Source organism: Telopea speciosissima, chromosome 5 (genome assembly GCF_018873765.1).
Source record: "Telopea speciosissima isolate NSW1024214 ecotype Mountain lineage chromosome 5, Tspe_v1, whole genome shotgun sequence".
Lineage (NCBI taxonomy): Eukaryota > Viridiplantae > Streptophyta > Magnoliopsida > Proteales > Proteaceae > Telopea > Telopea speciosissima.
In genome coordinates, this window is record NC_057920.1 from 14,499,715 (window position 1) to 14,612,404 (window position 112,690).

General features: G+C 40.8%; 8 protein-coding genes and 1 non-coding gene across 13 annotated transcripts; 3 read left to right on the forward strand and 6 right to left on the reverse strand.

Annotated features, from left to right (window-relative positions):
* Positions 1-4,060: 4,060 nt before the first annotated feature.
* Positions 4,061-4,642, reverse strand: LOC122661062 (chaperone protein dnaJ 11, chloroplastic-like). The gene has a single exon (XM_043856376.1). The coding sequence runs from the start codon at positions 4,623-4,625 to the stop codon at positions 4,104-4,106; it is 522 nt and encodes a 173-aa protein (XP_043712311.1). The 5' UTR covers positions 4,626-4,642; the 3' UTR covers positions 4,061-4,103.
* Positions 4,643-18,068: 13,426 nt separating this feature from the next.
* Positions 18,069-18,612, reverse strand: LOC122661061 (chaperone protein dnaJ 11, chloroplastic-like). The gene has a single exon (XM_043856375.1). The coding sequence runs from the start codon at positions 18,591-18,593 to the stop codon at positions 18,069-18,071; it is 525 nt and encodes a 174-aa protein (XP_043712310.1). The 5' UTR covers positions 18,594-18,612.
* A 21,425-nt stretch (positions 18,613-40,037) lies between these two features.
* Positions 40,038-43,741, forward strand: LOC122660976 (monocopper oxidase-like protein SKU5). The gene is made up of 7 exons (XM_043856248.1): positions 40,038-40,531; positions 40,622-40,892; positions 40,979-41,081; positions 42,339-42,690; positions 42,765-43,130; positions 43,220-43,298; positions 43,396-43,741. The coding sequence occupies exons 1-7, from the start codon at positions 40,293-40,295 to the stop codon at positions 43,612-43,614; spliced, it is 1,629 nt and encodes a 542-aa protein (XP_043712183.1). The 5' UTR covers positions 40,038-40,292; the 3' UTR covers positions 43,615-43,741.
* A 1,111-nt stretch (positions 43,742-44,852) lies between these two features.
* LOC122662727 (PI-PLC X-box domain-containing protein DDB_G0293730-like) lies at positions 44,853-45,892 on the reverse strand. Its single transcript, XM_043858446.1, has one exon. It carries the CDS (start codon positions 45,822-45,824, stop codon positions 44,868-44,870), a length of 957 nt encoding a protein of 318 aa, XP_043714381.1. The 5' UTR covers positions 45,825-45,892; the 3' UTR covers positions 44,853-44,867.
* Positions 45,893-49,736: 3,844 nt separating this feature from the next.
* LOC122662333 (DNA-(apurinic or apyrimidinic site) endonuclease 2) lies at positions 49,737-84,700 on the reverse strand. Of its 4 annotated transcripts, none has more exons than XM_043857933.1 (11): positions 84,275-84,700; positions 83,953-84,064; positions 66,646-66,876; positions 66,246-66,331; positions 65,185-65,300; positions 64,926-65,006; positions 61,509-61,709; positions 55,869-56,020; positions 52,140-52,969; positions 50,732-50,805; positions 50,554-50,628 (listed from the first exon to the last, which is right to left on the reverse strand). In XM_043857933.1, the coding sequence occupies exons 1-10, from the start codon at positions 84,380-84,382 to the stop codon at positions 50,734-50,736; spliced, it is 1,989 nt and encodes a 662-aa protein (XP_043713868.1). In that variant the 5' UTR covers positions 84,383-84,700; the 3' UTR covers positions 50,554-50,628; positions 50,732-50,733. The 4 variants fall into 4 exon arrangements, with proteins under 4 accessions (XP_043713869.1, XP_043713868.1, XP_043713870.1 ...); XM_043857935.1 differs by lacking the exon at positions 50,554-50,628 and having other exon boundaries at positions 50,660-50,805; positions 52,140-52,728; positions 52,876-52,969; XM_043857934.1 differs by lacking the exons at positions 50,554-50,628; positions 50,732-50,805 and adding an exon at positions 49,737-49,828.
* Positions 84,701-93,844: 9,144 nt separating this feature from the next.
* On the forward strand, positions 93,845-99,188 carry LOC122661270 (translocase of chloroplast 120, chloroplastic-like). Of its 2 annotated transcripts, XM_043856616.1 has the most exons (3): positions 93,846-93,903; positions 94,242-96,176; positions 96,351-99,188. In XM_043856616.1, exons 2-3 carry the CDS (start codon positions 94,281-94,283, stop codon positions 98,898-98,900), a joined length of 4,446 nt encoding a protein of 1,481 aa, XP_043712551.1. In that variant the 5' UTR covers positions 93,846-93,903; positions 94,242-94,280; the 3' UTR covers positions 98,901-99,188. The 2 variants fall into 2 exon arrangements, with proteins under 2 accessions (XP_043712549.1, XP_043712551.1); XM_043856614.1 differs by having other exon boundaries at positions 93,845-93,903; positions 94,242-99,188.
* Positions 99,189-104,019: 4,831 nt separating this feature from the next.
* Positions 104,020-104,123, forward strand: LOC122663459. Its single transcript, XR_006333131.1, has one exon. It is a non-coding gene; the product is annotated as a small nucleolar RNA Z279/snoR105/snoR108 (small nucleolar RNA).
* A 2,188-nt stretch (positions 104,124-106,311) lies between these two features.
* LOC122662360 (dirigent protein 23-like) lies at positions 106,312-106,869 on the reverse strand. The gene has a single exon (XM_043857974.1). The coding sequence runs from the start codon at positions 106,867-106,869 to the stop codon at positions 106,312-106,314; it is 558 nt and encodes a 185-aa protein (XP_043713909.1).
* A 3,024-nt stretch (positions 106,870-109,893) lies between these two features.
* LOC122662808 (probable amidase At4g34880) lies at positions 109,894-112,372 on the reverse strand. Its single transcript, XM_043858521.1, has 4 exons — positions 111,833-112,372; positions 111,499-111,713; positions 110,573-110,812; positions 109,894-110,452 (listed from the first exon to the last, which is right to left on the reverse strand). Exons 1-4 carry the CDS (start codon positions 112,370-112,372, stop codon positions 109,894-109,896), a joined length of 1,554 nt encoding a protein of 517 aa, XP_043714456.1.
* Positions 112,373-112,690: the final 318 nt, after the last annotated feature.

Consider the following 112,690-nt stretch of genomic DNA (forward strand, 5'->3'; position numbering starts at 1 on the left):
AATTAATTAGTTGCTTTCGATTCTTAATTTCTTTAATTTTCATTTTTAAAAAATAATAATAATATTGCATGCCATGGCATCTGAGTGAGAGTGCAATGGATTGCTTTTCGATTCTCTTTACAAATTCTGAATAAAATAAAATGGTTGGGGTATTAATTAGGATAGATTTTTTTTGGGTTAATTGGAAGTTTTACATATATAGTTTGATAGAAGGGGGGATCGAACCAAAGAGGGGATAAGATACCAGTCAAGAGACCCGAACTTGAGACCTCTTGGTGAGCATGGGCATAAAGCGGACCAAGGCTCACCAACTGAGCTAAGCAGTTGTTGGTAATTAGGATAGATTTGTATGGGTCAATGATGGATGACTCCCTCTTGAATAGTCATCTGAGGCCCTCAAAAGCTATGGAAAGTTAAAACGATGGGGGAAAGGGGGAAAAAAATTTGTTTTTAATTTCTTGATGCATTCAAACGCAACTTCAGTTTTCTTTTTCATCCAATCTCAGCAGATAACACGGAGGAGTCGATGCTAGGTAGGCCAAGCTTATCCGGTGTCTCAATATGCCAACACTCGGCGTTACGTCGACCCAAGCTCTTTGAGTCCAAAAAAGGTCGCCATGGCTTATCTCACCTTTGTCAACCTAAATACTAATCTAAACCTATCTAAAGACCTTAGAGAATTTACCAACAAAAAAAGATTAAAAAAAAGAAAAAAAAAAAAACAAAGGACCTTAGAGAACGTGGTAGAGGTTGTCATAAGTGTTGGAATCCATCACATTTTTGCCCCAAGTTGCTTGATGAAGTCTACTTCCATTCTTAACTTCTTAACCAATAATCACCCAAACCACCTAGAGTCAAGGAGATTTCTAAAAGTTTGGATGTGGAACACATGCCTTGGATGTGATAAACACCCTACGCTATAAATAAGCAGCCCCTCACTTGTTTTTGAAAATACAGTCATTCACACAATATCTCAAGAGTCCCTAAGAGAAAGAAAAAGAGTCACATTGCTTTAGTCCAAGTGTGGACTCCACATTTTGAAACCTTGGAAGTACGTCTTGGCAATGATGATCAAAGTTCAGATCTTTTCTGTAGACACTGAAAATTACCACCCTCCTTCGGCATTGACTATTGGACACAGGCGAATACCAGCGTCTCACCTACAATTGGACTTGCCAAAAAACCCCCAACAAAAAAAACAAAAAACAAAATCCGCAAAACAATCTCAAAAACCCCAAAAAGGGACCTAACCCCCCCCCCCCAAAAAAAAATCCAATTCGACCAGACGAGATGGGATGCTAGTACCTTTCCGTTCTCGTAACATGATCATTTAACCCAACATCTCTCTCACCAAGGGATCACGTACAAAAGCTTCGGACCAGCCCGCAAGACGGATTGAATCCATCTCCGAAGGTCGCGGTACCCACACCTTCTGTGGTGTCCAAATGGCAAAACTAATGTTTGACCTCTAGCCTATTTAACCATTTCATCCCCTTCATAAATTTCACCCGAATCAACTTTTGTAAAATTGACTGTTTTACCTTTGGTACTTTTTTTGATTTTTGGAGCACCTTGGATTGAGCCAAAATTTTGTATTTAATCTCATATAGCTATTTTAGGCATGTGCGTGAAATTCCATTCAAATCTAATGTCATTTGATTCTTTATCTAATAAGGAAATGACCCTTTTCCCTTAACAATTTTTTCGCTATTTGGACCACCGGATTAATTTGGACCAACACCTTTTGATAGCCTTATTTGGTTATTTTACGCTTGAATGTAAAATTTCGCTCGAATCCAATATCATTTTGGCCTCAATCGGTGTAAAACATTATTTTTGAGGATTTCTCGATTTTTATAATAATTTTGGTAAAATCTCACCAAAATAGCCATATTTATGGAAAGATCTTAGCGAGTGCTTCACGGAGATATGTGATGTAGCAAAATCGGCCCTACGGCTGCAAAGATTTGAATTTATAACCATTTAAAAAGCTTTTGGGAGAAAATAATAAAAAATTAAATCGGATGATTCATGTGCTGCCACACACGCCTGATGCGCCCACGCAACCATGCAACACGAAAGTCGTCCAACCTGGCCCAGGAGTCCAAGGCCGAGCCCATACCGGGCTAGTCCAAGCAATTGACAATGCATGACGAGCCAAATTCCTAGACCAGATCTACGACCCAATTTGATCTTCGAAACCCGAATTTGATTCGTTTTTGAGTTTTCTATAAAAATCCACCCTAGGCTCATCCAAGCGTTCTTTTGAGGTAAATTTTTTTTTTTTTTTTGGTAAATAGAAACATTGTATTTCACATACATGCTTAAAATAACCATATGAGACTAATACAAAGTGTGGTTCAATCTGAGAAGGCTAGGAATTCAAGAAAAATACCGAGTACAACTCATTCATTTTCACAAAAGATATCGTTTTCGGTTAAAAATTTTCAATGGGGCTTGAAATTGTGTAATAACATTGTCATAAGGGTTTTAGGCTCTATATGGTATGGTTTGGGTGTAAAAAATAGGCGAGGGATGACCACGGAAGGGAACTAAACCCTGGTCATCTTGTCTACCCTCCTCTCCTTTTCCAAACACTAGGGTTCTCATTGTGCACTCAATGAGTCAATGCCAACAATATATAGAGTGAAGGTATAGTAGGGACCAATCTGCAAGGAAACAAAGATCTCCTTTCCCTTTAAAGGATGTTAGAATTAGGTCTACAAATAAGCAACATTTTCATATCAATTAAAGTCTATCAAATAAAACCCAATATCCCACTATGTGATCACTTTTTTTTAATTTTTTAATTTTTATTTTAGTTTTTTTGTTTTTTGGATAGAAACTTCTATTGAATAGAAAGTTTGGAACACCTGAAAGGAAAAATACAAAATTCACCAACCAATGAGTGGAATTAGACTAAATTGTCGTACACTAATAGACAGGGCCTTCCACGTTAGAGAGTATGGAACACTGTTGGACTCCCTATAAATAGAGCTGAACTTACAATTGGATACAAAAGTGTTACGGTACCTACTATCCGAAATGATTAGTTGGAGAGATAGGGAACGTGCATTTGAGGATCCAAGGGGTAAGATATAACTAGGAATGTAAATGGATAACCGAAATCCAAATCCTTATCCGTTTAGGGACATCCGAATTTGTTTAAAGATATCCTGAAAAAAAATACAAATACTCCGATAAAATTCTATTTGGAAAAAAATCCGAATACTTAATAATAAAAAATTAAGTAAATAATTTTGAGGATTTTTGACCATTCAATAGGTTCTAGAATATGATGAACAGAGAATCATCATCTAAGAGATATGGATTGAGAATGAATTGTATCTGCTAGAGGGAGGAAGGTCCAAGTTACATAAGACAGAGATGCAAACGAATGGTTGAAAGAATTTGATCTGCATCCGAATCCGTTTAAAGATATTTATATTCGGCAAGAAAATATCCGGATCCGATCCATATCCGATTCGGATCTGATATGTTTACATCCCTAGTTATAAGTTATAACCTCTTTGTCATCAGATTCAATAATGAGACTCAACCCCAACGAGATACCTTCTAAGATTCTACTTGTCACTTCTACCATTAGAATTAGCTGACTCACTCAACCAATAGCAACAATTACCAATTTGAATTTGTAAAACAAATATGGAGACTATGCCTGTCCACCAAATGGAAAACCCAATTCAACAAGAAGAAGAAAGAGAAACAAAAACTTCAAGTAATGTTTCGCTAAGAACTCTCCACCGAGCTTATTCTTTCTCCCTTTTTCTGTTTTTTTAGTGAAATCAAATATGAACAGGAAAAAAATAATAATCAGAAAAACGAAGGGAAAAATGAGTGAACGAACACAGAAAGACTATTAATTACTTCAATCAATCTAGGAGAAATGAAAAAGAATAGAGAGATACGTTTCTAGTTATATTTTACAATGGTCATGGAACACTCGCTGCCATATCCGAAGCGCTATTACAGGGGATTCTGTTTTCTCACACTATTTTTTTAAATTGAATCTCGATTAGTTTATATATTAAGAGTTTTAAAGCAAAGGGAGAAGAGAGAACTTCAGTAACCAAGACGTTTGTCTACCAGCACTGATCGGTCTCCCAATTCCGGCGAGTATAGCCAGAAAATCCAGACATGGAAGATGCCGCGTAGGCAGAGGCGGAAGACGGAGATCTATAAAGTCGTTGCCTGCTGAAGAGGTCTCGGTCGTAATCGGCGCGCTTCTGAGGATCGGCGAGCGTAGAATAGGCGGAGTGGATCTTAATGAATTCATTAGCTGATGTATCTTTCTGGTCTGTCGCAACCGCATCGGGATGACAAACACGTGCCAACCGCCGATACGCCGCCTTGATTTCCTGACAGGTAGCGCCCTGTGGTATACCTAGCACCTCATAAAGCGATGCCGGCGAAGCCATGTTAGAAGAATAAAGAGGAGGTGACTTGGTCTTCTCCGCCGAGGTGTAGGTGGCGGCGACCCGAGATGACCGGAATTTGACACAGGACGGAGCAGGAGTGGAAAAGGTAATGTTGTTGGAAGGGAGCTTTTGGCCGAGAAAAAAGGGTGAGGATCCCAGAGAAGAAGCTGAAGATGCGGCTGCCATTTGTTAACTGAATATGGTAGGAGGCTTTGATTGATGTAGAAGACTTTCAGTTATAACCGTTTTGAGATAGAAAAGAAAGAGAGACATTTAGCTTATTTATAGAACTAAAGGAGGGAGGAACTAGGAAAGAGGAAGGGGGATTCGAAGGTTTGTGATAACCCGTGATGAATTAACAATTAATAATGATTAAATTAAGTTAATTAATTGGGGGTAAAGGGGGCTTACCCTTTTGGGGAAGTGTTGTCCGTTTGGGGTTTTTGTACTCCTGAGGTGACTCAGCAAATCCAGTCATTCATTTAATCTCTATCCATCTTCTCTCTCCTTGACTCCTTTTCATCGTCTTCTGATCATCATCTTCTTCTTCTTCTTTCCCTAAGTATTCCTTCACTCCTTCCCTCATCTTCTCCTCTTCGTACAAATTACAAACATTACAATTTACTCCTTCCCTCATCTTCTGATTTGACGCTGATGAGTTATACTTACGTATTAGAACTGATGTAGAGCTGACCAGTCTTCTCCATTCACCATATGCAATTATGCATAATCATCATAACCTATATATTCTTTCAAATAAGAATATGGGGAGATGGTTCTCTGAGCAAGCATGGTCTCTAGACTCTCCACACCCACTCACACCGATTTTGTAATTATTATTTAATTTTTGGGTTGATGTTCTCTGTGCCGCAGCTCAGCCTGTGCCCAGACACATGGGTCTACTATTCAAGAGAGTAGGATGGTCATTTCTACACCCCCATGTGTTTGGGCACAGCCCACGCCCCCAGCATAAAGAACATTTGGCCTTTTTTTTTTTTTTTTTTTCTAAATAAAAGGAATCGTTACTTGGTTGTGTAGCTCCTGTATCAGCATGGGGCCAATGAGAGCACACAAATAATTATCAACATGAATATATTTTTTAATTTCAGAGAAGATGGGGCGATAAATTTGAGCACTCCCATGTCTAGGAGCAGGAACCACAAAATCAAGCAGAATTCTTTTTCTCGGAAAAAATAATAATAATAATAATAATATTATAATTCATGCGAGATGGTACACTGTATGCCTTAGGTTAAGAGAGCCTTCTCCCTTAATGGGTGAAAATTTGTTGGGCACATATTGTGACATTATAAGACTAAGTTTACGACATGAAATAGGATTGATATAAGGAATTGGCCATGTTATATATACTGGCCAAAAGTTTCGTGCATGCACAGCCGTGCACTCTTGCATGGTCATTTCCCCAACTCACAATGGAATCGTTCTCCTCTCAGGTTTCTCGCCCGATCAGGTGCTCAGGTTCCTCTCATTGAGGGTGGAAAATGATGACCTCACCCCCTGCCCGAACACACTGCCCAGGTGGGGTTAGGTCGTCATTTCCACCTCTTTGTGAGAGGAACCTGAGCACCTGACCGGGCAAGGAACCTGAGAGGATAAAAATTCCTCAACATGGGGATCCAAATGACCAAAACCCCCTCACTTGATGCATTGTAACCCCTTCCTGCCTTATGCGGCTGTGCATGAAAACCTAATTCCTCAAAGGAATTTATGAACATGTTCTCTTTTAAGATTCCCAACTCTTGGCTCCAAGAATCGAATTGGATGGATTTGATTTACGATTCAAGTTGACTACTGAAGAAGGTTGCACCATGGATCATATTAATCTTAATACATCCAACTAAAGCAAAAAAGCCCCAAAGTCCTCTTAAAGAAGGGCATATATTAGGAATAGCAGAATGTTCTCTGTGCCGCAGCGCAGGCAGAGCCCAGGCACACAGGCTTGCCACTTAGGGGGACAGGTGGTCATTGCGCCCACCCCCATGTACCTGGGCGCAGCCTGCACTGCAGCATAGAAAACATTCTCCCAAAACAAAAATCAAAGAATCTCTTCACCATGCATAGAAGTGTATCCCTTTGATTAGCATAAAGAAGGATATTTTCGACCCTATACTATAGATGTACTATAGATAGGTGGAGTAAACAATGACATAGGAGTTCAATCAGAGGCTCACATCACTAGTGGGTTATCCAAATATTGCAAGATTTAGATCCTCTCCAACTACTTGGGCATCCAACTCCTCTCCAATCACGCATTCAACGGCTAGGAGGACTTGGACACACATCTCAACACCTAATAACGATGTGTGCCCAAGTCCTCCCCACCGTTGGATGGATAGTTGGAGAAGAGTTGGAATTGGAGAAAATCTTTTCCCAATATTGCATAACCTATTTAAGATATTTTTTGGTTGAAACCTATTTAAGATGATGAGTACTACTTGTTGTATAGAATGAGCCAGTAAGCCTAGGGAGGAAATTATCTCCTCCAATTCCCCTAATAGGGGGTGGTGGACTTCACCCGGGTAGAGTGTTCTGATAGGGGTAGAGTGGTCATTCCCCCCCCTTCCCTTGTTAGAGGAACTAGGGAGCTGGAGGGGATAAAGATCCAAGCTTAGGGTGCTCGAATTCACTGTCCCTGTCATGATCATACTAGTACTGTTAGATTGGAACAACAATATCTGTGTGACGGACACTCCTCACCTATTCAAATCCAATTGTACTTGAGGTGGGGAATCCCACATGGGATCGCTCTGTTCAATCCCTATCTACCCATGGAGGGTTGGGATCTATCCCCACTGCTCCCCATGTTGGTAGCTGATCCCAACTCTTTATGTACCGCTGTACCACTTATTATTTTTAAAGACATTTGTCCCCCCTCCTTCCCTTTAGGGATGTAAATGAATAGTCAAAATCCGTTTCCGAATTCGTGTCTGTATCCGTTTAGCATCCGAATCTGTCAGAAAGCTAAATGGATACAAATACGGATAGGCTATAGCTATCTGAAAAGCTATATTTACATGTAAATGGATAAAATATCTGATCCGTATCCATGTTCGTATCCGTTTAGCACTATCCAAATCCGTTCGAAAGCTAATCGGATGCGGATGCGGATATAGCACTATCCGACCCGAATCTGATCCGTTTACATCCCTACTTCCCTTCCCCTGACTCCACCTACCTGTACAACACCAACTTAATATCTTATTCAATTTCAAGAAAGCTTAGCCATGGACCAATTGACCTTCCCACTGATGCTTTAAAATTGGGCAAATTTCACGGACACCGCCTCTAAGTATTCAAAATGGCACGGACTTACCAAACTTGGTCAAAATGGCAACCTTCCCCCTGACGTTAAATAGAGTTACCACCCAAAGTTGAAATGTCCATTTTAACCCTAAAATATCAACCTTCCCCCTTCTTCCCTCTTCTTCCCAATTCCAACAATCTACCCCCTCCCCCAAACCCTAACTCGCCGCCGGCAGCCCCTCACCGCTCCTTTCATCTCTCACTCATCTCTCACTGCCTGAACCTGATTCAACTTGGTGTATTCATACCTTAATTTTCCCCATTTTTTGTTTCCCCTTTCTTTCTGGGTCCTCCAGAGTAGTCAGACCGCAAGGAGCCGTAGCTGTTCATACACGGTGAGCATAAAAAGGAGCTACTCACCAGTAAGATTCACCCGAGACAGAATCAGCCTCTCATTCGATGAAGCTTATGGTAACCAAGTCTGCATCGATGATCACTTCGTCTTCAAATTTTTATTATCTGTTTGTTCTCTAGAAATTCCATATTCTTAAAGGAAAGGATTAAAGGAATATGTATCTATTTTGATATCTGATCTAATCTAATCATCTGGGTGGATTAGGTTTATGCCCCAAGGCTGGACGAACCATCGTCTCAGATTTTCGAGCAATACTTGACGGATACGTTTCCGATAAGAGGGCCATGTACCTACCAGATTTGTTATCTCTATCTGCTAAGATCCGGTTATAATGGTTGGAAGTCGGAGACAGTGAAGGTGTGCGGGGGGCCTTCTAAGGTTTCCTTCAATTACAACACGTTCATTCCCAATGGAGTTTGGTTTGGTTTCAATCTTTGCAATTCCAATGTCAACAAGAGTTCATCCTTCTCTGTTTGTGTCAAACCTGGATTTTCCAAGAAAGCTGCAACGCCAAGACCAACACCATCACCGTCTCCATCTCGGATTTTTATGCTCTTAAGTTCACATCGAACACTCTGGCAGGCAGTGAGAGATGAGAGGAGCGGTGAGGGGCTGCCGACAATGAGAGGGGGGATCGAGTTAGGGTTTGGGAGAGGGAGGAGACCGTGAGCCAGATAAAAAGTTAAGGGTATTATTGGGAGTTCACCCTATTGAAAGGCTAATTTTGCCATTATAAAAATGTTAACAACAGCTTAACTGTAAAAGACTAACAGACTGGACTTAATTGAAATATAATCATAAAATAAAGGCAGTCTTTGATATTTTTCCAAAGTTTGGTAAGTCCGTGACATTGAATACTTAGAGGAGGTGTCTGTGAAATTTGCCCTTTAAAATTTGAATGGTGGGTTCATTCAAATCTCTCCCCAGTCCTCTTCATATCTTCACCATCAACGATTTATTTAAAACCATTCCTACCGTGCGAATGTTCCAACTTGTATTTGTTTAAATCTTAATGCTCATGGCTTAATGGCTGGCCCATAAAAAGAAGCCTTCTTTTAATGAATGGTAACAACTAGCAAGAAACACCAGCCTTGTTAGAAAAAGGACAATTTGCTCTATTCTCAAAGTTAGGGAGATGAATCAAAATTCTCTCTATTTGGGGACAAAATTATTCCATAATCGATCTAAAGTTAAAGATTTATCCTTCATCATTCAGAGAGTTCAAAACAAGCTTAGCTCTGCAAAGCAAATTGCCTATCCTATGCAGGCAGGAGCATTCTGATCCAATCCGTACTCGCCTCCACACCATCCTTCCAAATGTCTTGCTTTATGTTCCCTCAAAAATGCTGTCTTGAGTTGGATTCCATCTATCTCAAATTCTGGAACAATGCTACGGAGAAAGGAAAGCGGGCTCACTTGATTTGCTGGGATAAGATCTGTAGCCCGACTCTGCAAGGAGGGCTAGGGCTACAAAAGTCCATCATTCAGAACAAAGCCCTCATTCTAAAACTTGGCTAGAGATTACTCATAGAGGAAAATTCCTTGTGGGCAAAAGTTTTAAAACACAAGTATTACCCCCAATAGGTCTATTTTTGACCCTGCTACTTTGAAGAAAAAAGGATCTTGAGTCTGGAATAGTATTGCTTCTCTCCTACCCACCCTAAGGGGATTAGTGTGGAGGAAGGTTGGGAATGGGAATAATACTTCTTGTTGGTATGACCCCTAGATCCCAACTATCCCAAGCCATTGTATTCCCACTAATTTTCTGAGCACCTCAATTTACAAGGTAAGTGATTTTATTACGAATTTTACATGGGATTACCAGATGCTATTAAATACTTTTCCTCCATGCTTTATCTCTGAAATTTTTAAAGTGTGTATTTCAGACTCTGAGGATCAGTGGAAATGCTCCTTATCAAAATCAGGGACGTTCTCCACTCGATAGGCTGTCACTTATCTGCATTCCCCTTTACAAAATAGACCGATTCTTTCCAAATGGTGGCAATTCTTCTGGAAACTTAAAATTCATCCGAAATTTAAGATGTTTTTTTACCGTGTCTTACATGCAGGTTTACCTGCCAAGGATACTATCTCACATTGGATGCCGATCGAGCCTACTTGTATTCTCTGTGCTTCCCTTCTCGACTCTAAAGCCCTGGATTTTTCTTCAGCTACTTGGTTTTTTTCTCTCTTTATTTTAACTTGTTATTTTGTATGGGATGTAAAAAACAAGGTATCTCGTGGTCTAGCCAAGGCTAATCAACATGTTGTGTTATCAAATATTTCTCGATGGATGCATGACTTATATTTATATCCTCCAACTTTAACTGCACTTAACTTAGCTCACGATATGGACACACAATGCACTCCTGTTTTAACCCATGTGCCTAACCAAGAAGTACAATTCCCTGTTCTCTGCTGCGCAGGCCTTTTTGAACCATCAATGGGACTAACTGGATGGGGTTATAACTTTTTGTTAGATGGTCAAAGTGTTTTAACATCTACAGGAATTTCGTGTTCATCCGATCCAAAGGAGGCTGAGCTGACAGGAATCTTGCAGGGATGGAAACACGATCTCAAGGAGGGAATCCATCTAAAAGAGATTTGGATCTCTAACTATAGCCTTAGCAGAATCTTACAACCAGGAGGGAAGATGTGTATACCTTGGAATTTGGTTTCACCTTTTTTTGAATTTTCTGAACTCACTTCTAAGTTTTTTGCTGTACCCATCTCTTTTCACCACAACCAATGGACAGCTGCCTTAAGATCCCTCACACTGAATACGCCTAGGACCAACACTCCTTTCCCCCCCTTCTTATATGATGTGCAACCGTTTCTCTTATCTTAATCTAAGGCCGTATCTTTTTCATAAAAATAAAAAAAAACAACTAGCAAGACATTTAACCCCCACCCCCCCCCCCAAAAAAAAAAAAAAAAAAAAAAAAAAAAACCTAACAAGACATGTATGGATCACATGGTTTGAAAAAAGCTGATGGGAACTCATTTTTTACCTTTTTAAACACATTTTGCAATATGTTTCCCAAATATAAGGGGAACAAAAGGCCAATAGTAAGGATTTTCGTTTTAAACACAATCCTATTTTTTGGCATTTGAAGACCTTAGACTTGTTAAACAATGGCTTACATAACTGATCATATCTCTCTCTCTCCCGAGTTTCGATTGACCTGATTCTTTTACCGACGTAAAGATGACTCGAAGGACTATATTTCTTTGATTTTTAACGTACTGTTCCACAATCTAGACACTGATGAATCAAGATTTTCCTAAAATGTTGCGGGACCCATTCCCCCACCCCCCCCCCCACCCCCGCGGGAATGTTCCAAATCCTTACATGGTTTAGGATTTAAAAATGGCTAAAAATGTGTTTTGAAAACTATGTTAAAATGGATAGACCATCTTTGGTTCTGAGTTAAACTTGAATCAGATCTTACCCTTGTGCCAACCCAAGTCAGTAAATGAACTGACTTAGGCAGGATCCTGATGGACCTCCATCGGTGGCGTGGTGCCTTTGTCTGACATCGGCCAACCCTCATTGAGTCCCAGTAGATACCTTTTCAGTGCCGGATTCTGTGTTTTTTTTCTAGAATGGTGGACTCTGTGAGTCTGAGGTTGCTATGGTTTCTCTCACCTTTATCAACCTGAACAAATCTAAACCTACCTAAAGACCTTAGAGAATGTGGTAGAGGTTGTCATAAGTGTTAGAATCCACTACCCCCAGTTGCTTGATGAAGTCTACCGTCATTCTTAACCAATAAGCATCCAATCCCCTTAGATGCAAGGAGATCAATAAGAACTTGGATGTGGAACACAAGCCTTGGACATGGTAAACACCCTAGGCTATAAATAAGGGATCGTTCTCCTCTCAGGTTCCCTGTCCAGTCAGGTGCGCAGGTTCCTCTCATGGGGGGGGGGCAAAAATGATGCCCGAATACACTGCCCAGGTGGGGTGAGGTCGTCATTTCCGCCCCTCCTATGAGAGGAACCTGCACATCTGGCCGGACAGGAAACCTGAGAAGAGAAAAATTCATAAATAAGAGGTCTCTCACATGTTTTAGTGTGTGGGAATAATTCTGTCATGCATACCCAGAGAAAATTTCAGTTTTAGATTGAAGTAGGGTTTTGTTAGCATGCATCAGGATTATTATATTACCAGAAGAGCATTACAAATACAATACCAACGGGTCTTAGAGCATCACTGTACAATTATGGTTTGATATTAATGGGTGGGAAACTTAAGATATTTTTCAGACAGCTGATTGGCCCTAGTAATTCTCCCATCAAGATTCTCGTTTGATAATATGAACCCAAATTCACAGTCTTTTAACTCTTAACTCATCAATGAAGCCAAAGAATTTGTCACCTTAAATCAATGCATGACTCTTTTAATTTTTTTTTTATAAATATTTTTCCAACTTCATCCCAGAAGGGAAAACCAGATACGTTCCATCTATCTTTAGAGTCTAGAACAAAGAAATAGAAACTTCTAGGTCTAGCTAGATTTGAGTTAATTAGTTTTTAGAATTTTTGAATTGATAACCAAAAATGCTTACTTAGTTCATCACGATATTACGTCAATCCAATTGGACTTGCTGAGCTGAGAGATAGAAAATCGAATTCGATCATCAAGTCTCTACCAATTAAGTTTCTTTCTTTCTATTTAGAGAATTTCTGCCCCTTGTGCCACTTGAAAAGGGTAATGTTTGAGACCTCTCAAGGAAACCAAGAGTCACTTTTAACTTTAAATAAATCCTTGAAAGAGTGATGTGTGTGTCAAGTCTATGGCTTTCATGTCTTAGTCTGAAAAGATTACAAAATCATAGGTTTTTTGTGGGTCGTGTGTTTGACACTTTGCTTTCCATCTTTTTTTAATTCCATTTTAAATGTTTTTTTTTAATTAGAACTTAGTTGTTGCCATGGCATCTGATGCCACAAGTTTTGGGCATTAAGATTTGTAAGGATCATGGTGACTCCCATCTTGAAGCGTCATTTGACAACCTCAGAAGCTAGCTATATATGGGAAGAAAATAAATAAATAAGAATTCATTATTTTTTTTATGCATCCAAACGAAGTTTCGGTTTTCTTTTTCATCCAACCTCAGCAGACAACCACAGAGAGCAATTCTTTGAAGGAAGAAATCTTGCATACACATGTTGGATTAGAAAAAAAAGCATGAAAAACCATATGTGTTGATATTAAACACAAAATGACAGTTTCTAATCACACGTCTTCTTGAATGTTAATACGTCGTGTTCTGGTTTCACTATATGGTTTACGATAGGAGTTTTATCCTAAAGATTTTTATCCAATACAAAAATCATAATCAGTTGCAACAGTTTGAAGGAATATATATTATATATACTCTTGAAATATAAATCAAGTTATCATCTTCGGATGTTAATTGATGGAGAACCCTAAACTAAATGTTTACAACAAAGATGATGTTGGCGGTATGATGTCTTGTATTTTCATCCTTTACATTAGTGGGCTGATTCCAAAGGGCTGTTAAAAGGTCGTATAAGCCGAGAACCACAAGGCCTTGAGGCCCAAAGGAATGAGCACACTGTACCCATTATCTTTGTTATTGCAGGCCTCAATGAATTGGTGGGGGTACATGCTGGGATTCGGGGTTAGCCATGCCTTTGAGAAAATGTTTTTAGGGGTATATGTGTATTTAGGTATATTACCAGTATAGAGTTATATTTTTAGGGTTTTAGGAAAATCAAGGAATTTTCTAATAGTTAGTATAAGAGCTAAACCATATAGGACTAGAATCAATGTATTTTTATATATCCGGCATGTTACAACCTTTGGAATGAGAGTTTTATTGTGATGTTTTCCCCACAATTTGACAAGGATTCATAATTCGTCTTGTTGATTTCACCTAGTGTGAAATAATAAAAATTTTTAAGAAAAGAGGTTGCTGGCTGATTGCCACTGACTAGGGATTGGGGGGGGGGGGGGGGATCGAACTAGGGAGGGGGTAAGGTGCCAGCCAGGAGACTCAAACTCAGGACCTCCTAATGAGCATGGGCATGAAACGCACCACGGCTCACCAACTGAGCTAGACCGTTGTGGTGGCTGACATACTTTTTTTGTACGCACAAGAGAAAGGCCATGGATGGAGGCCATGGAAGTCCAGAGCATACATTGTGAGCAAAGGAGCTGTTCACGATTATGTGAAGAGTCTTGGCGAGAGAAGGTTTGGAGTTTGGGTTCTGTAAACAGAGAGTCGTATCACTGAACAATTGCCTTCTTAAATTTAAAAAAAAAAAAATTGAATCGGTTTTTGGGTTCTTGCTAGGATAATTTGAAAAGAGTTTTTCCGGCCAAAATCATAGTCGGCAGTCTCTTATTAGGGCCGGCGAAGGGATTCTTAACGGTGACTTAACAGGTAGAGGAATGGTTTATCGTCCACTAGTCGCGGGCCTGCCGTGGCATAGTTTCAACAGAACCCTTAGGGGCTTTGTTTCGTGGGCAGGAGGTTAAGGATGATATTTCAAGGAATATTCCTAATCATCTTGTCTATCCTCTTCTCCTTTACCGAAGGGTTCTTCTTCGTGCACTAAATGAGTTAAATGCCAACAATATATAGAGTGAGGTAAGGAACAACCCTGCAAGAAAACAAAGATCTCCTTTTGTTTTTACTAAACTCGGCATCGACAGTGTGATTTGAAGATACCACAAAATGAATTGAATCAAAGAATAGGTTCCACCAGTGCCTTGGTAATCCAAGGACTTTTCAAATGCAATGCCAAGAAAAAAGAAAAACAAGCCCATCCAGATACAGCTATGGTAAAATATTTATAAATCCTCCTCCATTAACGCTCCCATCTTGCCATTGAAGGACTGTAGAGATCTTCAATTTGACTAAGAACATAGTATTGTTGAAGAGTAATCTCAACAAGTTCTTTTGAGGAAAAGAACAGGAACCATTTACAATTACACTACTCCTAAAAAAGAAAATATAAAAGATAAAGATAAATTACAAATTGTTTGATTGATTTGTGGATCCCTTCTTCATCGCCACCATCACTTATATAGTTGTTGTTGGCAACCCTTGCTGTTATTAGGTGGTTAAATAACCTCCCATCTTCACTTCTCATTTTTTAATTTAAACTTGAACACTTTTAGGTGGTTACATAACTGTCTATAACCTTCTTCACCACTTTCCCACTTTGTTGTTCAAATTTCAATAAGGAACCCATTAACCCATTACATGTGTAAACACCTTTCTCATTAAAGGATGTTAGAATTCTACACATAAGTAATATTTTCTATACCAAATTAAGGTGTAATAAAAAAAAAAGCCCAATATTCCACTATGTCATCACTTTTTATTTAATAGAAAGTTTGGAACACCCATCAAAGAGTGGAATTAGGTCAAAGATTTGTCGTATTAACTAATAGATAGAACCTTCTAGTCTCGGAGTCTAAAACACCGTTGAACTTCATATGCATAGACTGAACTTACAATTGGATACAAAAATGCTGAGGTACATGAAGCGGGCGAGATAAATGGAGACAATAATTTCCGATACCTAATGTGGAAATGATTAGTGGGAGAGATATAACCTCTTTATTGATAGATTCAATAATGAGAGACTCAATGTTATACCGCTCTCGGAGTATAATTAATTATTAATTCTTTCCGTGACGTGTAGTTATCACGCCACGTGTCCGGTGAGTTGTTCTCACGGTGGTCAAACCCGACTATATTGACCATAGTACGAGGTTGCCCGTGGAAACTACCGGGATCACGAGGTTGCACCTTGACATGTCGTGTGGGTAAGTAGTTGACCAAATTTGTTGTGTGCTTACGCCCTCTCAAAGCCCTCGAAGTGTGGTCCAAAGGCCCGACCTCTTATGTTGGGAACCACCTTCCTACTCGCATCGGAGGCAAGTTATTCGCTGCCGACCACCGCATCCAATGCTGCCGACAAGGACCCTTGTGGGCGAGACCCTGTGGCTAAGGTGCTATTGGTGCCCCGCCATGTTTGACCCTACCCAAATAGACCCTAGGTTACACTTATGAGGCCTTATCCAAATAGGCCAATAAATGTGAAGTCTATATGAGAGAGAGGGGTAAGACTATTCCTTAGTCTTTTTTTTTTTTCTTTCTCTTTCCTAACCTAATCGTGAAAGGAGAGGAGAGCTTTGAAGAGAGGAGGAGAAGGAGGAGAAGGAAGGGAAGAAGAAGAAGGAAACGAACTACTGGGTTTGGAGCTTTAAAGAGGGCACCTCGTGTGTACCTCAAACCTGGTAAGCCAAGTGCCCTTTTCCCCCATTTTTCTCTCTTCCCCTTGCTCGCTTGAGCTTGGGTGGTTCGTTGGTTGCAGCCCCAAGATGGGGATTTCTTTTTGAAACTCCAAAGGGTTAGCTCGAGCCATGTGTAGTTTCCCTTGTAGGATGCTATCCCATTTTCATTACAATCCTATAAAGACCTCTATTTTGACCTCTTCACTTGAATCTATTTGATTCTAAAGCTTCAACCACCAAAGAAACCCCAAATCTGGATTTTTGAGCTTTTGATCCTTTAAACCCCCTTAAATCTTGAATGTTGGGTGTTTCTAAGACCAAAAATAGGGTGTAAACACCTTTCTCATTAAAGGATGTTAGAATTGAAACTACACATAAGTAATATTTTCATACCAATTAAGGTGTAATAAAAAAAAGCCCAATATTCCACTATGTGATCACTTTCTTTTATTTAATAGAAAGTGTGGAACACCTCCAAGGAAAAATACATGATTCACCATTTCAAGTAATGGTGAGTGGAATTGTGTTTGAGCTTGTTTACTTACTATTGCTCATTCCTGCCATTTATGAATTATATTGTGACAATCATTCAAGCATGATTCCTATTTTTCTTTTTTTTTTTTTTTAATATTTTTTTTAATTTTTTATTTTTTTTTTTTTTTTTCTAACACCCCCCCCCGAACCCCATATTCCCCCCCCCCCCCCCCCCCCCCCCCACGGGATTGTATTTGCACTCATTCTAGCGCCGTGTGCTGGGTACCGGTGTTGATGGAATGGGACGTGACACACCCGGATTACTAACACGATAGATTCCTTCTAGTCGAGAGTCTAAAACACCGTGGTGATGACTTCGCGCGGGCTCCATAGTATAGGTGCGTAAGGATCCACAATGTCTGAACTTACAATTGGATACAAAAATGCTGAGGTACATGAACGGGCAGATAAATGGAGACAATAATTTTCCGATACCTAATGTCGGAAATGATTAGTGGGAGAGATATAACCTCTTTATTGATAGATTCAATAATGAGAGACTCAACCCCCACCGAGATACCTTCTAAGATTCCACTGATCACTTTCCACTATTAGAACTAGCTGATTCACTCCCCACTCCCCCACCAAATGGAAAACCCAACAAAAAGAAGTAAGAACCCTCCCGGATGCAAAGGATCCTTTTGGGCTTAATCTTACTATTTTCAGAGAATTTCTCCCTTTTCTGTTTTTGGTTTTAGTGAAATCAACCATGACTAATAATATCAAATGAACGATGAACAGAAAAAATACAAGATAGAAAAAACGAAGGGAAAAATGAGTGAACGAACACAGAAAGATTATTCATTATTTCAATCAATCTTGGAGAAACGAAAAAGAATAGAATCTAAGATACGTTTCCTTCGGTTTATATTTTACAAATGGGTCCAAACTCGAACCTGCCTATTACAATTCCCCACCCCCAACCCCGCGAGATCCAGTCCGTGTGGCGCTTGATAGCCAATGGTCATGTCCACTCCGGCTATCCCTCCTTGCCTGAACTCTGAACTCCTAATTTCCGGTTCGGCCCCCACCGCTCAGGTCATGGAACACTCGCTGCCATATCCGAATCGCCATTACAGGATCTCAAACGACGTATGTACTACAAAGAGACATGCTCTGTATTTTTTTTTTTTTCTGTCTACCAGCACTGATCGGTCTCCCAATTCCGGCGAGTATAGCCAGAAAATCCAGACATGGAAGATGCCGCATAGGCAGAGGCGGAAGATGGAGATTTATAGTCTCGTTGCCTGCTGAAGAGGTCTCGGTCGTAATCGGCGCGCTTCTGAGGATCGGCGAGCGTAGAATAGGCAGAGTGGATCTTAATGAATTCATTAGCGGATGTATCTTTCCGGTCTGTGGCCACCGCATCGGGATGACAAACACGTGCCAACCGCCGATACGCCGTCTTGATTTCCTGACAGGTAGCGCCCTTTGGTATACCTAGCACCTCATAAAGGGATGCCGGCGAAGCCATGTTAGAAGAATAGGGGTGAGGTGACCTGGTCTTCTCCGCCGAGGTGTAGGTGGCAGCGACGCGAGATGACCGGAATTTGACACAAGACGGAGCAGTAGTAGAAAAGGTAGTGTTGTTGGAAGGGAGCTTTTGGCCAAGAAAACAGGGTGAGGATCTCAGAGAAGAAGCTGAGGATGCGGCTGCTGCCATTTGTTTACTGATGCGGTAGGAGGTTTCGATTGATGTAGAAGACTTGCTTGAAGTTATGATATTACAGTTTTGAGATAGAAAAGAAAGAGAGGCATTTAGGTTATTTATAGTCCTAAAGGAGGGAGGAACTAGGAAAGAGGAAGAGGGATTTGATTATTCGAAGGTTCCTGATATTCCCGTGATTAATTAACAATTAAGAATAATTAATTAAGGAGTTAAACCAATTTTTGGTTTTAATCGGGGTAATGGAGGCTTACTCAGCTTATTTTTGGGAAGCCTTATCCGTTTAGGCTTTTTGTCCTGAGTGACTCAGCAAATCCATTCATTCATTTTAACTCAATTTATTTTCTCTCTCCTCCTTCGCTCCTTCTCATCATCATCTTCTGATCTTCTTCTTCTTTCTTCCCCTAGTCCTTCACTCCTGCCCTTTTTGTTTTAGCTAAACTTCAAGATATATATATGAGTGATATGGTACCCAACCCTACGTAAGAGAACTGATGATTAGTCTTCTTCATTCACCATACGCGTTCTATAAATCACGGCCTTACATCTTCTTCATCTTTCAAATAAGAATATGGGAGATGGTTTCCTGAGCAAGCAGGGTCTTTGACTCTCTAATCTCTGTAAGATTTCTATAAGGTGGGCTGGCATAGTCTCACTTTTATTTTATTAAAATCGATTTAGTTGTGTTGATGGGAGCTGTCTTAATGGTATGAGTCCAGTTACTATGTGTGGACCTAAAGTATTGTTTCCTTAATGGGAAGGAAACCCTAGTTTCTATGCAGGATTGATCCCTGCCCTCACCACTATAAATAGTTATCACTGGCCCATTAAGTTACCACTTTGAGAAAACCTAAAGTTGTGTGGAAGAGGGCAGACCAGACCAACAGTTCGTGTGCGACAGGGATCGTCAAGAGTTCGGCTTCCACAAACATAGATCCAGGTACGTCAAGAACACCTCTATGTTTTTGTATGCTCATTGATCTCCATGGATGTTCCGCATGAATTTATTCTATCAGTCTCTACACTCTCTCACACTTGGATCTTTATCGGCTCCATTTATCTGCCCCTCTATTTCCTTCATTTCATCTCAAAGGGGGGGGTTGGTGGGGGGTAGAAATGACCACCCTATCCCCTGCTCGAACACACTGCCTGGGTGGGGTCCACTCCCCCCTATTAGATGAAATGGAGGAAATAGAGGGGCAGATAAATGGAGACGATAATTTTTCCTCTCCTCTTTGGTTTAGTAACCATTTTATTTCTGTTTTTTTTTAAAAAAAAAAAAAAAAAAAAAATTGCTACTTGGTTGTGTAGCTACTATTGCTAACTTCCTACACAGGGCCTAATTAGAGCGCACAAAGAGTTATCAACATGGATAGATTATTTAATTTCACAGGTGGTGGGATAAAAAACAACATTCTTTTTCCCACAAAAATTAATATAGTAAATCATGTGAGGAGGCACACTGTACAGTGTACACCTAAGGCTAAGAGAGCCTTTTCCCTAAGAATATATAATGGGTGAAAATTTGTTGGACACGGGTCATAACATTATAAGACTCCATGCATGCATGCCTGTGCACTCTTGCGCGGTCGTGTCCCCCTCTCACAATGGGGATCAAAATGACCAAATCCTATTCCCCCCTCCCCCTCAAATTAGGGCATTAGAAATTTATAGAAGCCAGATTGGTCAAAAACTATTGTGCAATTACAAAGAAGATCTTCGGGAAAAGAAGACAACTAAAACCCCGGCCTGCCTTCTGAAAAGAAGATAATCAAAAAGGCTTTTGATATGATTTATTTGGTACACTTTATTTTGTCATATTGTTACGAGTTATAAGTATCTATCTTTCTATCAAATTCTATCAAACAAAAAAATCTTTCTATCAAATTACAAAAAAAAATCAAAAAATCTCCTCACCATAGAAATCTAACCCTTTGATAGGTGGGGGGTTAACAATGACAGGAATTCAAGATGACAAGTACTACTTGCTCTATAGAATGAGCCAGTGAGCTTAGGGGCATTAGACTCCTCTATAGCGCGACAGGGAGTGTAGTACACATCCAACGGCCCACAGTGTTTGGGCACGTAGCCCAATACCTCGTCTGTGTGTTGGCCTGCATGTCCAAACAATGCAGGCCATCGGATGTTGCACTACAAACCATGTCACGCTACAGAGGACCCAAATCCGAGCTACATTCACTGTCACTGTCAATATCAGACTGTTAGATTGGCACAACATCTGTTTGATGGACACGTGCACACTTATTCCAATCCAACTGTACCTGAGGTGGGGAATCCCACATGGGATCTATCTGTAAAATCCCTCTCTATACCACTCAAACTTAAAGACATTTGTCTCCTCCCTTACCCTGGCTCCACCTACCTGTACAACACCAACTTAATATCTTATCCAATTTCAAGAAAGCTTAGTCATGGACCAATGGACCAATGGACCTTCCCTCGGATCCTTTGAAATTTGAATGGGTGGGTTCATTTAAATCTCTCCCCTGTCGTCTTTATATCTTCACCATCAACAATTTAAATAAAACCATTCTGGTTTGAGGAAGCAGCTTAACTAGTTTCTACTTTCTAGTAATCTTAAGTAGTTTCATTTATGGGGATTCGAACCTGGGACTCTGTGACCAAAGCAATCGTCCTAAACCAGCCGAGCAAACTCACCGGGGGGTGTTCCAATAATAACTCATCAATCATCGATGAAGCCAAAGAAAACTAGAAAAGGGGTTGTTGGGACATATAACCAAGCACAACGAGTACGAACTGTGCAGGACGCAAATCCTAGCCAAGGTAACGAGCTTAACATTACGAACGAGGTCACTCCAAGCTCGATCCCAAAGAGCGCGGCTCGCTATCCAACTGAATGGTAGTGAGCACCGAAAGAACGACCTTCACTACTTGCGTAAATGACACTAAGTCTATCAGGGACCAACAAGGTCCGAGACTTTCGCCCACGTCACGCCTAATCCGGCGTGCGGGAAGTAACGGATAAACATTATCCCCGAATTACGTTCTGTAACGGTCTCACTCCACTCCGAGATTCCAGCTTACCTATTCAGGCACGTCTCTACCTCTCAACCACCTTAAGTAAGGGAGGTAACGCACGCTCAAACCATCTGAATTTTAACTACTTTGACTATTGCTCAGAGATCTAACTTAAGCATCGGAGTGAGATCTCCGGCGCCGCCCGGTACTCTCTGTTAATCCTTGTTTTGCAGGCAGAGTTCACTCCAGTCGGATCTTTGATGCAACAGTTTGGCACCGTCAATGGGAACGATACCATTCTCAAAGCCTTAGACCCTCTATCAGACTGAACCTGAGATCATGTCCAGAGAACCAAATGCCATTCCTTCCAACACTGGAATTCCACCAGTCGTGGAAAACCTGGTAATACACCAGACAACGAAGAGCACTCATGACGGCTGGAATGCAGGAAAACAAACCCAACAATGGTGAGCGATTACTGCACCCGTCGACCCCCAGATACTGGCAGCGGGGGCGGTAGCAGGAACTCAATCTTCGACAGCAATGGAGGCTGGGCAAACTATAGTACAAGATCAAGGCCAGTCCAGCCGTGGTACCAGGGCATTGCCCCCCCCGCCACCACTGCCTCAGGGATTTGTCCCAGAGACAGATCCTAGCGCGCCTGCCAATGACGGCCAAATCCAGGACCTGCAGCAACAAGTCCTCAATCAGAATGGGGTCCTAAGGGACGTAGTTCGTGAAATGCGGGCAATGAGGGCAACTACTGTGGTGGCAGTTGTAACCACAGGCCTGCCTCCAACATCGGTGCCACCTCCAGCGCCGATCCCGCCTCTGGTACTCCCCAAGACTACCCTAGAAAATCTGAGGCTCGCGAGAGATGACGTGCGAGTGATAGGGAGTAGAGCAGGGTCATCGCACCCATCCAGGCGAGAGCTACCTCCTCTAGGGGCATGTGCGCAGAGGGAACTCCGCCTACTAGGAGCAGGTCCTTACGCGTTGAGGAGCAAGCCGTATCCACGGCCGAAGAACTCATGGCGAAGCGAAAGAACCCGTTCCGAGCTTGGACATACGCATTGATCAGGTTGACCAACAGAGGGGGCCCCGGCGTGACCTTAGGGATGATTTAAACACACGCCGGGCAGGGGCCGACGTCGTCAACAACCAGATCATGGAAAGCGAGCTTGACCGTAAGCTCAAAGAGATGAACACGAAGATCGCGGCCCTAAAGAAGGGAACCTCCCCTGAGGAAAGTTTCAGACCAGGTCAACATCCTTTTACGGTTGAGCTTATGAGGGTCGAGCTTCCTAAGGGCTTTAAGTACGTTCGAGGCTTATGATGGGAAAGGTAATCCCAATGACCATATCAGTTACTTCAACGCCATGATGACGGTCTACGGTGGATCCGATGTGGTGTCGTGTCGCTCTTTCCCCACCTCTCTCAAGGGGCTCGTGGCACTCGTGATTCGCAAAACGAAGCCCAACTCAACTGCACTTCACCGAGTTGGCCAAGGCCTTTGTAAGCCGCCCAGAGTAGCATGAAGCAAAAGAAGACCGCAACCAACCTTTTGGCCGTCAAGCAACGTTCTGATGAGTCCATCAGAGATTATATCACCCGCTTCAATGCGGAGAGCCTAGAGATTAAGGACCTAGAAGATGCTATGGCCTTCAATGCCCTGTATAACGGGGTCACCAACCATGACCTGGTGAAGTCGCTTGCGCTGGACCCAGTGACGACCATGCCACAACTACTAGATCGCTGCTACCTGTACGCCAACATGTTCGACATCATGAAGGTAAGAAAGGCAGTGGATGGTAAGGCCCCAGAGAAAAGGAGGGCAAGCGAGAAGGATGAAAAGAAGAAGGATACTAAGAGAGCGAGGTCTAACGAGACCAAAGTCCTTATTACGCGCGCTCAATACCACCAGGACCAAGATTCTCGATGGAGGTCTATGACCGAGGCTTACATCGCAATGGCTTAGGCGATGTTATCGAACCCAAAGGATGTAAACAAGAATAAGTACTATAAGTTCCACAGGCATGTCGGGCACGATATCAAGATTGCATAGCGTTGAAGAGAGAAATAGAGGACGTGATTCAAAGGGGCCATCTGAGGTGCTACCTCAAGGAAGATGCGAAAGAAAACTCCCGAGGTCGTGACACCGGAAAGAATGACCATAGGAGAGGCGACAAAGCTCATAGAGGGGACGATAGAGGCTGCCGGGATGACCGGTGTGACGATCGTAAGGAGGTTCGCAGGAATCAGGACGAAGCCAACACGTCCACAACACCTGCTATCTTCACAATTCTAGGAGTTCCAGGCCCCACCCTAACGAGAAATGGAGAATGTGTAGACTACACTGACCTCAACAAGGCATGCCCCTAAAGACGAGTACCCATTACCGAGGATTGACCTCCTGATAGATGCAACGGCGGGGCATGAAAGATTGAGCTTCATGGATGCTTACTCCGGGTACAACCAAATCATGATGAAAGAGGGAGACGAGGTTTTCACGGCATTCCGATCCAACTAGGAGAACTTCTGCTACCTGGTAATGCCGTTTGGGCTAAAGAATGCAGGGGCGACCTACCAAAGAATGGTGAACCAGCTGTTTAAAGCCCAGATAGGTAGAAACATGGAGGTATAAGTGGATGACATGCTACTGAAAAGCATAAGGGCCCAGGACCACTTGGCAGACCTGGACGAAGCGTTCCAAGTGCTGCGAACCCACCAGATGAAGCTAAACCTGGCCAAGTACGCCTTTGGAGTCAGCTCTGACAAGTTCCTGGGCTACATTGTATCACAGCGAGGAATCGAGGCCAACTCGACAAAGATCAAGGCTGTACAGGAGATGAGTCTGCCCAAGACGGTTCGAGAGGTGCAAAGATTAAATGGAAGAATCGCGGCACTGGCACGCTTCGTGTCCCATTTGGGGGATAAATGCTTGCCTTTCTTCAAAACTCTAAAAATTTTGGAAGATATCAAAGGTTTTGCATGGACAGAGGAATGCCAGAAAGCTTTCGAAGATTTGAAGGCATACCTCATCAACCCACCTCTGTTGACGTGCCCAGTACTGGAAAAAGAGCTACTCCTATACTTAGCAACCTCACCAGTAGCAATAAGCGCGACCTTGGTGAGAGGAGAGGACGGGGTTCAAAAGCCTGTGTACTATGTCAGTCACGTCCTGCTAGACGCTGAAACTCGCTACCCAAAGATTGAGAAGCTCACGTTCGCACTGGTGAAAGTAGCCCGAAAACTAAGGCCGTACTTCCAAGCCTATCCGATAGCAGTCATGACTGACCAGCCCTTGAAAAAGGTGCTCCATAAGCCCGATGTATCTGGGAAACTGACAGCGTGGGCAGTGGAGCTAAGCGAGTATTAGATCGAGTATAGGCCCAGAACTGTTATAAAGGGACAAGCTCTGCAGACTTCGTGGTCGAATGCACGCAGAGCAAGAGCGAGCTAGAATAGGAAGACCCAATGTAGGTAGAGCCTAGCCCGGAGCCATCCTAGACCATGTTCGTAGATGGATCAAGCAATTTAGAGGTCAAGGGGGCTAGCTTTATCTTAACAAGCCCCAAAGGCATCAAGATACAGTTCACGCTACGACTGAACTTCCAGCCTCAAACAACGAGGCCGAGTACGAAGCACTGATCGCCGGACTAAGGACTGCCAGGGCCATATAGGTCAAAAGACTAGCTGCACAAGCTGACTCACAGTTGAACATGAATCAGGTCAACGGGGACTATGAAGCCAAGGACGATCGAATGGCAGCATACCTAAAAGAAGCCAAAAAGTTGTTAAGCTCGTTCGAGACGTTCGAGATAAGCAGGGTGCCACGAGCCAAGAATGAGAAGGCAGATGCACTCTCGTGCCTATCAACAGAGGAGCTAGCCAGGCTCGATAGCTCAGTATACATTGAGCAGCTCTACAGACCCGCTCACCAGATCAGAGAGTTTGCGTAAGCAGAGATTGAACCCAGTTGGATGGACCCGATCATCGCATACTTAAGAGACGACGTCCTACCCGAGGACAAGTTCGAGGCACGTAAGGTTCAAGGTCGTGTAGCCCAATACACGCTGGTAGAGGGGGAACTATATAAAAGATCGATCTTTGGCCCGTTGCTGAAATGTCTGACCCCCACACACGCTTTGAACGCCCTAAAAAAAGTCCAGCAAGGCATATGTGGCAGTTATATGGGGGGACGCCATCTGGCTTCCAAAGTCTTACGAGCCGGGTTCCACTGGCCCAACATGCAGAGGGAGGCAATTCAGTACGTGAGGAGGTGCGAACAATGTCAGAAGTTTGCAGCAATACCGCGTCAGCCCACTACAGAGCTAGCTTCTATTCTCAGTCCTATCCCCTTTGCCATGTGGGGAATGGATATCCTAGGAAACTTCACCCCGGCTTCAGGGGGAAGGAAATATCTAGTTGTTGCGGTTGATTACTTCACAAAATGGGTAGAGGTAGAGCCGCTAGCAAAGATCACACGGCGGTAAATGGAGAAATTCTTTAGAGATAAGATCATCTATCAATTCGGGCTGCCAAAGATACTAGTAACAGACAATGGAAAGTATTTTGACAACCCTCAGTTTAGGGCATTCTGTGTCCAATATGATGTCGAACATCGAACGACCTCAGTTGCTTACCCACAAGCAAATGACCAAGCAGAAGTGACCAATCGCACCCTGCTGGCGGGAGTTAAGAAAAGGTTGACTGAGCCAAAGGTGAGATGGGTCAATGAACTACCCAGTGTCTTATGGTCGTATCGAACCACGGTTCGAACACCCACAGGGGAGAGCCCGTTTCGGCTAACTTACGGAACTGAGGCACTAGCACCAGTCGAAGTAGTAGCGGGCTCCCTCAGAAGTTTAAACTTCAACGAAAGAACGTACTAGGACAGGCTGAGAGCCAATCTAGACTTCCACGATGAAGTCAGAAAAGATGCATTAATGAGGAATGTGGCATACCAGCAGAGAATGGCTCGCTACTACAACTCCAAGGTAAAAGAAAGAACATTCACAGTTAGAGACTTGGTGTTACGGAAAGTAAGCACCTCCCAACCGTCGCATCAGGGCAAGCTAGACGCAAACTGGGAAGGCCCATATGTGGTCTCCAAGCAAATCAGGCCAGGGACCTATCGCTTGAAGACCCCAGGGGGCAACAATATACCACGACCCTGGAATTCAGAAAATCTGAAAAAAATTTACCATTAAGTGGTCGTTGTAATCAATTGCCTTTGAGTAATGAAATCTCAGTTTGTGCATCAATTTTTGTGCAAGTGTCATTAAGAAAGTCTAGCTCTCTGAGTTAGCTTGAAAGCCTGATCTTTTTGGTCAGCATGAAAGTCTAGCTCGCTGAGTTAGCAAGAAAGACTGATCTCTCTGGTCAGCACGAAAGTCTAGCTCGCTGAGTTAGCAAGAAAGGCTGATCTCTCTGGTCAAAACGAAAGCCTAGCTCGCTGAGTTAGCATAGAAGACTGGCCCCTTCAGTCAGCACGAAGGTCTAGCTCAAGAAGTTGGAATAAAAAACTGACTGTAAAACTGTAAAAGTTAGCACAAAAACTAGTTCGTGGCATCAAAGACCAGCGTCTGATTCAAAGAGATAAGTGAAAGTATTGACTGACAACCCAGAAAGATTGTGGTTCACACAAATAGAGGAAAAACAAAAGTAAGAAAATAAAAGAATCTTTTATTAATACTTCTGTGAAATACAAGTACATGAGGAGTCACAACATACAAGAATAGTTACAAAGATCATAGCATGATACAAATACACCTCCATGCAAGGAGAAAACATGGCAAACTAGAGCCCACCAACAACACGAGTTCAGAGCGGGCCATCTTGGCACTCTCAAACAGAAGAAAGCTGATGAAGCGCAAGTACCAGGGGTCACGAAGTGTGAGACAGGAGTAGCAATAACAACAGCATCGGATAGATCGATACTGAGCTCACCAAAATAGCCCTGTTTCTACTCCCCTACCCCAGGCAAAGGAGGAAAAGCGAGAAGAACACGAGCACATTAATGGCTTAGGCCCTCCAGCACGCTGATAGTTCCACATTACCCCCTGCCAAATACGTTAACAGTGAGAAGGGGGACACGTTGCCTCCTGAAGATTCTCCACCCCTTTGTCGTGATCTTCCCGCTCTAAGGAGTTGGCAAGGGGAAGAAATGCAAAAGGGAGCCTTCGCAGTCAATCACACAAAGGACAGGATATGTCGATTGAGAATTGAAGCTGTGAAGGTCTTTATCAATGGAAGATTAAAGCCGAAAAGAGCCCGGTAAGGACGGAATGCTTCCCAAAATTTGAAGTCGTTGTATCTAGAAGAGTGACGGCGTTGGAGGCACTGGAAGAAGCACCAATCTCCAAGGGGAAGGAGGAGCAACAGAGAAACACCAGAAGCCATGATTCTGCAAGGGATACGTGAGATAGGGGATTTAGCCTCTAATTAAAGAAGAAGATTGACGGTTTGAAACCCTGAGCCGCATAAATGGCAAGTTACGTCAAGAGCCATGTGTCCTGGTACTATTGGTCTCACATTTCTTTGAAAAGAGCAAGGGACACAGTTACATAGACGATGATTCGGTTCCCGTTCCAGCCCCGTTATACCCTGGACACGTGCCCCTCTCCTATGGGCTGGGAATTTCTCCAAGAAAGCAGAAGGGCACCGTTGTCGAGTCAGCAACTCAAAAGGTGGCTCCCATTAATGGTAAGGGTCAATGAGAAAGGAAAGGCAATAAAGGCTTACATGGGAAATCCACAGAAAATCTCAGGAGAAGATTCGAGGTCATGATGATGCTTACGTCACGCCAGAAAGTGAAGCGTCACAAAGAAAACCCAGTTCTAAGAGCTGGCCTGAGGACGCGGCCTGAGAGACCAGCATGCAAGACAGTTTCCAGGCCACGTGCCGATCTGCAAAAAGGAAGAGGGGCGAAGAAGGAAAAGCGTGCTCCAACACTTGAAGGAAATATCTTTCATTAAAAACGGGCTAAGTACTTACCAAAAAAAAAAAGGGGAGATACAAAGCATTCAAACATCAGCGGGAGGGGGGTCCATGTCAAAGGTCGCAGTAACTGAGGTCGTGTCCGCTAGAAGAGGGTCGATTGAAGTCTGGCCTTCTACTGGAGGGTAGAGAACGGTTTCATCAGCGGTGGGCGAAGCAGTATTAGAAGGTACCAAGACAGTAGGGTCCTCCTCGACGATGGGGTCTTCGGGGACCACTGGCACCTCAGGGGTCGTAGGAACAGGGGGAATGTAGAACTTATAACCCAAAAAATCATAGCCGGGAGTCTTATCAAGCACGTGCTTCACGGTGTCATTCACACCCCCTGGTAGCCTTTCCAACTCACCTCCTTCATGCGGTCCGTCAGCTCTTGGGAAACTTTGAAGGTGTCGAGAGCTTTTTTGACAGCCTCTGCAATCACTTGAGGCTACTGATTCTGAAAGTTAACAAAGTCTTCCTGAACGGTGTGGGTCCTTCACTTCTCCATCTCCATCTCTCCGTTCGCCACCAGCAACTTCTTCTCCAGCACCTCGATGCGATCAGTGAAGGACTTGACCGCATCCTCATGGCCTTTGGCAGCCTCTGTCAAGGAAGAAATGGTGGTCGCGGTAACTATCGTCTGCTCCTCCGCATCCTATCTCATCTTTTTCCCCTCCTTGTAGGAGACGGACAGACTCGCCACAAGCCATAGCTCGCTCGCCCCACGGGTAACCTATAACGAATAAGACAACATTAAAAATGCCCTGACCAAGCGAAAGGAAGAAATATGCCCGGCTCGAGGCTCACCCTGGCGAAATCCAATGCAAACGACTCAAGAAGTTCATCAATGGATAGGGCACGAAAGGCTCCACGTATTCGGGAGGTCCATGATCCATCAACTCCTGGGCCACCTGGGAGTGCTGAAGGGAGGACTCACCCTCGTAAACCTCCCACTAGAACTGAAGGCACTTCTTCCCCTTGGGCGGGGGCAGAACACCCTTCTCGCCCTTACCAGATTTCCCCTTATCCTGGGGAACGTGCTTCAGGCCATGGGAGGCTGGCTTCAAAGCCGGGAAGGTCATCTCTGGAGACCCATTACCCCCCACAGTTTTCCTCGGGGCAGGGCCAAGAGTCGCAGTATCATCACGCGCCCTCTTCTAAAGGGCCTTGGGCGGCAACAGCTTGCTGGTTTTCTCCATTCTCCCTTTTCCCTTCGAGGGGACGTCCTATTTTTTCTGATCACGGCTAGAGGTCGCTAAACCCCCTATGGAAATGTCGGGGAGGGAGGAACGAGTTGTCCGCTTGGATCGCTCCTCCAGGGCTTTCTGCCTAGCCGCCTCCACCTCTCCACGTAGTTCATCAAAATTAGGTTTGAAATCCACTGAAAGAAAGACAAGTACGGGTCAGAAATAGTTCATGGTCGTGGAGGAAAGCAAGCTCGTCAGGGAAGGGACTCACCCCGTGCTGAGCTCAGTCCGTACTCTACCAACAGATCCTCGTCTGCCAGACCACGCACGTCAAAGGTCGTGCCCTGTGTAATAAGCTAGAGAGATCGCTGGTCGTACGAGCTCAGCATGGGGACCTGATTCACCAACCTCAACCGCACAAAGCCCCACTTCATTTTGAAGGGATCATCCTTGATGCGTGCAAAGAAAAAGGGGTCCTTCCACTTCTTAGCGGAGTCGGGCATATGGCATACGAATGCTTTGGGTTTCGGTGACCCCACCGTGCTACGCAGGGCCAAATAAAACCACTCGTCTTTAGTCTATTTTAGGTGGTAAAAGTAAAGGAAAAGCACCCACGAGCCCTTACGATCGACCTGGGTGAAGAACAAATAGAAGCCTAAAAGGTGCTTCCAAGCATTTGCCACCAACTGGCCAGGGGAGATCTTGAAATGATCCAGCACCTCCAAGATAAAGGGGTGAACTGGAAAATGCAGGCTGCATTGAACCTCAACCTCATACAGGTATACAGTGCCCGATCGTGGGATGTTCGCCCTCTCGGACCTAGTAGGAATCCACGTCTCCACCCAGGAGGGAAAACCATATTGGGTTCAGAGAGCGGCCAGTGAAACTTTGGTCATGGTGCTCTCAAAGGCAGCCACGCTGGAGGGCCTCACCGAATCCTCTTCCTCTACACCAGAGGCACCGCCACTGTCAGCAGTCCACTCCGACAGGCTCTAGACTGATGCCTGCTCCCTGCCGCTAGACTGGGCGGAGGAAGCCTGAGCGGCAAACTTCTTTGACCCAAAGAGTGTAGACAGCTCCTCTTGGGTCCTTTCAGAACTTACTTCTGGGTCAGAACCCCCACTCATTTCGGCAACCTCATCGGAATCTTTACTGGGCTCCGCCTGAGAAGAAGACAAAGACATAACTGACAAAAGAAAAAAAAAAAACTTACTGTCAGAAAATCGCGAAAATGGAGATTCGATCAGGGTAGCAGAGGCGCAAGTTCGCAGAAGAAGAACTTCACCCAAAATGCTTGAGGATTCTGGAATAGGATTGCCACCGAGAGAAACGCAGTGGCAGGAAATAAGAACAGTAAGAAGCGAGGGTAGTAAAAATTTTGAAATCAACAGGAATCAGTAAAAAGTCGCAGTAAGAATGAAACCCCAATTTATGCACACCAGAAAGAAGAAAAAGCGCTCCCCAAATCTAACCGCCAAGGGAAGGAACCCATCGGAAAGCCAACAGTAGCCGACGTTTGGGCTTGTCCAATGTAGTGAAAGCTTGGGGCACGTGGCTAAACCAGAGTGGAGGGCTTAGCACGACGAAGATCAGCCAACGGAAGGCCTAGCCCAGGGCTCATAATGCCTACGGCCACGTGTCCGTATGAAGGAGGAACATCAAGCATCGCCTCGAACCGAGGCACTTTAATGGATCCAGCCACGCGTCAGGTAAAGACTGGGGCGTCATGTCACACTCAACAGTCAATCTGTCAGGATACGCGTGCGAAGGGAGGCGCCAAGAATCGGAATGAACCTAACCCCCTAGGATGCCAGCATCCTGGGGAGTGGGGGGCTCATGTTGGGACATATAACCAGGCACAACGAATACGAACTGCTCAGGAAGCAAATCCTAGCCAAGGTAACGGGCTCAACATTATGAACAAGGTCGCTCTAAGCTCGATCCCAAAGAGCGCGGCTCGCTGTCCAACTGAATGGCAGCGAGCACCGAAAGAACGACCTTCACTACTTGCGTAAATGACACTAAGTCTATCAGGGACCAATAAGGTCTGAGACTTTCGCTCACGTCACGCCTAATCCGGCGTGCGGAAAGTAATGGATAAACATTATCCTCGAATTACGTTTTGTAACGGTCTCACTCCACTTCGAGATTCTAGCTTACCTATTCGGGCACGTCTCTACCTCTCAACCACCTTAAGTAAGGGAGGTAACGCACACTCAAACCATCTGAATTCTGACTACTTTGACTATTGCTCAGAGATCTAACTTAAGCAAGGGAGTGAGATCGATCTCCGGCGCCGCCCAGTACTCTCCGTTAATCCTTGTTTTGTAGGCAGAGTTCACTCCAGCCGGATCTTTGACGCAACAGGGGTCATCTGTTTTGTTATTTTAATTCTAGAAGATACCTAGGAATCTTTAACTAAGAGTCTAGAACAAAGAAAGAGAATGCTTCTAGTACCAAGTTGGTTCTGGATTTGGGTTTAATTGGTTTTTACAATTTTACCCTTCACTTTATATCGCCCCTTCATATGTACAACTTCTGCCCCCTTGTGCTACCTGAAAATGGGATGTCTGAGGTCTCTCAAGGAAACCAAGTGTCACTTTTACAAAAAAAATTCACTTTTAATACATATATTTTTGTTTAAATACTGTGCTCAAACTGTATGGGAAGTTAAAACGATGGGGGAGGGGAAAAAAAAGAATTTATTAATTTTCCGATGCATCCAAACGCTACTTCAGTTTTTTTTTTTTGGGTTTTTTCATCCAACCTCTGTAGCCAACCACTTATCTAAAATATTTTTCAGCGAAGGAAGAGAGCTTCAAGCACTAAAAAGTGAAGAAAATAAACCCCAATAAATGTATAAATGAGAAAATCTCGGTGGACGAGTAAAATTCATATGAAATATTGGGGATATGATATCTTGTATTCCGTCGCTTATTTTCTGGTTTAATTTTGAAAGGCACATTTTTTGTTATCTTGTTTTACATAATCTTGATGAAATATTTCAACCGCATTTAAGTAAAGGAATGCACATATATGTTATTCTTTTATCTCATTTTTGCATCAATACCTCTAAGCAAGGTATTGAATAGTTTTATTCACCCGACAATTCGAGTGTTGGAGGATCACTTCTTTGATTTTTAACTATTCTACATTCTAGGCAATGATGAAACAAGATTTTCTTAAGATGTTGCGGGACCCATTATTTAAAACAGGAGGTTCCCCTTGCCCCAGCAATGTTCCAAATCCTTACATGGATCTGTCATGCATAACAAAGACCTGGCCCAAACCTTCAAGACCAAGACCATTCCTGGTGGTGCTGGGTTAAACTTGAATCAGACCTTACCCCTGTGCCAGCCCAAGTTAGTAAATGAACTGACTCCGGCCGGCTCTTGATGGAACGGGACGTGGTGCCTTTGTCCGACATCGGCCAACCCTCATTGAGTGCCAGTAGTTACCTTTTCAGTAGGGGTGCAAGTTTGGCTCTGTTGGCCCGAACCCGCCCTGAGCCCGAACAGGGTTTGGGCTGAGATATTTGGCCCTGAGGGCGGGTCAGGGCTAGAAATTTCTGGGCCTGAGTTAGGGTCGGGTCGGGTTAGGGTTGAAGCCTTGAGCTAAGCTTGGCCCGGCTCGGCCCGACCATGATTTAAGTTATACTGCAAAATATATATTGACAACATTTATACATTATAAACTTTAAATTTCACCCACATTTCTTTATATAATATATTATAAATGAAGACAATAAGTGTTATAATATAATTTATTATATTGTTATTTTATGTAAAATTAATAATGTTCTTCCCAGTCCATTCCAGCCCATGCATTTCTTTCCCCCTCCCCATGATCAGGGCCAATCAGGGTCGACCTGACCCGACCCTGAGGGGGGGTCAAGGTTGGATTTTTCTAGCCCTGAGTCAGGGTCAGGTCGGGCCTGGGCCCAGCTAAGGGGACTTAGGGTTGGGCTAGGGTTCTATAAAGCCCGGCCCAACCCGACCCTGTTGCAGCCCTACTTTTCAGTGCCGGATACTGGGTCTTTTCTAGAATTGTGGATTCTTTGATCGAGTCTGAGGTTGCAAACCTATTTAAAGACCTTAGAGAAAGTGGTAGAGGTTGTCATACGTGACAGAATCCACTGCCCCAAGTTACTTGATGGAGTTTACCTTCATTCTTAACCAATAAGCCATCCAATCCCATTAGAGGCAAGGAGATCGTTAAGAGTACAGATGTAGAACAGAAGCCTTGGACGTGGTAAACATCCTAGGCTATAAATAAGATGTCTCTCGCATGTTTGGAGGTTACACAGTTAACGCATATAATATCTCTAGAGTCCCTAAGAAAGATCGATAGAGTCTCTTGCTTATCTGCAAGTCTTTTGCAGAAGTCGCAACTTAAACTCTTCCAAACTTGAGCCTATGTAAGGGTATTAAGGTAATATCCCTTCATATGTTCTAATATAATCCTACTTGTATTAAAGTTCAGGCTGTGAGGGGCAATCTAGCAATTAATCCATCTGACCTAAACCTTAGTTTTCCTATAAATACTAGCTAGAGGCAGCAGCCTAGGTATTCCAAACTCGATAACCAGGATGTAATGCTTTAAGCAACCTTTGTGCTTAAACCCTAAACCCTAACAGCTCACATCGATTCGGATCAAGCCATTCCATCGATCCACTTCCGAGATCCCTAAAACCATGATTCGTAGGGCCAAATCATGAGATTAAGGTTTTTGAAACGTAAAAGTTAAGAGGACAGCACCATCCAAATAAGAAGATGGAAAATAGAATCAATTGCATTATTTGTGGTTTCCTGTTGTGTAGGAATTGTTCTGTCATGCACAACATGTTCGTGCCTAGACAAAACAATACCATTACCAACGGGTCATAGAGCATCAATGTACGATTATGGTTAGATATTAATGGGTGGGAAACTTAAAAGATATTTTTTAGACATTGTCCCATCGATCAAGATTCTCGTTTGATAATATGAAACCAAATTCACAGTCTTAACTCATCAATGAAGCCAAAGAATTTGTCACCTCAAATCAATGCATGATTCTTTTTTTATTTTTTATTTTTTATTTTTTTTTGCCTAATTCATTCCAGAAGGGAAAACCAGATAGGTGCCATCGAATTTCAGTATAGAAGATATAGGAATCTTTAGAATCTAGAATAAAGAAATAGCAACTTCTAGTACCACCAGGTGGTTCTAGAATTTGAATTTGATAACAATATATGCTTACTAAGTTCGATCATCACGATATTACGTCAATCCAATTGGACTTGCTGAGCAGAGAGATAGAAAATCCAATTCGATCATCAAGTCTCTACCAATTAAGTTTCTCTTTCTATATAGAGAATTTCTGCCTCTTGTGCCACTTGAAAAGGGTAATATGTTTGAGACCTCTCAAGGAAACCAAGAGTCAGTTTTAACAACTTTCAATTTCTTAAAATAAATCCTTGCAAGAGTGACGGTGGAGTCAAGTCTATGGCTCTCCAACATGTCTTAGTCTCAAAAGATCACAAAAATCATAGTTTTTTTGTGGTTCGTGTGTTCGACACTTGCTTTCCATCCTTTCTTAACCCCATTTTAAAATTTTTTTTTGTTTTTTTCAATTAGAACTTACTTGCTGCCATGGCCTCTGATGCCACAGTTGGGCATTAAGATTTGAAAGGATCATGGTGACTCCCATCTTGAAGCGTCATATGATAACCTCAGAAGCTAGCTATATATGGGAAGAAAATAAATAAAAAAGAATTCATTAAATTTTTTTTTTTTTTTTTTTTTTATGCATCCAAACGCAGTTTAGGTTTTCATTTTCATCCAACCTCAGCGGACTACCACATAGAGCAAGTCTTTGAAGGAAGAATTGCATACACATGTTGAATTAGAGAAAAAGCCATGAAAAACCATATGAGCTGATTTTTCAATACAAAATGACATTTCTAATCACACGTTATCATGAATGCTATTATAACGTGTTCTGATTTCACTGTATAGTTTACAATCTGGATTTTATTCCAAAGATTTTTATCTAACACTGCAACAGTTTGGAGGACTATATATCACCTATACTATAAAATTACAAATCAAGTTATCATGATCTTGGGGAGTTAATTGATGGAGGACCCTAAACCAAATGTTCAAGGCAAAGATGATGTTGGCCGGGGGTATGATGTCTTGCTTTTTCATCCCTTAAATTAGTGGGCTGATGATTCCAAAGGGCTGTTAAGAGGTCATACGGGCCAAAAGCCCTCAGGACTTGAGGCCCAAAAGAATCAATACACTTTACTTGTTATCTTTGTTACTGGAGGTCTCAACGAATTGGCGGGTACATGCAGGGAATCAGGGTTGGCCAGGCCTTCCAGAAAATGTTTTTAGGGCTATATGGGTATTTTGGTATATTACCTATATAGAGTTTCACTGTATATTTGTAGCGAGGGCTTTTTCTCTTTAATCGATATTGAAGCAGATCTCATCTAACGTCGACCAAGGCAATATTGCCAAACTACCTAAATTTTTGTGTTCGATTGTGTGATTGTTTGTTTGTAATTTTCATTATTTTCTGCATCGGTTTAGTTTCTCGCTTTCTACAGACAGTACCTTCTGTTCCATTATTATCGGCTATCAAGTTATTAAAATTTTTTGATCATCTGGATAAATTTTCATCCTCCTTCAATGAAATGTCAAGTTTAATAGGAAGACAGATTACCCGTTTGAAAACAAAACTAATTAATTACTGTAAGAATTCGAGAATACTTTAAAATTAACCAGTTCTTTATGCCTTTTGTGACATATATTGCTTTTAAACATTAGTACAAGAATAAATATTTACCTTATCCTGCTTTATAAGCTTGTTGCAATCACAAGTCCTATTGATACTTTGGACCATCAATTGCCCAAGCTAAGACTTGGGCCAGATGAGGATAAGCCCAAGTCTCCTTTAACATGGTTAGCTAAAGCAGGCCCAAAGGCCTGACTTGTTGGCTAAATCTATTTTCCAAATGAAATGAATGGCCTCACAGCCAGCCCCTCTATCATGGCCAAATCAAGAGGCTTTGGACCAGGCAAGATTTCAATAAACTTTATTCGTAAAGTAGGAATTATTTAAACCACAACACCCCCCCCCCCCAAAAAAAAAAAAAAAAAAAAGTAATTGGTATTTTACCAGACTCCTTAATCGCTCACCTGTTGATGTGTTAGATTGGGATAAACGTGCATCTGAAATGACATAAACACCCCTGCCTCTTCTATTTGATGGAGTTGATAGGAGAATTTCCCATGTGCGAATATCTTCTCCATTTTCAATAGTTAAACTTATATAGAATGAAAGAATGCGTGTAAACAAAAAAAAAAATAATTATACTCTTTCATGAACCCCTTATCATATGGTTATAGATTTTTGTAGCAAAACTCTCTTCCATGAAGAAGGTGGTTAGATATTTTGCCAGTTACATAGTATAAAATCTCCATACTAGGAAGTAGAAAAAGAGAACCTACTCACTGACCCACAAGATTTATAGAGGAGACCATGGGACAATGGACATTGGGTCCCAATATGTCTATAGAGAGAGTAATAAACTCACAGATCTACGAGCTAATCATGCTTATGCCCTAGGGGAGGGATTGTTATCCTCTCCTATAACTACATGGTGCAGTACTGGATCGTGCGGTGCAGCAAAAGCCATGTGACACAGCGGGCCCCACATAGTGTACATGGCCTCTGCAGCCGCCGCACGATGCAGTACCTACAACACCGTGCAGTAACTGCATAGGATAAAAATTCCTAGGGGAGTCTTTTTATGGTTTGGAACTTTTGAAGATGTAATTGAGAATTCCCGCTGGTAGACTATGTGAGGTCTCCACTAAATAAATAAAGTGTAAATTTCATTTGAGGTGCTTAACTTTTAGAAAAAAATTGTACCTGGGTACCTCAAGTTTGATATATTATATTGGGGGTATCTCACATTTTTGATACATTATGTTAGGGGTAACGCGTGGAAGCAGTTTGAGCTCTTACCACAATCAACAGTTGCAACACCACCACAGCGATAATGCCACCACCATCACCACCATCACCATGTTGGTGATAATTTCGATTACACATGTGTGGTTGGATGCGGGGCGTGCCAGAGCCAGGAAAGGCCCAAAGGATGTGATCGATGGAAATGTTGATCTGATTTCTATCAGGAAAATGTAAGTTGTTCTACCTCAATTGAGAGAGAGAGAGAGAGAGAGATGAGAAGATGGTGTGGTAGGCAACAGAGGGAGTTGCGGTGGTAAGGTCGAGTTCGGCTCATGTTCATGTATGAGAACATTCTCATATGCGTGTAAATGATCCAAATGGAACCAAAGAAAGAGTGGATTCTGGATTCCATCTAGATGGCTTGCAATCTTAGAATGTTTTCATACGTGAACATGAGCCGAGTCCGGTTGGGTCGGGGTGCTTTGTAAAGGTGATGATGATTATTAGCAAATCTGAAAGGCCCCGCTCCACCTTTTGAGTTGCTACATTTTTTATTGAGTTGCTTCATCCATAGTAACCCCTACTGTTGGAACAAGAATCAAACCAACTTTTTTTTTTTTTTTGATAGAATCAAACAAACATGATTGATAGAAAAGTGGAGATACTAATATACAGAGAAAGCAAAAGAGATTGAACATTGAAGATAAAAAAAAATACCCTTGAGAGATCTACCTAGGATAATGTGACCCTTTGATGGGTTTTTATCCGTATTTACACTAAGCCCACATACCCGGAGACTGGCCCACGGCTGGAACCTGCACACCACCACCCTCTTTTGCTGATTCTTTCCTATAAATTTAAAAAAAAAAAATGTGAAATTTATTAAGAGACAAAACAAAATAAGGGGAAAGAAATTTTAAGAGATGGGCATTGGTAGGAATCTTTCTTCTTTTTATGCCAAAGAACCTAAGGAATGGCAAACAACAAAACTAAGAACAACAACACCTTCTTTTTGATCGAGTGTCAGAATGACTAATTGTAGTTTTCGGAACAGCACTAATGGCCGGCCCTATTAGTGTTGGCGAGGATGATCCCGAATCAAAATTTGCAATTACAAATTGTTCCTCACTCGCATTAGGGCAATCACAATTGAAACACAAAGCACCGTGATTAAGGGTTACCTCTTAGTACCACGAACACAAGGATCTGGCTACTCTACGGCATAGAGGTGCGTTGGAAGATTTCCAAGACACCCCCAAACTTGACATGTGGCCGAGGTGCTGTTTGGATGACGATGATGGATGTGCACTATCGAGCTAAAAAACCTTCTCTCCATCACATTTGCATCTAACTCGGCTGTACGTATCCATCCTCACCATTTGAATAGTATCTTGTCTACATGTCGAGCTCTGGGAGTAGGCTTGTACCCTTATCTGGGAGTGTGTCGGACATCTTCTAGCTCACCCTCGCACTGTAGAGGTCCAAAGGAGCAAAATCCCAAACACAATACCTCTAAAGGAATATGTCACTTGAACATGTGTTCTCTTGCAAATGAAAGGATTCCTTCAATCAACGATTGAGCGAGACCTCAAATAACTAAAGCAATCCTCACAATCAAGGGTTCAAAACCCTAATTCTCATGTGGCTTTTATTTTCCTAAACCCAAAACAAAATCCCCCAAATCTAAAATAAAAAGGCAAAAAAAAAAAAAAGCATATAAGAAGAAATTTGAAAGAGAAGGGTTTAACTTTTAAGCTTCCAAACCTTAAAGTTCCAATACCGTTGGACCAGATTAAATTTTGCATAAACATAATAAACATACTCCAGAATCTTTATTCGCTTCTCCAGTTCTTTGTGTTGGTTACGGATTGAAAATTGAGAGAGAAACATGAATGACTTGTTAAACTCTTGATCTTGATGGGAAAATTATCTCCTCTAGTTCCCTGTTCGGTGCAGTTTCTCAATTCCTCCATTAGGAGGTGATGGACTCCATTCAAACAGAGTGTTTGGACAAGGGTAGGATGATCATTCCAGCCACCTTATTAGACGACCTGAAACTGGCTGGGCAGAGAACTGGATGGGATAAAGATTCGATCGCACACAATTAATTTTATAAAAAAAAAAAAACGCACACACTTAAGCCTTGGCTGGCTTTATCTCTCTATAATTCGCTTGTCTCGATCAGTTCTCTCACTTGCATGGCCCACGTGAACAACCTAACTAAGTATCTCTCCTCTATTCACAAGCCACACCACCACCACCGGCAAACAAAAACGTAGGACTGAAGCTTCTTCTCCTCCTCCTCTTCTTCTTCTTTAACCACTTCTCTCTTTACTCTTTATTCCCAAACCCCCTCCCCCTTCTCTATCTCTTTTAATTTCTCTCTTCCTTTCTTTTCAGACCTTTATCTTTCTGCAACATTCTTGAATCTTTTTCAGTTTTCTAGCATTATCGAATCTTTAAAGAAAGATAACGCTTCTCATCAAGATACTTCAATTCATAGATTGTCTTCTTAGGGTTTTCTGTAACTGTTTGGTTCATCTGGGCTTCCCTTACTTTGATCATGGAATCAATCTTCAGACAACTTCTACTTTTCCTGCTAATTGGATTCGCCATTGCCGACAATCCTCATTTTCACTTCGATTGGACAGTTTCTTACACTCCACTGGCTCCTCTTGGAATATCCAAACCGGTGATTACGATCAATGGCCAGTTTCCTGGTCCGACGTTAAACGCCACCACCAACGACATCTTGAACATCAATGTTCGAAACGATCTGCCCGAGCCGTTCCTTCTCACATGGTAATTAAGTTTTAAGTTAATTTGGATGTTAAATTGTGATTAATTCAAGTCTTTTCTCTAATTTATGTTCTCTAAAAACTATATATTTAGGAATGGAGTGCAACAGAGGAGGAATTCATGGCAGGACGGAGTGGAAGGGACGAACTGCCCAATAGCGCCGGGGAAGAACTGGACTTATAGTTTTCAAGTGAAGGATCAGATTGGAAGCTTTTTCTATTTCCCTTCGCTACTTCTTCAGAAAGCTTCGGGTGGGTATGGAGCAGTCCATATCAACAATCGGGTCGTAATTCCGGTTCCCTTCTCTCCTCCCCACCAAGAATTCAATGTCTTGATCGGAGATTGGTACAATGCAGACAACCGGGTAGGCTTTTTTTTGTTCTTTAAACCTTGGATCTGATCTGTTTCTTGAGAGGAAGAAAATGGTTAATGGGTGTATTTGATTCACAGGAGTTGAGGGCTTCACTTGATCGTGGCAACTATTTACCCACACCTGATGGGATTCTCATTAATGGCGTTGGTCCCTACCAAACAAATTTCGCATTTCGACCAGGTAAATATGTCTCTTGATTCTTAGGCTTGGATCCTTCCTCCCCAACCATGGTTTAAGGTATTGGATCGGGATCACTCTTGGCCGATACCGATCTGGATCGCTCTGGACCAATTTGATCGCATGAAATTGCCCTGCTTTTTAATGAAAATCGATTTCTGCTACCTGTTTTTACCCTTGGGTTGTACCAGTGGATTGGTAACGAATCAATCAATATTTGAGATCAGTCTCAGTCGATACCAATTCAATTCAATCCGAGTGAATCGACCGATCCAATCCATGTCCCCAACCCCTCCTCCTTGTGTTTTTGAAGGGGAGGGGGTTTTTGTTAATTTCTGAGGAATTGAGAATCAGGTTCAGTCCTGGTCCTTCATTCACAGTTTGTGAGAACCCAATTTGATTAAGAGTACTACCCACAAAAAATTTTGATTAACAGTTATTACTATTAATGTCATTTTAAATGATAACCAGAGAACAGATTTCTCTGAATTTAGATTTGTAAAGTACAAATGTTGATTTATTCTATTTTGGTGGGTCAGGTCCATGGTCATCTATCGCATTTTGGGCCTGGACTAAACAAGACCCAAACCAAACACATAGAATACGGTCCAAGACCGGATACCTGGGACTGGGATGCTGAATCCAACCCAGAACTGGTTCATTGAGATTCCGAAGTTCAACCACAGATAGGGTTAGGGGTCTCAGATTCCATCTCAAACGGATCTAACCGGTTGAAACCAACAGAATCGAATGTATATCTGTCCAGCTTTGGTTTGGGCTTCTTAGAAATTGATATAACATAAACCAACCAGATCAAATGGACCGACCAAAACCAAAAACCGGAAAAGGCTGGAAAAACCGATAAGAACTGTAATTTGCACACACACACACGCCCAATACCGGACTGATAAGACCTCATTAATCCAACCCAAAATTGACCAGACCAAAATCAAACTTTACCTTGATCGTTCAGCTTCGGTTTGACTAGTACTGGATCAAAACCTATTCAGCCCGGCTGAAATTGAATTGAACCGACCCATTAGGATTGTACTTGGGCCCGGGCCCATATAAATTGATGCTACTCACAGAAGCTTTGAGGGTTTGGCTGACCTGAGGCCCAGCACAACCTGGCATTTTGTGTGGGGCACTGCACAATACTCCCATCCTCCCATTCACACATCTATATTGTATCATACCAGTAATAGAGTATCTGAAAGCAAGGTAGAAAGTAGTGAAAATAACACTGGTGTTTGGTTACAGGAGCTACCTATCGGCTAAGAATCTCAAACGTGGGCTTGAAAACATCTGTGAACTTTAGAATTCAAGACCACCTGATGCTATTGGTTGAGACAGAGGGATCCTACACCTTGAAACAGTATTACGTGAATCTCGACATCCACGTTGGCCAATCCTACTCAGTCCTCGTCACTGCTAATCAATCATCTGGGAGGTCATATTACATGGTTGCAACCTCCCGGTTCATCATTCCTGAACTTGCCGGTATCGCCATTATACAGTATCCAGGGTCTCAAGCAAATCCAATAGGCCCATTTCCACCTGGTCCTGGACCATTTGATTTTAGATACTCTATGGAACAAGCCCGTTCAATAAGGTACGTATAACCCAGGCCCAGGCCCAGCCCAGGTGATCTCTTGCTTGTTTGTCTAACTTTGCTTCTTTCTACAGGTGGGACTTATCAGTGGGAGCAGCACGACCAAACCCACAGGGCTCCTTTCATTACGGCCAAATCCATGTATCACAGAACATCATTCTCGAGAATGACATGGCAATCATAGGAAATCATCAGCGTTACACAGTGAATGGCATCTCATTTGTCCACCCAGATACGCCATTGAAGCTAGCAGACTATTTCCAGCTTAACGATGTCTTCAACACAGATTCCATTCCTAAGACACCAGATGGTCGATACCCAGCATTGGGGACCTCCGTTATTGACCTCAAATACCGAAATTTCATTCACATTGTGTTTCAGAATCCCCTACCAATCTTGCAAACTTGGCACATCGATGGCTACAACTTCTTTGTTGTTGGGTGAGTGACAGAGTGAGTGAAGAATAGTTTTTTGCTTCATATTGATTTGATCATCTTTTTTATTGAAAACTCTCAATTGGTTGTGATAGGATGGATGAGGGGAACTGGGATGACAGTAGACGATCAACGTATAACCTGGTCGATGCAATTTCCCGCTCTACGATCCAGGTTTGAGCTTGAGCATAAGGTGTTTGTGTTAATACCTGAATCATGAATGTACGATTTGAGTATTATCTTATTCTAAATTGGTTTGGCGACTGGGCAGGTGTACCCAAATTCATGGACAGCGATAATGGTGGAATTGGACAATCAAGGGATGTGGAATGTGAGATCTCAAGAAGCAGATAAATGGTACCTTGGCCAAGAACTATACATCAGAGTGAAGGGGGTTGGGCAGGATAACCCTTCAACCATACCAATCCAAGATGAAGCTCCTATTCCTGCTAATGTCATCAGATGCGGAAGGGCTGGTCGTTTTACCTAAATCAAATCCAACTCTCACTTGTCCAACATCAATTTTTGGTAATCTTCTTTCTTCTTGGAATCAGTTTTCCCCGTATTGGTTTGACTAAGATGTAAACAGAAAACCACCAACGTTACCCTTTTCTCCTGTAGTATTAACCAAATTAAACTGAAACTAAAATCAATTGAAAGACTTGTTTTCTTGCATTTCCAATAAGAGGTGAGATTTGTTGGGTTCAACAAGAAAGCAATTATCCTAACATTGGATGCGAGTAGTTTGATGTGAAGACTTGGGCACTCTCTACTCAACAACTAGCTTTTAAGGATGAGTTTTACCAAATCCCAACAAATGGTATCAGGGCATGCCAACTCCAATGCATCTCCGCTGGAGAAAAATCCCCCGGACCCATATTATTCTGGATAAAACTAAGCCCTATGGGAAATCATCCTAGATGTCCATGGATCTTATGGTTATATGATCTTTATTCAACCACTTTTTTCTCTTGACCAAGCTTAGCTTTCAAGTAGTAGTCTTGTCACTCTTGTGAGCCTCATTTATTTGCTAATCGTTAATTTAAAGGAATGTTCTTCTCAAATCTCATACAATTCACAGTAGAATCCCATCACAAAATACTTGCTAAGTTAAAAGTGGTAGACACTCATAATTAACTTTGAGACCCTATCTCTTGCGCACTACAAAGCGATCACATACTTGAAAGCAAATTTCATTTCAGCCACATAAAGTGATCGAACCAAATGCAATTATCAAGCACAGGAACTAGACTTTTTGGACAAGTTGAATTAAGAAATTAATCCCTATTGAATTACCCCACCATTTGATATATGGACCATGCATGCATGTTCTATAACCATCACCCACATCTTTATAATAGCCCCATGAGTCCACATCACTCTTGATTAATGGATGGTACATGCCATCTAATTCCCACATCCATTAATTGTTAGTTTGCAGATGCAACTCCTCCTTCATCCAAATCACTGTTCCACCAATTTTTGCTGGGATTGTGTTTGATATCCAGCTTCTGAAGAGGTTAAAGAAAGAAATAAAGAAAGGTAGAAATGCAGAAGATTTTTTCAAGCCAATTAATTAACTTCACAAATCCCAAATTTATCTACAAGCAACCACCCTTAAATCAACAATGGAGGATAAGGCATCTCACATCTTTTACAAACAAAAAGAAAAGACCAATTAAGCTGGTGATGAGGAGTAGTAGACGGAAGAATTAAAAGAAGTAAGAAGATCCTAAAACAGTCTCAGGCCTTCCCTTCAACTCTAGCATGTGTAAAGCCAACACAAGCATCAACGAAATCTTCATCAATAAAATCTGTTGAGAAGATCTGCAACCGATCTGCACAACCATTAGAGCAGCACTGAGCAATGAAGAGCCTTGCATAGCCATGGATCCTACGGGTCACAGGCTTCACACACAAGACAGGGTTATCGGCTTGTGGTGTCACTGTGTTCTCCACTCTATAGAAGAATCTCCTCTTCAACACTACCTGTTGCTCACTCAAATGCTTCAGATTACTATCGAATTTGGTCGATGGCAAGTCTGTGTCGATCCAATTGTCCTTCAAGTACCCTGAACTCCACAATGGATCCTTAGCTTTCGGTGGAGGCGAATTCCTTGGTTTCCATACACAGATAACTCGCTTGGGTAGCAACTCGGACACGGGCTTCTCAAATACCCCGTCGTCCTGATGGATCAAGAACTCACCGAGTTGATCCACTAAGTACTTATCGAACTCGGGCGGATCTTGGTGGCCGAACTCGGTTCGAATCTCAAGGATTATGATCTCCGATTGGGTCTCCCCTAGGAATTTCTTGATATCATTGATGACAACATCGACGGTGTAAGTTTTAAGGATACCGTGGCAGACTCGGCGATCTTCTTGGACTCGGATGTCGAGGACTCGGGTTCCCCTGACGAGTTGATGGTAGATGGAGAGCTTTTGGCATTGGGCGAAAGGACGAGAGATGCATGGAATTCCGATCTTGTTAGTTGCTGAGTCATGGGTACCTGGCCAAACGATCTGGTTTATGTGAAGTCTCTGAGGGTCAAGGCCTTGCATCCAATTCTTTCTATCGGGTGGACGGTAGTCTGAACCAGGGAATTCATTGCCGGAGTTGTGTTGCAGACTAGTGAGAAGCTTCTTTTCGGTGGAGAGCACCTTTCTACGCTGTACCTGTTTGGAAACTTGGCCACCCATTATCCAGAATTAGGGGAAGAAGAAGAAGAGAAAGAAGAATATCTCCAATTTCTGATTCTTGTTCTTCTGCTATGGGGTGAGAAATAGAAAGATGGATTTATTGGAAGACATGGAAACGTAGAGAATTGAGGAAAATTATTACTGATTTTGAAATTTTGCAAATTAAGGACACAGTTTCTTTGTTTGGCCCCCAACCCTCTAGATGTTGAAGGCTTATCTTATCATATGATGATATGTTGGATGTTTGTAACCATAATTGAGATGGGTGGGCTCTGTCTGGGCCACCATGGCCAATCCTGTGGGTTCTAGGATCGATCTCTTTTCTTGAATTGGGCCACGTGTTTGGTTATCTATGGTAGTCTATGAGTTGGTTGGTGTTTTCTTTCTTTTTAATGCAAAGCAGTGTATTAGGTCTAAAACTCATTCATTAATAGAGAAAATAAGTCAATAATTGGAAAGTCTCTGAGCTGGCGTGGTGGGGACCAATGAGAAAGGCACTTGGTTGGTCAATAAAATGGGTAGACGTAGATAGGAGGGAAAGGGTGAAGACAGAGAGAGAGAGAGAGAGAGAGAGAGAGAGAGAGGCCTACACTGCTAGCTCAAACAACTTATACCTACTATACGATGGCATTATCTTAAAGGGGCGATGTTCTCTGTGCCGCAGCGCAGGTTGCGTCAGGCACATGGGGGTGGGCGCAATGACCACTTTGCCCCCTGAGTGGCAGGCCCATGTGCTTGGGCATAGCCTGCACTGCGGCACAGAGAACATTCTCCCTATCTTAAAATAAGTTAGGGTGGTGTTAGAGAAGAACTGTTAATCTGACTGGTATTATTAGAACATATCGGCTAAGACTTCAATCCACCTTATATGATTCATTATTGTAGGGTTTTATTTTTTATTTTTTCAAAAATAAAAAAATTATAAATGAAAAGCCAAACGAGGATAAGCATAATTTATATGCAAAAGAGATTGCAACACTGACCTTATGTAGATTTTTTTATGGGAATGCGTTTTGTGAAGGAACGCAAGGGCTAGCCAATGAAAGCGCACATGCTGGCATCTTGAGGGATAAAAATTCTGTCTTTCATGGGGGGTGGGGTGATCATTTTCCCTCCATTGTGTAATGGGTGTGGCCTCCTTCCACCCCAACCTCCCAAGAGTCTCTCATATTCTAACAATGTGGGCTTCATGTAGGCCACATATGGACGATATCATTTTTCAACCCTTCATTGGTTATAATATGCAAAAACTCCACTCCCTTATATTATATTGTTCAGCTCAGAGCTGAAAATTATGCATCATGTCCACATGTAAGATCAAAACCCAAGCCCTATTCAGTGCTTCCATTACTCCAATCACTACAATTCTATTCTTTTGTCTTCCCCGTCTACTTGACACTTTCACAGTAGTTGCCTTCCTCTATTTCTTTGTTTTTTTAATTGCCAGCTCTTACAAAATCATTGGAAATCCAGCTCGTAAATCAATATCATAGTTTCTTTTCTTTTAATATCAGAGTCTCTTGGATAATTATTTGATTGCAATAACAACACTTTTTGAAATAAGAAACTTCGATCCTTTATATATAACCAATTTAATACATTTGTCTCGTAATACTTTATTCTTTTTTTTATACATGATATATTTTACATATTACTTATTTATAGTTTTTATATTTCAAAATTGTATTTTGCAGATCTTAAGCGTTTCTAGACATTTCTTGACTATTTCATATATATCTTTAACGTATCTTGCGTCTCTCCAATACGGTATGATGCATCTCTTAAAATCATTCTTTTGATACGATACCCGATACTGATACTTAAAACCTTGTCTATCAATATATTGAAAATCAAACTATGAATAAATGATATCGAAATAATGTCTACAATATTTGACAAACTGAGAACACTTCCAGAAGCCAAAGTAAAACAACCCCCTCTCCCCTCGAATTCAGATCTGCTACCCACATAGGGACGAGTGGGGATAGATCTGAACCCTCCATGGGGGTGTGGGACCCATGCCCCATGGAGGGGTCAGATCTGTCCCCACCCTTCCCCGTGTGGGTAGCTGATCCGGATTCTCTCCCTACCCCCCCCCCTCCCCCTCCCCCTCCCCCACACAAAATAGTTTCTCTCCAATTCTTGTGGTTAAACATCATTGGTGAGGATCTAGACCAACCCCCGCCCTTTTTTTTTCCCCCCTCCTTGACATTTTAGTTTTTTTCACGCCTTGTTCTTTTTTTCCATTCCATGGACTTTATTTGAGTTTATAGAGACATTGATATAGCTGTTCACTTGATTGTTAGTTATGCTATGTTCGACTAGGAAAAAATTCTGCTGCTACACTTGTAGCAGGAATGTTCCTGCTACAAGGCTGGCAGCCAATGAAATGGAATAATTCACTTCTCCTTTTGGGTTCATAAATATCCTCCTAGGTTTTAGTATTTTCTAAAATACCTTTTTAGATCCCATTTTCTTGGCTACCAACCTTGCAGCATGAACATTCCTACTACAGGTGTAGCAGCAAAATTTCATCCATTCAACTAGGCCTTAGTATTTTGGTGGATGAATTCTGTTTCCTTAGTTTTTTCATTGAGAGAAAAAAAAACTCTTTTCTTATTTCATTTTAGATGCTATTGTAGCTCTATAGTTGTTTAACACAGTTTTATTTCTATCAGAAAAATACAATGCCATGGAGGAAGATGCAATTAGGCTCCATCTAGTTGGAAGTAAAGAGAAGTGAAAAGAAGTAAAATCACTTTTAAAAATTTTGTAATCATGATTGTATAATCCATTTAAAACTCTTACCATATTTGGTACATGTATTTTACTTTTCTAACAAAAGGAACTTGGACACATAGGAAAGTGATATTTAAGGGATTATAGACCCCCATGGCAACAAAGTGGAGATCGGAGATCAATTCCTTCCCATGACCGCTCTCTCCTCAAATGATACAATGATTGTTTTATGTATCTTTCTCCTCAAATTCAAAAATTTTTGAAGTTTTTCTTTTCTTGGCTTCCAAAAATAGCCTTAGTGAACAAATCCTTCTCCCACTTTCTTATTAATGGAGCTTCCCAATCTAACATGAAAGGAAACCTCTTCCCTTATTCCTAGATTTAGGGAATGCTCTCTCCTTTATTCCTAGGGGAGCAAATGGTGTTACTCATTCTCTAGCTCAGAAGGCCGAGTCTTTGGCAAGTAAGACAATCTGGCCGAATTCTTCTCCTTGGCTCCTGGACTTGTGTAAAGAAGCCATGAGTTCTACTTGCCTTCCCTTGCAATAAAATAACAGTTTACCCAAAAAAAAAAATTTTAATATATATTAAAATTATGTACAACATCATGTGAAATAATGATTACAAAAATTTTCACCCACCCATTTATTTCCCTCACCCCATCAAATGGATTGGGTTTTTTTTTTTTCTTTTGGTAACAAAATGGATTGACTTGAAAATCCATGTGATGCACACCAAAAGGACCAATTCGATCATCCAATGGATTTAATTCGTGGTTCAACTGGAGTGCTTCGCTCAAATTATTTTTTGAAAGAGAACTGGTAATTTACATGAATTTTTATCCGCTGCTGTAACTAGAGCGCTGCTGTCTGCATCGTGCGGCGTAGCAGCGGCCATGTGTGCACAGCGGGCCCCATTGTGCACACATGGCCGCTGCTGCACCGCACGATGCACACAGCAGTGCTCCAGTTACAGCAGCGGATAAAGGTCCAATTTACATGAGGCAAAGTTAAAATGTGAACCATGGAATGTTTCCTGAACAGTAAAAGGGGATGATAGATACCAATTTACCAACCCATAAAAGAAAAGTTAGTCCCTGAAAGAGCCTCTAAATTAGGACCTTATTAATAGGATAAGATACCATATCAAAGAAACAGAGTGAGGCCACACCACCTAGATTCAGCACCGTCTTCATTTCTTCAAGGATTTCAAAATTGCCCCTTCGAAGTAATTCCGCAGTTTGCTTCTAGATTAAATGCAGGTCCCTGAAATAAAGCAATAAATTTTCTTCTATGAGTTCTCATGCCCCTCCATCATCCTTACACGCCCTACACAGACAGGAATAAGTTGAGAAGATCAAAACTAGAATTAATGAGAAAAAGAATGCAAGCCAAGTATTTTACCTACATAAGGATTCGTGGGGTTTGCCTAGTATGACATGGGGGCTCCTCTCACCAAACATTCAATAGAAAGCCATTAGGTTTTAATAAAAGATGTGATGAAGATGATGATGGTTAGCATCACCATCCAGAATCTGGACAGCACAGATGATGGATCATGCAACTAAACATGGTACAACCAAAGAGAATTTTGAAGAAAGGCACACATGCACAAGCATAAATTAACCTCCCACCCTGCTTTCTCACCTCTCCTTCACTTGAGAAGTTTGCCTAATTGGCATAAAAGCAATAGAACTCTCATGTGCAACATTTCTTGATGCAAATAATTAAGAGACCAAATCCAGGTTTCCCACAATGAATTTGTGTCTTCAATTGTATCTAACATAATTACACACCATAACTTGAATTGTTTCCCATAATGAATTGTTACAGATTAACATTATGCTTTAAATACCTACATTTTAAGTTTAGCATAACAAACTTGCATTATCCAACTACATGCGACAATATCCTTGGAAACCATCATGGTCCCTCGTCGCCAAAATGCAGCAAAGACTAAACCAAGAGTGAACACCAGACCTCATTCTGCAAAATAGCTCCATGAATGCCTGTACTAAATGTATCGCACGGAGAATGTTAGATGATCTTCATCAATAGCAATATCTTTGGAAAAATATTTCAAGTAAGAATGACATCAGATTCTCAACTATAATCCAGAAGGCAAACTGGATATGCTTTGAAAGTCAAAACAATAAGACAGTCAACCATCTTCATTTCTTCCCAGATTTTGAATTGGCCCACTTGAAATAATCACAGCGCGCTTCTAGATTTGATGGAGGTCCCTGGAAGGCGAGAGGAGAGAGAGAGAGAGAGGAAAAATATTAATGCTTATGCTCTCCACCTTCCCTTGTGCACACTACCAGAGCAATAAAACTGCAAATGGAAACAACCTTTGAAATTACCAAGAAATAAATCTGAGACCATAATATCAACACACACGGTTTAAGTACCAAAGTCTAATTAAGAATTTGACATGCTGTTTTTATCTGTATCTAGAGCAGGGCCAAGCCCAAAAGCATACTAGGTTGAATTGAACATTTGGACTGAAGAAGCTTAAAGTCGTTTGCAGCATAAATCTCAAAGTTAGCAACATCTATTACTAATTTACCACAACTACCAAGCCTAATCCCAAAATACATGGGTTTGGCTGCACAGATCCTTTCAATTCCACCGTTTTTTAAGCTACACCTACTTGTAAGACTGGATGTCGTTTCTCACCACTTCAATTTGCACCATAAATTTTAATTATCTATAACTACTCTAACCAATAAAAACAAGCGCCAGAGATTCAGCTATCCAATCCCATCGCAATAAACACCCAGCCAAAAAACAGTCAAGCTCAAAGGACCTGAACTCAATATGATCCACTCCAACAGAAGACCACCATTTTTTTTTTTTTTCTTTGGGGGGGGGGGGGGGGAGGTGGGAAGGCGCTGGTGTCAAAGAAATCACATAGTTTCAGCTTTTCGAACTCTCAACAGTAATACCAAGACTGGTTTCAATAAACATGCAAATCTGAATAGTTAAAATAGTTGAAATCTGAAGTCTTTAGTTTAGCCCCTTACATGGAGAAAATACAGAAGCATAAATTATAAGCAGAACTCTAGTAACCATTAATTTAATGTATTCAACCACTTTACGTGATAATATAGATTTTCTTTATCATTCTCCACTAGTTTTTTTCCCCTAATTAAGGATAGCAATAAGTTTAATATTTCCTTGCTCATTTCGTTCTTTTGTCCAAACACCTTGTTTTCTGTTCATTTAATTTTGCAAACCATGGAATGAGCCAGAATAGAGGTGGACCTCGGCGCAACAGTAAGGTTGCTCCATTGTGACCTAGTGGTCACGGGTTCGAGTCAGGAAACAGCCTCTCTGCTAAACGGGGGTAAGGCTACATACATTATGAGCCTTCCCAGCCCCCGCAGTGGTGGGAGCCTCATGCACTGGGTACACCCTTTTTATAGAATGAGCAAGAATAGAATAAGAACCTTATAGAGTTTGTGTTGAATTAGCATTAGCATCCTCAAACAAACAGTTTTCAATTTCCACTGCAAGTAGCAGCTGGAAGTATGGATAACATGAAGAACAAATTGTACACACTGGTGTAAAGTACCTCAGCCCGAGCACAGACATAAAACCTACGACCCAAGTTTGGACCTGCTTTCTTCACTACCCGAGCAACACATGGTTCCTTATGGCCCTTGCACAGAGGTACGCTGTTCTGCATGAACTGTTGAATTCTTCGCCACTCCAACAAAGCAGCATCATTTTTCTCTTTTTCGGAAGAACCAGAGGCATTTTCATCACCTTGAGATTGTGTGAACGGAATCATGCTGACCTCAAACATCTTGCAACCATTGCTTTCATCACCCTCCTGAGTTCCTGTGGGGGAATCTGTCTCTTTGACCTCCGGAGTTTCTTTGGGAGAATCCGTCTCCTTGATCTCCTGAATTTTTTTGGGGGAATCTGACTCTTTGACCTCCTGAGATTCTCTGGGTAAATTTGTCACTTTGGTTAAACAAGGAGAATTAGTCTTCCTTTCTGAGACATCAACTTGACTAAGCGAAGTGTCAGTGCTTTCGGTAACAACATCAGCACCATGGGAAGACTGTTTCTGGAAAAAAGAACTTAAAGTGCGTTGAGAACAACCACTATGTCTCACTTTTTTCTTGGAATCTAGACGCTGGCCAGATGTAGTTTTGTTTCTCAACAAAAACATACTATTCTCTGAACCCTCATTAGCAAAACCACTCAACTGTTTCTTCATGCTTGGGTTGGAACCTTCACATTGAGGGTTGAAGTCAGAAAATTTTTCCTCTGAATCTAATGATCTTTTTGCACTTGCAGAGCAACTTTCCACTATAATGTTTTCATCTGAGAATAATTGTGATGTTCCATCCTTCTTGAGTTCAGCAGATATTTGTCTTTTCATGAGCAATGAGACTAAAGAAGAATAGCAATCCAGTAAGAAGAAAATTTAAATTGAAAGAAAAAACATGAGTCCTACAAACATACAAGGTATTGCATCCCCATGACATGTTCCCAACAAGAACTTTGAACTCTCACTGATAAATATGGAGGACAATCTAAGAAAGAATAATAAACATGTATAGATATTGCAGTACTTCAATATATATAGGATAAGTCTTGAATTTGATTCTGATTCTGATTCTCGTATAATTTATTCAACTGGTAAAAATAAATAGTCAAAGCAGTATACTTGCATCTGACAAAGGGAACTACCAAAGGAATTTTGGAGAAAACTTAAACATCACCATTTGTTTGCAAAATGTTTGAAAGCATGGAGAACACAAACATGAGTTACATGACACACCGTGTGATATTTTCTTTTCAGACTGCATAAAATGATCAGGTAAAATCAGTGTAAAAGAATATGATTTCACTTCAAGGTATTTCTTTTGGAAAAAGTTCCTGAATGGCCCCGTTCAGATAAGCATATCCAAATGGGGTCGGCTACATGGATCCTTGCTCTCCAATTAGCTCTAATCGAAGTCATACAATGTACAAGGCCTAAGCTATGCTTCTTTCCTCATCACCTCTCCTAGGATTATTTTAGGCCTGCCCTTAGCTCTTTCAGATCTTTCAATCTGAATCAAATCACTCCTCCGTACTGGAGCATCCCAAGACCTCCGTTGGAGAGAGAGAGAGAGAGCTAATGGGTGCTTCAAAAGTGTGGAACCTTAACTTGGAATATTTGGTCTTAGTTGTGAAGATGTTACTTCTTTTATGATTTTTTTGTGAATATTACTTTTAGCAAGCAACATATTGTATGTGCTGAAAACTGCAGATTTCAGGTCCATATACAAACAAATGCCGCTTTTTAGGCAATAATGTGCTATTATAAGCATACTAAATGTGAGAGGAGAAGAGAAAGAACCTGATATAATAGGTATCTACTAGTCAACTCTCGTCCATTTACCATTCTACAAGAAGGCACTGTCAAGAAATCATAAAATAACACATTCTCTCTAAGCCATTACTCTTAAATTCATCACAACCTCCATACCAATTACTTGTTTGTGACCCTAAATAAATTTCTGAATCTCTCATTGCATGTACTCTTGAATGATGACCTTGCCATAACATTCATCCAGAAAATATAGTTTATAGAATCCTCGACCTTTGAATATTCAGAAGTTCTTCACAGTATTTTTCTCAACAAATTTCTAAATTTATCTCCCTAAAGAAATCCTTTATACACTCTCAAGTAACCTTGATTACTGATGCAGATTCATCAGCAAAATAGGCTTATTTTATTAGGAATAAGTCTAGGGTTGGGTTATATACATGTTGGGCCCTTGATCCCATGGATTTTCTATGTAATAGGCCACTTTTATAGACCTTAAATTGGGGTACATGAGTTGCATACAGGATTAGCCCTGTATTTAGTTTATTTTCATGTTTTTAATGTGGGTTGGTTTAGGACTCTATTTTGAGTCTATTTCAGTTTCCTAGTCAGTTTTTACCTAGTAGGTTAAAGAATGGGTTAGGCCTTTCCTTTTTAGTGTAGGAGTCTAATTTTGAGCCTTTTATATAAAGTTGTAAGGGGGCCAAGTATTGAATACGAATTTGATTAATAAAATTAGCTTTTGCTTGTTGCCATTGCTGCTGCTGCCTTGCTCTATTGAGTGTTGCCTTGTGAGTAATATCAAGGTGAAGGGACTGGTGGATCTCCAGTTGACTCCTTGCATCTTGTAGACCGGGAGGATCTGTTATAAGGGATTGGTGAATCTCCAATCGACTCCTTGCATCTTGTAGATCGGGAGAACCTAATTCTGATCTTCAAGCTGAAGATCTGCTATACAAGTAATTTACTGTTTTGGTAATCAACCTTCTTCTCCTAATCCTCTAAACCCAAGCCATCGATCCCCACTGCCAATAATCAATCCTTGCAGCCTTCCTCATCCACCATTAAAAACATAAATCCATTAGAACCCTAAAACCTGCAACTATTCTTCTTCTCTTCCAGAAGTTCACATGCAAGGTGATTTTCACAAGAATTCTGCCCAGCAAAATCTAACCGTTAGAACCTGCAAAAATTTTGATTGAATCTCCCTCAAACCCTAAGAGAGACTTGATCCAAATTTCAGTACCATCCATCAGGCCGATTGTCTGAAATTACACTTTTACCACGCTCTCCTATCTCTACTAGGAAACCTCCATAACTCCAGATTTAACCATCCAACTTAGTTCTAACTTTCAGCATATATTCCCCTCCACCCTACCCACACTCAACCTAAATATTAAGCCCATTCAACCACCTGATTTCCTGTTATTATAAACCCTAGATTCCATCATCTTCCACCTTTCAAAACCCTAACCCTAATTGCTGCCCAATTACATCTAAACTACTTCTACCCATCCAAAACCTATAAAACCTAGTTCATTAGACTCCCCTACACCTGCCTATCTTTACCATATAACATACCTATCCATTACCCTAACCCTAACCCTAACCTAAAATTGGACTACATTAATTACATCAAAGCAAATTAATTATATACTGCACTGCTACCAATTCACATGTCAAACTAACAAGTACCTTTTCCCTGACCAATGGAGAAAGCATAAATACCACACACACAAATCCCAGACAAAGCTTAAAAATACACTAAGAAACCGACCAGTTGTTTCCAGAAATATCAAATATATCTAGCCTAGAAATAATCAAATATGATCAACAATATTTTCCTTTGTGAATGACTTGTAAATGTAGAAGAAAAAAAACTCAGGTTATAAACTTCTAATCACCATGCCTCCTCAAGATGTATCAAGGACATCAAATAGATTTCATCAGAAGAAAATGCTTAATCTCTCATACCAATAGTTTGCTGGAACCCATGGACCCCGGGAACATATCTAGCAGATAAAGATGGAGTGTTGTGCTCCAGAAGATTGGGTATTTCCCTAAAACTGATGTAAACAGGAGCATGATCAGAACCTTCCAATTTCGTGTTTCTCCCTCCTTTCCACCTGTAGATTGGAAATGGGAAACTTGTATAATTGCCTCTGAAAAATAATATATATCTTATTGACTAACTGGAAACTACAGTAGCACTTATATCATGCACATGCTCATTAATATTGAACGCCACAGCCTGTTTGTGCCATGGAACAATAATCAACCAAATAAGATGATCATTTTTATCATATTTTTTAAATACATGATAAATTTAATACAGTTGTCCGGTTTGTCACACCATACCTTGTTCTAATGTGTACATCATCATATACCATTTCTCTGATCTCACAATTAGATATTCATTTTCTTGCTATTATTTCTTTCTTTGTTCCTTCCAGTTCTGCAATCCCTCTTTAAGCTTGACACCATTACATTAGTGTTCTCTTCTTACTTCACCTTCTCCTTGTCTGTCCGTCCTTCCATTCTTTCCTAATTTCTTTTCTTTTGATACCAACTTGATTATGGACCACATCCCTGGTTGGGCTCAAATGCTTGTGGGATTCTCTAGGACATGCAGGTGGCTATACTACCTACATGGTTCAAGATAGGAACTGCACTCATGTCTGAGACATATGAACACTGGACATGAAACAAACAGCACAGAGTAAGCTATCTAGGTATTTCTGCCACAGCAGTTTCTTAATTTATTTAAGAAGGGAAAGGGAAGACAGGTACTTGAAAATTTTTCTTGAAGTGTCATACAATCCACCCACTATAAGCAATACTCCTGAACGGAATATGTGATGAAAATATAGCTAAATTACATGCCCCAACAGATATAGAATAAAAGGGGCTGATAATGTTCACCAGGGTTAGCAAACTAAGTTCAAGAGCTTCCACTTGCCACCTAGCAGGCAATTGGCAGGTATTCCAAACCATGTTTTGATCACTCTCACATACTCATGTTCATGGTACTAAATCTCATTTCATTTCGGTGTTTCGGTCTGACCGAATTTTCCGAGATACCGAAATTTCGTCTAAATATAGTATTGTTCTGTGGGTGTAAAATGCCAAAAATGACTGAGATTTCCGAAATTTTCGAAACGAGATGACCAAAATTTCCGAAATATTGCATTTTTTCATATTGGACTTGCGTTTCGTTTCAGACAGGTCGAGATACTCGAAATATTCAATATCTCGACCGAAATTTCGCGAGTTTTAGTACTATGCTCATGTTGGAGCTGAAAGTTGACGAGTTAGATGGGCTTAAAATCATCTAGAAACAAGTTTTAAAGCCGTTGCCTAGACACTGCCTAGGCATCCAGGTGCAATCGAGGGTCCAAGGCAACAACCTACCTTATTAGATACAAGATAGGCAACTGCCTTGGCCTGCCTTGTGGCCTAGGTGGACGCCTTATTCAATGATCTACTTTTATTTTTATTTTTATGAAATTGATTCTAATTCTAACCCTCATTTTTCAAATATGCTTATAATATATCCTATGCTTTGTTTATTATATGTTAGTTTTCTCATATTAGGACGTGTTGATTCTTGATGTAGCATATAAGCATAATTATATCATTTTTATACTACATATAATGCAAGCCTAGGATGTGTTGATTCGTGATGTAGCATATAAGCATAATTATATTGTTGCTATACTACATATAATCATAGTACAAAAACTCGTTATATCTCAGTCGAGATCTCGAGAATTTCGATCTCGACCTGACCGAAACGAAATAGTGTTTCGAAATAAAAAATGCAATTTCTTAGTCGAGATTTCGATCATCTCGCGAGATCTAGAGACTTTGTAACATCTCGCGAGATCTCGAGACTTTGTAACATCTCGCGAGATCTCAAAATTTTGTTACAAATCCACTTTATAAAAAGACCAAAACTCGTGAGTCTCGGTCGAAATTTCTACTGAGAACTCACAAGGCTGCTCCTCTTCGATTTGTTGGTTCTGTGTTCTTCATCCTTCACTTTTCTTCGGTGATTTTTGTACTGGCCTTCGAATCTTCGCCACATCTACACCGGAAGCACTTGGAGAATGACTACACTCGTTTCTTCTCCCAAACTATGACGTGGCATTCATATGTCCTACCATCGGAGAACAATGCATGTCGGCTCCATCGGACTATGAGTAGGGTCGATCCTAGACGGCAGAGTAATTATTATTAGAATATTTATAGACATTTGAGTCACTTGATGACTACTTGACTTGTATTGGGAATTTGGAATATTGATACCATCTTGTTATTGACTTATTGTACTTAATATTATGACTTAAGTTATGAGTCATTGACTTTATGTTTCCAAGTGAATTTACTTGTTTAAATTGTTTATTAATTATTAATTTATTATGTCCTCTAGTACTTAAAGTCTTAAACAATGTGTATGTGTAATTAACTAAGTTATACATTAGGATTCGACCGTATACTGCCAATCAATGGTGCAAATCCAAAACACCACTTTGGGTGACTATTTTTGCAATTTGAACATTTACATGTGTTTATATAGCCTAAAATAGGGTTTCCATGAAGTTTCAGGCCTTAACTTGGCCCAAAGCCCACCGAAATGACCTACCGAATCCATGTAGAAGAAATACAATATTTTGACCGAAATATCCAAAATTTCGGATATTTCGGATATTTCGGTCTGACCGAAATATCGAACAAACAAGTTTTTAAACCTTGCATATAATGCATGCCTAGGACGCCTAGGTGCCTTGTCACCGCCTAGGGTCGTCTAGTCACCTTGACAACTGTCTATAACCTTCAACTCGCTCCGAATGTTAAACGAATGGCAACTGACTGATCCCGGTGGCAAGCAGGTTCCATAAGGCGCTGTAAGCGTTGGAGTTCTACTCTTTTGAGCAAGATCTGTCTTTCCAAGTTTGAATTTTTCTTTTTTTCTTCTAGCTTGGAAATCAGGTTGATCCATTGATATGACCCCACTCATGTCCTCCATTTCCTGCCATGTGGCAACTTGTTTGATTAACTATACAGAGTTCACCAATCTTGGCAAAGGCCACTCTACCCGTAAAGAAAAATTATCTTTTAGTTATATATATATATATATATATATACACACTAAAATTTATACTCCCTTGTGTCCATATTAGATCCCAATAGTTGCCCATATTCATGTAACATAAAGTAGCCACCATTCAATTAGACAGTCTTTTAATTTGTTCTTTTTACATTTTTAAGAAGCTCTAAATTTATTTTATAAAAAAGAGAACAAAAGATTCAAAATACACAGACTATCAGTGGTTGTTGCAAGCCAGAAAATAGGCTTCCCCACAAACTGATTGCTTGAATGGCCAAAACATTGAACCACTCAACTTGGACAGTATGCGTCAAACAAACCAATGAAAGGTGTATGGTGCATCTATGTGCCCGGCCCCTTTTCATTTCATTGTCTAGTTATTTTCAAAACTGTGGAGAGAAAACAACCATTCAGTTGCCTAGTTGGGTTGGTTTTATGTTGTCATTGACAATGAATCAGCTAAACCAGCTGGCATGTAGACCAATTTTCTCCTATATTGTCCCCAAATTGTATTCTCGAGCTACCTGTAAGGACCAAAATTAGAAATACAAGACCAGAGAAATTAAGGAAACTTTACCTAAAGATCAGAGAAACAACAATGAGAAAAAGCAAAAGGTCTGAAGTCCTACCAGACCCAAATCAACTAGCATAGAAATCAAACTGGCTTCTTTTCCTCTCCCATTGAATCTACATTTTTCATCACCTATTTAAATCCACCACCACCCCTAAATGTAGTCCTAGATTTGAATTACTCAAACTATAAACCAAAACAGAATCTTTTACCAAAGGATAGGTTCAGATTGAAGGGGATTGTACTAACAGGAAATCAGGTGGTTGAATGAATGTAAAATTTAGGTCGAGTGCGGGTACGGTGGAGGAGAATATATGCTGAAAGTTACAGTTGAATCAGATGGCTGAATCCGGAGTTATGGAGGTTTCCTAGTAAAGATAGGATAGAGGGGTAAAAGGGTAATATCAGGCAATCGGCTGGGTCAATGGAGATGAAACTTGGATCGAGTCTCCCTTAGGGTTGGAGAAGATTCAATCAAAGTTTCAGCAGGTTCTAATGGTTAGATTTGGCTGGGCAGAATTCTCACGAAAATCACGTAACATGTGACCTTCTAGAAGGGGAAGAAAAATAGTTGCAGGTTTCAGTTTCAGACTTGTTAATGGTAAACCTTTGATATCAGAATTCTAGGGCAGTAGAAAAGTAGTAGAAGACGTAGAGAACAATCAACACGACCCACCCGGGCTTCCCACCGCAAGGTGTCAATCGGATCAAACACCGATTCCTTCAAACCTTGATCAAACACAAGATTCTTCTTCGCGAGGAAGACAAGTTGCAAAGCTGCAGCTTCTTTTTTGCTTTCTAAAATTCATGTGAGGTAAAAAAGAGCCTCCACGATTTACTTTATTTAAAGGCCTAAACGCCAAGTACTTCTAATCACACTAGGAGAGTAAAAGTCCACCTAGCTGAGCTAAGAAATCAAAACACCTCCTCTTGTGTGTGGAGAGGAGTGGACCCAACTTACATAATTAAAAAATAATAATAACCAAATCAAATCATTTAAATTGAACCAAAGTTGGACCAACTTGGACCCAGTTTAATTTAAAACAAAAGACATTAAAAATAAACTAAGTACGGGAACTAAAACAGCAAACTAAAAACTTAACAGCAACTACTTGGACTTCTTCTTCCTACGGATGTAGGTCTTCAGATCTGCATCACCCCTGCCCTTGGGGTCTGCTAATCAACTTCTTTATTAATAAATAAAAGCTAAGGCATATTTGGGAGAGCTTCTCGCCTAGCTTATAGGACGAAAAGCATAAGCCAGATGCTGTGAGGGATACAGCTTCTTGTCTTGTAGTGCTAAAGATTCCAGGTGTGAGAAGCTATTTGGGCCTGCTTTTCAGAGCTTTCATCTAGAGAAGTTGGCCTCTCAGAACCTGAGAAGCAGAAGCACGAAAAGCCCCCAGACATGCACTTGATCAGATTATTTTATTTCCTTATGGTTAAACATAGGTTGTAAAGTTGACCACTATTTCAGTATTTCCACATGAAAATGAAGTTTTATCACCTCTCTCTGACGTGGATAACAAATTAAACCCCATGAATAGTGCTGACTCATGTTACAAGAGGAAACTTTCTATGAAGGTCTATTGCTATTGCAACTAATGGGTGACTGTTCATTGCATGGGCCCATGCATCACAAGTAATCCAGTCTTACACAAGTGTTAGTGGTAACTGGTAAGAACACGTTGAAATCAATAATTTTTGGCACATAATACAATAATATTCTTCTATTTTAGCATATAGTTTCGCTAGTCTCAGAATATTAATACAGTTTTTAACATTTTCTAATTTGTCCATAGATTTTATCAGCTGATGGCACCATGTCAATCAAGTTTAGATAAGAGTTTGACTGGGCTGGACAAACCAACTCCTTGAAAAACTAGACCCTTTGGTCCTGGTTTTAAAAGCATTGTTCAATTTGAACCTTTACCTGGGCATATTCTCAGACTTCCAACGCTTAAACTGGGTCATTATGTCACATTCATTAACATGGCAATCGATTAAGTTATGGCTTTCCAAACTGTGATCTTGATGCAAGCACGATCCAGCAATGAGGATATGGTCAATCCTAGACCCGTAATTAAATTCTTCAGCTCCAGTACACTGCGACCAGCACGTGTATGCTTCTTTTCTGTGGAATTACTCAAGATGGAAAGAGGATTAGAAGATCATACGAGAAAACTCATAATACAGAGACTGCAATTAGACAGATTATCTAAATAATCAATTAAGGTATCCAATGCCCATGTAGAGATAACTATTACCACCCACATTAAAAACAATAACGCTTCATCAAAAAAGAGAAAATATAGAATTTGATTCATTTAATTCGTAGAGTTTGCATGCAGCACATTCACAACTTCAAGTTTCAAGACCATTAGATTGCAATTTTGTCACTAAGGAGATATTTGAGATCAATAGATATGCATGGTAGAAAATTGTAAAAGTGAGGAATGGAAAATGTATATGCACAACTACTTCAGTGAGTTTCACTCCTATCAGTATTTCTTTGCTCTTCCATCTTGTGCTTAGCCAGCCAAGATTATTTTCTACATTCTAAGGGCTGGAATTATTCCTCCCACTGCTAAGGAACCTTTAAATAAAAAATTCAAAATTGCAAATATGACTGCAAGGCTTTGGAAATAAAGACAAATATAAGGACAAATCCACAAAATCAAAGATTTACATTCATTTTCAAGGTGGTGAAACAAGTCTACCAAGCAAAAAAACCATCACTTTGAATTTATAAGAATTTAACCATATAGATGAATTAATGTTCAAGTACATGAGATCATCCATCTTCCAAAGTATCATGAGACGTTCTCAAGAGGAATAAGTGTACTCATAAAACTTAACCTAGAATAAATTTTAGGGTAAATGGCACCCAGGGTACCTAACGTTTTGACAAATTGTAAATTAGGTACCCAATGTTTCACATATTGTGTTTGGGATATCTAAATCGGTTTATAATTACCAGTTACTCAAGTATTTTTCTACTTCAAATTTTACTGTTATAAATATTTTTTATATTTTAACATAAAAACCTAGAGGGACCTACAGTCCTACATACCGTCCCTCCTCTTTGTTATTCTTCTTCTTCTTCCTCCTCCTCCTCCTCCTACAACCCCACCGACCCCACCCCTGCAGCAACCCAATCCCACTAGCCCCTAACCCCTACTGCAACCCAACCCACCACCACGCCCCACCCTCCCTGCTTTCCTTCTCAAGCAGCTCAGCTGCGACGACTTCGGCTGTTGTTTCTCCTCCAAATCACTGCCAACTCCAACAACGTCCAAGTGGTGCGGGTAATCCACGAAAACCAACCAATAGAAGCAAGAACTACAGAGAAGACACCGCACTCCACATTGCGGCACTGCATAATAATGCAAACATGATTAAGTGTCTATTGGATTGGACCAAGAAATTAGACGAAACAGAGAATCAGACTAAACCAAATGAAACGGCGAAGTTAAAAAACAGAGATGGGAACACGAAGCTGTTCTTGACCATCACCGTGAGGTGATTGAGGTGTTGATGGAGAAGGGAAAAGACACACATACACATAGTGGGTATCCTCACCACTCCTCTCTGTTTGATTGATTCTGGGAGTCGCTCCACCCCATAGTTATCAAGGCGGGAAAGCAACCATGGCGTTTTAGAGTGGCAAAATTCAAGGTGACACCGCCATGGCGGCAAGGCGCCTGCCATGGCGCCCAAGGCATCCAAGGCGACCAGGAGCCTGGACGCCATGGCGTCGCCCTTGATAACTATGCTCCACCCCCACTTCTACTATTTTTATTCCCCACCTCACCCCATCACTCCCCTGTTCCGTCCCACCCCCATCTCTCCTGTACCGCCCCCAGGCCCACTTCTACTATTTTTCTTCCTTACACCATCACTCCCCTGTACTGCCCCACCCCCATCTCTCCTGTACTGCCCCACTCCCATCTCCCCTTACTATTATGAGCCATTTATTTGAGATGGTAAGTTTTCCCATTAGTTTCTGTTACGCTTTAACATTTCCGTTTGAAAGAACATGATACAAGTCTTCTCAACATGCCTGCACTTTCCACTGTTGAAGAGACACGAGTACCATAGATTGTATGATCTTATGGTACATGAGAGAATCGTCTCAAAAACAGAAACAAATCAGACATTTCTGATCGACTAATTTTTAGGATTAAAAGTGTTTCTAAGAACTGCATGGCACCTCATAATTTTCATAGCTATTGAACCACCACATATCACAACAGTTTAAGTTTCATCCTTCCTGTGTCAAAAAGCAACACAAGGCATTGTTTCATACAAGAGAGGATGTTTATTATTGTTTACGCTTGTTTGGAACAGAATCTCTTTCTCCAAACTTCCTTTCTCTTTTTTCTATCCAAATCTGAGAAAACTCAAGTGATCATGTGGTATCGGTTGATGGTATCAGTCCAACAAAGACTCAGTTTGGTGTTGCAAACAGAGGGTGATTCCGCAAGCCTGTTAGGAATTGTTTGATTGATGCATGATAGTATGTCTGTTTCGCATGAAGAATGGTTCACACTCTCCATTAGAAAAGTAAAAGATAAACTAAATGAATAATATATGCATCCAAACAGAATCAGGGATAGCAAAGTTAAACAAAATCTGGGTGGTGGAGAAGAAGATTAATAGAAGTGGGGGTGGGGAAGAAAATTAGTAGAGGTGTGGGATGGGGGCGGTGGGGAAAAATAGTAGTAGAGATGGGAGATGGGGTTTGGGGAGGGAGGGATGGAGGGGGGAAGAATCGTTGAGGTGGGAGATGGGGGTCGAAGAGTGATGGATGAGAAATTGTAGAACGGAGATGGAAGATGAATCGTTTATTGGTTTACGAAAGATGAATAGATAGGGTATATTAAGGGTAAAATTGAAATTTTCAAAAAAAAAACTATTAATTTGGTTAATGTTATCTAGGTTTAGGTATCCCAAGCACAATATGTGAAACATTAGAAACCTTTACTGCAATTTCACAAAACGTTAGGTACCTTAGATGCCATTTACCCTAAATTTTAATTACAGGGAAAAGAACGCTGCCTGGTCGAGTAGCCCCTGCATCAAGACACATGAGCGTGTGAAATTACCACCCCACTCTCAGTGAAATCAAAAAATCCCATCAATGTATATGCCTCTGCATGCGCTCTCATTGGCCCCCACACTGGTGCAGGGGCTACATGACCAGACAGTGATTTCTTGCCCTTTAATTATATATTATCATACTAAAAGCACAAACTACTGCATCATTGAAATACAGAAGCAGTCATAAATATAAGTACATGGTCAATAAAATCAAACAGGAATCATAAATTAATGCAGAACTTTATACCGCTCAGGATGCTTAACTCTGAAAACATCAAAAAAAGGGCCTCCTTGTTCCACTAGCATAGATCTAAGCCATCTCCGAAACCTAAAAAAGGTTCAACAATCAGTGGAGCTCCCACGAAATATCATAAAGACAAACAAAACTAATAAATGTTAACTTTTTTTGTACTTTACTTTGACTTTTTAAAAGAATAACATTCAACCGGATATAAGAATGTACTTGTGATATTACTCTATGATTAGGAAATTGAGCGATAACTCACTCGTTTTGCGCAAAATCTGGGCCTGCGTTACAGCGATCTATTGGTTCAGGAGCAATGTTAAGATCCCCAACAACAAAGATCCTTTTTCCCTGTGTTAAGAGAGACTCCCATCTTTTCTACAACAGAAAACATGAATATCAACCAAACAGTAATTAAATGTGCAAAGCAATACAGTTCAATGATGGCATAGACACGCACAAAAAAAAAAAAAAATCTTGTTAAAAAGTTTAAAAAGAATTGTAAAGAGGCAGAAATTTTTTTTTTTTTTAAATGTCAAGTTAGTAATGTCCAGAACATTCATGATAAAATAGAGCAATGTTTTACAAGTAAGCATGACTTGGATAATAAGATAGAATTTTGAAACAGATATATTCTTCAAATTTGTTACAGCTAGAAGCATATGCTAACTGTTTAAGTTCCTAATGATTATAAGTATGTTTCTTTTCTACAAGCTATATAAACCAAAAGTTGCTGAGTTTAGCTTTATGTAAATAAGTTGCTTGAATAACAACCCACACCTGGAACTTTATATTGAATCATGAATCATCAGTCATCCTTTTAGTATGTAAAATGGTTTTATTGCACAAAGATGTCAATGTGCCCAATACAACCGAACAGAAAAATAACAAAGAGACATTTTTTTCTTTTAATAATAACAGAGACCATTCTACTTTTGGTGGCAAGTGAATTTTTTTTCCCCATAAAAAACAAACTGCAAAGTATCGCAATTCCAACCATAAACAAAGAGGAATCAAAATAAAAAAAGAGAGAACAACTCCCATTCAGCCAATATTCAGTAACCATGTTCACTTCCACTAATTCAACTCCAATCAAAAACATGTTGACTCAAGGAATAAACGCCTGAACACAAAAAGCAATTTATCCTCCATATAACTCCACACTAGCTAATGATCCATCACACACAAAGATCTACAAACAGAGAAATTTCACCAACATCATTTTTGAGTCAAAAGTATTCATGCACCATAAAGATGCTGTAACACATTACTCTTCTATGTTGATTATACAGTATTAGAACTCGCATAGGAATATAGAAGTACCTGTAACATATTGAAAAATGTGCGCTTAAACTGAAGTCTTTCTGCATCATCACACTGAGCACGAGGGCCATATATATTGAAAAGAACTGTGCGAGTGCCAACTATTAGCTCCAGTGCAAAATTAAAAGGAAAATCACAACCAAACCATTTCAAGAGAGACTGCTCTAAGCATTATACACATGAAGGAAAGAGGGAAAAAGAAACAGAAATAAACTACAAGCATAAAAATACAATGGCCCAGATTCAAATTGAAGGCCATCTCTAATTTCCACGAGTTCATGAATTTAAGGTGCAACTAAGCTGGAACCCAACAAGTACGCCACTTCTTTGATATGTAATTTACCAATAACCAAAGCAAAAAAAAAAAAAAGAACAAAAAAGAAAACTAATTTTAACTCACTAAAATGGCCATGATCTGTTATGATACAACGTCCCTCACTGTCAAGTTTCAGAAGGTCCCCTTTTGTCATCCCTTGTAGGCTCTCCACTTTTGCAGGCATTTCATCCTCTTTAATGCCGATCCCTCTTTGAAAATTTTCAAGAAGACCAGTGAAACCTTCTTCTGCTGAAAGTGGTAAAGCGACTTCATTGCTCGAAAATGCTGAATTTACACGGCAAAATGTTGCAACACCTAAAAAGGGAAACTCTGAAGTCATTAAAAAGATAAACATATAAGGAATCATATAAGCTACATAAAAAAGTAAAATCTTGCAAACAACCTTAATATAAAGTTTTTATAATTATGTAGGTTGTGCTAACCCAACCTAGTCTGAAACAATTGCATTGCTTGTGTGGGTTAAAGTTGAGACCAATAGGAGGGTTGGCCTCCCCCAACCTGAGTCAGGTTGGACTGGTTGTGTTAGGGTTTAGAATTTGTTTCCTAGGGTTGGACTACAACAGCAACCTTACACTGTTCCATTGTGTCAAACAAGAGAGAGGAATAGGACAATAATTGATGCAAGAGCATCTTTAATGTAATTTTAGTAAATTCGTTTTTACCATTTTTCTAATTATAATTTTTAACTATAAAAAAAAGTCAATCTTGATTCAGGAAAATTTATGGAAAGCCAAAAAAATTACAGTTTACATAAACGCATTTCTTACCCCTATTTCAATAGTTCTGTCTAAATAATAATTTCGGTTCTAATTACCGCAGGACTTGAGTTTGAGACCAAGAAGGATTTGATTTCATCTCAAAGTAGGAGTAGATTTAGTCCTTTTAGAATTGGAAATATTCGTGCAAGCTTCGCGAGTACTTGATTGATTACAGTTTGATTTCATTAGTAAAAGATTTGGGTGCATCTTCATCTTCATAAGTTCTTGACCGATTACAGGTATTCAAACCCTAGCTTTTGATTGGTCTTTTTTCCAGCGGTGCTCTCTTCTACTGTTCCCTCTCCATATCGAACCCTAATCAGATTGAAGAGGAGAGGTGAAAGAACGAAGAAATGTTGTGTGTTATGTAGGTATCCTGGTTGAGCACACAAAGAAGCTCTCCGGTTCAATGATTCTCTCACCGCTGAAAAGCTCTCTGGTTCTCTCGATTTGAGGAAGTGATTCGAGATTTCGTCAAAGGTTCTGTCTAGTTCATCACTGTGATTTCCCTTTTGATGTTCCGTCTTGAATCCTGGGAAGGAGCACAGTCACAGAACCGTCCTCAATTTCTTATTCTTTGTTTTCTTTTGGAGCTCGATACTCGAGCTTGACTCGTTAAGCTTGCAGCTTCAGAGAGACTTACCTCAAGGGGAAAAGAGACAAAGAATCTCTCCCACAGAAGAGTTACTCGTTCTTCTCCGGAGGAAGGGATTCTGTAGTTTCTGGCTTGAGCGATTTCAGGTGTGATCCTTCCTAGCTCTCGATCTATATTATGTTTCTCTGAATATTAGTCTAATTGTTATGGTCACATGATTAATCTGTTTTCTAATTTGATTATAGCTTAGTTCATTAGATCCCATTTTAATATCTGAATCTTAGTCTACTTGTTTTGGTCACTTGACTAATCTGTTTTTCTAAATTGATTATATCTTATTTCATTAGATCCCAACATTAAAGCCAAGAATACCAATATTTAGCTCAATTTGACAATGACCATTCAAGAAAATAAAAACCCTCTGGACCCCATTATGACCAAATTGCTCTTCATTAATTAATACTTACTCAGAATATGCTTTGGCTGATCTCATACCCCATGAACCTTAACTACTCTTGAAACCAAATCTCTACTGATTTTCTGACCTGAAGGTAAATACTACTTTTATCCAATTGCCAGAAGGAATCCGATGTAAACAAGCACTACAACAAACACTACAGCCGCAGGCCTAAGAAGAACCAGGCCCATGGTTTTTCAGCTGGATCTTTCGTGCAGGCCAGACCAAGCCCATGGTCTGGGTTAGCTGGTTCACTAAAAACCAGAATAGTGGGGTGGTTTATGTAGTTTGTATTTTTAGGTCTTTAGTAGATACTACTTAGATCTTATGATATTCTTCCTTTTATATCAATTACATATTGGACAATGTATCCACTACATACGTGGACCTCTTTTATTTACTTTCTATTTTCTGTTTTCCCTTCCAAGAGTTACTACATGCATCCAAATAAAGTGAAGGCCTTAAAGCCTACACCCACGATTTTGAATAGTTGAATGAAGGTTGGCTTTGTGCCATTGTTTGTTGTGAGGTGCAGTTGAGTGGTGAGATGCCCTTGTGGTTAGTGAGAGACTGACCAAGGCCAAAGGTGAGAAGCCTTGGTCATATCCCCCTTTCTTCCTTCCTTCTTCTCTCTTCCTTTTCTCCTTGGTTCCTATTTTCCAATACTGCTACTAGTGCTTGACCTGTGAAGCATCAATTCCTCCATGCACCAGTGATGTTGCTGCTGTTTAACAAATTAAAGAGGTGCTCCCGTGGATCCAATACCAAGAACAGGAACTTAAGGCTTTATCCCTATCTGCAGCACTGTTTTGTTGGAGTTTTCCTGCAGCAAATCTCAGTCCTAAACTCCAGTTTTGGCTGACAAATCCATTCCATTCTTTGAGAGTGCAGTTCCTTCACTGGGTTCTCCATTTGATAGTCCTACCTGTGGGTTGGAAATTTGTTTGCTTTAGAAAGCATAACCCCAATAATACAAATACAAAGCTAAAATTTTATATAGCCTTTCACCCACAGCTGGATGAACAAATGAAAATTGTGAATCGAAGCCTCAACAATCTCTTACGTTGTCTTGTACAAGACCATGAGAAGACTTGGCCATCAATGCTTGACATTGCTAAATTTGTTTACAACAGTTTTGTCAACCGCAGCATGGGTTGCACACCCTTTGAGATAGTGTTTTGACTTCATCCTAAAAAGCCTATTGATTTGGTACCACTACCTTCTCATGTTCGAGTGAGCGTCCAGGCAGATGAGTTCATCCGAGACATCACCGAGGTCTATTGATTTGGTACACACCGATGTCCATCGATGCATTGCAATCAGCAATGATGCATATAACACAGCAGCCGATCAACATCGCTGATTCGTTGAGTTCAAGCCAGCGATATGGTGATGGTTCGAGTTGCTCCAAAGGTTCATATCCGGCACCAATACTATGTTGCATCCTTAGAAGATGGTTCCATTCAAAGCGCTGAAACAAATCAAACCAAATGCCCTACATGCTTGAGCTACCTCGAGACATGGAAAATTAGCTATATTTTTTATGTTGCCAGTCTGACTTTATATGCGGGCCACCTTATGCAATATGAAAACCCAGACTATGGATCTCAGATACAAACAAGCCCAATGATCAAAATCTGTAATTAGATCTAAGATAAAGAAAGCAGTTGTTCTGTTAAGGGAAGAAATCAGATCGATGGAAGGAGAGGGAAAAGAGATGAAAACGATTTGCTCAGAACGATAAGAAGAGAAGAAATAAGGTATAGGATACCAATCCCGAATGCACTGCTCAACGACACCAAAACTCTTAAAAAAAAACTTACATTCTTTACTCAAATCATCTCTAATTGATGGTGGTATATTACATATATAAAGACCTTCTAAAATCCCTAAATTGCATCATAAATGGACTCATAATCACACTCACACAATCAATCAAGTAAATAAACTCAAATGAACTCTATCTAGTTATTATGTATTCTAATCTAACTCAACACTTAACTACTAATCCTGTGTGCTAATTTTATACCCAATTTATGCGCTTATAAATTAGGTCCATTACAATGAAAACTGGAAAAATTAAAGGCTCAACCCATAATATAGCTACCCTGTTGAAGTATATCGAGTCCATGTGGAGAAGAGGATATAACTACCCTGTTGAAGTATAATCTCGATTCTTGAGATTCCTCTCCTCCTCATGTGTCTCTCTTATTTTAGGTTTATGTCTTAGTTTCCTAGTCCTAGTTTGAATTAATACTTCTAGTCCTAGTTGTGTTTCTGTTCTTTCTCTTTTCCTATTGTAATTTGGAATTCTAACATGATGAGGAATTCCCTCTCCTAATGTAATCCTTTGGTATAAATACAAACAAGGCGAGGGAGACTGTCATATTCGACAGTTCTCTTCTCCTCACCTCTTCTTCTCCTATTTCTCGGTTCTGGTTCTCTAACAGGTGTTCTCGTTTCATGGTATCGGAGCACAACCTTTAAATTGGTTGTCCCTCTGCGATTATGTTTGAAGGTTTCTTCATTCAGCTTCTCTTAAAGGGGTGCAGCACCCTATGCTGCATATTAATACAGTTTAAACCCTAGATGGAGTTTTCAATTTAAAACTATGGCTCTCTTATATATCTAGATGAAAGATCGATTGGAGAGTCCCTTCTCAGACTGCGGTAACTTTTGAAGACCACTTCCGCGATTTCTTCTTGAGGATTTCTTATTTTTCCTATCCATTCAATGGATTATTATTGAAGATTAAAGTTTATTTCAAGAGATTTCTGTTTTTAACTCTACAGCAACATCGCAGGGTTTCTTTTCTTCTCCAATCAATCCAATTTTCTGGTGAGCTTATTGAATTTCGTTATTCTTCTCCTTGAATACCACTCGGCAATCTAGTCCTGCTGCTCTGGGTTGGGATTAATATCCCCTATTGCTGGTTGCTTTGGTTCCTGCATATTTGGGTTCATAAACCCTAATTTTGCTTCTGCCGAGAGTGCTGCTTCTGCATATTTGGGTCCTTAACATAGTTGTCACGGCGTCTAGGCGACCCTAGGTGTTGGAGAGGGTCCAAAATCAAACCGACACCAATTAGGCGACCAAGGCGTCCAAGGCGCCCAAGTCGTCCAAGGTGCCCAAGTCGACCAAGGTGCCTAGGCAATGCCTTCACAACTATGGCCTCCTAAAACCATAATTTTGCTTCTGCCAAGAGTGCTGCTACTGCACTGGTTATTATTTCTGCCATTATTGGTACTGCTAAGAGTACCACTGCTGTTCTAGCTATTGGATCTACCAATAGCACTGCTACTGATTTAGGTTATCAAAACCTAATCTTGTTACTCCTGCACATACTGCTGTTGTTTTTGGGTTATTTCAACCCTAGTCTGATTCTATCTAAGAGCCGATCTACATTGTTGTTGTTGTTATCCTAATCTGGTTTGATGGCCGATCCCAAACCACCAATGGACAATGTCCAAGTACAGATAACTACTATTAAACTCTCCGGAGTTTCAAATTATTTATTATGGACCCAGGCAGTACAAGCTTACATACATGCCAAGGGCAAACTGAAATACATTACAGATGATCCTCCTGATCGTGATCCTATGTATCCTACCATAATCATAGCTCATGACGAGTTGATGCGTGAAAATTCTATTATCAAGATATGGCTATGGAACAGTGTTGAACCTGCTTTGCCTCCAATGTGATGTTTCACACCCTTGCTAAGGATGTCTGGAATGAATTACGTGAAAGCTTCTCTCAAAAAAGGAATATCTCACGCAAGTATGATCTCCATGAGAAACTCTTTACCTTCCAACAAGGAGATAAAACCTTTAATGAATATTTTGTCAGTTATAAGGGCATGGTTGAAGAACTACAGATACATCAGCCTCTGACTACTTATCTGGATCAACTAAAGCAACAACGAGCTGAGTTCCATGTTGCAAAATTTCTAGCTGAACTACATCCTGACTACCAGTCTGTGAAGAGTCAGTTGCTTATACGAGAGAAGGAACCTCAATGAAGTTTTTTCTCGTATTAACCGTCTGGCTATTCCATCCAAGCCTGATATACTACCAAGGACAACACAGCCTTTGTTCCAAATCATGGACGAGGACGTGGTTGTGGCTCTGGTGGACGAGGTACAGGTCATCAACCCATTGACAAATCTTCCCGCTAGTGCTTTTATTGTGGCAAACCAAATCATACAGTAGACACTTGTTGGGCCAAGCAACGAAAACCTGAGTGGGCGAATGAACTAGCCAATGTTGCCACGACTGACACTGCTACTAAGAAACCTACCAATGAAATGAACCAGAGTTCTACTACTTCATCATGCATGCCTCATGATGATTACAACCAGCTAGTCAAACGCCTCCAACAACTTGAAGCTGCATCTGCCTCCACCTCTACCGCCACTCTAGCCTATAAAGGTAATGCTGTCTTTTCCGCTTCTTCTATACTTCATGGCTTAATGATTCGGGTGCTTCATGTCACATGACTGGTAAGTTTTTTTTCTCTTCCATAAATTCCATTCATACCTCTTCCAATGTTATCCTTGTTGATGGATCCTCTACTCAGATAAATGATCATGGAACTATTTCTCCAACATCCTTCATGACTTTCTCTCCTGTTCTTCATGTTCCTAAATTACCTTTAAATCTTTTATTTGTTAGTCAACTTACTAAGTCCCTTAATTGTTTTGTAACCTTTTATCCTTCTTATTTTGTTTTTCAGGACCTTCAGACAAGGAAGATGATTGGTGGAGGGCTTGAGCGCGATGGGCTGTATAACCTGGATGGCACTAGGCCTTTCACTGCTACTGCATCCACTACCATACCATCCCCTATGCAATGGCATCTATGCCTTGGTCACCCATCATACCTAAACTCCAATTGATGGTTCCTAGTTGCAAGTCCACGTCTAATCTTGAATGTGAAGCTTGTGAATTGGGCAAATTGTACTTTGGAATCCTAACATGATTAGGAATTCCCTCTCTTAATGTAATCCTTTAGTATAAATACAAACAAGGCGAGGGAGACGGTCATATTCGACAGTTCTCTTCTCTTCGCCATCTCATTATTCTCCTCACCTCTTCTTCTCCTATTTCTCGATTCTATTTCTCTAACAGATGTTCTCGTTACATACCCAAAGGTCAATTTCAGCCCATTGGACTGTCACCAGCACCTTATGCGTCTCCCAAGCTTGGATATGGCCCTCCATACGGAATTTAAGGCCTAATGCATCTGCATCACCACCATATGGATGAAGGTGATAATGAGCATACTTTATGGTTTCCTCAATTTGCTTCACTGGCCGAAAATGAAATTTAAGATGTTCTTAATAACAAATTAAGTAATTAACTATGACACGGAGAGGCGGTGGCTATTACTCTTTCCTTGTGAATGGAAGGGGCATCCTCAACATGACTGCATGTGGATCCATGCCACTATTCTTCAGCAAATCAATCCGGATCTCTACGAGTGTTATATGTCCTTTCTACATTTGTAGGAGTCGAATGTTTCTAAACCAGGGGCGGAGGGGAGGTGATGTGGACAAGCACTATAAGAAACACTACAGCCGCAGGCCTAAGAGCCTATGTTCTTCAGCTGGACCTTTGCTGCAGGTCATACCAAGCCCATGGTATGGGTTCGCTGGTTCACTAAAAACCAGAATAGTGTGGTGGTTTATGTAGTTTCTATTTTTAGGTCTTCAGTAGATACTACTTAGATCTTATGATATTCTTCCTTTTATATCAGTTTCTTATTGGACAATATATTCACTACAAGCATGGACCTCTTTTATTTACTTTCAATTTTCTATTTTCCCTTCCTAGAGTTGCTACACGCATCTATATAATGTGAAGGCCATACAGGATACACCCATGATTTTGAATAGTTGAATGAAGCTTGGCTTTGTGCCATTGTTTGTTGTGAGGTGCAGTTGAGCGGTGAGATGCCCTTGTGGTTAGTGAGAGACTGACCAAGGCCATAGGTGAGAGGCTTTGGTCATATCCCACTTTCTTCGTTCCTCCTCTTGATGCAGCACCAAGTGCCCACACCTGAAGGAAGAAGAAGCCCTGAAATTAGGGCTTAGTTTGGGAGCCGTAGTTTAGGTTTGCATTTTATTATTTTCCATACTTAGTTTTTATTTCGGCTTATTTGTAAACTTAAATTGAACCGGTTCAAACCATGGTTCAATTTAAGTGATTTTTTATTAATTCTTTTATTTTAAGTTTTTAAGTTGTTTTATTAGGTCCCCACCCCTCCACGATTTAGTGAGGGAGTGTTTTGCTTAGATTAGGATTTCGCCATTGGCCTTTTATTATAAATATTGAATATCGTGGGAGGCTCCCCTATAGTTGATGAATTTTAAAAAAAACAAAAGACAGAATTGTGTTACCGCCATTGTTGTTGTTGCTGCTCCTTGAGAGCTTGCATCCTTGTGGTTCTATCAAGGTGGAAAGGGTAGGTGGATCTCCTGCGACTCCCTGCATCGAGACGATCGGGAGGATCTCCATTGAAGGTAGATCTATCCTTCTCCATTGTTCAAGCTTGCTGCCAGTGGAATCTGCTGTAAGATTGAGTTCAATTTCTGTTTCTAACCCTCCAATCCCCCCCCCAATCGATCCCCATTTATTTTATTTGAATCCCCTCAAAACCCTAGATCTTCTTAACTCCAGCCAGCCTTCATCCTTCATCCTTCATCAGATTCAACCCAAATTCAGACTACAGCTCCCTCTCCACACCCCTCACACTCGACTTTAAGCTCTGTCCCCATTCATCTCTTAAACCCTAATTTCCCCCCTGTTAGATATATGGGCCAGAATACCATGGGGGTATTCTGGACTTTTTCCCTTTATTATTTTGTTAGTTTCTTGTGTGTGGTTTAGTCCCACATTGCTCATATAATTATGTTCATTCTTTCATTATAGTTATAAATACGTATGTGCTTGGGATGAATTAATCATCCAAGCATCGAGTTCTAATTCTGATCCTCCTAACATGGTATCAGAGCTGGTTATGAATTAGGACTCACGATCCCCTTCCCTCTCTAATTCTCGATCTCTCTCCCCTTCTCTTCTCTTCTCTTCTCTTCTCTTCTCTTCTCTTCTTCCCTTTGTTTTGTTTTGTTCTTCTCTGTCCCATAGGGCAGCACTGATGAGGTGATCTATTGATCCAGCTGCTGCCCTCCTTTGTTACCTCATCCCATGATATGAAGAATTGACCGATAGGGTGCTTGGCCTCTTTGCTGCGAATATTGAAGACTTCAGCCTTCGTTGGACAGATCCATTCTATACTACAAGGGATTTGTTCACTATATTGGAGCTCCAGACCTGCAGCAGATTAGTATTCCAGCACCTGCATCAAGTTATATCAAGTTACAGCCCCTCAAGATCGATATCTCTTCACACTTTCAGGGTTTTTCAAAACCCTGACAATAGTCAACATTGGGGTTCCATCTATCAGTTGATTCTGATTTTTTGAGTAGTGATTCTCCCCTGTTCAAGACTAATTCGACTGCAATTTCAGCCTCATCCAGTCACTTTTCAGGCCTCAATTCATCTTATCGATTTCAGCACTTTCAAGGTTTTTTTCAAAACCCTGAAAAAATCGATCTCAAGGTTCTCTCTGTCTGGTGTTGCTGATTTTTGGAGACATTTATTCCTTCATTATTAGAGGGCTTTCTTCCTTGTTGCAGCCCTTAACTTGGAGGTTTTCTTGGGTTTCTCTTCACAACAGCCCCCTTCTGCGATTTGGGAGTCTTCACTATCTTCATGGGTGACTCTGTGGATTCGACTGCTACTTCTATTGGTGATGGAAACAGCAAACCAGATTATCATACTTTTTCCCCAAATCCAATCAAGTTGGATGGCACAAATTACTTGCTTTGGTCTAGGTCTGCCTCCTTTGCCATTGTTGGCCGTGGCCTTACTGGTCATATTAGGGGAACCACTGCTATGCCTACTGAGGTTGGAGCTGCTCAAGACAAGTGGCTTGCCAACAATGGAGTTCTTATTTCCTACCTGATCGGTTCTATGACTACAGATCTGCAGCACAATTTTCTTCTCCTTGACACAGCCTCAGAAATTTAGGTTGCTTGCAAGGAGACTTATGGACAGCTTGGCAATGATGCCCAGGTATATGAACTCAGGAAAAAGGTCCTTCACACTACTGAAGGAGAGTTGACAGTCTCCAAATACTATGCTACCTTGCGCAGCCTTTGGCAGCAACTGGACCATTTTTCTGACTTTCACCCAAGTACAGCTGCCGATATTACTTCTAATAAGCAACATGTGGACAAGATCAGAGTTTATGATTTTTTGGCAGGCTTAAATGTGGAGTATGATCAGATTCGGGTTTAAGTGTTGGGTCACAAGCCTTTTCCCACACTTGAACAGTCCTATGCCCTGGTCTCCTCTGAAGAAAACCGTAGGGCTGCCATGTTGCACCCTCCTATTACTGACAGGTCAGCTCTCCAGGCTGCTGCCCCTGCCACTCCTGCACCTAGTGGCACTGCTTCTCTTGGTAATTCTACTACAAGGTCTGTTGTTTGTGAGTACTATCACAAACCTTACCACACCAAGGAGAAGTGCTGGAAACTTCATGGGATACCGACTGACTTTGAAGCAAAACGGGCTGCCAAGACCAAGACAAAGACAAAGACCAAGGCCCATCAGATTGAGACTGTTACTGCAGCCCCTGCTACTGACATTGGTCTATCCCAAGATGATCTACAGGCACTCCTACATATGCTGAGGTCTTCCGCTGCTGCTGCCTCTACTACATCAGCCACTGCCAATTCTTCTGCTCCTTCAGGTTCACACTTTGCCCGATCAGGTATTCCATTTGGTGGTCATTGTGCTTCTGTAGCTTCACATCCTTGGATCATAGATTCTGGAGCTACAGATCATATGACTGGTTCCTCTAGCCTGTTTCATAGATATTCTTCCACTTCTGGGAAAGACAAGGCTAAAGTGGCTAATGGTTCTCTTTCTTCCATATCTAGAAAGAGAATCATCAACTACACTTCCTCTCTTCCCTTGACTTCTGTTTTGCACATTCCTAATTTTACTACTAACCTTCTTTCCATTAGTAGTATTACTCGTGATCTTAACTGCAAAGTCTCTTTTTTTCCTTCTCATTGTGTGTTTTAGGATTTGGAGTCTGGGAAGACGATTAGATTGGGTAAAGTGCACGGTGGGCTATATCTGCTTGATGACGGTCGCTTCTCTCCACTACCATTACATTCTCCACTACACCAGAACTACATGGTCTCTTCTGAACTTTACCAGTGGCACTCTAGGTAAGGTCACCCCGCTTTAGGAATCTTAGCTCATTTATTTCCTAGTCTGGTCACCCTTCGTACTAAGGATGACTTTTTTTTGTGAGGCTTGTGTTCTGGCCAAACAGACACGTTCAACTTATCCAATTTCAAATAAAAGGAGTTCTTCTTGTTTTCAATTGGTGCATTCTGATGTTTAGGGCCCTAATCGTAAACCATCTATTTCTAGTCATTGTTGATTTGTCTCTTTCATTGATTGTCATTCTAGGAACACCTGGGTGTATCTTTTGCACACAAAAAATCAGGTTTTTTCATGTTTTCAACACTGTCATAAAATGGTCCAAACTCAGTTCCAGGCTACTCTCAAAGTATTGAGAAGTGATAATGGAACAGAGTATACAGAATCCCAATTTCAAAAATATTTGGCTGATCATGGAATCATTCATCAAACTAGTTGAGTTGATACACCTGCCCAGAATGGTGTAGCGGAAAGAAAAAATCGCCACTTGTTAGAAATGGCTAGGGCTTTGATGTTTGCGAGGAATGTCCCGTCTCAATATTGGGGAGATGCGGTTCTCACTGCGGCCTATCTCATCAATAGGCTACCCTCTAGGGTTCTTCACTCCCGCAGCCCCTCTGATATTTTACTGGGTAATTCCTCCTTTATTGTGCCTCCCAAGGTGTTTGGTTGTGTGTGTTATGCTAGAGATACCAAATCTCCAGGGAAACTTAAACCTCGAGGGCTCCGTTGTATTTTCTTGGGTTATTCACCAACCCAGAAAGGTTATAAATGCTACCATCCCCCTTCCCGCTGTACCTTGGTTAGTATGGATGTTATCTTTCATGAGTCTCTTTCTTATTATTTTTCGCCACCTCTTCAGGGGGAGAGTTCTAGTGAAAATGTGTCCTTTGAGATTCCTCTACCTGAAGTTCCTCTAGCTGCTGCCCAGCCTTTTTTGGATGCTTCCCATCTTACTTTGGAGACTTCCCAACACCCTCTGGCTGTTCCTCCCTCACCTAATGGGAATCCTTTACAAGGGGAGACCATAGAAAATAGTGTTGTTAATGTTCCTATCCAGGGGGAGCTGACTCCAGTCCAGAGAACTATTGGTGAATTTCATAAGAGAATTGATAACTCCAACATGATCACCTATACAAGGGGCAGATCCAACAGAGGGCAGCTCCAACCCACTATAGCACCAGTACCCATCCAATTGCCAGCTCCAGACACGGATCCTACATCTCCTAGTAATCCCTCTTCTTCCGACCTACCTATTGCACTTCGCAAAGGTACTAGGACTTGCACTTTACATCCCATATCTCATTTTGTTTCTTATAACTCTCTTTCTCCCTCTTTTCGTGCTTTAGTATCTTCTCTTTCCTCTATCTCGATTCCTAGAAATTGGCAGGAAGCATCTATAGATGGAAAGTGGAAGGCAGCAATGTTGGAAGAAATGAGAGCACTACACAAAAATAATACATGGGATCTTGTGGCTCTTCCTCCAGGGAAAAAACCAGTGGGATGTAAATGGGTCTTCGTGGTTAAACAGAAGGCTGATGGTTCGGTGGATAGGTATAAGGCACGTCTGGTTGCAAAGGAGTTCACTCAGACTTATGGAGTTGACTATCAGGAGACCTTTGCACCAGTGGCAAAGCTCAACACCGTCAGGGTGTTATTATCTTGTGCTGCAAATCTTGGGTGGGATCTTCAGCAGTTAGATGTAAAGAACGCCTTCTTCCATGGGGAGCTTGAGGAGGAGGTATATATGGACATTCCACTAGGCTTTTCTCATGACAGGACTAGGGGCAGGGTCTGTAAATTGAAGCGTGCCCTTTATGGTTTGAAGTAGTCACCTAGGGCCTGGTTTGGCAGATTTCATAAGGCTATGATTTCAGCAGGTTACAAGCAGAGCAATGCTGATCACACTTTGTTTATCAGACGGCTTGGTATCAAGGTTACTCTTCTCATAGTCTATGTGGATGATATTGTGGTCACTGGTAATGATGATGCTGCAATCAGGGATTTGAAACTTCTTCTTGGCCGTGAGTTTGAGGTCAAAGATCTTGGTCCTCTAAAATATTTTCTAAGGATAGAAGTTGCTCGATCTTCAAAGGGCATCTTTCTTTCTCAAAGAAAATATGTCCTTGATCTATTGACTGAGACAGGGCTGCTAGGTTGTCATCCTTCAGATACTCCTATGGAAGCTACTACAAAACTTAGGGAGAAAGAGGGTGAGTGATGTAGCCTAGGTGGAATAGATCTCACTTAGGACCAGGTTGTGTAATGGGGTTGGCCGAATGGGGCAGATTAGGGTGATTAGGGCACAATTAGGGTTAGGAATGGGAGATTGAGTTAGGGTTTTATTGGGTAATGGTCTACAGGTTTTTAGGAGTCTATTAGTATAGGATCTAACTAGGTTTAAATAAGAAATAGAAATTCAGAATATTAGGGTTAGGGTTTTGGGTTTTGGGTTTTAGGAATAAAGAGGATAAAGGAATCTAGGGTTTCTAGAGGGAATCAGGCCAAGAGCTTCTGGCTGAGTGTCACAGAGGTAGGGAATAGGGTTCGGCTGAAGTATGGGATGATTTGGATGGCTGGTTAGGGCTGGGCAGTATTTAGGGTTGTTGGGGTATAATGGAGAAGAGAGGAAATTAGGGTTTAGTTGTTGAGATGAAGGCTGCAGGTTAGGTCGAGTGGAAGGTCTGCTGTGAGGGATCCGTGGTTAGAAGTTTAACGAAAACTGATGGTCAGATCTGTAGTTACAAAGGAATCCTAGTTAAAATAGAAGTTGCAGATTTAATGGGGTTGAGGGTTATGGAAATTGATAGAGGATGTAGGGCTGGGTTAGGGAATAAGAAGGAACTAATTAATTGCAGAATTCTGTAACAGCTTACTTGTAATAGAAGAACTTCAATGGCAGCAACTCGAAGAGCTTGATTGAAGAAGAAGAAGAACCTCCCGATCTGCGAGATGCAAGGAGTCGCTGGATTTCTCCAACCCTAGCCCTAGATATAATTCACAAGGGGTCTTGATATGACACACAAGACAGAGAAGCAAGCAGAGTCATGGCGGCGCAAAGAAGAAGAAACAAAATTTCAAACATAATAGGTGGGGGAGCCTCCCACGATTCTACTATTTATAATAATAAAGGGGGGCCAAAAAGCCTTACAAATAATCAATCTAGAGCAATCCTAATCAGATTAGGAGTTGGGATTCCTAATCTGAATCCTAATTATAAAACATAAAATAGACTTATACTCTAAATAGGAGTATAAGTGTAAACAACTAAAACAAATAAAATAAAATACTAATCCCTCTAAAATCGTGGAGGGGAACTAAGAAAATAAACCATGAAAAATACTGTTTTAACCCTAGGCTAAAAGAACAAACAAATAAAAAGGCTCCAACGAAAAATCAAAGAACAGCCAAATCAATCATGGTTTCGGCTTTTGCATCAGTGAGCCTGTTGACAAGGGTGGTTATCAGCGGTTAGTGGGCAAACTAATCTACCTTTCCCACACATGAGCTGACATAGCAGTTGTTGTAAGTTTGGTGAGCCAGTTCATGCATGATCCCTATTCCTCTCATATGCGGTCCGTTGCATTTTGCGGTATTTGAAGTCTGCTCCAGGAAAGGGAATCCTTCTATCTCCCAATGGTCACCTTAAGATTGAAGCTTATACTGATGTCGATTAGGCTGGTTCTTCTGACAGGAAGTCTATCTCTGGCTATTGTTCCTTTGTAGGCGGAAACTTTGTCACGTGGCGTAGCAAAAAGCAGAATGTTGTGGCAAGGTCCAATGCTGAAGCCGAGTTTCGTGCCATGGCACACGGCATCTGTGAACTTTTGTGGCTTAGAGGATTATTGCAGGATATCGGTGTTGCTGTCCATCTTCCCATGATGCTTTATTGTCACAATAAAGCTACCATTAGCATTGCTCATAACCCTGTCCAGCATGATCGCACTAAACACGTGGAGGTTGACAGACATTTCATCAAGGAGAAGCTTGACGCCGGCCTCATTTGTGTTCCCTTTGTGAAGACTACTGATCAACTGGCTGATGTATTCACTAAGGGACTGAGTGGCAAGTTATTTCATCCTATCTTAGTCAAGTTGGGCATGCATGATATATATATGCTCCAACTTGAGGGGGAGTGTTAGATATATGGGCCAGAATACCGTGGGGGTATTCTGGACTTTTTCCCTTAATTGTTTTGTTAGTTTCTTGCGTGTGGTTTAGTCCCACATTGCTCATGTAATTATGTTCATTCTTTCATTATAGTTATAAATACATATGTGCTTGGATGATTAAGTTCTAATTCTGATCCTGTTAACACCCCTAACTTCATTAAACCCAAAACCCTAGAGTTTTCAGAAATAACACTTCCAGCCCTCACCTAGGCCTCATACCTTGGCCGAGTGTTGTTCCTTACCAGTACAGAACTCGATCTAAACCCCTCCCTTTAGATCCCACATTAAACCCCAGTTTCTCTTATTTTCATCTTTCCCAAAACCCGAAACCCTAACCCTAATTTTCTGGAATTTAGAAACTCATACAAACCTAACTTAACCTATACCATTAGCTTCCCCTAGACCTGCCTACCATTACTAAATAAGATCCAACCCCAATACGCTACACATAACCCTAGTTTTGACCTAAAACTACAATTCTGTCCTATTGCAACTGCAGAACCAGCAGCCCCTTGGTTCCTTTATCATTAGATCCTGGATATTTGGCCTCTAGTAGGTCCTTTGCCTATCTAGAGCTACATTACCTCTCTTCCATTCTTCCTTGGTTTCTATTTTCCAATACTTCTACAAGTGCTTGACCTGTGAAGCATCAATTCTTCCATGCACCAGTTTTGTTGCTGTTGTTTAGCAAATTGAAGAGGTGCTCCATCGATCGAATACCAAGAACAGGGACTGAAGGCTTTATCCCTACCTGCGGCACTGTTCTCTTGGAGTTTTCCTGCAGCAAATCTCTGTCCCTCTAAACTCCAGTTTTGGCCAACAGATCCATTCCATTCTTTGAGAGTGCAGTTTGCTTATTGGGTTCTCCATTCGATAGTCCTACCTGTTGGTTGAGAAATTCGTTTGCTCTTCAGTGAATATTGCCCCATTAGAATCACTTCCTTCTTATATCCAACAATCCCTATATAAGACCAAATATATTTCCCATACAACCTAATCCTCATAATGTTAGGCCCTACTTTTTCCTATTTCCTTTTTCTAAATAACCTACTTCTTCCAATTCCTATTTGCAGGGCATCAAAACCAGCAATCGGTTACACACCACCTGTTTTGTAAAATTAGCAGTCCAATGTACCTCTGTTAATCATATAGAAGCATGCATGTAACTATGATAAAATGAATCTCACACTCTCTAAACTATCCTACTTCCAAATCATTCCATACCCCCCTTTAGAAGTGCTACAATTCATGATTGTATGAGCATCATTTGTAGGGTTCTCAGAACACAAGTACAAATTTAGCGAAACACCCTTTCAGGTTATGAAGGTTGGGGAAGAGAGACACTGTTGGATTCAAGCAGCAAAGCTGTCGATATCAACAAGGCAAGAAAGATAGTGGAGTAGCATTAATAACACAAGGTGTTAGTAGATAATGGAACAACTATCAACAGTTTAACATTGTAGTTAAACCTTCCTGTCAAGAAATGTTCTGTAAACATACAATAAATATGTTGTTCATACATTTGGTTTTACAGTAGGTCAGATCTTTTTTTTTCCTCATTTTGGATGAATAACCATTGTCAGATGATTGTTAAGGTTTTGGGTTAGGATAGTTGAGGTAGCCAGGAGCAACCATGGTTCACTGGTAAAAGCTATGGTTCGTCATACCTCAGACCTGGGACAAAATCCAGCCTTTATTACCAATTCTCTTTCCCTCTAACTCACTTCAAAATATATTATAGTTATTTATGTATGACTATATAAACCTATAATTCATCGAATAACAACATTAGTAAACCATGACTGATTTAGTTACTGAATTTGTCTTTTCTTTTTGATATATTCTATAGGCACTGAACTTACACCATCTTGTTATCTTGCAATTGTAGAGACTATTAAAGCATATGAGCAGTACTCACCCAAAGAATTTATTCACAAATCACAATCCACAATGACTCCCCGATGGGAAACAGAAAGAAATCATTTCCTTTTAATGCAAGTGCAGAAAGGACAAGCTAAATTTGAATGGGAGTAAAACGAGATTAAACGTACGATATTTTGGTTGGGGCAATGAAACGAACAGCTTACCGGAGTAGCCTACGCGTCCCTTGTCAGAAGTACGGGTGCAAGAAAAGAATGATTCATATCCCTCAGCCGTAATCAAATCTGTTGTCATGTCCTGTCTAGCTACTTTTGTCTCCTATTACCACAACGAGGAAAAAAAATAAAGGGCAAGGCGATAAATTAATGAAAAAACTCAGAGAAGATACATGGAACCTCTGCTGCAAAATTTACATCTATAAAGTATAGACTAAACGGTTGGTAACGACCCAGCAAATTATTAGGTTAAAAAAATCAAGGGCAAAAAACAAAATTCGATTCAAGGTGGTGCTAGTGCAAATCAGTACACCTGAAAGCAGATAATGTCAGCTTCAAGTGAGTTGAGTAGTTTGAGAAGAGAGCCGTATTGAGAGATGCGCGGCCTTAGGCCGTTCACGTTGTATGTCACAATCTTCATCTCTTTTTCACTCCATAAGAAAACTGAAATTAGAGCATGAGAGAAATCACCCGTCTCTTCTCCCCATTCCTCTTCCTATCCGTTCCTTTAAGGTCCAGAGCTCATTCAAAAATCCACGACCCAAAAAATCTCCATTTGTTCACCTCCTCATTGCATTTTAAGCAACCATCGACATTCAATGTTCAAAACTGCCAGTATACCTTTTCTTTCAGATGGATGGGCACAAAGCTACGATTGCACCACCGGTCCTGCCCCTATTTCTTGCAGAAGTCGAGTGTTGGAGGTTGCAGAGCAAAAACAGAGTGAGACCGCAGAAGGTACGTGGTGGTTGTTTTCGGATTTTAAGTGGGACGGAAAAAGGGCAATTGTTTCCTTATATTGACACTATTTTTGCCACGTGGAACGTTATTTCTATAGATATTTTTTGGAGAAAAGTTTCCTGTGGGAGGGCTGTAGTCTGCTCCACAATCCACCAAACACAAAGGAGGGGGGCGAAATGACTGTCCCGCCCCATGAAACCAGATGTGATGCCCCCTATGTCCTTCTCTCTCCCATTGGCCCCCACGCATGTGCGAAACCATGCTCTCCTATAAAAAACACTTTTCTGGAATTTTCATAGGAAAAAATTTGGGTACGCTGCCAGGTGCCCAAGCGATATTTGTCTCTCTCCCACACCTTGGAAAGGATCACCCTGCCTCTTCCCATATCACTTGCCAATTGGTCCCAAATCCCAATGTGCTTGGAGTAGATTGTGTACCCACCCTTTCCTTTTTTGGGGTTGTCAATTGAGGTTAGGTCCCGACTGATTAAAATTGAACAGAACTGTCAAAATGATGCATTTAAAACTTGACATCTTCATTTAATTGTCCATTGTTTTATTCCCAAGAGTTATGCCAAATTATGAATGCAAATGAGTTTTCAAAAATAGTTTGAAAGTGACTTATCAGTATGTCTTTATCAAAAGCTATTATTATGATTATCAATAAGAACAGTCCCCCTTCTCTGGAAGTTTTGGGAATTATCCAGGATACCAATTTCCTAAAGACTTGCTTTAGGGATTGCTCATTTTTTAGTATTCCCAGAGAGATTAACAGCGTGGCTAACTCCTTGGCCCAGAAGGTCGTGTCTTGTGCGTGTGAGACATCCTGGCTGTTTTCCACTCCATGGTTGTCGAGTCTTTGTAATTCTGACACCGTGAGCTTTTTACACATCAATGAATAAGTTGGTTTTTCACCAAAAATATAAAAAAGAAGCTATTATTAGCATGCACATTGTTTCGAGTATACATGTGACATGTGAAATTACAATGATTGCCTTCGTTGGGGAAAAAAAAATTAAGGTTACAGATTAATTGACACTTTAAGAAGTGTCAATAAGAAAATCACATTAATTAATTAGTTTCATCCTAGCCATTAGAGTACTTTATGTTTTAGAATTGGATTCAGACCTAACCGATTAAGTACCAACTATGGAGTGTAGATACCATAGGATCGGGTGGCAATCCAAAAAGGGGGTGAATTAGATATTATGGTGAATGTTAACCAATAAAAAATATTTCTCCAAATAAAAGTTTGAGTTAGACAAACTTAATTTGAACTCACCACCCATTCAATATAATATACAGGATTAAGATAAGATCAAAAGAGAGAAAGAGATACACAAACATTTGTAGTCGTTCAGAAATCTTGCCTACTGTAGACACCACATGTTGTCACCCTGTACACAAACATTTGTAGTCGTTCAGAAATCTTGCCTACTGTAGACACCACATGTTGTCACCCTGGGGGACCCTGTTACAGCCGCACCCAAAATATACCCTAATACCCCGAGTCAAATTGGACTCTACTAACGGGTGATGCCAAAATGGCAATGGTCAACACCTGTGACTTTGAACCCTAAATTTTATTATCAGTATCTCCTCGAAGTCCTGAAAGTACGGGTCAAATCCCCGCAACTTTCCTTGTGGTTTGGGCCCTGACAGCAGCAATGGAGTCACAAACGGACTCACCAAACTGGTTTTGTCCATAGATCCGTCCGTACTATTTCTTGCCCTTTTGATGTATTTTTATGTGGGACCCACGTCCTTGTGTTCCGCGCACCATAACTAGACCCTCGGACAAGATGGACTCCCACCCTTACCTTCTTTTGGTCAATTGAGCCATGAAAGTGGGCCCACAAGACTTAATGTAAAAGAATAATGATTCTTTTATTTACCTTGAGCCAAACAAGCCCTAAAACTAACATGCCTTTATAGGACCTTAGGCTAAGCCAAATGTGTTCTAACCAATTAGACTTCATAGGGTTTGTGACCTTAGCCAAACTGGTCCTAAGGCCCACTTAAACCTAAAGAACCATCCTTAGTCTTAGGGGCACCTAGGCAAACAAGCCCTAAGGCCTCTTTTTATCTTTAAAAGATAGGGCTTAGCCCAATATTCCCTCATCTCTCCCCTCCAAGCCAAACCATGGAGGAGAAGAGGAAAAGAAGAAGAAGAAGAAGAAGAAAGGAAGAGGAATGGGAAGGGAAAGGAAGAAGATGGAAGGTAAGCTAAAGGGGTTTTGTTGCCTTACCTTCCCTCTTCTTGTTGTCCTGACAAGGATTGAAGAAAAGAAGAAAAAGGGAAAAAGGAGAGAGGAGAAGGTGGATCTTCAAGGTTGGTTGGAGCTGGGGTTAAAGCTCCACTCACCAAGGTATGTTCTATCTCTTGGTATCGCCCTCTTCTCCATTTCTATCCTTGAGTTGAGCAGGTTTATTGAATTTGGGCTGACTTAGGGTTCCATTTGGGACTCAAGGTGAGGCTTAGCCCTTAAATGGGACTCTATTAACGAAGACCAGGCTCCATTGATGGCTTCTAACAACCACTTTACAGCCATTGTTGCTGATTCCCTGATTTTCAAACCCCTAAACCCTACATTGGACCAAAAGGAGTTAGATCCTTGTGTGATCTTGGATCCAGGAAGTAGGCCTAGGTTCTAGTGACCCTAGGAAGGCCTAACACTCCCCTCCATGACCTTGAGTGCCATATGAACTCCAGGTTCCAAGATGGGGGAGAAAACCTTAAGAAATATCGGAAAGAACTTTGCCGGATGCACGAACGGAGTCACCTTCGTGGTTCCATCCGTAAGTCTGGCCAATGTATTTTTGTAGCTGATTCGAACGAATGCAGGAACGGATTTACTCTGTTGCCTCCATCCGTAGTTCCATTCCCTCTCTGAAATGTCTCAGGGACCGAACGGATGTAGGGACAGATTCATTGAGAGGTTCCGTCTATAGTTTCGTTCGCTCTCGAGTATGTCTCAGGGTTTGAACAGATGCAAGAATAGATTCAGGTGGAAGTTCCGTCCGTGGATCTGTCTCTCGTATTTTGACCTATTGGCCTGACGGAGTCAGGGACGGACTCACCCTGTTGCTTTCGTCCGAGCTGTCTTGGTTGAAACTTAACTTTAACTTTGGGGGCATAACATAGGACCCTTCTATTCATCTTTTAACGTTTGCTCTCGCATTCTTAGGCCACCCAACTCGATGGATAGAAGGTGCACTGGTGAGATTCATATCAACCATGCCGAGTGATACCCGAGTTCGGTGAGTGGGTTTTGGGTGATTTGTTTGGGTTTGGATATATATTAAATATCCAATATCATGCTATTATATGATTTATAAGCATCTTGCGCATTTGCATTACTTATCTTGAATGTGAACTGCTATGAATGTGATGTGGTAATGTTTCCATTATTGTATTGGGTCACGGTGCTGGGTGTACCGGTACCGAAACCCCAGAATTAATTGTGAAACTTGTTGATTGTCATCTTGACTTGTATGCGTCGTGCCTTGCTGGTACCCAGGTATTAGATGGAATGGGACGTTGATGCACCCGGAATACCTCTCGGGATGATAGGACTTGCATGTAGTATATCTGTGGTTAGGATTCTTGTTCCCTTATACTACGACCCTTACCAATAGGGGTTTAGGTGTTGGATAGTCTGAGCACCTGTTGCCTGTGGAGGAGAGAGGCCAGGTCAGGGGTAGTGATGGCTATCAGGATCTGCCACTGAGTGGTCTGATGGCTTCTACCAGTGTAGGCTCCCTCGTGATAACTGAGGTTTCATTGTGGCGATAAGTTAAGTGACCCACAGTGTCTCCTGAGTTATCACAGTAGCATACACTTGACTTAAAATTGTGTGTAAGGTGAAAAATGAATCTAACATTTGCATGCATCATGAATTGTTCGTAATTGCGTGTTTGTGTGTATGTACATTCCCATTTGCTCTCTTACTAGCTTGTGGAGCTAACCCTGCTGCACAACCTCTTTTAGTTGATATGCAGGTAACCTCTTGATGAGCTCCTATGGATACAAATCGAATGGAGTCAGTGGCTTGGACTTGGATGTCGATGTACACCCAAGAATGGTGCCCTTGTGGCGTGATTTAAACCTTTACTTCTATATTCATCTTCATTCATGTATGAACTTCAAGTGTAAATGCACAGAATTTACCGTATGAATATGGGATATTGTAACTGTAATATATGTTATCATTAGAGAAATGATACTTTGTATTTATTCGATTTTAAAATGATTTATGCTTCCGCTAATCTCAATTTTTGTAATTGGAATGATTTATTCCATTGGTTTACGTTCCCTGACATTATCATGCCTTGATAATTGGGTAGACTGTAGCTCGGGACACTGTATCTATGATCCTGGTAGTATTGGGATGATACCTATCATCCTAGTCACCCATTTTCTTGTAAAATACCCTTTATTGGGATGGGGGAGAAACAGACCCTCCCGACAACTTTGATCAAAACCTACCATACTTCTATATTGTTTATGTGTCCCAATTCTTTTGTTAAGAGGAAGCATTCCTCCTATTGGTCCAAGTCCTAAGCGCTCGATGTAAAATGCCCGTTTGAACCCTCGGATCCCACAATTCATATTGGATAACATCAACAACAAAACAACAACAAACTCAGTCTTATCCCAACTTAATGGGGTCGGCTATATGGATCCAAACAAACAAAACAAAGGAAAACTAAGTTCTAACAAAAAAGGGAAGGAAAATATGAAAAAAAAATGGGGTGGGGGAAGAGAAGAGCAATGAAAAGGAAAACGTAAAATGATGTCATATTGGATGACATCATTAAAGCTAAACTCAGTGGGTATTGTATCATCATTATCTATGTTAAATTAGATTATTCAGATTATGAATGAAGGATAGGGAAATGATACAGTAAGGTAAAACATCATTGCAAGAATTGTGATATTGAGTTTGAGAGTGCGAGAGACAGAAAAATAGATGTAAGAAATGAATCCAGTCAGTTGAGAAGCAAGGTTATGGGTTCCCACAGTGATAAGAGCATCAAGGCCATTATTTCTTGGAGATGTGAGAAATAGGGTGTTGGAATCAGGGAAGCTAAAAAGGTAGATAAGGTGGTGGTTCTTTGGATGACGAACACAGAGAGATACGACAATGTAGTTATGGAGTTGAATGACACTATAGAAAACTTGCTAACTTTAAGTTTGTACTCACTTGTATATCGGGCTATTGAGCCATTTTGTTGTAATTAAGTGGAAACACTTTTCTTCAAAGTGACCTATTGTTAGAGATTCGAGAATCTCTATTATTGTAATATTTGAGTGTTAGCCTAAACACTTGGGTTACTAATGATCCCGAAAAGCTACCAAGGTTTGAGTATGAATCAAAACACTAATTGAGTTTATTATGATCTTGGGAAACAATTGTGAGAAGGCTTGATCAATGACATTAGTAAATTGATCACATAGTGGAAAGTCCAAGAGTGTAGGTACCATTTGGTAGTTGATATAAGCCAGGTTGTCGAACCACTCTAAATCTCATTGTCTCTATCCTGTCTCTTTCCCTCTTTCTCACTTTTGCTACTTGTAGATCTTTAAGACAATTGTATTCATCATTTGTTTCGGATAGTTAAGTTTAAATTTGTCATTTATATTTCACCATACCCAATTCACCCTCTCTTGGGTTGCCTACGGTCCTAACAAGCTTTGATTGACCCTAGTAGCCACAATTTTTACAATTTCAAGACTAGGCGGGGTTGGGTTGACTGTGGTTGTCCTTGTTTTTTTATTGTATAGACGATATAATTATATATGATATAATTTTACATTATATATTTAGCTAGGATTTCATTGCACAAAGACAGTCAGGTTTAAACTGAGTCTATTCAAAATATTGCTGGATAGGCTGAAGGCTTTTGGAATATTTTACATTGTTCAAACGATTGTTAAGAGTGGATTTCTGGATATAATCACTTAAATGTTTGTTTTCCCTCAATCACTCTTTCTCCTTAGGAGAAGGGATAATATATGAAATACATATAGGGCTGGGTTGGGTCAGGCTCAAACCGAAGCCTTAGCCCAAGCCTAGCCTGGCCTGGAAATCTTAGTCCTAACTCACCCTGTAGACTAAAAGGCCCAGTCTAGCCCCTATCAAACTCAGGCCGGGCTCAGACTTACTGCACTAAACTCACAACACCCCTAGTCTATAATCATTCAACTATGGATGGGTTTTAACAATTTTATCCACTTGATATTTTTTTTTGATGGAAAAAAGAAAAGTTTATAATTAGTCAAGTAAAGCAGATGTACAAGATTCTATGCAACAAGGGGTATGGGGAGCAGAAGCTATGAAACACCTAAACCAGTTAACAAGAGAAAGATTAATAGTCAACTTAAAGGAAGACGTCATGAGTTTTGACCGAAATCTTCAAAAAATAGTCTAAAACTTCAAGGGGCCATGGGGAAAGGGATGGGGTTGGAAGAAGTCCTGGTAGCATTTCATTAGAGCACTAAACTTCTTTCAGCTTCAAACCTCTCAAGGCAGTAAAATCTAGTTCGTTGGGAATCCCATTCAGCTCAGGTTCCAAAAAATGGTTGTTTTTACTTCGGCCAGCAGTCAGAAACAGAAGTTTCTCATCTACCAAAAAACCAAAGACCCATCCAGGCTTACCTAAATCTTTGCAGTCAAACCCTGCGCATAACAAAACAAGAAAATCTAATATGTGTAAATCAAACCTAGAAAAGGAAGCAATGTTAGTAAAATCCGAATAATCCAAATGAGAGGAAGAAGACACAGTGTTTGAATTATAATAAAGGGGTGGGGAAATATTCAAATCCAATAACCACTGGTTTATTCTTCGAAGAATCTGACCAGGGTTAGGTCGCACAGAATTAAACAGAAAATTGTTTCTAGCCTGCCAAATAACATAGCAAGTAATAATAAAAACAGAAAAGAACCACATTAGAGAGGGCTTGTCAAACTGTCGGTCAAGCAATGTAGAGATGCAATAATGTCTGAGAAAAGAAAATGAAATGAATTCAATCCTTAGACTCAAAAGACCAACTACCCATATGTGCTTAACTCAGGCACAAGAGAGGAAGATATGTCGGAGGGTCTCATTACAAGTGCCACAGAGAGTACAAGTGGGATCGATCTGAGTCCATTTCAAAATAAAATCTTTAACCGGAATCCCTGCATTTAATACACGTCAGAAGAAAATTTTAAGTTTAAAAAGAAATTTGAGTTTCTAAAAAAATTTTCACCAAGCAATAAAAGAAAAGTCCGTGGAGAATAAGTCCAACAAAAGGTTTTGAGTTTTGATGGATACTTCGCCTTAGATATTGACAAAAGGTTCATTTGAACCCAAGAAAGACACATGAGTGACAGATGGTGATTCCTACTCTTGAAATTTGAGCCCCAAGTAACCTATTACATAGGAGAAAATGAAGCTTGAATTATCTTCAAAAGCAATTCTTGACTAGCTCCATGGAGAGTAAGTCCAACAAAGTTTACACCTCCTGCTCCAGTGCACACCATATCTACAAAGTAAAAGGTTTTGACTTTTGATGGGTCCATGTATCGATGAGAAGTAGTAAAAAGTAGGTCTTACTCTCTTTTACTTATTGGGGAATACTTTCTATGGGGAAACGTGGTGCACGCCCTAGGTACATGGGTAGGCCAAATGGTACCTCGCCTCCCATGAAATGTGAGATGATGGGCCCTTTTGATGTTGCTACACATTGCTATTGAATTTTTATCTTCTCAAGTGTGGTGTATTGTTTAGTACATAAGACTGCAACAGGGGTAGATTGGGTCGGACTTTATAGAACCCTATCCTAACCCTAAGTTGTCTTAGCTAGGCCCAGGCTTGATCCAACCCTGACTCAAGACTTGAAAAATCCAATCCTAACCTGCCTTCTGGGTCAGGTCGGGCTGACCTTGATTGGCCTTGATCATGGGGAGGGGAAAAGAAATGCATATGTTGGAATGGGCCGGGGAGAAAATGATCAGTTTTAAGTAAAATAACGGTATAATAAAATGTATTATATCACTTATTATCTTCATATATAATATTTTATATAATAAAATGTGGGTGACGTTTAAAGTTTATAATATATATATTATATCAATATATATTTTATAGTATAACTTAAAATAGGGTCGGATTGGGTAGGGCTACACTTAGCCCGAGGCTTCAACCCTGCCCCGACCCGACTCTGACTTAGGGTAAAAAAATTTTAGTCTTGACCCACCCTCAGGGCCAAATATCTCAGCCTAAACCCTGGTCGAGCTTAGGGTGGACCAGGGCGGGTTTGGGCCGATAGGGCCAAACTTGCACCCCTACTAGTACACTTATAAAGTATTCAACAGTACACCTTTAAAGGTGCAGTGCTGTACCATTAAATCTGACTAGGATTCTCTGTGATACCGCCTGGTATGTGGTGCACATCCTACAACACAACAGAGGCTATGTGGTACATATGGCACACATGACCTCTGTCGTGCCACAGGATGTGCACTACACACCTGGTGATACTATAGGAGACTTTTATCCCATTAAATCCAATTACAAGTGAGATGCACAGTCCGATGCATCACAAGTGAAAATATAAAAATCCTAGTCTATTTGCCCTTACACGTGCGCAGGGCCACACTCCCTTTTGCTTGTAGAAAAAGATTAGCATATTTGCATCAAATTCTCCTGTAAATGCGTTGTTCGAGTACAAATGAGAACCACTCATAGGCCCTTACGTAAGGTTTGAAGTGGGTAGGTCTTCTATTCGAGGAAAGGTTCAAGTGGAAATATAACAAATCAAACCTTACCCTAGGTGGATACTCTGATGGAGACTGAGCAGCAACCGTCCTATATTAAAATCAACGCTTGGTGTTTTTCACGATGAAATCAAAGCTGCAAAAAACGAACCGTTGGGATCTAAATCACCTCAGTTGCTTCAGCAGCTGTCGATTGGTCCTGTGTCTTCATTTTTCTCTTGCCATGTTGAGAATCTGAGATCAGGGATCTCTGCTCTATCTAACCCTTATCCCTAGCTGATTTATCTATAACCTTTCACAAGGTTGGTGGATTAGCTAGTCGATACTGAGAAGATCCGTCTTCGACTGCGAAGAAAATAGAAGATCTTTAATCTACTCCTCTTTCATTTCTGTGGCTGTTATAACCAGAGCTCTCTGTTTCTTCTCTATCTAACCAGGTTAGCTTTTCTTGTTTATCGATTATTATAATACTTCCAATTTTTCATTCGCTTTTCGATCCGCAAAAGCCTTTTGTCACTCCTTCCAGTCCATGGGCATGAAAAGTTAATTCTAAAAAGTAATTGATATATAAAAATTCATAGATTTACATGGTTTTAGACTTTCAAGTTTCTCTATGAAGGGTTTTTCTTTGCTTTTGTGGATTTCTCGATTATTTATCTTTTTGGTGAATCGATGATACATGTGTTGATAGAGTCGTTTCTTGCTGTTCATTGGGGGTTCTAGGGTTTTGTTTCTATGTATCTGTAGTTTTTTGAGAAGTCCTTTGCTGTTTCAGTTGATCATAGGGTTTTGAATCCACAGTCGGAGGGGAGCGATGGAAAATGGAGTTGCAATCGATGGTAAACCTCATATTGGAGATACCATGGCAGTCGAAGATGGGACTTCTCATCCTAAAGTAGAAGATAGGAGTGTTCATGGGTTTCATGAATCGAAAGATTCTGAAGGGGATGTTTATATGGAGGCTCCAGAAGAAATTCGTACGCAGGAGTCGCCTTTAAAGCTTGGTGCGGAGCAAATTATCAATGGGGAGGTACGTGTAGACAAGACTGGATATTCTGGTTCTTTGGGAGTTAATGGAATTTCTAACGGAGACCATGGGACTGAAATTTTTGAAGAGGCTATCGAGCATCCAAGCAATGAATGTAACGAATCTATTTATGAGGTTGGAGTTGCTGATGGACCTGCCAGTATGGAAGATAAGGCCAAGGAAGTTGTGGCAGTTGAATCAAATGGGTTGGATGATGCTGGTTCAGTCGGTATTGCAGAAGCTGTTGTCAATCTTGGTAATGATCACACTCATGAAGGGGAACAACGGGTCACTGTTGAGAAGATGACCGAAGATTTGGTTTCCATGAAGCCTGTTGATGAGATTAAGTCGGCAGGTGAAACTGGCAATGTGGAATTTAATGGCAATGAAGTGCTGCTGGTGCAATCAAATGGGTTTGACGGCGGTACTTTGGTTGGTAATGAAGTGCTGGTGCAATCAAATGAGTTGAGGGAGTTTACTGACATTGTGGCTGATAGAGGTATAGAGCTTTCAATGAATAGCAGACAGGCAGAGGGGAGGAATGATGCAGTTCCTGAAAAATCTAAAAATGGGGTTTTGGCTAAGGTTAGCTTGGGGGAATCACCCGTCGTTCATGAAAAAGCAGATGTGAATGTCGAGCAGGTAGAGTCTGATGTGATTGAACCTTCTCAAGGAAATGAACCTGATGAACTGATTGTTTATCAAGACAGTGAGAGTGTCGAGTTAAAGGAATCTTCAACAAAACCGAATGGGGATCAACGAGATCACCAGAGTGTGCAATTGAAGAATTCTTCATCAGATCGTTCCCTCAAGGAATCTGATGTGATTGAGCCTTCTCAAGGGAATGAACCTGATGAACTGATTGTCCATCAAAACAGTGAGAATACGGAGTTGAAGGAACCTTTGGCGAATCAGGATGGGGAACACGAAGATCACCAGAGTGTGCAATTGAAGAATTCTTCTTCTGAACAAGATCACACCCTTGAGGAGTCTGATGTGATTGAGCCTTCTCAAGGAAATGGACCTATTGAACTGATTGTCCATCAAGACGGTGAGAGTGCTGAGTTAAAGGAACCTTCAGCGAACCAGGATGAGGAACACCAAGATCACCAGAGTGTGCAATTGAAGAATTCCTCATCTGAACAAGATTGTTCCCTCAAGGAGTCCGATGTGATTGAGCCTTCTCAAGGAAATGAACCTGATGAACTTATTGCCCATCAAGACGGTGAGAGTGCGGAGTTCAAGGAACTTTCGGCGAACCAGGATGGGGAACACCAAGATCACCAGAGTGTGCAATTGAAGAATGCCTCATTTGAACAAGATCGTTCCCTCAAGGAGTCCGATGTGATTGAGCCTTCTCAAGGAAATGAACCTATTGAATTGATTGTCCATCAAGACAATGAGTCTGCAGAGTTCAAGGAACCTTCGGAGAACCAGGATGGTGAACACCAAGATCACCAGATTGTGCAATTGAAGAATTCCTCATCTGAACAAGATCCTTTCCTGAAGGTTTCTGATGTGATTGAGCCTTCTCAAGGAAATGAATCTGTTGAACTGATTGCCCATCAAGACGGTGAGAGTGCTGAGTTAAAGGAACCTTTGGTGAACCTGGATGGGGAACACCAAGATCACCAAAGTGTGCAATTGAAGAAATCTTCATCTGAACAAGATCCTTCCCTCAAGGTATCTGATGTTATTGAGCCTTCTCAAGGAAACGAACCTATTGAACTGGTAGCCCATCAAGACAGTGAGAGTGCAGAGTTGAAGGAACCTACGGCGAACCTGGATGGGGAGCACCAAGATCACCATAGTGTGCAATTGGAGAATTCTTCAGCCAAACAAGATCCTTCCCTCAAGGCGGTTGGGTCTCTAGAAGTTGAAATCCCTTTGTCTGCAGAAGAATCTGGTACTGTTAAAGATGATGCAGATGAACCAAAGGCTAAAGATTTACAAGATTATCGGCCTCTGCTTGCTGACAGAAATATCAGAGAAGGTTCATCTAGCCATACCAAGGTGGAGAAGCCTGCTGTGCAGGAAACACAAAAAGTTGAGAACAGAGGACCAGGAATTCAGTCTGCTCAAAATATTGGTTCATCAGCTGGAAATTCCACAAATCCTGCTCTTGCTCTTCCACCTCGTCCTGCTGGTCTTGGGAGTGCTCCACTGTTGGGAGCTGCTCATCGTGCACTGCAACAGCCTCGAGCAAATGAATCTATACCTCAGCGGCAAACTCAACTCGTTGAAGACCCTATGAATGGGGAGGCTGAGGAGAATGATGATGAAGCCCGTGAAAAACTCCAGATGATCAGGGTAAAGTTCCTGCGTCTTGCTCATAGGCTTGGCCAGACTCCCCATAATGTTGTTGTTGCTCAGGTCCTGTACAGGCTAGGGTTAGCAGAACAGCTGCAAGGGGGAAACACAACTCGTGCTGGTGCCTTTAGCTTTGACAGAGCAAGTGCAATGGCTGAGCAACTTGAGGCAGCTGGGCAGGAACCCCTTGATTTTTCTTGCACAATCATGGTTATTGGAAAGACAGGAGTTGGTAAAAGTGCAACTGTCAATTCAATATTTGATGAAGTCAAGTTCAGCACTAATGCATTCAACATGGGCACTAAGAAGGTTCAGGACGTGGTGGGAACCGTTCAGGGGATCAAGGTGCGGGTGATTGATACGCCTGGCCTCCTACCTTCCTGGTCAGATCAACGTCATAACGAGAAGGTCCTCCATTCTGTTAAGCGTTTCATAAAAAACACACCTCCAGATATTGTTTTGTATCTTGATAGACTGGACATGCAAAGCAGGGATTTTGGTGATATGCCATTGCTGCGAACAATTACAGAGATATTCGGACCATCTATTTGGTTCAATGCGATTGTAGTTCTGACTCATGCTGCTTCTGCACCTCCTGATGGTCCAACTGGCACTGCTTCAAGTTATGAGACTTTTGTAACTCAGCGGTCCCATATGGTTCAGCAAGCCATTCGTCAAGCGGCAGGGGACATGCGACTCATGAACCCTGTTTCATTAGTGGAGAATCACTCTGCATGCAGAACAAACAGGGCTGGGCAGAGAGTCTTGCCAAATGGCCAAGTCTGGAAGCCTCATTTGTTATTGCTCTCCTTTGCATCAAAGATTCTGGCTGAGGCAAACACTCTTCTAAAGCTGCAAGATAGTCCACCAGGAAAACCTTTTGCGACTCGATCTAGGGTACCTCCTTTGCCATTTCTCTTGTCATCTCTTCTCCAATCAAGGCCTCAGTTAAAACTGCCTGAGGAACAATTTGGCAGTGATGAGGATGCTCTTGATGAGGACTCGGATGAGGCATCAGATTCAGATGAAGAGTCGGAATATGATGAATTGCCTCCATTCAAGCGTTTGACCAAGGCTCAACTGGCAAAGTTGAGTAAGGCACAGAGGAAAGCTTATTTTGATGAGCTAGAATATAGGGAGAAGCTTTTTATGAAGAAACAGCTGAAGGAGGAGAGAAAGCGGCGTAAATTATTGAAGAAAATGGCAGCTTTTGCTAAGGATTTGCCAAATGAGTACAATGAGAGTGCTGAAGAAGAAAGTGGTGGAGCTGCATCTGTGCCAGTTCCAATGCCTGATTTGTCCCTGCCGTCTTCATTTGATTCCGACAATCCCACTCACAGATACCGCTTTCTAGATTCCTCAAACCAGTGGCTTGTGAGGCCAGTTCTAGATACTCATGGCTGGGATCATGATGTTGGCTATGAGGGTATAAATGTAGAGAGATTATTTGTGATTAAAGAGAAAATACCCTTGTCCTTTTCTGGTCAGGTTACGAAGGATAAGAAAGAGGCTAACATCCAGATGGAATTAGCTAGTTCTGTCAAGCATGGGGAAGGGAAAGCAACTTCATTAGGTTTTGACATGCAGACTCTTGGGAAGGACATGTCATATACTTTACGCAGTGAGACGAGTTTTAGCAACTTCAGACACAATAAGACAGCAGCCGGTCTCTCAGTTACTCTCTTGGGTGATGCCTTATCAGCAGGAGTGAAGGTTGAAGACAAATTGATTGTTAACAAACGGTTCCGGTTGGTTTTGACTGGGGGTGCAATGACTGGTCGTGGTGATGTAGCATATGGAGGCAGTTTGGAGGCAACCTTGAGAGATAAGGACTATCCTTTGGGTCGTACGTTATCGACTCTTGGGCTATCTATTATGGACTGGCATGGAGATCTTGCAATTGGATGCAATGTACAGTCTCAACTACCACTGGGACGTGCTTCAAATGTGATTGCTCGGGCAAATTTGAATAACAGGGGGGCTGGACAAGTTAGTATTCGTTTGAATAGTTCAGAACAGCTTCAGATAGCTTTGATCGGTCTAATACCCCTATTAAGAAAGCTAGTTGGTTATTCCCAACTGCATTTTGGACAATGAGGAGTATCTTGTTATATGGTCAGCAGCTGTGCGGTAATTAGGAAATAACCTTCAAAGGGTCCATATGTTTATGGTCACTAAATGTGAGTAAAACTTAGCTGCTGATTTTTCTCTTTGCTTTTCAACATTGCCATCCTTCATAGTCGAGTAGTAGTTTCTACAAATAGAGTTCCTGTTTTGGCCAGTTAGTTGATGTTATTTTTGGATCAAGAATTTCCTTAATAAAGTTAATGTTCTTGTGTGGAACTTATCTTCCTTCAAACAATTGCAGACTTTGTTTCTACTGCAGTAGAGTGTGACACACGTTTGCTCCCCCTGTTAGTACTCCGAAACATTTTTACCCATTTGTTCTCCATGATTGCTTTCGCCATTAAAATCCAATTATGCGTGTCATGTCCACCTGGCCCGAAATGTTAATCTTCTAATGCAAGATTAATTTCAGGTTTCAAATCTCAACCTCAAGGCATCACATTACCCAAACATAAAGCTACGAAAATGGTTGCTGACATGCATATTCCTTTATTTTTTTATGATCTGAACCTCAAAAAGGAATTTTGTTCTAAAAAAATGCATTCTATTGTTTGTCTCCCCCTTCCCCCTCCCCCCCACCCAAAAAAAAAAAAAAACCAATCTGTTGATGGAAGGTTTGTTATGTATTGTTTTAGCACCAACATCTATTGCTGTGAATTGTTTTTTATTTTTATTTTTATTTTTTGGGTGAAAATTGCTGTGAATTGTTCTGCAGCATAGGTTAGATTGCAGCTTTTGTTATAATTTATAGTATGATCACTGTACATTCATTCATTTGGGAGTTGGGACTGCAAGTTTCTCCGACCAGCTCTTATTGTATGCATAAAGCATTCTATTTTTGGTTGGTTCCATGCTTTCCTTTTGGGGAGAACATTTGCTCCATAGACTCTGCTTTCTGTAGTATGTTTTGCAGACATGTATCTATTTGAGCTGTAAAGGGTTTATGAACTGTTGGATCTTATTTAACTTGGCCATGGCCTAGGCTATCTATTTGAGCTATAAAGGGTTTATGATGGACTAGGACCTCATAGATTTTGAAGTTATAAACTACTCCCTGATACTCTTATTTAGGGGTCGCTGATGAGTCCTCCGTAAAATTCACATTGAGTCGAGCCTTTTTTTCCATGATCTCTCAATTGCCCAGATGAAAGTTTCTAACATAACCGGACAAACTTGGCCCTACAAGAGAGCCAAGTCTTTGGGCGTGTCCGATCTGTGCTGTAGGCAAAGTCACAAACATAGAAGATAGACCTATAATGCTGTAAGCAGTTAGGAATTTCAACCTCTCCCCCAGCCCCAAATTTTTAAAAAAATGGTAACTTTAGCAAAATAAAAATACATTTTCAAGAACTCAAGGAAGTAATACCAATAAAAAAATTAGGTGGTTAAAATCCGCTTATCCTTGAGGTGAGGTGCAACCAGTTGTGGGTCTTGACATTTCAAAATGGACAGGAGGAAAATTATTAGAAGACCATGGTTCATATGGGCCCTGTTTGTAAGTAAAGGGAAATGTGGGGAAGTATAATTAATTTTAGCAAAAAAAAAAAAAAAAGAAGTAAAATTAATTTCTCAAAAAAGGTGAATTATTATTGTCACAATAATAATAGAAACTTTTGTAATCATTGATGGTGTACTGATAAGATTTCTTATTAAAAATGGTAAATAAACTCTCACAAAAAAATGGTTAATAAACTTTTCAAATATAATGTATTTTTCCATTTCAAATCAATAGAATTTGGAGGAAAAGTAAAGTAGAACTTCGTTGCCAGATTTGAAAAGTTAAAGACTAAAGCTTTATTGGTGAAGTTGAGGGTAAAAGTACTTTCCTGACTCCTCAACTCTGTTTGACTGTAGTATTGGTAATAAAAATGGATCTCTTATTTGGGATGGATTGTGTGTTGTGTCCTTCCTAATGTTAATTTATTAGTTTGTTGTAGAATTAGCTGTCAGTGATGTATTTTACGGAACTTTCGGATCCCTCTTGAATGTCATTTATCTTGTAGGTTTTGTTTCTAAATGAATTAATGGGGTTGGAGATCGATGGATGTTAGGTTGGTACAGTTTCTTTTTCCTTCGTTATTGTTCAATCTATCTGTACAATTCCACATATTGGCATATAGTTTTGCCCTCTAAATCGGTATGTATGTGGTGGCTAATTATTTGTTTGCTAAGTTTCTTGTTAAAAATGAGTTGATTTGTATGTATCATCAGTCATCAGTGTAGGAAGAGAATTTGGAAACATGTGTGGCAACTAAAGAAGAATTTCGATTCAAGTATCTTTTGGAAAGTATTGATTGACGGATTGGTCACTAGAGATAAGTTAGCTATGTTTCTTGCCGTGGATATTGTATGCCCTTTATGTAAATTAAAAACTAATCAATTTGGCATGTATGGGTGGCAGGGCCATTAGGTTTGTGCATAGAACATTTCCAGGCTGCTTCTTTGATTGATTTGTTTAAATCCTTGGTTTGCTCCATACCCGTTCCAAAACTTATCTGTGTCATGTTTTATCTGCTTCAGCTATTGAAATTCTTCTTTAGTTGCCACACATGTTTCCAAATTCTCTTCCTACACTGATGACTGATGATACATACAAATCAACTCATTTTTAACAAGAAACTAGAGATAAGTTAGCTATGTTTCTTGCCGTTGATATTGTATGCCCTTTATGTAAATTAAAAACTAATCAATTTGGCATGTATGGGTGGCAGGGCCATTAGGTTTGTGCATAGAACATTTCCAGGCTGCTTCTTTGATTGATTTGTTTAAATCCTTGGTTTGCTCCATACCCGTTCCAAAACTTATCTGTGTCATGTTTTATCTGCTTCAGCTATAACGACATATATTTTATTTGATTATTTCGTAATAAATGTGTTTTCCACCACCAAACTCCCTCTCCTTCCCATATGGTTACTGTATTTATAAATGGGTTGCTGCTTCTGCCCTCTTCACTGATTTCTTTCCAATTTGTACCTCCATTGAATCGGCTGCTATGTCTCTCACTGAATATCAAACATTACCATCTGGGGTTCACCCGATTCTTATTTGTGATGGTTGTTTGGATCGGGTTTCTCATAATAGTGGTTGGGCTTTTTTTTCTTTGTTTCTGTTTAATCAAAATTTCATTATGTCTCTTTGAGCTATGACGTTTCAGGGACTATGTTGGCATCAAGTCCAGAGGCATCCTGTAGGGTTTACGCCAAGCAATAGCAAAATGATACTAAGCAGTAGAAGGTGTGGGTTGATACTTGACAGTTCTGATTTATGTAGATGGTCGACACAGGAGAATCAGGCCCAGTGGTCTTGGGACTTGTTTGGCATTCTTCTCACAATTTCTGCTCTGTTCTCTAAGATAATGTAATTTTTTTTAATATATGAGAAGATAGTAGGGTAGCTTATATGGATAGGGTGGGTTTGTCATCTTACTATATTGTCAGTTATCTCCAAATATGACCTGCTATAGTTATAAAAAAACCCTGAATACATCACCGCAAAACAAATAAAATGGGGTAAAGCTCTCATTACCATCCAGAAAAATCATCCGAAAGGAAGTTTTTGACCTTCCCTTTGCAAGTAATCCGAGTAGACCATCGCATGGTCTAGATCGCATTCACTGATTAATTTCCAAAGCGAGTTGGATGCCCTACAGGTCTGCTCCTTGGGTGTTAACTGCATTTTCCACTCCTATCTCTGTCCTGGATTTGCATTGAATCTGGAGAGAACAAAATTGTTCACAAATCAGCATCACCAGAAACTTAAAAGACTGAAGGCAGTGATGATCACGTACTTGTTATCAAACCCAAATTCCTGATTCAATATAGGCCAATAGTAAGTATTAAGAAGTTTTGAATCATGTGTTATGGGTTCAACTGACCATGGCTGCAGAATCCGTCCAGATTTCTACTCTTTATCTTCCTACTAATAGTGCACCAAAGACTCCATACTTGATCCCTCGAGCATCGGCTTCTTAGCCGAACCCGTGTATCCAAAATTCATATGGGCAAAAGTAATTTGTTTGTTACATAAAATAACAGTTGCTCATCCTCCCTCTTTAGTATTGTGATCGTAACTTCCATCTGAAATGAAGATAAACTCATCTGTAGATGGAGTGTTGATATAGAAAACCATAGCTGGTGGAAATTGTGGGTCATTGTAAGATATGGATTTTGGTTGGGAAGGAAGGAGAGAGGGGTCCCTTTCCCATCGGCTAATGAGTGTTAAAAGCTTGAGCGTTCTCTTCACTTCTGCAAGGGGAAGCTATTGCCCTTAGAGAAGGTCTGCTACAAGGGATCTCGGAAGTTCTGGACAACATCATTGTGTTGGATTGTAAAGAGTTAATTGATTCCCTGACTTTAGAGAATCCCTCCCCTAGAGCTGAAGTAATTAATATCAGCATGGATATCAAGTACTTAGCTTCTTTCTTTGTATCCTGCTCCTTCCATCACATTCCTAGGGAGTATAACAGCATTGCAGACTCCTTGGCTTGGAGGGTCTTGTCCATTGCGTGTAAGACATTTTGGCTCATATCCACTCGTTGGCTGTCGAATCTTTGTAATCTTGACACCTTGCGTTGGTCACACTTCAATAAATAGTTCTTTTTTTATCCCAAAAAAAAAAAAAAAAGTGTTCCTGAAATACCACAAGAAGTAAGCGGTAAGTAAGACAACAAAGATTTGTCAAGAGGGAGAAATAAGCTTTTAATTACCAAATAGCTTTGAGATACTATCAAATTCTCCAATTTGAACCCTTATATTTGTTTGTGTTTGTCTAAAAAAAAAATCTGTTAATTACCAAAACAAGCTTCCACATAAGCTAATTGCTTTCAATTACTTTCATTTTTCTTCCTTTTATTTTTCAAAGAAAGCAAGAAATCGTGCAGTAACTTATGTTAGTGGGGAATTCATGGGATGGCCTTGCAAAAGTGTCATGGCCTCATCACCCTCATGGGTTGACGTTGAAGACTTGTGATGAAAGGGGATTGGATATTTAATAGTCCCACATCGATAACGGATGAAATGGTTGAGACACCCATGCTTTATAAAACGGTGAGGTAGTGGTTACACAACTCATGATCCTTCAGGCAGAAACGGGGATGTGATGAGTGGTCATAACTCGCAATTTCATTGCGTGAGGGGTGCTCGCCCACGCCTGGTTACGACACAGGGGCACCCTCATAGTTACCAATCTGATCCCTAAAATAATTTTTAATACCATCTTCTATTCTTTCAAAAAAAAGTGATTTGGGGATGAGGTTATGTTTATTTTTCTACAACATGGCCTGACGGCCGCATCTCCATTTATTGTAACTCTATTTTCCGGCAGAAAAACCTCCGCCGGAGATGTTGTCCACTGATACGGATCGCTTGTATCAAGCCCAAAAGTGAGAATTGGAGGTTATAGTAGGAATCCTTTTGTAAGAATCTGTCAAGATTGGGCGGCGGATTCTTTGGATCTTATTCTGATTCCTCAAATTAGGGTTCCAAGCGCTGAGAACCGGATCGCTGGGCTTGTTAGGTCAGTTTCCATATTTAGCCGATTGTTCGGGCTCAATCCAAACACGAGGTCATTTAGCTCAAGCCCAAGCCCAAGCCCAAGCCCAAGCCCGGTTTGTCCCAAGGAATGGGCCCAAAAAGCATGAGGCACAAAAAAGGTTAGGGACATGTGACCTTTGCTGTGGCTCATATTGTCTAAATCTAAACTAGAAAGGGCCAGAGAATATGTAGTGTATTCGCAATCTATGAAATGTATCCAAAATCCAGTTTCGGTTAGAGAAACATTTCCACTACTAGGGTTACAACTTGGGCTGCACTTAGGTTCAACTTTAAACCGAATTGAGTTGCATTTCGCTATGTTTTGGGCTTAATTTGGTTCAAAATAAATTAGTTTACCAACCTAAGTCCGGCCTTCCGAGTTGCACACTTGAACCTTTAAATAATCGATATAAATTAAACCAACATGAGGTATTGGTGCATTTTGTAAGGGTGTCAATTTAGAGATGCAACCAAAATCGATCGTTTGAAACTGAACTGAATGATTACTCGAAAATTTTGATTCAGTTTTGGTATTGAAAATTTAAATTTCATTAGGTTTGATTCGATTTTAATTTTAAGTTAAGACTATCGATTTGAATTAAACCGAACTGAATAAAATGCAACCCATATAATCTGAACACGAGAACTAAAACTATATTTTATCAAAGGCTAAAACATGAGTTCTAAGATTTCAGTTTTCACTTTTGTCTCTTCCGCCTTTAGCTTCAACTATTGACTCTCGTCGTTTATCTTCTACAATCGTATATCAATAACTGTTGATAAACTAAATACTTCGAAGATATTTGATGTTTAGAGTATTAATGATGTCTTTATAAGATTTCGTAATTATGTAATTAAAAGAGTTGAAAGGTAACATATTTTCAATCGTAGGACTGTATCTTCATGATGATTAATTTTCTTTCTAACTTTAGCAAGTTATTCCACTTAAATGAATTTATAACGAGTGAGAACTAAATCAATTCAAATACAAAAAACTGAATAAAAACAAATTGATTGATCATATTCGATTTTGGTCAAAAATCCAACTTCGATTTGCATCTGTATCTGCTCAAGGTTATCTGTATCCGATTAGAGGGTATCCGTATTGAATTCGGATAATCCAAAATAAATCTATCGATTCAAATAGATATCAACAAATATTTAAAAATTAAATAACTAACAATCTTGAGGGTTCTTAAAGATCATTAGTTACACCGAATTGAGAGCGAATTATATTTGTGTTTGGGGGGGTGGGGGATGGGAGAGGTTATGCCTGAGTTATACAAATCAAGGATGCAAACATATAGTCGAAAATCCAAATTCAATTTACATCTATATCTATGTATCCGATCAGAGAATATCTAGATCTGATCACATCCAATCTCACCAAACGTTTTGTGTACTGATGTCCCCATTTAATGCATCGTTACCCGTCGCCACTCCCTTATGCGATCGTGCATGAAAATCCTCCCATTTAATACATAGGGCAAATCAAATAAAAAAATCGATAGTAAATCGATTGACAAAGTCTGGTCTTCCGTTGGCCACGTGTCAGCCTACCACCATATATAGAGAGAAAATACTCTCCACATATGTGAACCTGATCCGGACTCTTTTCTTGGTTTACAATCTTACATGTGCGTCCATCCACCCAAGTAACCGCTAAGCTACAAAGACTATACTAGGCTAGGCTAGAAAGTCACTTAGAGTTCACAAATACCCTCATAGGTTTATAGTATTTTTCAAAATACCCTTTTTGATTCCAATTCTTTGGCTGTGATGAACCGGATAGCAGGAATAGCAGCAAAATTTCGTCCCAATCGATTGGTGAAAGGTGAGAAGTTTCAGATTCAATAATGAAAAGCAGTAACATTGTACTCGACAATGGCGTCACCAGTGGTTGAGTTTAGCCAATAAGTCTTGGCTACGGCGATCCCTCGAGCTCTTTGGAAAAAACCGGTTCCTCCAACGATCGGCAACTGTCGGACCGGATGCAACGCTGGGTTCCGGCCCAGAATACTAAGACTGCTACCATTGTAGACTCCATCAGTGAAACCAAAGCTCATAACCATTATGAGACCCAGTTCTTCTAGGCCAGCTGAGCCGTACAAACCTTGGGCTCGACCTACCACTTTGGAGGTTGGTTCTGGGCCTTCCGTCAATGGGTCATCAGCCATCATCACTACTCCGAACAGGGTTGGGGAGTTCTGAGAATCCGCTGCTTGAGCCACCCTCACCGCGCTGGGTTGTTTTCCGCTAACGGTATCGTGGAAGTAGAAGTGCAGCTCCGTCGCTTTCTCTTCTTCTTTCTCAAGTCTCACGCTTTTGTGCCAGTGCTTCGCTTGGCTACCATCCAATTGGGTTAGGAGGAAAAGCAACAACACCATCACCAGAACAAGTCTTCCCATCTTTCCCTCTCTCTCTCTCTCTCTCTCTGAAATCTGAATCTCTTTCTTCTCTCTTTGGCTTAGATTCTTCCAAAAAACCAAATAGAGTTAAGGGTGCTTTTATAGGCGCAGGGTGTCCAAGAAAAAGAAAAGAGGAAACTACTAAAAAGATAAAGGATTGTTTTATTTGTAATGTTAGCCCATCATGCTGATCTATCTCCCCAAAAGTTTTTGAGATACCACCAATTTTGGCAGCAAAGGCGTTTAAGGTAACTGCAATTTCGTGATAATCGAATCCGATCATCTCCTATATTTCTTTCTATTGGAAATAAATTGAATCTTACGAGATATCTTATGGGCTATCTTCCAGATCCGACTCTTCTACTTCCACCTGCCTGATATTGTCGTGCACCTCACACACAAGCCTGGCAAAAAGTACTACCTTATCTCCACTCGGGTAAGATGCTCGGACAGGGGTAAGGCGGAACATTCCGCCTTACTTGTGTATGGGACGCATACGATAGTAGGGACAGCGAAAGTAGAGGAATCAAATTAAGGTAAGAAAAGACAAAAAGCCCTTATATTTATGAGGGTAAAGGATATCATCTCCCAAGTCTCACCCCCTACGGAAATGATCCGCCTGCCCATCTCACCCTTTTCATTGGGCACAACTGTCTATTTATTATTACTCCTTATAGAATGAAATCCTAAAATATCGAAAGGTAATAAATTCAAGGAGACGTGAGTCCCATACAAGGGTTGGTGAGGAGATTAGAAAAACTCGGTCCGAAATTCAATATGATATGAAAATGACAAAAGATGTAGCAATTCAATATGATATAAAAATGATAAAAGATGTAGCTGAGTTTATATAGATGACATCTAGTTGTGCAAATGTTAGATAGGTTAGGTGGGGTCTATTGTGCACATATGGCCGCTATTGTGTGCACTGCACGGTGTGTATAGCAACGCCCCCAGTACTGGGGGCGATAATTTTTCCTCGAATATGGGGGACTAATGCACTGTACCTCCTAAGGGCCTTATTCTCTTTCTTTCGATAAACAAAGGACGGAAAATTTTTTGCTGCTGCCCAGTCAAAGAAATGAAATAATTTACTTTCCTTTAGGGTTCACAAATGCCCTCTTATGTTATAGTATTTTCTAAAATACCTTTTTTGATTTCATTTCTTTGACATGTCAAGTTTTAAATCAAACGAAGTTTACAAAGTAACAAATTATATCTTTGAAAACTTGGGACCATGGATAGGCAGCATTGAACGACATGAGAAAGGAATGCAAGCAATCCTTGTTGCTCAGATAGGTCCAAAGAAAAATTAGCCTTTTCAAATAATTTTGAAAGCAGTGTAATAACATGTGGAGAGAAATTGTTCATTAAAAAAAAATGTGTAGAAATAAGATTGATCTGAAATTTAACAAATGACTCTGGGTGATGATATGTAAAACCTGTACCTCGAATTTGGACACTTTCAAAGATACCATGTAGTAGTTACGGTGTAGTTATATTGGCCATGTGGGAGTGGGTTCTTACAATGGGCACACATGAACTTGATTTTTTATGTGGATTATAATATTATATATTATGGGCAAGAGATCGCTATTTGGTTACATCGTCTCTGCACCAATGTGGAGGCCAATGAGAATGAGTATATGGAGATCAATATGAATGTAATTTTTCGATTTTATAGAGGTAGGGCAGCAATTTTGCACCCTTCCATGTCTGGACGTGCAAGATCCATGCGACCATACAACACTGTTTTTTCTATATATTATATAAATGACGTTAATTTATGCCTACCTGCTACAGTGACTTTCAACATTGAAATCTAACAATGCCTGTTGCATGTTTTTTCAAGGAATTTTCTTTCAGTTCATATCCAATTTTTCTCCACAAATTACAGGTACCTCATGTGAAGTATTTCCTGACTAGGCAAAAGTATTACATCCTTATTTGAAGTACGTATCACTTCGGTAGTCTCACTAATGGGGATCAGTTATGGAATGTAATTTTTATTTGGAATGGGTATCACTGTAACAATAGATTGGAAACAGTCGATCTCTTTGCGAAAGCAGGGGTAAGACTGTGTACATTATGACCCTCCCCAGACAACAAAATGGCGTAAACCTCGTGCACTGGGGTTTTCTAAAATTTTAACAATATAAAGTATGTTATGCATCATTTTTTTGGGAAATATTTTGATAAGTGAATGCATTAAGTAGTGAATTTTGTTTCCTACATGAATTAGACAGCGAAAGATGATACACTCTTTGAAATTAATGAAACACAAATATAAGTCACATCTTTGATGGGCCGGAAGCCCATATGTCCAACTCAAACCAATAAACAACTCTTTTTTTTTAGCCAGAAAAAAGAGAAAAAGGAAACCAAGAATGTAGAACCAACAAATTGGAGAGAGAGAGTGAGTTGCATATGAGGTAAGTAAAACTAAACATGAGGGGTTTAGTTGTATAGTTGATCCGAAATGCGAGCCAAAGATAACTACTCCAAACTTCTCTACTAAACACCAATTTTTTCTTTGATATTATAGTTGTTTTGAACCTAGGTAATAATTTCTCAATTTATGTGAGCATATTGTTTCTTTTTGATCATATACTTGAAAAATCATAAGTTGTAAAACACGTATTGTTCGTTTTTGTTTTTTCACCATTCTCAAAATATTTGACATTTTTTTTTATAGTTCCGTTTAGTTTTACAGCCATTTTAAATGTACCATTCCAAACAAAGTTTTTTGCTGTTCCCATTTCAACTAACCATTAGAGCAAAGATTTAGTAATCAATGATAAAACTACATAGTGTAGATAGAAATTGTTCAGATCGAAAACAAGGAAGGACAACATTAGTGCACACAATTTCCTTTGAAATCCAAAAAAGAATATTACATTATAGGGCAAGAGATCGCTATTTGGTCGTATGGTCTTTACACCAACATTTGAACCAATGGGGGAGCACACCTCGGTATATACCTAGGGGTCAGAAGCGTCATTTCACGGTGCCCTGTGATCTATATCATACTAAGAATGAAGGAGGCTTCCTGATCTTAGTAGCTTGCTCAAAAGCATAAGCAATCTCAATCAACCTTGGCTCATAACCTTGCAATCCATTAAAACAGATTCCAAATGGTGCTCCATTTGGTGCATACCCTGCTGGAACACTAATTGCTGGGAATCCACCGATTGCTAGCAGAGGAGTAACAGTATCGTTCATAGTAATCATTGCATCCAAATTATAATCTGTCATTAGCTTCACAAACCCATTTTCTGTCAAGCTCTTCATATTTGCTAGTGCTGCTTGATATACAGGATTGCTTGTACCTGTAGTGTTCTCTGCTGCTAAAAATAGGGATTGCCCGTATTGTGGAATCATTTCCAAAGTAGAGTAGTTCAAGTTGAAGGCTATTGCATCTGCTAGTGTTCTGATCGGTGAAGAAACTAACTCTGACAAGTAAGTATTCAAAGTGACCTTGAACTCGGTTGATGTTGCAATTGCTTCACCACTTAGACTGGAATTCAGAATCATACTAATGTTGGCTATTACCAAATTGTCTACTACAGTTGCACCATTTTGGCTTTTTTGGGAAGTTCAGAAATTAAGGAAATTTATAATAAATACCAAGTTAGGTAGGAGAATTAAAACAAAAGGAATGAAAAAATTTAGAATTTGAGTAGTTAAAAATATGAATTGTTACCTTAGGGTTTGGAAATGTTTCTGGAAAGCTTGAGCCATGTAGGAACCATTGGGGAAGTTGAAGAATGGATTTCTCACAATTCCTAATCTCTTCCCTTTAAGTCCACTTGCATTCAAGAATTGCACGTATCCACCTGGAGGAATGAATTCTGATGCAGTTGAAGTTGCGGTGTCGTAAGGGTCATAGCCTGCAATTGCATCTAGTACATATGCTGCATCTGACACTGTGCGGCAAATTGGTCTATGTATATATATGATATATCCCCCATCATGCAATAAAACAAAATTTAGAAATTCTTATTTAGATTACCACTTCCATGATACCCAAATCTAGGAGAAATATTTCCTTCATGAAAATATGAGTTAGTTCTCTGTGAGTAAGGGTACAAGTTTGGTCCTATCGGCCGAGCCTGCCTTGGCCTGCTCTGAGCCAGAGTAGGGCTTGGGATGAGATACCCTGGTTTTGAGTCAAGGCCGGGCTGGTCCAAGGTTAAGATCTTCAACTAAACCCAACCTGGTCCAGTCCGACCCTGTCTTCTTCTTCTCCTTGACATGACTAAGCCCCTGCATCTCTCTTTCCCCTCCCCTTGTTGGTCCGAGCCAATCAGTGTCAGCCTGGCCTGACCCTGAGGGTGGGTCAATGTTGGATTTTTCAGGTACCAAGTCGAGTCTGGGCCGGGTCTGAGCCCAGCTAAAGGAACTCATGCTTGGGATGAGGTTTTAAAAAACCCAGCCCTGTTGTGGACCTATGTGTGAGTATTACTAGAATTCATTTAGAAGCTGGGTCTAAATAATTTAACTTGGGTTGGGCTTCGGCTGGGGCAAGCTCAAAAACCCAAGGTTAGGTGATATGTGGATTTGGTGAGGAATGGGCTTTACTTGGAATCGTAACTATGTGGATTTAGAGTAGAGATTACAAAAACTCACCCGACTGTGTCCTGCCTGGCAGTGATGGGAACGACTCCGGCTCGGCTAGTGAGTGCGAGAGTGGGTTTGATTCCAACCACCGAGTTAGCATAGGACGGACCGATGATTGAACCGTCGGTCTCTGTCCCAAGTGCCACTGCTACCATGTTTGATGCCACTGATATTGCTGATCCGGTGCTTGACCCACGTGGGTCGGCCGACATTACATATGGATTCTACACATACGTTCCAAAATATGTATCATCGTACAATTAAAATCTTAAATTTCATCTAATTAAAGAAAATGGTTGGCTATAATTCACACTCACCGACTCACTCACGAGTCACGACTTACCAGTGCCTGGCCACCTCTACCACTCCAACCTGACGGTGGTCCACCTCGGTAATGGGCCCATTCGCTAAGTCCGGCCTTTCCAAATATGATGGCGCCAGTGGCTCTCAGCTTCGCCGCCACACCGGAGTCACGAGGGACGACGGAACCTAGCAGTGCAAAGGAACCGGCGGTGGTGTTGAGCTTGTCTTTGGTACCCATGTTGTCCTTGAGCAGTATTGGAATGCCATGCAACCCAGACGTGGAGTTGGGAGACCCGGCCCATCGTTCCTGGTCGGCCTGGTCAGCCAAGGTGAGCACATCCGGGTTCACCTCAATTATGCCCCGAATCCGTGAGTTAATTTTAAGAACCTGAGAGAGATAGAACTCAACGAGTTGTCTTGAGGTCAGAATGTTCTGCTTGAAGGCCGCCTGCAGCTCTGCCACTGTTGCTTCTGCGATAGAGAAATTGGTGGCGGCTGAGACATTGACACCAAAAGAACAACTGATAATCACAAGTAATAACGCGCACTGGAGAATTCGATGGTGAGACTGAGTTGCCATTGTAGAAGTAGATATGGAAATGAAGTTGGGTTAGGGACTGTCTAGGTAGAGTTTGCCTGAATGCTTCTTCGTTTTCTCTCTCTCTCTCTGTTGATCCCCATACTCGAATATATACTCTCCACTCTATCTGCCATATCTCTGATTAATGGGTTTTGTTAGCGTAACCCCCTTGTGGCATGGAACTTCTCACAAATAAGTTCAAATATAAAAAATAAAACATTAAAAAAAAAAAAACCATGGTTTAAATTCAATTGGAGTTATTTTAGTAGTTTCATTGACATTTCATGCCACTTTGGGTCCATGATCCACATGAGAGAT

Excerpts from the sequence above, each read along its gene's own strand:
- LOC122660976 (XM_043856248.1), top strand. The coding sequence starts at position 40,293 with ATGGAATCAATCTTCAGACAACTTCTACTTTTCCTGCTAATTGGATTC. Across the intron at positions 40,532-40,621 it reads GAGCCGTTCCTTCTCACATG|GAATGGAGTGCAACAGAGGA; the intron begins GTAATTAAGTTT and ends CTATATATTTAG. Across the intron at positions 43,299-43,395 it reads TTTCCCGCTCTACGATCCAG|GTGTACCCAAATTCATGGAC; the intron begins GTTTGAGCTTGA and ends GCGACTGGGCAG.
- LOC122662727 (XM_043858446.1), bottom strand. The coding sequence starts at position 45,824 with ATGGGTGGCCAAGTTTCCAAACAGGTACAGCGTAGAAAGGTGCTCTCC.
- LOC122662808 (XM_043858521.1), bottom strand. The coding sequence starts at position 112,372 with ATGGCAACTCAGTCTCACCATCGAATTCTCCAGTGCGCGTTATTACTT. Across the intron at positions 110,813-111,498 it reads GCCAGGCAGGACACAGTCGG|ACCAATTTGCCGCACAGTGT; the intron begins GTGAGTTTTTGT and ends ATATATACATAG. Across the intron at positions 110,453-110,572 it reads AAACATTTCCAAACCCTAAG|CCAAAATGGTGCAACTGTAG; the intron begins GTAACAATTCAT and ends TTCCCAAAAAAG.
- LOC122662333 (XM_043857933.1), bottom strand. The coding sequence starts at position 84,382 with ATGAAGATTGTGACATACAACGTGAACGGCCTAAGGCCGCGCATCTCT. Across the intron at positions 65,007-65,184 it reads CCAGATTTTGCGCAAAACGA|GTTTCGGAGATGGCTTAGAT; the intron begins GTGAGTTATCGC and ends AACCTTTTTTAG. Across the intron at positions 61,710-64,925 it reads AGAGTTAAGCATCCTGAGCG|AAAAGAAGCATACACGTGCT; the intron begins GTATAAAGTTCT and ends GTAATTCCACAG.
- LOC122661061 (XM_043856375.1), bottom strand. The coding sequence starts at position 18,593 with ATGGCAGCAGCCGCATCCTCAGCTTCTTCTCTGAGATCCTCACCCTGT.
- LOC122661270 (XM_043856614.1), top strand. The coding sequence starts at position 94,281 with ATGGAAAATGGAGTTGCAATCGATGGTAAACCTCATATTGGAGATACC.
- LOC122662360 (XM_043857974.1), bottom strand. The coding sequence starts at position 106,869 with ATGGGAAGACTTGTTCTGGTGATGGTGTTGTTGCTTTTCCTCCTAACC.
- LOC122661062 (XM_043856376.1), bottom strand. The coding sequence starts at position 4,625 with ATGGCAGCCGCATCTTCAGCTTCTTCTCTGGGATCCTCACCCTTTTTT.